This window comes from Bidens hawaiensis, unplaced genomic scaffold (genome assembly GCF_021521415.1).
Source record: "Bidens hawaiensis isolate Kalapana, Puna unplaced genomic scaffold, B.hawaiensis_p1.1 tig00016458_1, whole genome shotgun sequence".
NCBI classification, from domain to species: Eukaryota; Viridiplantae; Streptophyta; class Magnoliopsida; order Asterales; family Asteraceae; genus Bidens; species Bidens hawaiensis.
In genome coordinates this window covers 401,674-545,852 of record NW_027492507.1, presented here as the reverse complement: position 1 = coordinate 545,852, position 144,179 = coordinate 401,674, and the positions used below count along the sequence as shown (strand labels likewise).

The 144,179-nt window shown below is 37.9% G+C and overlaps 6 protein-coding genes, 3 long non-coding RNA genes and 5 pseudogenes across 15 annotated transcripts; 8 read left to right on the top strand and 6 right to left on the bottom strand.

Moving 5' to 3' along the window:
* The first annotated feature begins 23,585 nt into the window (after positions 1-23,585).
* LOC143551504 (phospholipid-transporting ATPase 3-like) lies at positions 23,586-33,110 on the top strand. 2 transcript variants are annotated; one of them, XM_077041920.1, is made up of 26 exons: positions 23,586-23,753; positions 24,956-25,021; positions 25,412-25,473; positions 26,099-26,180; positions 26,399-26,509; positions 27,207-27,284; positions 27,568-27,664; positions 28,296-28,402; positions 28,536-28,601; positions 28,776-28,897; positions 28,983-29,070; positions 29,140-29,217; positions 29,299-29,415; positions 29,488-29,637; positions 29,711-29,812; positions 29,922-30,064; positions 30,129-30,230; positions 30,313-30,376; positions 30,457-30,669; positions 30,779-30,944; positions 31,033-31,112; positions 31,186-31,425; positions 31,493-31,882; positions 31,959-32,312; positions 32,394-32,497; positions 32,579-33,110. In XM_077041920.1, exons 1-26 carry the CDS (start codon positions 23,586-23,588, stop codon positions 32,886-32,888), a joined length of 3,660 nt encoding a protein of 1,219 aa, XP_076898035.1. In that variant the 3' UTR covers positions 32,889-33,110. The 2 variants fall into 2 exon arrangements, with proteins under 2 accessions (XP_076898035.1, XP_076898036.1); XM_077041921.1 differs by lacking the exon at positions 23,586-23,753 and having other exon boundaries at positions 24,980-25,116; positions 25,292-25,560; positions 26,009-26,180; positions 28,983-29,217.
* A 2,308-nt stretch (positions 33,111-35,418) lies between these two features.
* LOC143551484 (uncharacterized) lies at positions 35,419-36,275 on the bottom strand. The gene is made up of 3 exons (XR_013138505.1): positions 36,145-36,275; positions 35,860-36,072; positions 35,419-35,772 (listed from the first exon to the last, which is right to left on the bottom strand). It is a non-coding gene; the product is annotated as an uncharacterized LOC143551484 (long non-coding RNA).
* Positions 36,276-52,922: 16,647 nt separating this feature from the next.
* On the top strand, positions 52,923-53,584 carry LOC143551494 (uncharacterized). The gene has a single exon (XM_077041907.1). It carries the CDS (start codon positions 52,923-52,925, stop codon positions 53,538-53,540), a length of 618 nt encoding a protein of 205 aa, XP_076898022.1. The 3' UTR covers positions 53,541-53,584.
* Positions 53,585-57,679: 4,095 nt separating this feature from the next.
* Positions 57,680-59,340, top strand: LOC143551492 (IAA-amino acid hydrolase ILR1-like 4; annotated as a pseudogene). The gene is made up of 5 exons (XR_013138509.1): positions 57,680-58,041; positions 58,151-58,276; positions 58,358-58,672; positions 58,742-58,870; positions 58,960-59,340. The product of XR_013138509.1 is annotated as an IAA-amino acid hydrolase ILR1-like 4 (transcript).
* A 778-nt stretch (positions 59,341-60,118) lies between these two features.
* LOC143551483 (uncharacterized) lies at positions 60,119-60,594 on the bottom strand. The gene is made up of 3 exons (XR_013138504.1): positions 60,480-60,594; positions 60,312-60,357; positions 60,119-60,195 (listed from the first exon to the last, which is right to left on the bottom strand). It is a non-coding gene; the product is annotated as an uncharacterized LOC143551483 (long non-coding RNA).
* Positions 60,595-61,194: 600 nt separating this feature from the next.
* LOC143551503 (uncharacterized) lies at positions 61,195-63,701 on the bottom strand. Its single transcript, XM_077041919.1, has 4 exons — positions 63,230-63,701; positions 62,470-62,677; positions 61,480-61,887; positions 61,195-61,390 (listed from the first exon to the last, which is right to left on the bottom strand). The coding sequence occupies exons 1-4, from the start codon at positions 63,699-63,701 to the stop codon at positions 61,321-61,323; spliced, it is 1,158 nt and encodes a 385-aa protein (XP_076898034.1). The 3' UTR covers positions 61,195-61,320.
* Positions 63,702-82,975: 19,274 nt separating this feature from the next.
* Positions 82,976-84,704, top strand: LOC143551491 (zinc finger transcription factor YY1-like; annotated as a pseudogene). The gene is made up of 5 exons (XR_013138508.1): positions 82,976-83,052; positions 83,316-83,374; positions 83,491-83,717; positions 83,831-83,977; positions 84,064-84,704. The product of XR_013138508.1 is annotated as a zinc finger transcription factor YY1-like (transcript).
* A 401-nt stretch (positions 84,705-85,105) lies between these two features.
* LOC143551501 (nucleobase-ascorbate transporter 6-like) lies at positions 85,106-87,811 on the bottom strand. The gene is made up of 12 exons (XM_077041918.1): positions 87,700-87,811; positions 87,474-87,571; positions 87,207-87,383; positions 86,918-87,094; positions 86,773-86,832; positions 86,466-86,650; positions 86,309-86,405; positions 86,135-86,221; positions 86,005-86,063; positions 85,767-85,936; positions 85,525-85,685; positions 85,106-85,416 (listed from the first exon to the last, which is right to left on the bottom strand). Exons 1-12 carry the CDS (start codon positions 87,809-87,811, stop codon positions 85,198-85,200), a joined length of 1,602 nt encoding a protein of 533 aa, XP_076898033.1. The 3' UTR covers positions 85,106-85,197.
* Positions 87,812-99,452: 11,641 nt separating this feature from the next.
* On the top strand, positions 99,453-101,480 carry LOC143551481 (xyloglucan O-acetyltransferase 1-like; annotated as a pseudogene). The gene is made up of 2 exons (XR_013138503.1): positions 99,453-99,865; positions 100,365-101,480. The product of XR_013138503.1 is annotated as a xyloglucan O-acetyltransferase 1-like (transcript).
* Positions 101,481-103,288: 1,808 nt separating this feature from the next.
* Positions 103,289-106,412, top strand: LOC143551490 (3-hydroxyisobutyryl-CoA hydrolase-like protein 5). Its single transcript, XM_077041906.1, has 14 exons — positions 103,289-103,315; positions 103,400-103,483; positions 103,603-103,671; positions 104,348-104,411; positions 104,503-104,660; positions 104,727-104,811; positions 104,900-104,985; positions 105,075-105,196; positions 105,283-105,343; positions 105,422-105,520; positions 105,599-105,700; positions 105,871-105,912; positions 105,996-106,102; positions 106,186-106,412. Exons 1-14 carry the CDS (start codon positions 103,289-103,291, stop codon positions 106,220-106,222), a joined length of 1,143 nt encoding a protein of 380 aa, XP_076898021.1. The 3' UTR covers positions 106,223-106,412.
* Positions 106,296-109,742, top strand: LOC143551488 (GCN5-related N-acetyltransferase 5, chloroplastic-like; annotated as a pseudogene). The gene is made up of 4 exons (XR_013138507.1): positions 106,296-106,324; positions 106,422-106,458; positions 107,550-108,219; positions 109,262-109,742. The product of XR_013138507.1 is annotated as a GCN5-related N-acetyltransferase 5, chloroplastic-like (transcript).
* A 79-nt stretch (positions 109,743-109,821) lies between these two features.
* LOC143551500 (putative serine/threonine-protein kinase PBL28) lies at positions 109,822-112,676 on the bottom strand. Of its 2 annotated transcripts, none has more exons than XM_077041917.1 (7): positions 112,514-112,530; positions 112,233-112,419; positions 111,325-111,523; positions 111,091-111,263; positions 110,917-111,021; positions 110,206-110,328; positions 109,822-110,124 (listed from the first exon to the last, which is right to left on the bottom strand). In XM_077041917.1, coding segments are annotated over exons 1-7 (1,026 nt in total). In that variant the 5' UTR covers positions 112,516-112,530; the 3' UTR covers positions 109,822-109,887. The 2 variants fall into 2 exon arrangements, with proteins under 2 accessions (XP_076898032.1, XP_076898031.1); XM_077041916.1 differs by having other exon boundaries at positions 109,823-110,124; positions 111,091-111,254; positions 112,233-112,429; positions 112,514-112,676.
* Positions 112,677-113,771: 1,095 nt separating this feature from the next.
* LOC143551480 (WAT1-related protein At1g70260-like) lies at positions 113,772-117,413 on the bottom strand (annotated as a pseudogene).
* Positions 117,414-119,018: 1,605 nt separating this feature from the next.
* LOC143551478 (uncharacterized) lies at positions 119,019-119,848 on the top strand. Its single transcript, XR_013138502.1, has 2 exons — positions 119,019-119,066; positions 119,500-119,848. It is a non-coding gene; the product is annotated as an uncharacterized LOC143551478 (long non-coding RNA).
* The last annotated feature ends 24,331 nt before the right edge of the window (positions 119,849-144,179 follow it).

Sequence of the window (144,179 nt, the reverse complement as noted above, 5' to 3'; positions counted from 1 at the left end):
CATATAAGTGTTTTATAAGTCTTTTTCGGCTTAACGGATGCTACAATGCTTGTTTTGATATTAACGATTGCGTTTAAGCTTATAGCGTATCAATAAACGAAACCTTTTTCGTTTAAAGAGTTTTAAACGTACTAGGGCCTAAATATCAATATGTTAGCCTCTATAACATATATATAACTCGTATATAACCCCTCAGTAGGTATACGGGTCATAGTTAGTATCGGTCGGTTACTCGTTTAAGGACGACGAATTAACCGATTTATCGTTTACTTGATACGTAATGAATATAGTGTACCTCGTTTTGTTTGCTATCGAACTAAGGCCATATTACTAATATTTTAGCTTGCATAAATCATATATCACTTATAGATGGCACCCTGAGTACACTGTAGTGTTAATAATTGCGACCAATTACCACATTAACATCCAGTTACAGTCGTCTAAACATCAATTTAACAATCTGTCCAGTACCAGTTTACATCAAAACTCAACATAATAACAATCTATGAACCATAATCCATGCATGTAACACTCTAGACACAATATTTACCAACCATGCATATCAATCTCACATTACACACATAGTTAGGGTTTTTCTTGAAAGTTTAAAATCAAAGAACAAGTGATTAACAAACAACAATAACACAACTAGTTATCAATTTTATTAGCAATTCATCATCAAGCATATAATCAAACCCTAACTCATCTTAATCATAATTTCAAGAATTAGGGTTTTGATTAACCCATTCAATATGAAAATTAAACACTTAGAATGCATAGAGTAGTTGTTAATTACCTTCCTAGCACCTTAATTCTTCAACAAAACTTGAAAGATCCTTGTATGTGTGTGTGTATGTTTACGGCAGCCAAGAAGAGAGGGGTGGGGGGGGTGATCGGTCTAGGGGGAGGGTAGGGGGATTAGGGTTTTTGTTAATATTAAATAATAATTATGTTACACAATGGCCCCTCTACTTATAGTTATTAAATTTCTAGTGTAAATAATAACTCTTGACTCTTGAATTTTGTGTTCTATGTATAAATATCAAGTAGCATATAACTTAACACATTATTATCAAATATTTATTGTTTTGATGTTTGTCGTTTGTTCACCAATGGTTTGAGTCGACTCGTGTGCGTTTCAGTGCAATCCCGAAAGACTATATGTGTAGTGATTGTCAAGCGTCATTTAAAACCCTAGTTTAAATGTAATGAGATGTGCGTTATAGTTCTAGTGATCTTAAGTTTGAATTGACGGAGTTTGGATTAACGGAGTTAACCTGAAATTGACGAGTGTCACATCATTCCCATGTTGAAAGAATTTTCGTCCCGAAAATTTGAGTCAAGTCGCGATGGGTGTCTGAAAAAGCAAGAAAAAATTTTCAGTTTGTCATATCATCCCCTAGTAGAAAGAAATTTCGTCCCGAAATTTAATTCATACCTCTGGTGATTTCTGACGGTTTGACGGCTTTCGCGGTTTTCGGTGTTTAGTCAACCCTTCAAAAAGGTGAGGATACTTTTTCATCATTTGGTCCTCTCGTTCCCACGTGAACTCTGGTCCACGTCTCGAGTTCCAACGAACCTTAACGATTGGAATTTTGTTGTGTTTAAGTGTTTTGGTTTCCCAGTCCAAAACTTCGACTGGTTCTTCGATGAAGCGTAGCTGTTCATCAACTTGCAACTCGTCCAAAGGGACTGCTTGGGTTTCATAGGAAAGGCATTTCTTCAAATTGGATACATGGAATACATTGTGTACGCTACTGAGTTCCGTCGGTAAATCCAGTCGGTACGCTACCGGACCAATGCGCTCAGTTATCCGATAAGGGCCAACGTATCGTGGATTGAGTTTGTTTCGCTTTCCGAAGCAAACCACACCTTTCCAAGGTGAGACTTTGAGTAATACTTGGTCGTTCACTTGAAATTCAAGAGGCTTTCGGCGCTTGTCGGCGTAACTCTTTTGGCGATCTCGTGCTGCCGCCATGCGGTTTCGGATTTGAACAATCTTTTTCAGAGGTTTCAAGTACTAATTTTGGACCAGTGATTTGGCTATCACCCACCTCTGCCCAGCAGAGAGGTGATCGACACTTTCGTCCGTACAACGCTTCAAACGGCGCTGCTTTAATGCTTGCGTGGTAGCTGTTATTATACGAAAACTCTACCAAAGGCAAATGAGGTTCCTGATGTGTGAAAATGTATAATATAAATAAAGAACGAATCACAATTAAGCTTTAAATTTATAAAAACGAAAATCCTATAGAAACCACACAAAACCGGCAAGTGTACCGATCATAAATAGTATAGCATCAAGGAAGTCCGGATGTCGAACTCAAAGACACGTGAAAACGTTTATGATTAAGAAAACTCTAACCAAGACTTACCAAAATAATATTTATTTAATTTTTAAGATTTTTTTTAACTACTTAACTTAATTAAAAGAAAAGTGTTAACAAAATTCTTTAAGAAAACTTTGATTTAAATTCAATGAATAAAAACGTCTACCTAGGAATGAATCATGTTGATAGAAATAACAAGACAACGGATAGAAAATATTCAAGACACCGGTTATAAAAGATGACACAACCAAAACTCGTTTAAGAAAGTTAAATTACCTCTCAGTCTCTCTAACAATCTCTAACTTATTTTAATTGATTTTAAAGAACAAACCGGACAAACAATTAATAACGTGTTCAAATGACGACTCTCCTCTCGGTCTCCTCGACACACTATCCTAATGGAGACGAATACTACGCAACCAATAATAGAGGAACAATTTAACACAACCCAAATTAAACCAACTAATTGCACGTAAACACTCAAACTTGACAAGACAAAACCCGCTCTCGCGCGGTCTTAATTCTAACAAGTAAAAGCAACGAGACAATGTTACTTCTTATCACCTCTCGGTCTCAAAGAAGGTGTATTTTAACTGATTTTAGATGATATATTACCCACTTATCCCTACGGTTGTACTTCCCGCAAATAAATCCAAAACACCAAGTAAAGAGCTTAACAAGTAATCAATTAATCAAAACCGATTCAATTAACTAATGCAAGAGGATTATAAGTAATATCAAATAAAACACAGCCATCACACACAATCTAATTTATGGTTTAGTTAAACTTTACATCAATAATTTAAGCCTTGAACATTAACAATCCATTAAACAAGTTTAAACTATTCAACAATCATCTATCCTAGGTAGAACAAACTAGTTTAGCCACTCATCACTTTTGGACAGCCACAAAAACTTATTAAAAACACCATAAACATCATCATAAACATTATAAAATTCAATCAAGATCCAAACTTAATCAATAACAAGTCTAACAATCAAACAATTGCAAAACAATTCAATTAAAAAGACCAAAAAGTTAGGGTTATTGAAAGATAAACAAAGTTTAGAGATGTATACTAAAGGTTTATGGCTGAGATTTTGGATGTTTGAAACCCCTAGCAGCTGCACAAAGATCCCTTCTTCCTTCCTCAGCCGTCAACAGCCTCAGCCGCCACAGCTTTCTTCCTTTTTTCTTCTTTTTTCCGCCGGCGGCAGCTTGTCCGATCGGAACTTAGGGTTCTTGGGGTTAGGGTTTTGATTTTCGGGATTATGGGATGAAGAATGGCTGATTACATCTGATATTATCTTAATATAATATATTAGAAGGCTTTTAATTAGTGGGCTTGGACCTGGCCTTGCTTAAACTTTAAAACTTTGACCAAAAAGGCCCCTAAACTCTTCCAAATTGCCTCTTTTTTCCACTAAACTTCACAACCTACAAGTAACCATTCAACTTTGTAAAATCAATCATAAACAAACCAAAAAGACTTAATAATTAAACTAAAAACAATTAAAACATGATAAAAATGCTACGGAAAGTCAATGTGTTTTACAACACATCAAACATCCCCACACTTAAACCTTTTTCGTCCCTGAAAAAGTCTAATGCAGTTGGATCAGAATCGGAAAATCAAAGTTAAATCAAACATATAGGTTATATTTTAAAGCTCAGAAAAACGCAAAAACCGCGATCATCGATATTGTTGTCCACCTAAACCCATGCCTTAATCTTTACCGAGACAAATAAGATCCGACAATATTACTCAGTGGTTTACACAATTAAGACCCGCTTATTTTCTGCTTTTACCGGACCAGACCACCCCAACTTGACTTAAACCTCAAAGTTAGCAGAATTAAAACTTTGTTGCTCACTATTTATGAATAGTTAAGACGATCAAGGGTATTGTTTATCCACCTAAGCTTAAGCATCAAAGTCTACCAAGCAGCCATTAGATATGATTAAGGTTCAATTATTTATAGCCAGTGCTCCCCACAACATGACATACCCCCGTTATCAAGCAATACCCCAAATCCATAACCATAGGTGAGTATGCAAAATTTTATCTGTAGGGCTTACATGTAGCGTGTCCCTTGTGGTCCGTTTCTTAATGGTATTGAGACGCGAGCAAGAGGACCCCACATGACTAACAGCGTGGATGATCAAGTCTGTAGTGTATTTGTACTTTCGTACTGTTTGTGATCATGTTTATAGACTTATAAGGGTTTGCTCTTTGGCTTTATTTTAAATATCCACAACCCCACTTAGGAATTGTGAATATCCAGCTAAATAGATTGCATACATACCCATGGTCTCCTGATCTGAAGCATCCCATCAATACAGGATTTAAGGTTATAAAACCATACGCCGATGAGGTGTAAAACACTAAACTATCATTTTAATATTTATATCACAGGCTACACGGCATACTCTAACGTTAAACCTACCCAAGCATCATATGATAACGTATTCAAATTTTTTTAAAAACTCATGATATTTCCAATTTTTCATACCAAAATTTGAGGCTTGAGTATGGCCCGACCTTTCATTGCTTATTTTCCACGGACAAAACGCTTTACCCACAAAAGATTTCCGTTTAACCGTTTTATCAAATTTGCCCTTTCATTTTCAAGGATGAGCCTACCGACACATCCCAAGTTAAGTACGTTTTCTTTAATTTATCTCATATTATTAGTAGTTTGAAAAACCGATTTCCGAATAAAATCATCATCTCCGACTTTAACGCAAAAGAAACTAAAAACAAGGGACATATTTATTTTTTATTTATTTTTATTTTTTTATTATTATTTTTTATTAACTTTATCAAACTTGAACAACGTACGAAAACGAAAAACGAGTGAAAACTTTTTATTTTTTTTTTAATTTTTTAAATTTATTTATTAATTTTTTTCTACAACTAAGTAAAATAAATTCCCATCCCCACACTTCGAACGAAATCGTCCTCGATGAGAACAAGGAAAAGAAAAAAAATAAAAATAAAACGTAAAGCATAAAATAAAAACTTTAAAAGAACAGAAATTAAAATAGAGAACAGGTTACTCCCCTGGTTTAGATGCAGATTCTTCATCAGTTGTGTATGTCTCAAACGAACGACCGTATAGCATTACATTCGCGGCCGCAACCTTGGGTGAACCAGTTCCAAAACGCCATCAGAGCTACCATGCGCATAATAAGACCTGTAACAACTCAAACTCGCTCGCATGTAGCGGCGTACAAAACAGAAAACCAAAACATAAGAAATAAACATATTTTTGTGTTTTTGAATTTTTTAATTTTTTTGATTTTTATTAAATATTTATTTTTTTGATTTTTTTGTATTTATAAATATAAATAAAAATAAAACAAATAAAAACAACTAATAAAGAGAATCATAATACAAACTCTACAACTCGGGCAGTCTCCCGAGTGATGCATCCATCACGCCTATTCCTCGGTGAGTGAGTCAAGGTAGAACACCTCGACTGTCTGATCAGTATTCGGCTCTCCAATGTAGTGCTTCAGTCTATGGCCGTTCACCTTAAACTTCCCGCTTCGATCTTGTTTTTCAATCGTGCCATACGGGAAAACCTCAGTGACCGTGAACGGCCCCGACCATCGGGATTTCAACTTTCCCGGGAATAACCTCAACCGGGAATTATACAATAAAACTTTATCCCCACACTTGAACTGCTTATTACCCTTCAGCTTCCTGTCATGCAGTTCTTTCGCCCGCTCCTTATACCTAAACGACTGCGTATACGCGTGATCCCGGAGCTCCTCCAACTCGTTCAACTGATGGACACGTGTACTCTCAGCGACGGATAAATCAAGATTAACCATCTGAAGGGCCCATGAAGCACGGTGTTCTAACTCAACTGGAAGATGACAGGCCTTCCCATAGATCATCCGAAATGGTGTGGAACCAGTCGGAGTCTTGTAAGCTGTACGGAAGGCCCATAGAGCGTCATCTAATTTGTCGGACCAATCCCGACGATTCGAACCAACTGTTTTCTCAAGAATACGTTTTATTCCACGATTACTCACTTCCACTTGCCCACTGGTCTGTGGGTGGTAGGCGGTCGTAAGCCAGTGGGTGACCCCATAGCGCTGCAACGCCTTCTCCATCTGCGTATTGCAGAAGTGAGTACCTCGATCACTTATCAAGGCCTTCGGGACTCCTAAACAGGAAAACAAACCTTTTAAAAATCTCACTACAACTCGGGCGTCGTTAGTGGGCAATGCTTTGGCCTCGACCCACTTGGAAACGTAATCAACAACCACAAGAATATACTTGTTCCCTCTAGATGACGGAAACGGGCCCATAAAATCGATACCCCAGATGTCAAAAACCTCGCATACCTGAATCGCATTTTGGGGCATCTCATTCCGGGATGAGATATTACCAACACGTTGACATCGGTCACAACTTTTAACAAACTCATGTGCGTCTTTGAAAATAGAAGGCCAATAGAATCCAGAATCAAATACCTTCTTCGCTGTCGAACTCGCACCGTGGTGACCTCCTGTCGGTCCCACATGACAATGGCTCAAAATTTGCCATCCCTCCTTTGCATATACACATCTCCTAATTAACTGATCAGCACCAACACGGAAAAGATACGGGTCGTCCCATAGGTAGAACTTAACATCAGCAAAGAATTTCTTCTTTTGCTGGTAGGACATCTTCGGGAGGTATCCATCAGCAAGATAGTTTGCGAAGTCAGCGAACCATGGAAAACCCTCCTCCTGTGCCTTAACGAACATGAGACTTTCTGTCGGAAAACGGTCGTTGATCCTGCCCCCCGAATCTCCTAACTCAGCACCTTCTAGACGTGAAAGATGATCGGCCTCAACATTCTCGGCCCCCTTTTTATCACGGATCTCAATATCAAACTCTTGAAGCAACAGGATCCAACGGATAAGACGAGGTTTGGCATCCTGCTTGCTGAAGAGATAACGAATAGCAGCATGATCCGTGTAAACAATTGTTTTGGACAAAACTAGATAGGACCTAAATTTGTCGAAAGCGAACACCACAGCTAAAAGCTCTTTTTCGGTGGTGGTATAGCTTTCCTGTGCGCCATTTAAGGTCCGGCTCGCATAGTAGATCGGATGGAAATGTTTATCCTTCAGTTGTCTAAGAACCACTCCGACTGCGAAGTCTCTTTCGTCACACATCAACTCGAATGGTGACGACCAGTCGGGAGCAACCATGATCGGGGCGTTAACTAGTTTGTCTTTTAGAAGATCAAACGCCTCGATACACTGTTCGGAAAAAACAAATGGAGCATCCTTCTCCAAAAGTTTGGTCATGGGTCTCGCGATTTTAGAGAAATCTTTAATGAACCGGCGGTAGAACTCGACATGACCTAGAAAGCTACGAATCGATCTCACAGAAGTAGGCGGGTGAAGATTAGAAATGATCTCGACCTTCGCTTTGTCAACCTCTATCCCCGCACTCGAGATCCGATGTCCCAGAACAATGCCCTCACGAACCATAAAATGACACTTCTCCCAGTTGAGGACTAGGTTGGTGTCAACGCAGCGGGACATCATCCTCTCAAGATTTGATAAACATTGATCGAAGGAACTCCCAAATACGGAAAAATCGTCCATGAATATCTCCATGGAGTCCTCGATCATATCATGGAAAATGGCCACCATACACCTCTGGAATGTGGCTAGAGCGTTACACAGTCCAAACGGCATACGTTTGTAGGCAAACGTACCGTAAGGACAGGTGAAAGTGGTTTTCTCCTGGTCATCGGGAGCTATGGGAATTTGGAAATACCCGGAGAAACCATCCAAGAAGCAGTAGTACTGCTGACCCGCTAAACGCTCCAACATTTGATCAATGAAGGGTAAAGGAAAGTGGTCTTTCCTGGTGGCATCATTCAGTCGGCGATAGTCAATGCAGACTCGCCATCCCGTCACAGTCCTCATGGGAATAAGCTCGTTCCTCTCGTTGGTGACGACAGTCACGCCACCCTTTTTAGGAACCACTTGCACTGGACTCACCCAAGCACTATCAGAAATGGGGAAAATGATCCCCGCATCAAGGAGTTTAATGATCTCCTTCTTTACGACCTCTTGCATTTTCGGATTAAGCCGCCGTTGCGGCTGGACGACAGTTTTGAAATTTTCCTCCATGAGGATTTTATGAGTGCAGAACGAAGGGTTGATACCCTTGATGTCGATAATATTCCAAGCAATAGCCTCCTTGTGCTCTCGTAGTACCCTCAACAACTTCTCCTTCTCGACCTCGGTCAACGCAGATGCAATGATAACCGGAAGTTTCCTCTCTTCATCTAAAAAAGCATACTCAAGGTGGGAAGGTAAATCCTTAAGCTCTAAGGAGAGAGGAGGACTCTCGACTGAAGGTCGGTCCATCGGATCGTCTCGTACGATCTCAGCAGACACGCCAGATTTAGGGGTATGCGACTCGGTGTCGTCATTTAAGGACTGATTGGTTACGGCAACCATTTCAATCTTCGGAATCCCCCTATCGAGGATCTGGGTGTCGGAGGCAGATCCTCCACAAATTTCGCTGAGAAACTCCCCAACATGCTCCATGATGGTATCAATGAAGTATAAGGAGTCATCAGCAGACTTGGGGTGTTTCAGTGACTGTCGAACGTCAAAGGTGACGTTCTCATCCCCAACTCTTAAGATTAATTTACCCTCGCAGACATCGATCAATGCCTGTGCAGTGGCAAGGAATGGTCGGCCCAAGATGAGTGGGACACTATCGTCATCGTTCATGTCCAGGATGACAAAGTCCACCTGGAAGATGAACTTGTCGACACGAACAAGCATGTTCTCGACCACCCCTCGAGGGTATTTCATAGAACGATCAGCAAGCTGGATACTCATACGGGTAGGCCTTGGTTCGCCTAGTCCCAACTTGCTATACACGGAATACGGCATGAGATTATTACTGGACTCACCCAAGCGCTGTCAGAAATGGGGAAAATGATCCCCGCATCAAGGAGTTTGATAATCTCCTTCTTCAAGACCTCTTGCATTTTCGGATTAAGCCGCCGTTGCGGCTGGACGATAATTTTGAAAGTATCCTCCATGAGGATTTTATGAGTGCAAAACGAAGGGTTGATACCCTTGATGTCGATAATCTTCCATGCAATTGCCTCTTTGTGCTCTCGTAGCACCCTCAACAACTTCTCCTTCTCGACCTCCGTCAAAGCAGATGCAATGATAACTGGAAGCTTCCTCTCTTCATCTAAAAATGCGTACTCAAGATGGGCTGGCAGATCCCTAAGCTCTAAGGAAGAAGGAGGACTCTCGACTGAAGGTCGGTCCATCGGATCATCTCGTACAATCTCGGCAGACACGCCAGATTCAGGGGTATGCGACTCGGTGTCGTCATCTAAGGACTGATTGGTTACGGCAACCATTTCAATCTCCGGAATCTCCCTATCGAGGATCTGGGTGTCGGAGGCAGATCCTCCACAAATTTCGCTGAGAAACTCCCCAACATGCTCCATGATGGTATCAATGAAGTATAAGGAGTCATCAGCAGACTTGGGGTGTTTCAGTGACTGTCGAATGTCAAAGGTGACGTTCTCATCCCCAACTCTTAAGATTAATTTACCCTCGCAGACATCGATCAATGCCTGTGCAGTGGCAAGGAATGGTCGGCCTAAGATGAGTGGGACACTATCGTCATCGTTCATGTCCAGGATGACAAAGTCCACCTGGAAGATGAACTTATCGACACGAACAAGCATGTTCTCGACCACCCCTCGAGGGTATTTCATAGAACGATCAGCAAGCTGGATACTCATACGGGTAGGCCTTGGTTCGCCTAGTCCCAACTTGCTATACACGGAATACGGCATGAGATTATTACCGGACTCACCCAAGCGCTGTTAGAAATGGGGAAAATGATCCCCGCATCAAGGAGTTTGATAATCTCCTTCTTCACGACCTCTTGCATTTTCGGATTAAGCTGCCGTTGCGGCTGGACGACAATTTTGAAATTATCCTCCATGAGGATTTTATGAGTGCAAAACGAAGGGTTGATACCCTTGATGTCGATAATCTTCCATGCAATTGCCTCTTTGTGCTCTCGTAGCACCCTCAACAACTTCTCATTCTCGACCTCCGTCAAAGCAGATGCAATGATAACTGGAAGCTTCCTCTCTTCATCTAAAAATGCGTACTCAAGATGGGCTGGCAGATCCCTAAGCTCTAAGGAAGAAGGAGGACTCTCGACCGAAGGTCGGTCCATCGGATCGTCTCGTACGATCTCGGCAGACACGCCAGATTCAGGGGTATGCGACTCGGTGTCGTCATCTAAGGACTGATTGGTTACGGCAACCATTTCAATCTCCGGAATCTCCCTATCAAGAATCTGGGTGTCGGAGGTAGATCCTCCACAAATTTTGCTGAGAAACTCCCCAACATGCTCCATGATGGTATCGATGAAGTATAAGGAGTCATCAGCAGACTTGGGGTGTTTCAGTGACTGTCGAACGTCAAAGGTGACGTTCTCATCCCCAACTCTCAGAATCAACTTACCCTTGCAGACGTCGATCAACGCCTGTGCAGTGGCAAGGAATGGTCGGCCCAAGATAAGTGGGACACTATCATCATCGTTCATGTCCAGGATGACAAAGTCCACCGGGAAGATGAACTTGTCGACATGAACAAGCATGTTCTCGACCACCCCTCGGGGGTATTTCACAGAACGATCAGCAAGCTGGATACTCATACGGGTCGGCCTCGGTTCGCCTAGTCCCAACTTGCGATACACGGAATACGGCATGAGATTAATACTGGCACAAAGATCTGCCAGCGCATGAACGACCGTATTATCACTTAAGGTGCAGGGAATCGTGAAACTCCCAGGATCGGACATCTTTTCCGGTAACTTTCTCTGCAAAACTGCAGAGCGACCAGCACTCAGCGGGATGGAAGAGACCTCAGCTAACTTCTCCTTATTAGAAAGAATATCCTTAAGGAACATTGCATATTTCGGCATTTGAGTTAGTGCCTCAAGGAATGGAATGTTAAGGTGAAGTTGCTTCAGGAGATCAAGAAATTTAGTGTTCTGCTCCTCATCTCTCTCCCTGCGGACTCTCCCGGGAAATGGGAGTCTAGGTTTGTAGACTCTCGGTGGTGTGCTGGGTAATGGCTGGTCCTCGGCCTGTGCTGTACTTCCTGGGCTTCGCATCTGATGCACCTTGGCCGGTGGAGACTCCATCTGGATCTCCTCGTCTACCTGCTCCTCTACCTCTACCGCATGCCCTTGATTCACTGGCTTACTATGTGATCCTGCACCGCTCCTCGTCGTCACCGCCTTCGCGAAGGCCTTCGGATTCTGCTCAGTGTTACTCGGAAGTGTACCTGGCGGCCTCTCATTCAGACGATTCGCTATCTCTCCCATCTGCCTCTCAAGATTTTGAATTGACGCCCCCTGATTTCTCATGAATGACTCGTGTTCCTGAAATTTCTCTTGAGTCTCCTTGGGACGGGAATCCTCTCGAGTCATAAGCTGCGACAGCATCTGAGTCTGCTGTGCCATCATCTCCTCGATCGTGGGCTTCTTCTCCACACCACTCGCTCCTTCACCAGAATCCTGGAATAGGCTCTGACGCGGCTGGAAGCCGGAATGATTTCCGTTCCTCCAGTTAGGATTTTGGTTACCTCTCCAACCCGAATTATAAGAATTAAAAGAATTAGGGTTTCGGTTTGGATTGTTAACATAGTCGACTGCCTCCTCCTGGAAACCTACAGGGCACTGAACGGTATCATGCCCTCCTCTACAAATCTCGCACTATTTACTCTTCACCTGCAGGTCCTTCTCAATCTTCGCTAACGCCTCAACCTGTGCCGCGAGGGCGGTGTTCGTGTCGACTGAATGCATACCGCGTGATAAAGCGTCGACGGTTTTGGTGCTCTTAGAAGGTGGTCGCTGGTATCCACTCATGGCAAAACCGTTAAATAAGGCAATGCACTCATCGGTATCCTTTGTCGTCAATAAGTTGCCTCCTGCAGCAGTGTCAAGCATATTCTGAGTCGCGTACGTCACTCCGTTATAGAACTTTTCAACAACCGCCCAGTCCTGCAAGCCGTGGTTCGGACATAAAGCAAGTAGGTTTTTGAATCTCTCCCACGCCTCGTAGAAACTCTCAGTGTCCTCCATCTGGAAAGAATGAATCTGGTTACGCAAACGAGCGGCCTTAGCCGGAGGATCGTATTTTTCCAGGAACTGGGTCTGCATGGCGGCCCAAGTAGAAATGGATCCCTGTGGGAGGGACTCAAGCCACAGACTCGCCTGATCAACGAGTGAGAACGGAAAGATGCGGAGTTTGATGGCGTCTTCGGATACGTTGGCAAGATGAAACGTGTCGCAAATACGTGCGATGCGAGTGAGATGTGAATGCGGGTTTTCGTGGAGCAACCCGTGAAATTGAACAGAATGGGAAATGGTGTTCAGAACGTTCGATGGAATCTGCCAGGTCGTTTGAACTCCTATAACTGGTGGAGCAATGCTGGATCTCGCGCCAGCATCGACCGGACGGGCCCGGTCTGCTACTGTCCTCCTTGGTGGTGCGTCGGCCATAATCCTATCCCTAACGATGGGTTCAGATAAAGTAGGAGAAAAGAATGTATTACCGACGGATGTAGATGAACTGGAAGACGGTTTTGTACGACGTCTCTCAAGAAGCTCTCTCTCTCTGGTTCAGGAAATCCTTCAACTTATGGTGGTCCTAGAGATCGAGTACGTCGCATACAACTATTTAAAATAAATAAAAGAAATTATAATTATCTAAACTATTTTAAACTAATAAACGAAACAAATAAAAAAAACAAGTAGTAAACAAGGAAAATCTTGACTCGAGTCGTTCTTAAAACGCTTCAAACCGTGTCCCCGGCAACGATGCCAAAAACTTGATGTGTGAAAATGTATAATATAAATAAAGAACGAATCACAATTAAGCTTTAAATTTATAAAAACGAAAATCCTATAGAAACCACACAAAACCGGCAAGTGTACCGATCATAAATAGTATAGCATCAAGGAAGTCCGAATGTCGAACTCAAAGACACGTGAAAACGTTTATGATTAAGAAAACTCTAACCAAGACTTACCAAAATAATATTTATTTAATTTTTAAGATTTTATTTAACTACTTAACTTAATTAAAAGAAAACTGTTAACAAAATTCTTTAAGAAAACTTTGATTTAAATTCAATGAATAAAAACGTCTACCTAGGAATGAATCATGTTGATAGAAATAACAAGACAACGGATTGAAAATATTCAAGACACCGGTTATAAAAGATGACACAACCAAAACTCGTTTAAGAAAGTTAAATTACCTCTCAGTCTCTCTAACAATCTCTAACTTATTTTAATTGATTTTAAAGAACAAACCGGACAAACAATTAATAACGTGTTCAAATGACGACTCTCCTCTCGGTCTCCTCGACACACTATCCTAATGGAGACGAATACTACGCAACCAATAATAGAGGAACAATTTAACACAACCCAAATTAAACCAACTAATTGCACGTAAACACTCAAACTTGACAAGACAAAACCCGCTCTCGCGCGGTCTTAATTCTAACAAGTAAAAGCAACGAGACAATGTTACTTCTTATCACCTCTCGGTCTCAAAGAAGGTGTATTTTAACTGATTTTAGATGATATATTACCCACTTATCCCTACGGTTGTACTTCCCGCAAATAAATCCAAAACACCAAGTAAAGAGCTTAACAAGTAATCAATTAATCAAAACCGATTCAATTAACTAATGCAAGAGGATTATAAGTAATATCAAATAAAACACAGCCATCACACACAATCTAATTTATGGTTTAGTTAAACTTTACATCAATAATTTAAGCCTTGAACATTAACAATCCATTAAACAAGTTTAAACTATTCAACAATCATCTATCCTAGGTAGAACAAACTAGTTTAGCCACTCATCACTTTTGGACAGCCACAAACACTTATTAAAAACACCATAAACATCATCATAAACATTATAAAATTCAATCAAGATCCAAACTTAATCAATAACAAGTCTAACAATCAAACAATTGCAAAACAATTCAATTAAAAAGACCAAAAAGTTAGGGTTATTGAAAGATAAACAAAGTTTAGAGATGTATACTAAAGGTTTATGGCTGAGATTTTGGATGTTTGAAACCCCTAGCAGCTGCACAAAGATCCCTTCTTCCTTCCTCAGCCGTCAACAGCCTCAGCCGCCACAGCTTTCTTCCTTTTTTCTTCTTTTTTCCGCCGGCGGCAGCTTGTCCGATCGGAACTTAGGGTTCTTGGGGTTAGGGTTTTGATTTTCGGGATTATGGGATGAAGAATGGCTGATTACATCTGATATTATCTTAATATAATATATTAGAAGGCTTTTAATTAGTGGGCTTGGACCGGGCCTTGCTTAAACTTTAAAACTTTGACCAAAAAGGCCCCTAAACTCTTCCAAATTGCCTCTTTTTTCCACTAAACTTTACAACCTACAAGTAAACATTCAACTTTGTAAAATCAATTATAAACAAACCAAAAAGACTTAATAATTAAACTAAAAACAATTAAAACATGATAAAAATGCTACGGAAAGTCAATGTGTTTTACAACACATCAGTTCCCAACTCTTTCCGAAATTCATCACGCATGCACGCAACATGTCCTCCAAGGTCTGAATGGTGCGCTCACTTTGCCCATCCGTCTGAGGATGGTATGCTGTGCTCATATCAAGGCGGGTGCCTAGTGCGCTCTGTAGTGACTTCCAGAAGTGCGAAGTGAAACGGGAATCTCGATCAGATATGATTGAGACAGGCACTCCGTGTCTAGACACTAATTCTTTCATATAGATGCTAGTCAGTCTTTCCATTTTGTCCGATTCCTTGATTGCTAAGAAATTTGCAGACTTAGTCAACCGGTCAACGATCACCCAGATGGTATCGCATCCCGTCGGTGTTTTGGGTAATCCCGTTATGAAATCCATGGAAATGTGTTCCCATTTCCACGTTGGGAGTTCCGGTTGCTGTAGCAGACCAGATGGTTTTTGATATTCCACTTTGACTCTTTCACAAGTCAAGCATTTGCTCACGTAGGTGGCAATGTCGGCTTTCATGTTTGGCCACCAGTAAAGTGCCTTTAGGTCATGGTACATTTTATCTGAGCTAGGGTGAATGGAATATAGGGACTTGTGTGCTTCGTCCATCACCAGATTCCTCAAGTCTCCATATCGAGGGACCCAAATCCGGTTTTCGAAATATTAGACCCCATCCGATTTGGTTTCAAGTTGCTTGTCCATGCCCCGCATGAGTTCTGATGGGAGGTTATCGTCTTTCAAGGCTTCGAGTTGCGCATCGCGAATCTGATCGGGTAAGTTGGCGTGAATCGTGAGTTGTAAAGCTCGCACTCGTCTAGGTTTATCCGTTTCTTTTCTGCTGACAGCATCGGCACTACATTGGCCTTACCAGGGTGATACTTGATGGCACAGTCATAATCCTTAAGTAGCTCGACCCAACGACGCTGTCGCTTGTTCAGCTCCTTCTGATCGTAGATATGCTGGAGACTCTTGTGGTCAGTGTAAATAGTAAACTTGGTACCGTACAAGTAATGCCTCTATATCTTAAGAGCAAACACCACAGCTCCGAGTTCCAGGTCATGGGTCGTGTAGTTCTTCTCATGAATCCGTAGTTGTCGAGAGGCATACGCTATAATCTTCTCGAGTTGCATCAACACGCAACCGAGACCTGTATCGATGCGTCACAATGTACCTCAAAATTTTCCGTTCCCTCGGGAAGGGCTAGGATAGGGGCGCTACAGAGTTTGGTTTTCAACAGTTGGAAGGCGGACTCCTGCGCGTCACCCCAATTGTACTTAGTACCCTTGTGCGTCAAGGCAGTGAGGGGTTGAGCAATCTTTGAAAATCCCACGATTAAACGTCGGTAGTAGCCAGCCAGTCCTAGGAATTGTCGCACCTCAGTCGGAGTCTTAGGTGCTTCCCAGTTTTTGATGGCCTCTACCTTGCCGGGATCGACATGGATACCATTCTCATTGATCACATGTCCTAAGAAGTGAATCTCGCGAAGCCAAAATTCGCATTTCGAGAGTTTAGCTTACAGTTGTTCCTTCTTCAGCAATTCTAAGATCAACCTTAGGTGTTCTTCGTGGTCGGTCTTGTTCTTGGAGTAGACGAGGATATCATCAATAAAAACAATCACAAACTTGTCGAGGTACGCCTTGCATACTCTGTTCATGAGATCCATGAATACGGCTGGTGCGTTGGTTAAGCCAAAAGGCATAACTGAAAACTCGTAGTAACCGTACCGAGTTCTGAATGCCGTCTTTGAAATATCTTCTTCGCGCACTCTTAATTGATGGTAACCAGATCTCAGATCGATCTTCGAGTAGTAACTCGATCCTTGAAGCTGGTCGAACAGATCATCAATTCGGGGTAAGGGATAACGGTTCTTGACCGTAACCTTGTTCAGCTCCTGGTAATCGATGCACATGCGGAAAGTCCCATCTTTCTTTCGAACAAATAAGACAGGGGCTCCCCATGGTGATGAGCTGGGTCGGATGAAACCTTTATCCAACAAGTCTTATAGTTGAGTGGACAACTCCTGAAGCTCCACCGGTGCGAGCCGATACGGGGCTCGTGCTATGGGTGCAGCACCGGGGGATAATTTGATTTGGAAGTCGACTTGTCAAATAGGTGGGAGTCCAGGAAAATCCTCAGGGATGACTTCTGGAAAATCTCGCACAATCGGTATGTCTTCGATTCGCTTCTCCTCCGCGGGTTTCTCGACAATATGAGCTAAAATCGCCAGATGACCCTTTCGTAAATATTTCTGCGCCTTCATGAGGGTGATGACGCTTGTAGTCATGCCGCTCTTCTCGCCATGTATCGAGATGATTTCGCCGGAAGAGGTAGTGATATGGACTATCTTGTCGTGACATATAATCTCAGCTCTATTCTCGGATAGCCAGTCCATGCCGACAACGACATCGAAACTACCAAGCGTAAAGGGTATAAGGTCGATATAGAAAGTATGACCTGACAGTTTCAACTTACATCCCGCTAGAAAATGAGTTGTTTCTATAGACTTACCGTCAGCTAATTCAACAGGAAACTTAGCATCTATCGGAGTTGGAGTTAAGTCTAAGAGTTTACTAAATGCTTTCGATACAAAACTACTATCAGCTCCAGTGTCAAACAAAACAGAAGCAGAACAGTCGTTCACAGGAAACTTACCGGTAACCATATTCGGATCGCTGCGGGCCTGACCCGACCCAATGACGAAAGCTCTACCTTTACCACTGCTCCCGCCACTGTTATTGCCTTCATTGTTCTCATTCTGCTTCAGTTTGGGACAATCCTTCCTGAAATGACCCTCCTGACCACACCCAAAGCACCCTTTCGTTGTTGCAGGCTGTTTAGAAGCACCCTTAGCCGCTAGGTCTCCCCTACAGTCCTTGTCCTGATGACCCAATTTTCCGCATCGCAGGCACTTGACACGGTCACATGGGCCAGCTTGGTGATAATTGCATTTGTTGCATTTCGGGTACTTTCCATCATAGCCACTCGAACCCTGTTCGCCACCGTTGTTGTTATTGTTGGAACCCTGATTATTGAAGCTCCGAGTGAGTTCGGGCTTACGATAGTGTTGTTGCTGTGGGGGGTTCGATGATGAGGACCTGGTGTTGTCAAACTTTCTCTTTCCATTCCTAGAGTTGATGTTGCTGTTGTCATTGCTTGTGTTATCACGGGTTTTGGATGTGGAACCTCTAGGTGGTAACGAACCTTGTGCCACTGCTTGGTCTGTCAGTTTGTGGGCTATTCGGATCACTTTCTGAATTTTAGCCGGTTTGGAAGATGTCACCTTACTCTGAATCTGGGGTACCAAACCATTGATATACATCTCGATTCTCTTACTCGGCGGGTCAACCATCCGCAGACACATTACTGCTAGCTCATGGGAACGGGTGGTGTAGGCTTCAATCTCGGAACCCACCATTTTCAACGACCAAAATTCCGATTACGGCTTCGAGATTTCCTCTCTAGGACAATACTCTCCTCGCATCATGTTCTTGAATTCTTCCCAGTTCATAGCATTTGCCAATTCCAACCCAAGAATTTGCACATTAGAGTTCCACCATGTGAGGGCGGAATCTTGCAATGTTCCAGCAGCAAACTTGACTCTGCTGGCTGGTGGATCGTTACACATCTCGAAAGGTGACTCTGCCTTCTCGGCCCAACGCAGGAAACCTATGGCTCCCTCAGTTCCGTCAAATGAATTAGGCTTGCAGTCTAGGTAGTTCTTGAAAGTACAGTCTCCGGCTTGACCTCTGGCTTGATTCTGAACGTGCGCAGCTAGAGCTGCCGCCGCATGGTCATTCAGTAGGGTTTGGAGTTCTGCTGCGGTTAGGTTAATGTTACCGCGACCATGACCAGTATTTCTTCCAGACATCTAGGTGTTATCATCTTGAGATGTCGTCGCCTGAGAACACGTCCGAGTGTGCATTCTCCTCAGTATCTTCCTCGGGTTCTTCCTCAGGTTCTTCTGCATCCGGGGCAATCTGCGCCCCTAGTGTGTCGCAGCGGGCTAGAGCTGTCGCTGCAAGGGCTCTTGCACTAAAAATTTGGTCACGCAAATCTATCATCTCTGCTTGCATTTTGTTCATTATCTCCATTTGCTGAACATGAGCATCCTGAACTTCCTTCATGGCTTCGGTCAGGAAGGAAATTCTCTCTCGGACATCGATTCCATTCTCTTTCAATTCTCTCACGTTTGCTCTAGTCGAGTGCATAATGTCAACCTCACGCTCTAAACAAGAAACGAAGGCTGCGAAAGCGCGCTCCATCGGGAGTGTCAGGGGTGGTAGCGTTTTGAAGGATGTAGGACAACCTGGGAGAGGTAGCGGTGGAACTTGCACACAGTAAACGATCCGCTCGACTAGACTCGGGGTACCAACTCCAGTGACCATTGTCCTCGTACACGTCTCCAGATGGGCGATATCTCTTCGGTGCGGGGGCTGCTAGTGCCGGGACTACTCGGGGTGGTGATGAGTTGGGAAGATGCGGTTCCTTTCCAGGGGCGTGAGACATCGGGTCGGATGATGATGACGATGGCGTAGACATCCTTTCAGGATAAGTCGTGTATGGGTTACGCGTGTACGAATGAATGAGGTTAAGAGATAAAGAAAATGAGTAACTGAATATATATCATATCTATATACTTATATGTAGTGCGTAAGATCATAACTAATGGGTCGTTACGGTTATAGTCTAGTATGCATGCAATTCTAGTTCGCTATAACCAATGGCTCGGATACCAATCTGTCACACCCTCAAAATCCACTAACGGAGTTTTACCGTCAGAGGGTGTGAACTAACAGGATCGAAATCATTAGTTATAATCAAACACCATAAATAAAGTTTTCAAACCACGAAACATTTAAGTTTAAATAAGTGCGGAAGCGTAAATTCATAAACCAAGTGTTGCGTCACGCAGGACGACTTAAAACAAAATTAATAAAAGTTTAAAAGCAAGTTTTTCAAAACGATAGTGTTCAATGAAATGCATGTCCCTATACCGCGCGCCCGCCTCGGCTACCTGAGAATAACATACTAAAAGTCTCAACACAGGGTTGGTGAGTTCACATATATAAATAAAGAAAAATGTTTGTGTTTAAGTGTTTGCGTTTTGCATTTGCGTTTGCGTTACCAGATAGTGTTAAGTCAATTATATATCAATAGGTAGCTAGCCTATAAAACAAGTATTTACTAAGTGTTCGACACCGAAGCTGACTGTTTATCATATGCCTTGCCACCATGTCAACCACGACCATGGTAATGTGTTAGCCAAGATTACACCCACTCGACCTACAGTCGAGTTTAGAGTTGGGTGGGGTTTGTCAAACCCAGTAGTACTACTCAACAGTGACTCGCTATTATACAAATACTAAACGGTTCGATGTTATGAAGGACTTTAGTTGGTTTGTTTGCCACTTAGCCTTACAAGCGATATATAACCAATAACAAAATCTAAAGTGTTTGGAGTATGTTATCTCCCCCAAGTAAAAGGCATTTAAAAGAGTAAAAGGGGAACGTGAAATTCACTGTTTGCGAAGATAACCAAAAAGATCCGAGAAAAAGGTGTGCGTCACAGAATGATATTCGTTATTCTCGTTAAATGGTAAATTCAATGAATGCAAGACCAATTGGGTTAGATTCTTAACTCAAAATGTTAACTTCCAGAAGTGGAACCAACCCATTTTGTCTTGTAGTTTATGAGATATGATAATTTCAAAATAGCTTAACAGCAGACCTCACAATTTAGACTTGCACTACAGTTTTGTAAAATAATAAAAGTTAACTTTTACACGTCCAAAAATTACAAATTTTGACTCTTTAGAAACTAGACTCAACCTAGTACACTGTAGTGTTAATAATTTCAACCAATTACCACATTAACATCCAGTTACAGTCGTCTAAACATCAATTTAACAATCTGTCCAGTACCAGTTTACATCAAAACTCAACATAACAACAATCTATGAACCATAATCCATGCATGTAACACTCTAGACACAATATTTACCAACCATGCATATCAATCTCACATTACACACATAGTTAGGGTTTTTCTTGTAAGTTTAAAATCAAAGAACAAGTGATTAACAAACAACAATAACACAACTAGTTATCAATTTCATTAGCAATTCATCATCAAGCATATAATCAAACCCTAACTCATCTTAATCATAATTTCAAGAATTAGGGTTTTGATTAACCCATTCAATATAAAAATTAAACACTTAGAATGCATAGAGTAGTTGTTAATTACCTTCCTAGCACATTAATTCTTCAACAAAACTTGAAAGATCCTTGTATGTGTGTGTGTATGTTTACGGCAGCCAAGAAGAGAGGGGTGGGGGGGTGATCGGTCTAGGGGGAGGGTAGGGGGATTAGGGTTTTTGTTAATATTAAATAATAATTATGTTACACAATGGCCCCTCTACTTATAGTTATTAAATTTCTAGTGTAAATAATAACTCTTGACTATTGAATTTTGTGTTCTATGTATAAATATCAAGTAGCATATAACTTAACACATTATTATCAAATATTTATTGTTTTGATGTTTGTCGTTTGTTCACCAATGGTTTAAGTCGACTCGTGTGCGTTTCGGTGCAATCCCGAAAGACTACATGTGTAGTGATTGTCAAGCGTCATTTAAAACCCTAGTTTAAATGTAATGAGATGTGCGTTATAGTTCTAGTGATCTTAAGTTTGAATTGACGGAGTTTGGATTAACGGAGTTAACCTGAAATTGACGAGTGTCACACACAGCCTCTGGGGCCAGGAAACCAAATGTATCAAAGGAAAATGGTATAAAGATATGCTGATTATCTAAACAAGCCTTCTCGTGTTTAACAACTTTGCCCGATTCAGCCTTCAACGCAGCCTGACCCACAACAAACCCACGGTCCCTGAGCCCAACAAGAGGAGACACTCCTGTAAGATCCACAAAGGCGTGTTTCTCCCCTGTCCACCCGAACACAAGAATATCAGTTGGTCGTAAAGTGGACCTCCCTTCAAGAGGATCCGTGAGAAAGTTAACAGGGGCCTCCTTTTTAGCAGAAATCCCTGAATGTTTAAGAACATCACACAGAACATCCCTAACCAAATCATGTCTGTATTTAAAGCCAGACAATTCTTTGCAATGCACCGCATGGTCACCAAAAGAATCCAAACAGACCTTGCGACAAATTGGGCAAGGTTCATCAGTCGGGAACATAGGGATCATTAACCGGTACTTAAGGATAGCCCGAGACTCCAAACCCGACATACGTTGGCCTAATCCTTCAATGGGGATGGCCGTTAGAAAATCCTGAGCCCGAGGAGCCCGAAGGCATTCAAATACCGCCTTTTGGCAAGGGGATAGATCAAACTTCACTTCTAAACTCTTGACGATTCCACTAAATAAGGCACTCGCCACAACATGTTTTATTAGAGAACCCGCTAAGATCAAAATCTGGAAGTGAAGTACGTAAACGATCCATCGCACACCCATAATCAGAGTCCAACCCATAAATATCACAACCCCGAAGAATATGGTCTTGCAAACACCACGACTGTGCTCTCGAAGCCACAAAAGCATATGTAGATACATCCTCGGCCGAACAGAGACCCAAACCCCCATAACGGGTCGGAAGTGACGCCAATCTCCATTGGAGATCCCCAAAGAACGGACCTCCACAAACCACAATGTCCTCAATCGCCCTTCGAAGACCATTGTCAAATATATAAACAACTTCCCCCACATACATAGGTTGGCACGTTCTCAAACCGAACAAAAGCTTGGCGACTCCCATATATGAGCGAAGCAAAAGAAGCTCGCATTGAGGATCCCGAAGTCTTGGGAGACAGCTCATCAGTTCCACAGCGCTAGATGCCCTTTTTATAGCCAAACTGCTGATAAACCCCGCATCCCGGCTTACAGCACCACCAAGGAGTTTCACGCCAATCACCGGCCTTCCAATCCCGCAAGGGAACAACCCCTCTTGAACCTTCACCCCATTGCATGTTGGCCAAAATAACTCTGTTTTCTTAACGTTTAATTCAAGACCCAAACGAGGCCCCTCAGACCTGATAATATCTAATGCTTTCGCCACCTCTCTAGTATCCCCGATAATCGTGCCATCATCCAAGTACCAAGCATGAAAGAGAAGCTTGCACCGATCTCTGATTTGGTGAACAAGCATGAACGAATGAAACATGTGTTCATGTTCGTTCGTTTAATTAAACGAACACAACCTTTTTGTTCATGTTCGTTTGTTTATTAAATAAACGAACTTTACGCTGAACAATTCAGGAACAGTTTACGGAACGTTCGGTTCGTTTACAGGCCTAGTAAAAAACACGATGTTACGGAGATGAAAGTAGAAGGGAGCAGATGAGAGTAATAAACATTCACAGAGTTACGGTTAGATTAGTGAGTGACGTCGTTTGTTAAGTAACGCGTAATTTAATTTAGGAATTTGTAAAACGACATCGTTTGAAGCAATAAGACTAATACTGCTGCCTGTACCTCACGATCCAATTGGAACCCTTCCTCGAAGACGAAGACGAAGACGACAAATTGAGCGACGGTGAAATCCATCCATCCATTCATTCATCTTCTTGAACTTATTGTTGTTAAGATCCGGTGATTGATTGATTAATCGGAGTAGTAGTTATTAATGAAGGGGTGGAGGGGATCTAGTGCTAGTAGTAGTACGCCGACTGCTGACGTCTCCTCCTTATCCAACAGCACCAGCATCCGCCTCGGCCGTGTTCAGCCTCAGGCGCCAGGTCATCGCACCGTTTTCTGCAACGATCGCGAAGCCAATCATCTAGCCAAGTACAAGGTTATACATCTCTCTCTTTTAATTAATTAATTACTAACAATCATCATCTGAATCAACTACCTAACCTAGGTTTATCTACCAACCATTCACTACTAACTAGTAATCAGGCATTTCTCTAGGCATCTGCTGGTCATCACTAGTAACTACTAATCTTCTCAACTATCACATTCACTTTGCTTTGCTTTGCTTTGCTTTATGCTCACACTCACTCTACTTGGAGCCTAACCACTTAATAAGCAAATAAAATATATTGCTTATTTTAATATCATACAGAATTTATATATATATAGCACCTTTAACACTAATAGTTCAGTATACTCTCCTACTGTTAAAAAATTATCCTTTTGCAACTGCCAAACACACTAAAATTTGTAGCAAGTAGGAACTGACTAAGACTCAAAGCACTAACATTTAACGCTAAAAGTTGAAAATTTAGACTTAAAACATTGATATAGGGAATATCATCGGTGAAATATCGGTCAATATCGCCTATATTCTGATCGATATTTCACGTGAGGACCGATAACCGAGATACCATTGATATTGACTGCATATCTTGGAGGGACTAGAAAGGTGCATGCTAGTAGCAATTCAAGGGCCTGACCTTGAGCTCAGAATTATTCACTTAAACCCGGGGGGGGGGGGGGACTATTCTTGAATTATTTATAGAATCAAATTACAATATATGTTTTGCCTTTTTTGGTAAATAAACAAGTCATCGCGTAACATCTTATTCGAGTAACAACTAACTAATGTCAATTAATGCTATATATCTTATTGACGGTTAGGTTAATATACACCAAGTAACAACTAACACACCCATTCATCACATAATTGTCACCAAGTAACAACCAACGTCAATTAATAACAATTAACATCAAACATATCAATTAACATTAAATACACAAGTAACATTAAAGACATTAATTGCTGAAAATCAAATAATATTTGTCCTAGGCTCTGGTCCATGTTATTGCTACTCTCTTGAGGCAGTATATCAAATTATTTTATACTTTCCGATTTTTTTACACGCCTATAGAGGACATCCTGATAGTTACTTGTGAATCTACATATCAAGACAGTATAACATGTTCTTCCTTTTTTACGTTTTGAGTGAAAAGCTTAATAACTCGCGGATTAAGAAAGTATAGTTTGAAATTTGAATGTGTTAAATCTTCATTGATGTAAATAATATGTTTCAGGGAAATTCCGTATCAACAACGAAGTACAATGTTATTACCTTTTTACCGAAGGGGCTCTATGAACAGGTAAGTCTTTTCAAACACTTATTAAAGAAGTATATGTTTATCCATTGAACTCGGTGAAAGCTCATGATTTACGAACAATTCAATAATATTTGCTTGTGAGTGTTGCGTAAACTTGTAACGCCTAAGAACCCTACCCCACTCCCTCACTTGTTAAAAAAGTATATTGTTTTTAAACACTTCTTAAGTTTACTTGCCATTAGCATCTGAAGTTTTTTTATATACAGCATAATGGCATGCTTAACTAAGAGAGTCTATGTTGTTGTATATGAGGGATCAAATTCTATATTGTTGCTCATGGCTTTATACTTATCAGTTACCACCCTCTTTGAAGTTAAGTAATTGTCTGAACCATGTATTGTTACTGACATAGTTTCTTGTTCATATTGACAGTTTAGGCGGGTGGCTAACCTGTACTTTCTTACAATCTCTTGTTTATCATTTACACCTGTCAGGTATGGTTTCTGAATAATAACACTGAACATAAGCGTGTTTATTGCCTCGTTGATGTTACCTACTCATAACTATATGCCTTATTGTACGTACCTGGAGTAACTCATTTAAACTTGATGTTTGTTTGCATCTTTTTATATTTATTGGAAATATTTGTAAATTAGTCAAATATCTAAAATACCACCTGTAACGAGAAAGTAGGGGGATTTTGTGGATAAAGCTAGTGCTATTTATTACCATTCTACAGTTATTGATTATGGACAAGGAGATAATTTGTCAAAAAGGAAATGTTGCAATTAGTTTTAGACATTCAACAAAGAAATTGTTGCAATTATTTTTGGAGTGTTTATTCATGATAGAAACCAACTATTGGCTTGTAGAAGTGTGTAGAACCCATACCTTCTTGTGGCATACTCTTTCATTATCCACCATGGATTCGTATGTGATGGTCTAACCTGTGCTTACGACTTCCTTTGAAATGCTTGTTGTGACTTACCTTTTGTTGTGCCATATTGCTCAGTATATTCTGCATTCTAGACCTACTTTCGCTTTTTGATATTTTGATAAATTTGAGGACTTGCTTCTAATCATGTAAGTGTTGACTATGAAAGTTTTGTTTTTATGCAGTCCTGTTAGTCCAATTACGAATGTGATCCCATTAAGTCTTGTGCTTTTTGTCTCGCTTGTCAAGGAAGCATTTGAGGATTGGGTGAGATTTTTTTTCTAGACTGATTATGTCTCATTGTTTTTGCCGATAATGGCTTTAAAGAAGTTGGTTCTATGATCTTGAAATGCTACTCAGTATTTCTAAATTCCAACGGTCTTTAGCGTGTGTGTGTGTGTACGCGTTTTCTTTTAGCGTGGTTACTGTTTGTTACCTAATGTTTTATCATCCTCATTCTACAACAAAAACTATAATCTTAACAGAAGCGCCTTCAAAATGATATGACGATAAATAATTCTTCTGTGGATGTGCTGCAAGATCAGAGGTGGGAATCCATTCCCTGGAAGAAGCTTCAAGTCGGGGACATTGTTAGAGTAAGTATTCTGCAATTTTTCAATTTATTTAAAATTGCAATTCGATCAATTTTAAAGTATGTTTTTTTTGTGGCTGGAATGTGATTTTAGCTCCTTAAATCCAGTTATAGTCATCATCCACTCTCATTGACGATTATATTACCTTTTTGGCAAATGTAGGACATAAAATATACAAAAAATCATATCGGATACTAATAGATAGTCTAAGCTACTCCTGTTTTATAGACAAGATATGCAAAATAATTGTAGCATAGGTAAGTTTAATTCTCTTAGCCACAAATCACGCCAAACTGTCCCTTTGTAACTTTTAGACGTGCTTTACATTTGTTTCATTTTAAGAACATCCCTTAGAGCAAAACTAGAGATAGTTCTGTATAGCCCGCACATGATTAGACAATGGCGTGTTCACTAAGAAGTCATTGTGGATGCACTGCACATGGTGACCAACTGACATTATAACAATAACAAAGACCCTTTTGAGGGGCTTGTGAACATCTATCTATATGCATGAACATACAGATAGATCTTTTTGCTGGTGGAAATGGAACTAAGGCTGAGTATGTATTCTAACATATATCACTGAAGTTAAACACATGCAGAAGAATTAGTGAACATAATTTACTTGCTTATCCTTAATCTCTGGTTGTTTTCCCTTCACAATATTTTGATGCAAATTTGAATGTGCATCTTGGTGCAGGTGAAGCAGGATGGCTTCTTTCCAGCTGATTTGCTACTCCTAGCTAGTACAAACCCTGATGGTGTTTGCTATACTGAGGTTTCTATTAGTTTCATGTATAGTGCATAAAATAGATGTTTTTGTGTCTGTGTTTGTCTGTATTTGTGTTACTTCAGTTCTGCATTTTCATCTTTACATTGCTCATTTCAAGATGCTACTTGTGCTCTTCCAAGTAGCCTTAGCTGAACGTTCATCGCCTGCACAAGCAAGCAGATTAGCTCCATCATTCCATTATTGACTACATCCATGCTTTCTAAGAAGAGATGCATATAATTTCTCTGTTTTTACTATATTGTAACTTCATGTATTTTTCATTTTTCAGACTGCAAATCTGGATGGTGAAACAAATCTTAAAATCAGGAAAGCTTTGGAGAAGACATGGGATTATGTGACTCCTGAAAAAGCCTCAGAGTTTAAAGGTTTAAATCATTCTGTTTTGACATTATGTGCATTTGCTTTAAACATCCTAGGAAAGAAATGCATTAATATAATTAGCTCGACAGGTTTTTGTTTTCAATGATGATAATACTTGATTTTGTTCAATTTTACAGTTAAGTTTTTATGCTTAGACAATAGATGTCATTGCACGTGGTTGGTTATTTGAAACACACAATTGATCTTGACAATTAATTAAACTTCAGATTTTGGCTCACCATGTTATCCTTGGACCTTTTGCTATACAGGTGGATGGTTCTTGAAACAAGGATATAGAATTAGTTTAAATATTACTGTGTGTAGCTTAGAGGCATTAGGATTTCATTGTTATATATGTATATCTGTTTAGACCTGGGAATTTTCTTTCTTAATATTAAGATTATTTGGGCCCCAAACATTTCATGGTATAAGAAGTAACATCTACAAATAAATCAGTAATAAGCTAGCATCCATGGCGGAGCATTGACAGTCCTTTCCTGGCCTACATTTTACGTTTAATATATTCAACTGCAATTAAAGTGACTTTAGCAAATGACAAATTTTGTTTTGATGCATGGAATTTCTGTAGTTAAACTCATTTTCTTATTATGGTGCTGACATTTTAACTGGTTGCAGGTGAAATACAGTGTGAACAACCAAACAATTCACTCTATACCTTCACTGGAAATTTGATTCTTCAAAAGCAAACCATACCCATTGGTCCAAATCAAATTCTGTTGCGAGTAAGATATTTTTTCTTGTCCCTAGGATAGTGCTGTTTGCCTTTTAAATTCATCTCGTTCTCAAGCATCACATTTTACATGCCTACGTGTTTTGAACGTAATTGTTTTAGTTAACCTGATATATGTGTTTCAGGGGTGCAGTCTACGCAATACAGAGCACATTGTTGGGACTGTAATATTTACTGGACATGAGACTAAGGTTTGGTTGGTTTAGTTTGTCTTATTTTCATATCTTTGGTTACTGTTTGTTGGGAAAACAACCATACCCAGTAAAATCTCACCCATAGCAAAGCTATTGGTGGGGTAAATAGAGATATTCCAGTTCCTCATCCATCTATACCAATATGACAATTTTAATTCTGTTAATCGACAGGTCATGATGAATGCCATGAATGTTCCTTCCAAAAGGAGTACACTAGAGAGAAAACTTGACAAAGTAATAGCCACACTTTTTGGTGTTCTTCTCTGCATGTGTTTGATTGGGGCTATAGGCAGGTAAGTGACTAGGATAGGTAGCACATGCTATCATTTTGCAAGTTTCCATAATGCTGAAATAATTTTTGTACATAAACTTCTGCAGTGCTGTGTTTGTGGATAGAAAATACCACTACTTGGAGCTCTGGATTAATGGGGATTCTCAACAGTTCAATCCAAGCAACAGATTTGTGGTATTGTATCTGGCTTTGTTGCTTCTCGTATTCTCTTTGCAGTTATTGATTTTAGTATTTTGTTTTCAGGTCTTTGTTCTAAGCATCTTTACCCTTATTACTCTGTATTCACCAATTATTCCAATATCTCTTTATGTTTCAATTGAGGTAGACTTATTAATTTTGTTAGCTAGTTTTGCAGCATACATGTGATATCAAATTACATGTGTATTGTTTTCCAATTTTCAGATGATTAAATTCATCCAGTCAACTAAGTTCATAAACAATGACTTGCGCATGTACCATAGTGAAACCAATACGCCTGCGTTAGCCCGCACATCAAATTTGAATGAGGAACTTGGACAGGTAATAAGTTGCTTATTTATATCTACTATTGGTGGGAGTTGTAAAACTCAGTGAGCTGGTATTTTGTAACAGGTGGAGTATATTTTTTCTGACAAAACTGGAACTTTGACAAGAAACTTGATGGAGTTCTTTAAATGTTCTATTGGTGGAGAGACATATGGAACTGGTGTTACTGAAATAGAAATGGGAGCAGCAAGGAGGAATGGTTTGAATATTAAGGAGGTATGATGATCTGGCATAACTATAAAGGGTGTATCTTGATGGGCCAATTATGAGTTAAACTTTTTATGTGCAGAAAACACCATCTAATGCAGCACGTGAGAAGGGTTTTAATTTTGATGATGCAAGGCTCATGCATGGTGCTTGGAGGAATGAACCTAATCCAGATATGTGCAAGGTATTTTACTTTTATAGCAAATGGTCTCTTACTATATATATTTATTTATTTTAATACATCAGAGCGAGTAATCTGTCTATATTTTACAAGTTGTTTGTTCTGTAATTAGGAATTTTTCAGATGCCTTGCTATATGCCATACCGTACTCCCCGAAGGTGAAGAATCCCCTGAAAAACTTAGATATCAAGCTGCATCACCAGATGAGGCTGCTCTAGTTACTGCTGCGAAGAATTTCGGTTTCTTCTTCTACAGGTATATTTTTATGCTTATACCTGTATATCGTTTTATATCATTGTACTGACATCAATTTCTTAAGGCGTACACCGACTATGATCTATGTTCGTGAATCACATGTTGAGAAAATGGGAAAAGTTCAAGATGTCACATACGAAATTTTGAATGTCCTAGAGTTTAACAGGTACACCATGTATACCCGCTTTGCTAAAAACACTTCATCTAATGCTTAATATACTTTTACATGTTTTTTTGTTTACTTATAGTACAAGGAAACGGCAGTCTGTTGTATGTCGTTATGGAGATGGAAGACTTGTACTATACTGCAAGGTACTTCTCCTACCAAACAATGACTGGAACTATATTATCATGTTTTTAACCGGCTTTAATACATAATTCGTCCTTTTTAGGGTGCTGATACTGTAATTTACGAGAGATTAGCCAGTGGAAATGATGAGTTAAAGAAAGTTAGCAGGGAGCAGTTGGAGCAATATGGAGAAGCTGGATTGAGAACTCTCTGTCTGGCCTACAGGAATTTAAGTCCAGAAATATATGAAAGTTGGAATGAGAAATATATTCAGGCAAAATCTTCTTTACGAGACCGTGAAAGAAAGTTGGATGAGGTAATCGGCGTTGATTAATCATGGTGCTTACCAAATATATAGTATGAAGCACTGCTGTTGCAATATCTTTAGTCTACTTTCACGTTAAACATTCTGAAACTTGAAACAGGTGGCGGAGCTGATAGAGAAGGATCTTACTCTGATTGGATGCACTGCTATTGAAGATAAACTTCAAGAAGGGGTACCATCCTGTATAGAAACCCTTTCTAAGGCTGGAATTAAGATCTGGGTGCTTACAGGGGATAAATTGGAAACTGCAATAAATATAGCTTATGGTATGATTTTCTTATCTTTTGATCTGATTATCATGTCACCGTGCTTATGTGCTTTGTAATTAATAAATTATTCACTTGATTGTCCCAGCTTGCAAGTTAATTAACAATGACATGAAGCAGTTTGTTATCAGTTCAGAAACTGATGCAATCAGGGAGGTTGAAAGCAGAGTAAGCAATTTATTTATAACTAGCATTCTTTTCTTTTTATTTATAAAGTATAAACTAACTCATGTTCATTCAGGGTGACCAAGTGGAAATTGCTCAGTTTATAAGAGAAACAGTGAAAAATCAGCTTCGCAAGTGCCATGAAGAAGCACAAAGCATCGTTCATGGCTCAACTGGCCAGAAATTGTCCCTTCTGATAGACGGAAAGTGTTTAATGTATGCTTTAGACCCAAATTTGCGGTCTACATTGCTAAGTTTGAGTTTAAGTTGCAGTTCAGTAGTCTGTTGCCGCGTTTCTCCTTTACAGAAGGCACAGGTATTTTTATATACTGTACCAAAAAGTTAAGGGGATTTCTCTTGTACTTAGTTTCTGTTACATACAGGTTACTCGGCTGGTTAGAAAAGGTGCAAATAAGATAACATTAAGTATCGGTGATGGTGCAAACGATGTTGGGATGATTCAAGCGGCTCATGTTGGTGTTGGGATAAGTGGTTTGGAAGGGATGCAGGCTGTGATGGCCAGTGATTTTGCAATTGCTCAGTTCCGTTTTCTAACAGATCTACTTCTTGTGCATGGAAGATGGTCTTATCTTCGATTATGCAAGGTTGTTTCATACTTCTTTTACAAGAATCTTACCTTCACCCTGACTCAGTTTTGGTACAACTTCCAAACTGGCTACTCTGGTCAAAGGTTCTATGATGATTGGTTCCAATCTCTGTATAATGTTATATTCACTGCCCTGCCTGTGATCATTGTTGGACTGCTTGACAAGGTAGGCATTTTGTTTGGTTCATTTCGGTATATAATATATAACATTTGATTAATATGATAATAAAATGAAATGGCAGGACGTGAGTGCAGCACTTTCGAAGAAGTACCCGCAATTATACAAACAAGGAATAAATGACGCCTTCTTTAACTGGAAAGTTGTGGGTACATTGGCTTGCTTTTCAGTGTATCAATCGGTAGTGGTATATAACTTTGTGATGTCTTCTAGTACAACTGGTTTAACCTCCGCTGGGAAGATATTGGGGCTGTGGGACATAAGCACAGCTGCCTTCACATGTCTTGTGATAACTGTGAATTTGCGTCTTCTTATGATGTGCAACACAATTACAAGGTGGCATAGTATAAGCGTTGGAGGCAGCATTTTAGCATGGTTCATATTCATATGTATATATTCCATTGTGTTTGTAAATAAGGTACGCAGCATCGCCTCTTGTTAATAATTGATTGACTTGAACGCAAGTATGTAATATTTGATGACGGTGTTTTAACTTCAGGGGACTTATTTCACCATCTATGTATTGATGAGCACTGCCTACTTGTATCTGATAGCCATTCTTGTTCCCATTGTTGCACTTCTCGGTGACTTTCTGTATCAAGGGTGAGCTTTTCTTTCTATTATTGTGTTTACCGATTCCTATTTTGTTTGGTGTTTAAAAGGTATGGGCGTGTTTGGTTTCAGGGCTCAGAGATGGTTCTACCCGTACGATTACCAAATTGTTCAGGAGATCCACAGACACGAGCCAGAGCCTATTGGTGCGGGATTACTGGAGGTTGCGAATCAGCTAACGCCGGAAGAGGAAAGGAGGTATGCCTTTGCGCTACTCCCAAGGGAAAAGTCAAAGCACACGGGCTTTGCCTTTGACTCACCCGGGTACGAGTCATTTTTCGCAACGCAGCAAGGCGTGACTGCACCACAGAAACCTTGGGATGTCATTCGACGAGCCACCATGAAACCAAAGTCCAAGTCACCTCGATCCAGTCAGCATTAGATGTACACAAAAACAAACACACAATTAGAGAATTGTCTACTTTTTGGCAGTTGGAAAACATTTTTGTAAGTTTTAGCAAAAGGATGCATAATTTGATGTGAGTAGTGATATAATTATTCTTTTGTTTCTACTTCTGTAAGTTGGTTCTAAAATATTAATAGTATATACATGTTATGTTTGTGTGCATATGCATTGCTTATAGGCTGTTACCAATTATAGCATTTTTTACGTATAGTTTACTAAACTGGGTATAGAGTAAGTTGGTTACTCTAACTTTGTAAAATGTTATATGTTACGTGTGTCAATCATCCCCAAAAGAACAGCCTTGTTTTGGCCAAGTACATATGTTGTGAAGTGAAATTTGTGGGACAATTCTGATCTTCAATTTGCTTTTCAAAATGATAGAAAACAATTACAGGTTTTGAACTAATTCTTGAAATTCTAACGGATATTTATAACATCCATCCGGCGCTAAAGTTGTTCATCGGTAATCCGTAGTAATATTCCGAATAACCTTCATTACAAAACAACAAAATACAAAAAATATTAACATTCATAAGAATTGTATTATATAGGATTATACATTTTTAACATATATCCATTTAACTAAGACTTATAAAGTTTGATTAGAAATCATTTTGCATCAAAATACTCAAAAAAGAAAAGGAGCATATACCTTGTCATCTCATCACTACAAAAGCAAAAACTATTCCTATGTATGTATGCATATTTAGTTGAAGAAAGTGAATAAAGAAAACATAAGCCACAAAAGAAGCTCAGTTCAATTCAAACCCACTGATCCATCATATTATCCATTGGTAGTTAGCTGGAAATATAATGAGCGATCGTAAAAGATGCCTTAACTGTGATCTGCTTAAGGCACTTATATTATTTGGATGCCTTTTCTTCTTCATTCTTGGTGTTCACAAAACAAAAACATCATCAGCAACGACTACTGCGGTTTTGTATGAAGGAAAAGCACAACAGGATTCAAAGAAGATGGCAAGTGTAGGCATGGAGAAAAGAAGAGTTCCCAATGGACCTGACCCTATCCATAACAGGTAATATATATGTTATATCTATATATTAATTAATAACAAAGGCTTTAACTTTAAACATGGTGTTATGATATATGTTTGTTGACATAAAATTTCTTCAAATCTGCATGCATGTCTTCTTGAAAAAACCTTAAAGATCACCTGACCATTTCCTAAAGGTATATTGACCAAAATGTCCATTTGACCTGTCAATGTCGACATAACATCCATTTGACCAACCAATTCTCAACATGTCAACCATAAGACCATTGGTCGCTATATATATATATATATATATATATTTTTCAAAATCATCGAATGGACATTTTGGTCATTTTCCTTTCTCGGGCGGATAATATCTCATCTAACATTTTTATTTTATATATTAACTGGTAGCTCTTGGGATGTATACATATGTGTTTGTTGATAAGGGCTCTGGCCAACGATAACTTAGTTGAGATATGCTAAATGTGCAGGAGGGCAGGAAACTCGAAAAGACCCCCAGGCCAGGCCAGACATGGATTATAGCTAGATGAAACAAATAAGTATCTATTTGTTAAAGTTTGTATGGTTAATAATTGTATGACATAAATCAGGCATTTGCAAAAAGTACCAAAGCATTCATGTTTCAAGGGCTGCTACCTATATATGTAAAAATTTATTGTACTCAAAAGATATATTCTATAATCTATACCAATCATATCTTATCTTAACCTTTTGCTTCTTAAAGGTTAAAGCTAAATGCTTTGATTTTCCTTACAAAAGCAATTGTGTTTGTGTTTTTTCTCATACCTTTAGTAATTTGGTTTGAAAGTAAATTAACAAACTCATCGACGGTTGTCTCAAGCCGCCACGATTCGATGTCCCGTGATCACAACACCTCTCGACCAAAACCCTTTGGTCATTCTACTGTCTCGGCTAACTGCAGCTCCTCAAATTGCTATTCACCACCCTTTACTGTCGTCCGGGCTTATGTCTCCCTCTTGGCCACTACACGCACTATCTCGTTTCTTTTGAACTCGAAATTATCTCCATATCGTATGGTTATCTCGTAACTCAATTACATTAAAAAAATTAAAAATTTAAATGCCTTATTTAATCTATCTCCACAATATAAATAACTCATTTTCAAAATTAAAGATGGAGATATTCAAATTTGGGACAAAAAAGGGAAAGTGAAAGCAAAAACTTTCTTTTCTTTATATTCTTAGAAAAAGCCGTGTAAAAATATTATATAAATTAGAAAAAAAAAATAATAATGTTTTACACCAATAGTTATTCTGAAAAATAAAATTACCATACACATCTAGATATATGTTATCACTTATCAGGGAACTTTTCTTTAAATTTTGAGAATACTGTCTGAGTGAATCCAAGGTATTGATGTTGCTGTAATTTTCTCAACATTTGTAAAGGTTAAAATGGAGTAACATATATTCAACTTTTTGATGTGTGAGGTAGAAGTGATGACATGTGTCTTGTGCATTCATTAACTCATGTATAAATGAAACAAGAAAATAACAGACAAGCTGAATCTGTGCAAGTTAAGTGTAACTATGTTTGAATACAGGCAATAAAATAAATCAAGTTTGTTTCACAAAAATCATTCTATTCTATTTGCGTGAAGAAGCACAATCAGTCGAAAGCTACATGATTTTGTGTAGTATAATGTTTTTGGGCAGAAATAGAACAACATATTATGCTACAAAGAAAGAAATAAAAGTGAAATAACTGTGGCCTTAAAACCTTGGGTTAGTAGGTAATCTTATTGCTCCTGGCATGACCAAACTGCCCTTACGTCTGAAGATTACAAAGGAACTAGTTATCAGCAGCAGCAACGTTAACGCCTGTCCAAAGATAAACATAATAATAGTTATATATCTTAAAAACATGAGCTTTTTAAGTATGTTAGGTTAGGTATAAAAGAAAGAAACCTCAAAGCCGAGGACGGAGAGCCTTTCTTGATTAACAGCAGGTATACAGCTTCGGTAAGTGACATATATTTCTGGATTAGCTTGTAGGCTCGTGGATGAATCATCTTCCACCAGATTCTTGCCCTTGTGGTTGTTGTTGTTGTCTTGATCAATTTTGACACATTTCATAGGTATACGATACCCGGTTTCACTGCATCGAAAGCTTACATCTTTCTGCAGTCATATAAACTCTTAATTAATATCTTTCTGCAACACTAGCTACCATTGAAGCATGAATAAGGTTACCTTTTCATGGTAAAGGCAAGGGACACAAGGACCAGAGGGAGAGCAATCGAAAGTCATGTTGCTTGCAGACGACTTCGACACAAAACTCTTCAGACCTCGTCGTCTTATTGCACATTTACAATTACAATTCATTTATATACTATACTATATAATTATTAATTGAATTGAATTGAATTGCTTACAATTGGTGCGATGGTGGTGTTTGATCTTGATCTGACGACGAACAACAACAACAACAACAAGAAGAAATCAAACTCATCATTATAATCGTAATTGCACCTACCATCTTCACCTTCATCTTCATCGTCAATCGATCAGAATCTGCTTCGATTTTAGATTAGAAATTACGGGGTGTTTGGCCTAGCTTTTATAGCAAAGCTTATGGCTTTTTTTAATAAATTAAGTTTTTTGTTATTAAGAACCGAAACTAAACTTTTGAAACTTTAAACTGAATTGTTATTAATGGTTTGATTACACGCATTGAGTTTCAATAATAAGTCGACCTTCCAGTCCGGTTTTATATGACCAATTTTTTGTATAAACCGTAAACCAAACGTTTGCTATGGTTTGAACATTCGGAAACCGGCTAACCAAAGGTGATGATTGGTTCAAACGTTGTTCGTTAATTGTTACATGATTACTATGATTTTTGTTACCCGCCGCATCGCGCGGGCACCCGTCTAGTATAAGCTAATTTGTAGAAGCTTATTTGAAGATGATTATTTAGATTATTTGAAGAAGCTTATTTGTTTAAGGGGGTAAATTACGCATTTGCCTTCAAATGGTGATGGATTAATAATATTGAAGTAACTTATTACCATAACAAATTAAAAATGATAGATTTAACAACTTATTAAGATGTATAATCAACTTGTAGAATATAAGTTAATCCAAACATTTAAAAAAAACTTATCAAATGATATAAAATAAGCTATAAGTTTCAAAAAGATATAAGAATAAGCACAAAAATATAAGCTAGGCCAAACACCCCCTTATTACTCTAACAAATTAAAAAATAGTGGATTCAACAATTTATTAAGACGCATAATTAACTTTTACGATATAAGCTAATCCAAACACTTAGAAAATAAGCTATAAACTACTTTAAAATATAATCGTAAACAAAAAGTTAAAACGTAAACCAAACACCTCCCTAGAATAGAAACATTCATACACATATAGGGGTGCAAACGAGTCGAGCTGCTCGAGATCGGTTTGTTAAAAAGCTCGAGCGAGCTGAGCTTAATCGATCCCGAGCTCGAGCTTGAAAATCTGCTCATGAGCTTGATCTTTGAAAATAGAGCTCAAGCCTAGTCAAACTCAGACTTGACTCAGCTTGTTTGCAACCCTATACACATATACACCCCATTCCTCTAAATTATATTATTATTATTATTATTATTATTATTATTTTTTTTATTTTGTGCAAACAAAGACGATGATAATAATAAATATTCATTAATTAACAAAAACTTCTAGTTGTTGCTGTTTTCCTTAGTTGTAATATTTGTAAGTTACGCCATACTAACAATGGCAAAATTGCTCAGAGCCTGGGAGAAGTTTTTGGATTGTGCCTCCGACAGAAGGCGGTTATTGAATGCTTACAAGGTCCTCATGCCCACGATTTTCTGACCGTTATCCCGATTGATGCCTTGATCCAAAGCATGTCTGCGCTCGAGTATACGGCCATTCTTAAGTACCGTTTGATGATCTCAATGTACCCAGAAGACGAAACATGTCCGATCTGCCGTAAGGCTTGCCTGGATAAATTCGGAGAGCATGCGGTTCATTGCAAGGAGATGCTTGGGTTCAAATACTGGCATGATTGGGTGTGGGACGTTCTTTGGGACATCTTAAGGCGGGCTGGGATATCAGCTAAAAAGGAAGCCCCCGTAAACTTCCTTACAGACCCCACGAAAGGGAGATCCACTCTACGACCGGCAGATTTGCTCGTCTTTGGTTGGGCCGGGGGAAAACACGCTTGTGTTGACCTCAAAGGGGTATCTCCTTTAGCTGGTTTGAGGGATAATGGGTTTGTAGCTGGGCAAGCAATGAAAAGGGCTGAAACAAAGAAGGTGGAGAAACATGCTAAAGCCTGTGAAGAGACCAACATGTTTTTGTCCCTTTGGCTTTTGATACCTTTGGCTCCTTGGCACCGGAAGCTATCCGTTTCCTAACCAGGGTCCAACGGGTTGTGCATAGCAATGTGTCGACTCCAAAGGGGCAGGGGTATGTCTTTAGCAGGTTAGGATTTGCAATTCAGAAAGGGGTGGCGGCGCAGCTTGTTGCCCGCCTACCTGATGTAATATTTTTGTTTCTATATAAAAAATAAAAGTTTACATAAAAAAAAAAGAAAAAACTAACAATTGGAATTCATATGTAAATATACATATAAACTCTCAATTTACTCTTTCATTTCCATTTAAACAGACGTGAAATGGTCAATTTAGAGAAAATAAAGGTGGGACAATTAATCTGGTGCATCTAGGCGAACCGTGCTTTCTCATCTCAACAGCACTTAACACAGTAATCAGCAGTTAAAGTTAAATTTAAACAAACAACGGAGTAGGAGGAAGAGGATTAGGGTTTCAGCATTTACTTACTTACTTACTTACTTAGGCTCTTTTACTTGCAACCCTGTCGCAGTTCTCAGTCTAGAGCTGATCTACTTACAATCGCCTTAGCTGGCTACCGAAAACCATATCAGTCGTTCAATTCACATTTCAAATAACACAACCTAAATGATACTAGTATTATTATTATTATTAATATCAACAGGCGGGTGATCTTGCAACCAATTGGAGACAAAGGAATTGGGGGTGACACCATTCGTGGTTTCACCACATCTGATCAGGTGAATTCATTTCCGTTTGGCATGCGTCATTCACATTCACACTCACATTATAATAACATTTTTTACTTGACATCTGCAACCAAGTTTAATGATCAGTGTAAATAAAGAATGATATTATAGAAGACAAGTTTGTTATATTTGTTGATCCATCCATGTATGCAGGCATGGATCACATTAATAGGAGAGAAGCTGGATGCAACACTTTCTAAGCATATGCCCGGCAGCACTGTCACTTTGCCAACTGCCAAACCAACATAGTGAGTGAGTGGTACATAATTAGAAGATTAAACCATATTCTTTCGTTTACGTTATTAGAGTCTCAAATGACACCCACAGTGTGAATTCCTGTTTAAATTAGATTAAGGGAATATATATGTTTCATGTGTATTGGTTCAATCATCCTCGCTGATAACATTTGACATGTATACAATCAAGGAACGCCTGTTATGTGTCTATTTATCGCGAGAAACACAACTCTTATCTTTCTTATATACTAGCTAGATTGCTAAACAAGATTTTTAGTCTCTTGACATCCTTGATCTCTCAATTGCATCCCATTGGGTTAAGGTTAAAACATATCAATGCTATTTTGAGGAAGTCAAATATTTATACTGGAACTGGAGCGAAAATTATAAAAAAAAAAAAGGTGTGAAAGCAGGCCCAATGTAAAGATGTTAAAGTGTATTGCAAGCTTTGGTCCCTTGGCCTACGTCTTAAGAGTTAAAACCCAAGGTTACTTTCAAAACTTGACAATTGTCTTGTAAATTTACACAAATGATTAAACACTCCAAATGATTATAATAAGACTTTGATGCAAATAAACTTGACACATGTTCATTTAAAAAGAGAGCAATTTTACCCAAAAATTGGATGTTAGAAGAATACAGAACAAGTTATGATTGTGCGTCCAAGTTATCCGTCAATTTAAACCTCTTTTTCATACTTTTGTGGAATTCGTTGTCAGTAACCACCGACGGATTTTCGTGAGAATTGTCCGACTAATTAAAAAAATTCATTTACAAGATCCTTTGGTAATTACTGATGGATTTCCAACTGAAATATGTTTTTTCTTTTTGAATTTCGTGGGATGTGTCGAAAGTCCTTTGACATGTGGCGACATTTTAAAATTTTTAAGAATTTCATAGGATCCGCTAGTAACCACCAAAGGATGTTTTACTGTTGCCATCCAATCATCCATAGTGTTGTCACGCACTTCCTCAGCTAGCCCCTAGTTAACATGTGGCATGTCACGGTTTCCAGTACGACCTCCACGTACTCTCCCTATAGTACTAGCCATTAGCACGGTCCTAATAGAAAATGAATTTAGGATGAAAGAAGTCAATTTTCTTTTAGCGGCAAACTATAATTGTGTTAACTCGTAATTATTTAGTTTTCCTTACAAGTAGTCAATTGATAAAAGATTTTAAACATAGTATAAAACTTAGAACGAAAAATCTTACTCTATTTCTAAATTATTACACATTTTTTTATTGGCGATAAAAAACTTTTATCACCCACTAAATGCAAAATCTTAACACCTTACTAATATAGGCAATGAGAAAAAATAAAGTTTGAAATTATTAATTGACCCCACTTGTTAGGGTAATGAAATATATAAGATTATATATGATGACACCATACCTACTTGGAATTTTACCTTTAAAGCAATCAAAAAGGATTAATGTTCCTTTTTAAGAAGTGGGAATTTAATTTAGTGATCTAATGGTGGTGGGAGGTAACTAATCCATCAAATTTATAGATTTTTCTAGTGAGACAATGGAATAAAATCAAGAAATATAAAATAAACTTAAATAATAGAATTCATGTCAAAAGGATTTCTAATCAATTTTGTAGGTCCCATATTTTAACATTTGTCTAACCTAAGTAGGTTGTCTATTTTATTTATTAATTTACATGGCAAAGTCATAAGGCTGAGGGGTGTGGAGGGCTCTAATTGGGGCGCGAGTGGGGGCTCCAGCCAATAATATTGTGACGTGTGACAGAGAGAGAGACTGGATAAGGGGGGTGTTGGAGCCCCCGTTGGAGCCCCTGGCCCTGGTGTGGAGGGGCTCCAGCAGGGGCTCCAGCGGATTTTTTTTTTATTTTTTTATAAATGTATTAAAAAAACGTATTATTAAAAAAACTCATAAATTATTTAAAAAAACACACATTTTTTTTAAAATTCAAATTACAAAAAAAAACATACTAAAAATTAAACAAACAATAATACTTAATAATAACACTAATCTAATACAAGATCATCGGGTCACCTCGCCCACAAATGTTCAACCAACTCATGTCGAAGATCCCCGTGTATCTCACGGCTCTTGATATTTGCTATGTTATGAAGTCTTTGTTGATCACTGATTATGGACGGTTGTGGCGGAATGTCACCTTGGTAGTTTTGGCAGATAGCTTTGCCCTCGTCTTCTAACGTCATGTTGTGTAGGATCAGACACGTGTAGACGACGTCCGTTATCCTCTCCCGAGTCCAATAACGTATCGGGTTCGCCAGAACATAATATTGTTTTTTTATAGCTCCAAAAGCTCTTTCAATATCTTTTCTAGCAGACTCTTGCTTCTTCGTAAAATACTTCCGTTTGTCGGCGATTGGATCTGTAAAAGCTTGAACTAACAAAGCCCATTCGTTGTAAATACCATCGACCAGATAGTACCCGTACTTGAAGAGTTCTCCATTTGCAACAAAAGATTGAGGTGGTTCAACCCCGTCGATAAGGTCGTTGATCAAATTTGACTGATCGATAACATTAAGGTCGTTATTTGACCCAGCAACACCAAAAAAAGCATGCCAAAACCAAAGATCCTGTGACACTGCCGCCTCAAGTATAAGGGTCGGCCCTTCATGATCACCACGGTGGAACTGACCTCGCCAGGCCGTTGGACACATAGCCCATCCAACATGCGTACAATCGATGCTACCTAGCATCCCAGGAAAACCATGTTTTTCTGCGTGCACCTCATATATGCGTTGGATGTCATACATTGTAGGTTTACGCAGATATCTCCGAGCGTAAGTCGATATGACTCCTACGTATAATATATATTACAAAATGTAATAAATATTTAATAAAAAGTAAAATTAATGTTTTTTACCTTGGCAGAAAAAATGAAGGGATTCACGTGCAACCCTTTTCGACATCTGTAAATACTCATCCAAAGCGTCCGACGAGATGCCGTACGCTAATTGACGGATAGCAGCCGTGCATTTTTGAAGAGGGGTAAAACCGGGGAGACCCCTAGCATCCTCCCTTTGTTGAAAAAAGGGATACCGTGCCTCTAAATCACTTGCTATACGCATGAACAATTGTCTGCTCATTCGGAAACGAGTTCGAAAATCCGACTCCTCATATACCGGTTGAGGGCTAAAATAATGCCTAAACAAAGTATCGTTAGCACCCGATCGATCACGATCACGAGGTGGTGCTCTAACCCTCGGGAGTCGAGGTTGATGGGCTTGATTTTGCAAGAGATCGACCACGGTTGCGGTCAAAACTCCCCCTACATGAAGAAGCAAATCATCCTCTTCGGAGGAGTCGGAATCAGACGAGTACGACGACATTATTTTTTTAAAAAAAATTGGGAAGATGGGTTGATTTTGGGTTTTATTTTGAAGTTGTGATGATTGATATGGGTGAAATGGGGTATTTTATAGATGAAATGGGGTATTATTTAGGTAAAAAATATTTTTTTTTTTAATTTCTCACTTCCCAACGGCTATTTTCTCACTTCCCAACGGCTATTTCTCTCTCTTCTCCCGCGACCAGGCTCACGTCTGCCTGGATTTCCGCGCTCGCGCCCCGGTGGTGTGGGGTTAGCGCCCCGAGGCGCGAGCGGAGGGGCTCTCGCGCCCAGGTTAGCGCCCCACACCCCTCAGCCTAATATATATATGCTTTTAGGCCATTGATTAACGTGATTTGTATGGTCCAAGAAGATATGCTTAGATCTCAATCAAGACCCCTGCTACAATATTAAATCTTATATATTTACATTATACTATACACATCCAGAAATATAAAACAATACCTTAAATATTTTATCAAATTCATTTCTCAAAATCTTCTCACAAATATAAAATTTTAAATCACGTAAACATATTGTGACATATGCCATATACGACTTGCATACAAAAACATATTGTGACATATGCCATATACATATGCCATTTTAAATCACATTTACGACTGGGCAGACTTCCAGCAGAAGTTTAGCCAACACTTCAGCCAGCAGCGAAAGTATACCGAGGAGCAATGGACAATCCTCAAATGCACACGGGAAGAAGATGAATCTCTGCCAAACTTCATCACTCGCTTCAACTCAAAGAAGTTAAGTTTGGGCAATATCAGCGAGGATCTTGTTCGCGCAGCCTTCATCCAGGGTGCGCAAGACCCAGAGCTTATCCGCACCCTAACGGGTAAAGATGGAATGCCATCCACATGGGATGGCATCATGACAGCAGCCAAACGCTATGCGGAAACGGAGAAGCAACTGGGTAGAGACCTTCCGCAGAACACAAACCTTTACACCCAGAGGACGAGAGAGGACAACGTCCTCACCGCCCGATTGAACAAAAAACGGAAGCAAGGCATTTGGCAGTCAAGGGTAAACTTTGACACCTCATCCGGCTTACAGCACCGATTGGGTGAAAGGGATAATGTAAAGCCGCACCGGAACTCCAGGTGGACGCCACTTACCAAAAGCGTCACTGACATATTTGCTACTGAGGAGCTCCCATGGCCAAAGCCTCCAGTAATCCGGCATCGTCACGATGCTGATCGGAGCAAGTACTGTGACTATCACAGAACAAAAGGCCACAACACCGAAGAATGCATAGACGTAAAAGACATGGTCGAAACATTCGTCAGAGATGGGACGCTCGCGCACCTCGTGGCGAAATAAAAGCTAGGCAGGCGAGTGCGTATAGAACCCCAGCTGGGGAAAACACGAACCAATTTCAGCTTCAAAATCGAGACTACATGCTGCGTAAAGAACGAGATCCCGAACCAGGTGCGTATCGGCTCGATGGCACTCCCATCCCAACATGGAAGGGAGTTCAATTACACAGTTTGCATGTAATCAATTCCAATTTGTAAAGAGAAGGCCAAGAGCCACTTCTAATGGAAATGATTCTCTTTAAGAATATCGAAGCTGATGATTTTACATTTATACTTTTCTGAACACTAATATGCCGGTTTTCACCGCATAATTACGTGAAGTCATTGCATGGGAAGGCGGTCCTACCCGCACGAACCCAATAACGTGACAAACCTTCACGCAGGTCAGTTGAAGGGGAAAAAGTTCAGCACCCAAAAATGAAAGTGCCGGTCTATCCGCATGAATCATTAAGGAAACTGTAATAACCTGTCAACAACCGCGCGTCGAACGGTTAAAACTATCCAACACTGGTGACGACATTCACATTACGTGAAGTCGTTGCGTGGGAAGGCGGTCTTACCCGCACGAACCCAATAACGTGGCAAACCTTCACGCAGGTCAGTTGAAAGAGTTCATCCCATTAAATGAAAGTGCCGGTCTATCCGCATGAATCATGAAAGGAAAATGAACACTAACCTATCGACAACCGCGCGTCGAACGGTTCAAAATTCTTAAAAAGATGAGAAAAACCTACACGCAGGTCAGATAAGGGTAAAGTTCTGCCATCCTACTAAGTGCAAGTGACGGTTCTACCCGCACAATCACGAAAGAGGAAGCAAAACTTCACCTATTATCAACCACGTTCAAAGGTTAACTTATCCTCAAAAGATGAGAAACCTACACGCAGGTCAGATAAGGGTAAAGTTCTGCCATCCTACTAAGTGCAAGTGACGGTTCTACCCGCACAATCACGAAAGAGGAAGCAAAACTTCACCTATTATCAACCACGTTCAAAGGTTAACTTATCCTCAAAAGATGAGAAAAACCTACACGCAGGTCAGATAAGGGTAAAGTTCTGCCATCCTACTAAGTGCAAGTGACGGTTCTACCCGCACAATCACGAAAGAGGAAGCAAAACTTCACCTATTATCAACCACGTTCAAAGGTTAACTTATCCTCAAAAGATGAGAAACCTACACGCAGGTCAGATAAGGGTAAAGTTCTGCCATCCTACTAAGTGCAAGTGACGGTTCTACCCGCACAATCACGAAAGAGGAAGCAAAACTTCACCTATTATCAACCACGTTCAAAGGTTAACTTATCCTCAAAAGATGAGAAAAACCTACACGCAGGTCAGATAAGGGTAAAGTTCTGCCATCCTACTAAGTGCAAGTGACGGTTCTACCCGCACAATCACGAAAGAGGAAGCAAAACTTCACACCTATTATCAACCACGTTCAAAGGTTAACTTATCCTCAAAAGATGAGAAACCTACACGCAGGTCAGATAAGGGTAAAGTTCTGCCATCCTACTAAGTGCAAGTGACGGTTCTACCCGCACAATCACGAAAGAGGAAGCAAAACTTCACACCTATTATCAACCACGTTCAAAGGTTAACTTATCCTAAAAAAGTAAGAAAAACCAGCACGCAGGTTAGATAAAAGTTAAAGTTTAGCCATCCTACCAAGTGCAAGTGACGGTTCTACCCGCACAATCACGAGGGAGGAAGCGAAACTTTAACCCACTATCAACCACGTTCAAAGGTTCTTATTCTGAACACTTGGAAAATTGCTAATTTAAACATGCAAGTCATAAGTTTATAAAGCAAGGAACCCAAAGAAGGAAATAACAGTCTTATACGCAAAAAGATTAATATTTCAATGATGTATTACAACAGTGGCCGGGTAACTACCCGCCTAAAAGAAATCTATACAAAGCTGTCTATCCTAGCGGTGGGAAGAGATCTTCAGGATCAGGCTTCAGGGCCACCTCCGCTTGGACCAGCACCGTCTGAGCGTGGCTGCCCAAGGAAAGCCTTAAGGATGTTTAGCCCATCATCAGCAGCAGCAGCCTCATTCACCTTCTCCACCACTGGATGCGGGAAGGCAGCGTACTGGTTCACAGCTTGGTCATAAGCAGCTTCAGTATTAACATTGAATAAAGGGAAGTTGGAGGGCGGAAAGCCTCTCTCAGCAAACCCTAGACCAAGCAGGAAGCCAGTCTTCTCCCCATCCTCATGAGAAGCGTTGAGGGCTGCGCTCATCGCATCGTCATAAGAGGTCTCTGAAAGGACCCGACGCGCAACCTACAAAAGAATACAAGTTAGAACATTTTCTAATTACGAGCGGAAAGCGTAAAGAAAAAGATAAAGATACCTGAGGCAACGCTTCTCGAAGCAGCCATTGGAGGGTAGCTTGACTTTCTTTGTAAGCACGTTCGGCTCCGTTTTTATCAAGGTTGGCAAGTTGAACTTCCTTGGCGGCAGCCTCTTCGACGCTTTTGAGTTTCCTTTCAGTGCGGTCAAGCACCCCCCTCTGGTCAAGGATCTCCTGCAGCTTCTTGGCATCTTCCATTGCCAAGGCGTCATGAGCATGCTGAAGAGCCTTTAATTTGCATTTAAGCTGCTCATTCTCTTCGCGAAGCGGCTCAACAACAGCTTCAGCCTTGGCAGCCCTCTCAGTTGAGTTTCGCGCAGTCTCCTTGGCCAGCCGAAGCTGTTCATTCACAGCTTGGGCAGCCTTGGAGCGGGCCTCGAGTCGCGCCTGGACTTCAACCTCGAGGGCCTTGAATGCCTTCTCCTTCTCGGCTGCGGCAGCGGCCAACTGCCGGTTCTCCTCCCGAAGAGCCCGCGCTTCAGATATATCTTTGGCGCGAGCTGCTTTTAACTTGTCGTTTTCACGACAAAGCAGCTCGACGCGGGGCTGCGTTCGGGCCTGGAGAACCCGAAGCTCATTGGTTAGCCTACCCTCTTGGTAGCTAGCCATGGCTTCCCCCAACGCACCATGAGGAGCAGCGTGGCGAGCCCAGTCCACGCACTCCACAGGGGTGCGAAGGGTTGTTCCTCGGCGTATGTTCCATCTTGGAACATACACTTCATTGGAATCCGACACTGCAAAAGAAACAAAGGCAGTTAGGAAAAGATGATAAAAATATATAAGGGAAAAAGAACCCTACGTACCTGTAGGGTCAATAACAGGCCGATAGCCGCCAAACCCATCACCTGAACCTAAAGGAAATCCATCCAACAGGTCAGGCAGACGGGAAGGTGGCATAGATCGGCGGGAAGCCTGGCGCATACCTGATGGTCCGGCCGTCGGTGCCGGTGGCGCAGGTATAGTGGCAGCCGCTGTGGTAGCCATGTTTGGCACCACCTCCTCAGCAACAGTAACCGCCGGCTCCGTGAAAGATGCTGTAAAAATTGCACTCACGGCCGGCGGAGACACCTTCTCAGCGGGAACAGCCTCAGGAAGGCTGGAACCAGCGGAAGCAGGCGTAGACGCCTGGGTCGACGCCTCGGGAAGGCTGACCGAGCCTACCGTCATTGGCGGGGGAATACTTGCTCCAACTCCACCCTGGAATGCGTCAACATCCACACCTGCACAAGCAAAGTGTTAGAAAAATTTATTTGAAACAAATCTAGACAAGAATTATGGGGGTACTCACGGGGTTTCTTGAGCTTGAACGCACGGACGAGCGGGGGCGAACCCGATGGAGTCGGCCTCTTGACACCGGTAACCGTCGTCGTCGCTGCCTCCCCGGAGGTAACACTTGCAGCCTCCGGAGCGGTGGTCTCCTCACCACCGGGCTTCCCCGCCACCTCTGCATTATCTGACTCCGAGTCAGATAGGATTACCGGGTCGGCCGTAGAGGCCACCTTCTCCTTGCCCTTCCCGACGGCAGCCTTTTTCTTCCGCACCAGTGGAGGACCTTCTGCGGATTCCTCAGAAGAAGAAATGTCATGAACTCCAGCAGCAGGCACAGCATTGAGAGGTTCAGGGTAGAAGATAGGCTTACCTGGCCGTCGGTGGCTCAGGATCTCTTGGCCTGGCGGGTAAACCTCCACGAACCGACCCGCGGTCTGCTCTAAGATGGGCAACTCGTTCTCGTCCAGAGCACGAGTACCCATCCGCGCGGGACCATCTTCCTCCCGCGGGTTCAGGAGCGACTGAAGATCGTTCCCCTCTGAAATCAACAAGAAAGTTAGTAAAAATCGAAGTCAGCAAAATGAAACAAGACGTACCATAAGGGACAGAGTTCGAACCATATTCAAGGACGATCGGAACCTTATCCGCATTCGCCGCCTTCCACACCCGGCTCATCCCCAACATCACCATCGCCGACTCCGGAAAACGGAAAACCGGGGACTGGACCCGGGAAATCTTCGAGAACCATTCCGCCTCCTCGTAGTTGAGGGCGGGAAGGTTCGGAAGTGCCTGGCCATTCTTGAACTTCATGGCGATGGGGATGGCGCGAGCGGATATGAAGAAGAACTCTCTTCTCCATGAGCGAAGACTCCGCTCGGTGGTACAAATCTTTAAACCCTTGATACGGGTTGTAAGAGTGTACCACCCTTGGATGCACCTCCATGTATAGAAGGTCATCAGGCGATCAACGAGGGGCTCAAGGCCCAGTATCCGGCACACCCACTCAAAGTGCCGGACCTTGGCAATGGCCATGGGGTGCACCTCTGTCAGGTGCACACCGTGCCTCTCTAGGACACGGTACACAAACTTTGTCAACGGAAACCTAAGGTTCCCGTAGACAAAGAATGCAGCATAAACCCCGATCTTGCCACTAGGGGCATCGTACACAGTATGGTGGGGTTCAGGAAACTCAGGCTCGAGAGACTCGAGCATGAACTTCCTGATGATATACTGGTACAGATCGACAGGAAGAGAGCACTGGCATTCGCCAGCAGTCTTCTGGTCATCAGCATCATGAGAAGACATGGTGGAAGAAAGACGAAAAGAGATTTCAGGGTAATGCTTTACTGATCAGAAAAATTCGCCGGAAATTACTTGAGAAGAAGAGATGAAAGTGGAAAGTGTGAATTGCAAATAACCCTCTCCCCCTTTATATAGTAATCGCAATTAATGCGGTGAATTTAATGCGGAGGAGAGAGAAATCAAATGTGCAATGAAACTATGACACGTGGCAAAAAGCAAGCTGGCAACAGCTGTTGAAAGGACGTGTGCCAGTAATTTCGCGGCCACGCGCCCGAAAAATCGCTCCCACGCGCCTGAAAAAGCGACTGGAATGACCATGTTCTGTCACGTCACCATAACTTCCTGCACGTCCTGACACAGTCAGAAGAAACCGTCGCACGACGTTTCAGAGGTTTATCTTTTCACCAACTCTTCGAATTTCAAAATTCAAAATTCGAAAGTATTAAAAAGTAAGCGGGAAAATACCCCTTACCCCTTGGCAAGCAAGTAACCGTAAGACGGATGCGGGTACAGTGTAAAGGCAAAACCCTTCACATACCTAGCACCCGCAGGGAATTGAAGCCAAATAAACCTTGGCAAGTAACCGTAAGACGGATGCGGGTACAGTGTAAAGGCAAAACCCTTCACATACCTAGCACCCGCAGGGAATTGAAGCCAAATAAACCTTGGCAAACAAGTAACCGTAAGCCGGCTGCGGGTACAGTGTTAAGGCAAAACCCTTCACATACCTAGCACCTGCAGGGAATTGAAGCCAAGAACCTTGGTGAACAAGTAACCGTAAGACGGATGCGGGTACAGTGTTAAGGCAAAACCCTTCACATACCTAGCACCCGCAGGGAATTGACGCCAGGAATACCTTGAGAGTAAAGTAACCGTAAGACGAGCGCAGGTACAGTGTTAAGGCAAAACCCTTCACATACCTAGCGCTCCGCTGGGAATTGAAACCAAGAAGGATCTTCTGGGCAATGCTTGCGGAAACGGAAATAGCATCCCCGCATAGCGGGAACATCGAGAACTACGTTGTTTGAAGCTCCAGGATGGAATTGGTGGTCTTAACATAATTGATCACTATGTTCAAAACTACCAAAACCTCATGGAAAATACATACAACTGGGACTCAATGCTCCTGACTTGCGAGGAGGTTACAGACCTACCCGCATCATACCCAAAGACCAAGCAGGAAACTCGGGCATTTCTGCAAGTGACAAGGACTTCCGCGGAAAGAATCCCCATGGAAAACCTTACAAAACCCTTTTCAAAACCCTTTGCTCAAGTCCAAAAGTTCACCTCACTTCATTAAACACTCATGAGAAGAACATTGGACTGGGGGGACTTGAAGAGGTAGGTCCCAGCAGAGCCCAGTTGGACCCGCAAGACTCACCTTAAACAGGGACGTCTGCGCAGAGACCAACTGGATCCGCAGGACCAACCATGCTCAGAGAAGTGACGTCCTTACGCGCAGTATGCAAGCTGGTCCCGCAGGAAATGCCTCCCATGGTGAAGGACTCCGCCTGTTCCCGCAGCCTCGGATACAAGCCATGAGGGAAGGCCACCCGCGCAGCATGGCTACACGCACAAGGCACTTAGCTCTCAATCGTTCAGTGTCACCTGAAGGAATGAGCCAAGCCGGGAGCAATCCCGCACAGAGGCGGGAGGGGGAATACTCCCGCCCAAATAAGCCAGTCCGTATACTGAAGGATCTTTTACTGTACCTGACGAGATATGGGCAAAAGATCTGATCAGAGATGCGACAGCTCACTGACAGCAGCATGGCAGACAGCACGCCACAGCACTGTGACCAATAGCCGCCGCCTACCCACCAACTCCTGCCATACCACGTGCCTAGCCTGTAGTTGGCAGAAGAGGAAGAGTGCACGACACGCCTGCTCTGTGTCAGCCGCTACCTATCCACCACTCACAGGCAGGGCACGTGCATAGGTTACAGTTGGTAGCGTGTTGGGCCGGCTAAACCCCTTGGAAACCTACCTTCGGCTATAAATACCACAAATGGTATGATCATCTCATCTTATCATATCTTATTACATTATCATCATAATATACCTGATATCTGCTCTAGCAATCTCTTAATATACTTTTATATTTAAAGAGCAATCTAGTCTGATTCTCACGCCGGAGGGTGGTCACAAGGAGGAACCCCCCCTTCTCAGTGACGAGCTCACGGTGTCTGTTTTGCAGGTTATCAGAAGAACCATCTTCCAAGGGTCTAACCCCTCGTGGGAAACATCTCTCCAACCCCCAGGTTACCAGTAACCTGCCCGGGGTCCGGTTAGTGTTTCTTCATTATACTATACACATCCAGAAATATAAAACAATACCTTAAATATTTTATCAAATTCATTTCTCAAAATCTTCTCACAAATATAAAATTTTAAATCACGTAAACATATTGTGACATATGCCATATACGACTTGCATACAAAAACCTATTGTTTTTGTTTATGAAATTAGAAGTTTTACGAATTGATACACACGTTATTTATTTAGTTATTCATAAACTCTTTGTAAAAACAAGACTATTGTGGATGCTCTTATTATTTTTAATTAACTTTGTATAGATGTAGTTAATCTTTTATTATTATTGTTTTGAACAACAATTTATTTAACAACATAATTCCATTATACATTGTACTTCGTAAAAATTTGAACCGAACAAATAATATACCACTAGATTAATTAATGGAGTTCTCTATTTAAAATTAATAGTACCTCTCTCTCACTTACATATAAGAATAAAAAATAAAAAATAAAATTATTTTGGTATAGAATCCTTGTATCAGCATGCAACCACTTTATATCATTCCTACTTTTGGTAACAACTCTTCCATTATTTTAAGGCATCAACTAAAGATAGAAATTTATAGGTTTAGTTTTGGCATTTTTTGACAATTATGTATAGGTGGCAAAGATAATTACAAAGTTTAGATGAATAATCAGGAATCTAGATTGATCATTCAAACATTATATATGAACATGATCTTCCAACATCCTGTAATTGATGGGACTCATCACCACCCATATACTATGCATCTTTATATATTCTAATAATAAATAACTTTAGGAGTTTTGTATACAAGCTCATTTAAGTCATGTATAAGGTGTTTTCCATCTTTCTCATTCCATTTTCAATTCAAAATTTTGGTTTGTTCTTTTTATATTTTTGATTCATTTAATTTCTTTTTTATTAACTCACATATTAACATAACCAACTAACCGAACACATTATATTTTTTAAACTTTATTTTTTATATTATTATTTCCTTTTTAGTTAACTCACACGTTAACCTAACCAATAAACTGAACACGTTATATTTGCTGGAGTTCATCTTTTGTTTGGCATCCGTCGCAACACGCGGATTTGGTGGCTGTTTTGGATGTTATATAATAAATAATCAAATAAACGGACACGTTTCAATACCCTTTTGGTTATATTACGACTATATTATTTGAATTTTCTCTTTGATTTACTATAGCAAGCATATCAAAACCGAAATTTTTACGTTTCCACAATGTGGGTTCTATCTTCAATTTGTTCCCACCAAAGAGAAGCCAATCTCTTAATCTTGATAAGCGCTACCTTTACCTTCAAACGACCGGGGATATCTTTAAGGTAAAAAATTTGCTCAATGGTGCTGATCCAATCAATAAAGTCATAAGCTAAAACGCTCCCATCAAAATCTGCATTTGATCGTCTTGATGAGGAGGCCCGATATGCCGGTGCAAAGGAGCGACCCCTTCCACATCCAACCATTTGACTACCCTAGCTCTGATATCAACTGATGTACATAGAAACACAAAGGAATCTTCTTGAGCAAATATTGCTTTTACATAGCCTTCTAATTCCTCCTCCTATCTTGACTATTTCCTCTCACTTTTTTTTATTCCATTATATATCTTCACGATGTTTTTTAAAATAATTATATATGATGTACACATTAATTAAAAAAAAAAAACATGAAAACAGTTCTTTTGAGGTGCTATAAATGGAAGAGAGGCAATACCTCATATTGGTACATCAATTTCAAATCCTAATAATTTACAACATATATATATTATATTTATATAAGATGATAGGGAAAAATGTTTTATCAACATGGGAAGAAGGAGATGCAAGTGATCAACACTCAACACAAACATATGTTGAGAAAAAACTCAAAATATTTGGAGTTGAGCTACACCCGCAACATTTAAGGTCGGCTGAAGGGGACGAAAGCGTAAACTCATCATCAACAACAACCGAAAAGGATGTTCACCATACAAAGTTAAAGAAATACGAGTGCCAGTATTGTTTCAAGGAGTTTGCAAACTCGCAAGCGTTAGGAGGTCACCAGAATGCACACAAGAAAGAAAGAATGAAGAAAAAAAAGTTGCAATTACAAGCAAGAAGAGCAAGAATCAACTACTACCTCCAACCCTATAGTAGCTATCATAAACATGGGGCTAGTTATTATTTTCATGGTCCAGAAAATGAGTCTAGTATTAGTTTTAGTCCATATGATGATGATCTATTGTCATTTAGGGATCCATGCAATTTTACTCTTACACATGTAGATAGCTCAAGAGGATTAAACTATAGGCCAGTTGCCATCAAACCCTCTTCTAGACCAGTTGATCATGATCACTTAAAGCAAAAGTATGTAGGTCTAGATCTTCAATTAACTTTGAGCTCCAACTCCATCATGTAAACCAATAATATATCATGTATGCATGTAAATCACATGAAATATTCTCATGGTCATATGCATGTAAATTAATTAATCTTGAAACTAATATTATTCAAACATTTGCTTCATAGGATATATACTTTTTACTGGATTAGTTCTTTGTTTATTTTTGTATGGTGACCAAACTATGCTATTTTGTATTGTTGATCAATTACTACAAGAAAGACAGCAATATATATATATATATATATATATATATATATATATATATATATTAGTATTAATATTAATTATGTTGGTTTTTTTATTACTAGGGTTTCTTTAGAAGAGAACCGAAGATTAGGGAACCTTTCTTTTCATGAACTTTTGTTTAATATTTATTCAATTTTAAATAATTTAAGTTACTCATACCGATCGATGTATGTTTTATTTTATTTAATTTAGCAAACAGCAAGAAATTTAAGAGTGATTACGTGTGACAAATTCATTTATGATCATCTCCTTCTAGATAACTAAGATAACATATTAATTAATAAAAACATAAAGGTACGTAGTAGTTGGAAAATAATAGATTAGGGGATGACTAAAACATCAAATTTCTTCTAATTGAATTCAGACTTTTCAATATATGATGTCTCAGTTTTTGCTTTTTGGGTATGTTTGGCATGAAGCTTTTAGGAGCTACAAGCTTTTAAGAAAAAGCTCATACTTAATTAAAAGCTCTATTTGGTTCAAGGAGCTTGAAACTTTTAGGTCAGGAGAAAAAGCTTAAAGCTTAAAGCTTCTACTAGTAGCGTTTAGAAAGAGCTACAAGTTTTTAGTATGATAATTTACTTAAATAACCTTCCAAAATAAATACATTTACTATTATTGATTTTAGTTATGCCCATTTTAGTAATTTTATACGTTTTATTAAAAGCTCCAGCTACTCTGCCAAACATCTAAATATATCTAAAGAGCTACAGCTTCCAGCCACCAGCTTCCAGCTACAGCTACCAGCTAGTTTCTTTATATAAAAATATATGGGTGAGATTTGATACAAATAAAATTAACTTTTTAAACGTATATATAACTAGAATAATATATAGAGTAAGTACATTACAAAGATAGTAAAGTAATATATCTAGTATAGTTTCATGACTATAGAGTAATAATAATTATTCTATCGTTACATGATTACTCTAGTTATTTGTATGTTTCTCACGTTAAGTCGATTGTACGTAATTTATCCATCTAGAAAACTAATTGTATTTCCACATCAAAGATAGAAGTTAAGAGAAAAAAAAAAGTAATAACTTAACATCTTCTCTATCAGACTGAGCAGTAGCAATTGTATTATACACAAATTAATTTGTTTTTAGAAAGTTTACATATATATATTGTTTTGAACAGACTTAATTGTAATATGATGCAATATTAAGTTGTGAATATTAACGTTTTCAACATATAGGTATAGTTTTTCTTGATTCTATTTGAAATTGGGACACGTACATCATCATGAAAAATGTGATTTTGCTTCTTTGATTTTAACAGCTTTCAAAACTGATACACAAAATCGAACTGATCATTTATTTTCCTAGCATGCATATATTAGGCACGTTTGACAAACATTAATTAGCTGTTAATGCTTTATTATATTTTTCTAATAATTTTAATCATAACTAATTATTTTATCTAGCTAGTATTAATTTAGAGGTTACATCATTAAAGCGTACCTAGCACTACGTTGAATGATATTGGCGCATGGTGATATTAGTCATTTGTCTTTGAGTTTCCGGGTTAATATAAGCCTTATTTATGTTGAGTTTATCATCCCAATTACATTTGAGATACTTTGATCTTTACTTTAAAGAGCTAAGTTTGTAATCCCTAAAACACGTTTCGTAAAATGTAAATTCCTCACAAAATGAAACTATTCATATTTAAATTTAGACAGAATTACAAATTTTGTCCTTTAAAAAAAGCCAAAAACCGGTTCATGTCCTTTTCTAAGTTTCCTTGCAGGCGGTGTACTTTAAACTTTTTTTTTCTACACGTTATGTCCTTTACGCTAACTGGGTTAGAAAAACACAGTTAAATGCCCTCACGTGAGGTGCATGTGAGGGCATATTGGTCTTTTTACCATCTTCTTCTTCTACTTCTACTTCTTCATTTTCACAGAATTAATCAAACCAGAAATTGGAGGACCAGTGGTCACAGTTGGTGCGATAGCATACCCGAGATCCAGATTATCCTCGTGATTGAGGTCGGTCTGCTCAAAAATAGGATCGGTGTAGAGTGGTGAAGAACTTAGATCAATCAATTGAGGATCTGTTGATTGAGTGTTGTTCGTATTTGATGCAACCGAACCAGAAATCGAAAGATTAGTTGTAGTCACACCTGATGCAAAGCCTAGATCCATATCTCTATGAATGTCGATTGGCTCAGATACAGGAGCGGTAAGGGAATTCGTCTTGGTCACCAACGCCAAATCGATTAACAAATCGAACGGAATTTGAGACCTGCAAGACCAATCGGAAGGAAGTTGGACTAGAGGTAATCCACCGCCTACTCACCATTAATTAATTTTCCGACCAACCACCCCCCATCGCCACCCACGAATCATCTTTTCACCATCTTCCTGCAAAAACCCTATACCCTAACTTGGAATCCCTATTGTGAACCAACAACCACGGATCTCTTCCTTCCAAATCTGAATATCGAGACCTGCAAGACCAATCGGAAAAGCAACAACTCATACCACCATGACTAGAAGCTGCCGGAAAAACGAGAAGACGAAGCGAGAAAGAGCCGCGGGTTCGTTTCTGATTTAGATCCGGTTTAGGGGGTAATTGTTACAGGTGAATTGGATGGTAGTTAGACGGATTCTAGGCGGCTGTGATGTTCAGAGGGTGGTTGGCGGTAACATAGAAGAAAGATCCTGGTAGTGGCCGGAATTTGAGGAGGTGGTGGTGGTAGTGGTGATGATGGAGAAATAAAGAAGAAGAAGATGGTAAAAAGACCAATATGCCCTCACATGCACCTCACGTGAGGGCATTTAACTGTGTTTTTCTAACCCAGTTAGCGTAAAGGACATAACGTGTAGAAAAAAAAAGTTTAAAGTACACCGCCTGCAAGGAAACTTAGAAAATGACACGAACCGGTTTTTGGCTTTTTTTAAAGGACAAAATTTGTAATTCTGTCTTAAATTTATTATCCGATATTAGAAATAAAAAGAAAAACTCAAAATGAGTGAATTTGCATATTGTTCTATTAGCTACAAAGAAAAATAAAAAATGTTTACATGTATAGGTTGGGTAAACATGTTTTATTTCCGGTAATCGAGCCGAGTATCACATGATACCATACCCCCCCCCCCCCCTCCCCATTATATCCACAACTTTTTAAAACTAATTCATACATGGTATCTTATCCAATTACCCGTCTAAAAATGAGGGGGGGCACGTATGAAACGTTGGTAGGTAGCAAGTTCGTGCACGTGGCCAAAATGACGAATACGACCTTGTTGGACTGGCCTGCTGCAAACATACACATAGTTCTTTGCCTTAATTTTGTCTGTGTGCTTCCAAGTTTGGTATTTCAAAACAATATGCAACTGTAATAGTATAGATCATGGACTTGTAGTATTCACAAATTTGCAAAAGTAATAGTTTAGGTGCGTTTTATTCTATATATTAAGGGCAAACGCTAGAGTAACAGCAGTAATATAACTTTCATGTAACCCGAAGCCTTTTACAGAAATGCAGGATAAGAATGCATACATCAGGCTCAAGTAGGCCCGACACCTCGGGGCCAGTGCATGCAGACCGGATTTGCCATTTTGTATATACATAGCCAGATGGGGCATGCAATCATAATGGTATAATAATGACAATGTGTTTCATGTGCCATGTGGGACTTTCTTTCTAGGTAAGATCAAACACACAAATTGCCAAAATTCATACTATTGATTCTCTTCCACAAATATATACAAAATGTTATTTGATGGAAACAAATAATTAATTTTATTATTACTAATGTGATTATTAAATAGTGTTTATGATCCCTGCCTGTACAAGTTATGTTTTTAATATCATTAATGAATGAATTTGTTATTCATGATACATGTGACATATATTGGCATTAATTCTCACCCACTGTATTTTGGTCCTGAAAGAAATATGCATCTTTCATTAATAATCATAATCTTCATCACTCTTAATGTTCTACCTCAATCATCATCTACCAAAACACTCAACCCATTTCTACAACACCAGAATTGTTCACTAAAAGATCATATTCTAAGGCTGCAAATCATGTGGACACAGTAGATTGGATAAAGAATATAAGAAGGGGGATTCATGAGTACCCGGAACTGGCCTTCGAAGAAACCCGGACAAGTTCAGTGATCCGGCGAGAGCTTGAGAAGATGAGTATTGGATACAGGTGGCCAGTGGCCAAGACAGGAGTCGTCGCGATGGTTGGCTCCGGGTTACCGCCTTTTGTTGCACTTAGAGCAGACATGGATGCTTTGCCCATTCAGGTTAGTTATAATGCACATAGTTTTTGTAAAAGAATATATAATTTTAACTCTTTTTCAATATTCTGAAAATGATTGATGAAATAACTGAGTTGTCGAGAGCGGTGTGTAGGAACTGGTTGATTGGGAGCACAAAAGCAAGATTGATGGGAAGATGCATGCTTGCGGGCACGATGCTCACGTTGCAATGCTTCTTGGCGCTGCAAAAATCTTGAAACAACTCGAAAATGAATTGCAGGTAACTAACTAAAGTTGCTTCCAGAGAGACCCCTAGCTCTAATTCGTACACATATAATGTCGTAACTTATTGTTTGAATAGGGCACTGTGGCATTGGTATTTCAACCAGCAGAAGAGCAAGGCGAAGGAGCAAAAGAGATGATCAAAGAAGGCGTTGTCGAGAATGTGGAGGCCATTTTCGGCCTGCATTTAGTCCTCAGCACCAATGCAGGTGTGGTTGCCACCAAGCCAGGCCAGTTTCTGGCCGGATGTGGCTGTTTCAAAGCGGTGATCCGCGGTAAAGGAGGTCATGCAGCACAGCCTCAAGATTCCATTGATCCCATTCTGGCTGCTTCCGCTTCTATAATTAGCCTGCAACATATTGTTTCTCGTGAAGCTGATCCGTTAGATAGTCCTGTACGATATATAATACATATAAGTTAACCCTTCATTTGTGCATATTGTATAACACGTATTTGATTACAGGTGGCTTCCGTAACAATGGTGGATGGCGGAAGTGGGCTTAATGTGATTCCTGATTCGGTTTCCATTGTTGGTAGTTTTAGAGCTTTTAGCAAAAAGACCTTATATGCACTTGGACAAAGAATACAGGAGGTAACAAGTATGCATAAACTTTGTACATGTTCATATATATGCATGTATAAAATCATAATGATTGTATATATGTATGTATGTGTTGGTAGGTTATAGAAGCGCAAGCGTCAGTATACCGTTGTTCGAGCTCGTTTGAGGTTGCTTTAGAGAGAAGTGAGTTATGTCCAGCTGGTGTGCCCCCTACGGTGAATGACAAGGAGATATATGAGCATGTGGCGAAGGTGTCAAACATGATGTTTGGAAAAGGTGATACGGACATGACAGGTCCATTCATGGGGAGTGAAGATTTTGCGTTTTACTTGGATAGGATACCGGGGACATTAGCGTTTCTTGGGATGAGAAATGAGAAGGCGGGGTCTGTCCATCGACCGCATAGTCCTCACTACGTGGTTGATGAAGGCGTGCTTCCAAGTGGATCTGCGCTTCATGCTGCTTTCGCCTATACATACCTCACTCATATAACACCATAAATAAATAATTGTTTAGTAACATGTTGATTAACGGTTGATTAGAAGGAAAAAGTTGTAGCCTATAAACATACGTCCTCAGAGCTTCTCCTTTTGCCTCGCTGCAGACTTGATGTTATGAAACATAAATCTTTGAGCTGGGAATAATCAGTACAACAGCTGTTATATGAATTACTACTACACATTTCAATATATCTTGCAGCATGTATGGGCAACATTAATAACAGTTTTTGTATAATAAATTCAGGGGAGGCTCGGAGGGTGTATCGGCCGGGGCACAAGCTTTTTTATACATATTACATATATATGTTTTTTGATGTTAAAAATAAGGTTATTTGTAATGGCTTATGAGATAATTACATGCTCAGAATGAGTTATGCTTATAATAAATCGGTTGATAAAAGTTTTATCCATGTACATTAGCGAATAAAAAAATTTCATTTAGGCCCACGGGCCTTTTTATTTTGGCTCGGCCGAGGTATTTAAATTCTCGGAGACGGCCCTTAATAATAGTAGTAGTAGTAATCCGTTGATGAGCTTAAAGTTTGATAAGCATGGAAATCTAAAACGGAGTATCCATACATATAATAAAAGTGAAGTGAATGAAAGATGCATATAATATGATTTGAAATGCATAAGTGGTTTGTTGTATTTGACATGGAAGTAATAATATCTTTAGAAAAGAAAATAGTGAGTATCTATCTAAACCCCTAAAAACAAGAGTGAGTTTATGAGTTTATCAGATATGCTTGCTTCTTGTAGTTGTTACTTGTTAGTTTCCATCATCAGTTGTGTTGAGATTCTGCTGCTGTGTTATTATTTTTCTTCTGTCATTGCAAGCTTTCAAGTCTTGAACTTCTGTTAGCAAATAATAATAATAATAATAATAAATGGAAAATGAATGGAATGAAATGAAATGAAATGGTGGATTTGAGAAGAAGAAAGAGGTAAGATAATAATAATAATAAAAGGACCTTTCTGGCAAGCCTTCCAATTTCGATTAGAATTAACAAGACAATCCTGCAACCAACACCAAATTCATTTATTATAGACACAGCAGAAAGAAAGAAAGAGTTAGGTAGGTTACCAGCAGCAATTTGCAATCTACTAAATAAAACATTTGTTTGTAGATAGATAGATACCTGTAATAATAAGTAGATAGAGGAGCATTGTTGAAGCTGCTTCACGCTCTCGTCTTCTTCATCTGCATCGTCCTTGTGAACCACCGTCGTCCTCTGCTGCCCATCCATTTTTCTTCCAGATAACTCGATATTCAGTGGGCCGCTTAACTAACATATTTCATAAATATTATATTACTACCTAGTAAATTAATTATTTTTGTGATGTGAGTATTAATTAAGCAAACTAATCAATCAGTCTGAAATATAAGTCCCAAATTTCTATTTACTATTATAAACTTCTTGTATGTATGTATTATTATTATTAAACATTTAAACCTTAATAATAATTATACAGTAAGGAATATTTAGCTCCAAAGGGGGATAATGCTTATGAATTATGATTCTTTTTTCTCCTTTTACCTTCTCACTTTGTCCACTTGTAATTAATTTGTACCCACAAACTAATGCTCAAACACACATGAATGAAGAAGAAGCTAGTGCGCAACAATAACTTATTTCTTTAGCCCCCAACACCTCATCAATTTAAATAATAACTTATTTCTTTAGCCCCCAACACCTCATCAATTTAAATAATTCCTTGTTATTAATATTAAAGAAAACGCGCCTAAATTGTTACCTTTTAGTTTTGTATCATTTATTTAATTCACTAACCTTTGTTGAGATTGTTTGTAAACAATCAACAACCATGTGCTCACAATCAACCAACTCATATATTATTGACAAAGGTTCTACTTTAACCAAGCTCAACCTCATTAGTCATGGATCAACAATAAACTATTCATTCATCATTCATTACTACAAAAATCCATTCTTCTACATAACAAAAATGATTATGAATGCCTCAATCACTAGACTTGCCACCATATTTTGAAAACACACCAGAAAGCAAAGCCTTCTCCTTCATCTTCAATCTGCAACATCAATACACACGGTTTTTAACCACACAACTACTACATTACCTTACCATGAAAGAACTATATTAATATCACAAAATATTCACCTTTTTGCAGATCCGGGAATACTCAGTTTCGGTGTTTTCTCCACTTTCTTTACGGACCTCGGTGTCTTCTTCGCCTTTTCTCTAACCTTTTGTTTCTTTAATGCCTCTGAACCCACTTCGCCTTCATGCTTTTCTTCGACCACATCGGTTGCAAATTCAAGTTCATCATCATCATCATCATCATTGTCATCATCGCTCGACGTATCATCTTCAACGTATGGCGTTTCAATAACAGGGTTTGAGTTGACTGACATAGTGGCGTCTAAAACTGGAAGAGGGCTTTTTATTTTATCAACAGACGGTTTAACTGGAGCTAGAGTTGGAGAGCTCGGTTTCATTATTTCACATCTGATTTGCTTCTGAACCTTACCAAAAGTTATAGGCTGTGTTGAAATTATATCAACGAATCTGAAAAAAAAAATGCTTGCTTTAGCATCGAGAGCAATCTTGCTGCTTGCATACTAAGCTCATATTCAAAGTCAAAATGACTAGTTTTCAACTTCAAGAATTATTTTAAAAAAACCCTTTAACAAGTAGTTTTCAGAATTGAGAAAAAAGAACAATGATGACAAAATTCAGATATATTTTGAGCGAATTCAGTAACTCGTTTGACCACAAAAGTCAAAATTTAACAAAGCTGAACAGCTATTGCGTTCTTTTTATCTTCACTATCAATCTTATGTATTTGTCTTGCACATATTCCACATGCTCAAACGGTACCTTTTTCGGTTGGTTACAAGTACAACACTGGTTGACATATAATGACAACTAGCACATTTTAAAAGTTGTTTATGTGCATTTTCTGAAGCGAATGACTTGCGGTATACTTTTGGTTATTACTAGCCTATCTTTTATACGTCATATAAAATATTATGCATGTCGACAATTAGTGCATATCCTGTCCTATGAAATGCCCAAAACGTCGACATAATAAGGGCATATTATAACTATGAAAATGATAAATATTATTATGCAGGTAAAGAGAGGTACCTGTTCGCATCCTTCTCAGACTTGAAATCAACAAAGGCAAAGCCTTTGCAAACAGGGTCCCTGGTCTTTTCGTTCCCAGAAACGGCTGGAATTATGTTTATAATTCCAGTAAACGGTTTAAAAGCTGCTTGTAAGTCTCTGTGGATATTCTTTTTCTTTGGAAGGTTAATCAAACGCATACGAATTCCATTCGGAGCCAGTTCAGGGTCTGAAATTTTATTAAAAAGCAACAACAGTTTAATAAACTTAAGATGCAACTAAAAGTTTAATCATTTTGCAAATACGACCTTTTCAAGAATGACAGTATGTAGTTATGTACAACTTCAACACCAACAGTAGTTCATTTATGTCTTTGTGTTTTAAAGTAGAAGTGTGCATGGAACCGAAAAAACCAACATCCTATACAACCGAACCAAAACAAAAACCGATACTTTGGTCGCATGTTTTTTTTAAATAAAGTATTAACTAAAAAGTAATAGGCCTAAATTCATTATTTTGCTAACGTTTTTTGCCCAAAATTTTCAAGCCCAATTGTCAAAAACCGAAAAAAACTGAAACTGAATAACCAAAATCTCGGTTTTGGTTCGGTTTTAGCCCAAAACTAACCCGACCCATAAGTCCAAAAACAACAATTTCTTAAAAAAAAAAAAAAAAAAAAAAAAAAAACTAAACTATACATCACATCAATCTTGAAACATAAATTAAGCATCTTTACGCATATTCAAAACTATGCAATTGAAGAAACAATTAAAAATGAGACCTTTATGTTTGGGAAGCTTAGAAATAGGGTTTCCAATGGGATTGTTCTTGAGGTTATTAATATTAGCAATTTGAGCAGCCTTGCTCTGCTCTAGTTCTTCCAGTAACTTATCTTCCAAAGTGGTATCATAAAGTTTGACTTCACCAAAGCCTCTTGGCTTGTTTCGAGTCCACTGCCTCATGTTACTCAATGGAACAATTAAATCATCCTCTTCATCTTCATCTTCATCCTCTTCAAATTCATCATCTTCTTCAATATCAAATGTGTCAGTTGTTTCAGGAGTTGGGGTTTTTGAGGTGGATGATAATTTGACATGATGATGTGTGAGTTTTGGAAGCTGGATTATTGGGAATAATAATATTGAAGAAGAATGGTGGGTTGTTTTGTGGGAGTGAAAGAAGAGAGAATTAGGGGTTTGAAACAGACTACTAGTACTAGTGTTTGATTTCAGCAGGAGTAGTCCATTGTTCATTGTTGGCTGGCTGCTGGTGCTGCTGATGATGATGATGTGATTCAAAGGTTTTGTGTCTGTGTTTGTGTTTTGGATAATATAGATAGGAGGAGCTTCTTTGAAAACAAAAACAAATTTTTTTTTACATAGAAAATTCCTAAAATAATCTTTCCCAACTTCATCTTCCCGCGTAAATTCAAAAGTGACGCTTAAATTCGAAAGTCAACGATAAAATTCAAATGACATCTTGACAATGAGATTTTTCGATTAAACTCTGATGAAAGTGTAGGCGTCCCTCAAAAATACATTTTATGCACTTTATGCAAAATCCGTATCAGTGACGAAGCTTGGACTTTTATATACGAAGACTGAAAGTTGCGGATCTTGTTTCAAGGCAGGGAGACCCTCCAAGACCCTTGTATGCTTCGGTAGTGCATTTTGCATATAAGTATACTATATCCTTTAATTTCTTTAATTACGTAAATCATTATTTGTGTCACAAATAGAGTAGAGTGTCGTTTTGTGATGAATTTATTTGTACTCCTTTTTTTTAAATAAATTTTCAATGTCAAGTTTATATTTGTTTTAAAATAAATTTTTTTACTGTAACGAGTACACCAAAATCGACCCAAGGTAGAATCAGGGTCGTTTGCAAGACAAGTAAAACTCTAAGGTAGATTAGATTAGTCACATATCAATCGGACCTTGACCTGAACCATCCATCTAAATCAATAAGTTATAGTTTTTTTACTTACACAAATAATAATAATAATTGTTATGAACCATTATTTATTAGTGTAACTCTCCACATGCTTAAACACCATCTATTCATTATCTATATATTAATGTAAAAGTCCTTATAAATAAAGGCATCTTGTATTTGGTTATAGACATCAATAAGAATTAATCTTCTTTCTCTTTATCATCTCTATATGTGTATGGACCTTGTTAATAGGTCGTTGTTTCACAACACGTTATCAGCACGACTCTAAGTTTCATGTCTGTATAACTTTATTTCACCACAATGCTACTGTAGTAGGCTGTTACCATATGGAGGAGTCTCATGTGTGATATGCTTATGAAACGATGCGATACCCCAAGATGCTCAAAAATGAAGAAGGGAGTTTTATGGACCAAAAGTGATTGTAATACTCATATGCCATCATAAATCTAAGGTAAGAAAATGACTTCCTAATTTTTTATCTCTATCGTATGCCTTTATACAACATGAATAAAATAACACTGTGTAAGAATCATTATTGAGTTTTTTTTTACTAAATTCAAATCGAGTTTTTATTTTTTTAAGATATATAAGACGTAAAGTTAGTTTGGTGGTCAAACCCAAACTCATGATATAAAATAAAGATTTTTGTTAAGACAAAATATATTCTAGCCAATTTTTTTTTAAAATGTCAAGAGCAGTATGCGGAACAACCATTGGTTTAAATGATCGGTTGTTTTCTTTACTTCTATCCCTAAATCTAAAATAAACCGAATATATTGGGTGGTGCCACATGATAACAATTTTAGTCATCTTTAAAAGACTTGACTTTCTATAACTTACACTTTCTCGCTTATGCCCTGTCAAACTACTCTTTAATGCTCGTAGGATGTTTCAATTAAGTTTTTATAATGTTTTTAATTTGTTGTGTCTAGAAGAATATCAACCGACTACTTTAAGTGCTTGAATAAATGCTAAAGAAATACCATAATAAGTACATATGTGGTATGACTATTGATATTTCTTATCTTTTATATGTGATTTTAATTTTAAACTTACATATGAGTTTTATTTGAATAATATGAGGATTAATATTTGCATAATTGATCTTTTATGTTATAATTTTGGTATAATTTGGGGTTCACGAAAACCGAATGCTACTATACTAATGTATGGACCAACAATTAGTTTAATACTAATATTTCATGTGACGCACTAGTTTATTTGTGTATGGTCCGTAATCCATATTGATTAAAAATGAGATTGAAATTGTATGTGTCCCAACATGAGAATGTTTTTTCTTTACCTGCCTCAAATATAATTCATAAATTTTCTTTTGCGGTCGTATATAATTAACAAAACGCATGATTAGTTTTCCATGCATTATGAAATTATGCTTTAATTTTTAACGAAACTTATTAATTTATATGGACTATATATTTCATGTGATATTGGGTTGCTAAATTATCGGATAAGTAAAGGGGTGTTGGAAACTTAATATTGGGTTGCTAAATTATCGGATAAGTAAAGGGGTGTTGGAAACTTAATAGAGATGTTTATATTATAAATTTGAGTGAATAATATTTGCAGGAATATATATTTGTAATTGATTATATATACCATGATATGCATTTGTATATGATAATGATATATATTTTTGTGTATTAAACTATATAATATTATTATTCTCAATTAAATGCATTGTTATTATACGATTCATGTCATTTAAACAAATTAAATTCATAGTTATTGTTGGTGCATTATGTCAGTAGTTCAGTATCTAGTGTCTGTAATCGTGTTAGTTGGTTTTGTTTTGATTTGTATAGGTTGTCTCACAAGTTCGCCTAATATAAGCGAACTTGTGGACAAGCGAAGTTATTGACAACTTCGCCTAGTCTGTTAGGCGAAGTTGTCGAAGGCTTTATAAGCCTTGGCTACGGCTTGTTTTAAGGATAGATTTCCAGAACGTGTAATTGTGATTGAACATCACGTGTTGAAATGTTGCAATACAACGTGTCTTTTGGGTATTGTAACGTGTGTTCGTGTTCGGTATTAACATAGTTTACATCCTACGCTCGTATCGTCTTACGTAGGGATTCCGCACCTACGTAGTACGAGATACTTCCGTGTAGATCCGGCTGGGAACCTACAATTGGTATCAGAGCATTTGCTCGTGATTGTGTGGTTCGGGATTATCACACGAGTGTAGAAATCGTTCCGTTCGACTATTCGCGGGACGAGTCTACGTTGAAATACCGAGTTTTTGTGTCCTACCCATCTCCCACTATCAAATATAACCCATTACACCTTCGCATACCTCGCAATACGTCAAATTAAAACCTGTAAAAACCTTGTGTTCATCAGGCGAAGTTGCCGTCACTGTTCGTAGGGTTTGGGCGAAGTTATAAGTTTAAGCGAAGTTATCAACCAAGCGAAGTTGATCTCAGGCGAAGTTGTCATCAAGCGAAGTTAAGTAGCAATCGAAGTTAAGAGTTTCAGCGAAGTTAAGGAATCAAACGAAGTTAAGTTTAAGCGAAGTTAAGCATAACTTCGCCTACTGGTTACTGTTCAAATTAAAAAAAATAAAAAATTTTTGTTTGTGTTTTCAAGTCGTGTTTCTTTCAGCGATGGCTTCGATAAACATTATGGAACTGGTGAAAATGGAAGTTGAGGCCGGTTCAGCAACTAAGGCTCCGAAAATGCTTAAGGGTACCGATTTCGTTGCTTGGAAAGATCGGTTTGAACAGTATGTTAAATATCAAGATGCTAAGATGTGGGTGAGCATACAAGACGGATATATTCCACCAACATCCTTGTTTGAAGGTCGTGATCAAATAAAGAAGTACAGTAAGATGGATGAGGAGGAGAGGAAAATGTATGAGGCAGAGAGTAAAGCTCATGCGGCGATCACCATGGCTCTTCCACAAGAAATTCTTCATACCTTCAGGAAATACAAAACCGCTAGAGAGCTATGGGAAGCGCTAGAAAATCGATATGAAGGTAATGTGGGGATACGTGCATCCAAAATTAAGCTACTAAAAACCCAATTCTCGGTGTTCAAATATTTGAAAAATGAATCACTTGATGATATCATCACAAGATATTATCATCTGATGACCGAACTTAGAAATCACTCAATTGACTATAAAGAAGAAGAGATTGTAGAAAAACTTCTTGATGCTCTTCCACCGAAATGGGAAATGTACACGGTTTTGATGAGAGAAGATAAAGATTTTGCCAATATTGATTTGGAAACAGCAGTCAATAAATTACGAACTTTTGAACTTAACATGGTTCGGAAAGAGACACCAACTAATCAGGTTCAGGATCCGGGAATGTATGGTGCGAAAGTTACTTCAAGTTCAAGTTCAAAGTCAGTATCCTCTGCTTATTACTCAAAGGGAGACTCAAACTCAAATTCAACTCATGATGGTCATGTGACTCTTAACATGGATGGTGATGTATGTTTCGTAGCTGCAGGAAGTAATTCTTCAGAACCTCAAGCCACAACTGGTAACTTTTCATCAAATGTTCCAACCAACAACTACTCACAGATGCCCATGAGTGTTAAATCAGCTGAACAACAATTTGCTCTCTATGCATCTTTCATTGCATCTTATGAGAATTACATCAAAGGTAAAATAGTCGATCCCGCAACTTTGGATGAAGACTATGATCAAATTGATGCTGATGATCTAGAAGAGATGGACCTGCAGTGGCAGATGGCTATGATAGTAAGACGGGTTAAAAGATTCATGAAGAAAATAGGTAGAAAGTTCGTTGGCGAAAGACCAGGTTTTGATAAGTCAAAGGTTCGATGTTATAACTGTCAACAGAATGGTCACTTTGCTAAGTAATGTACAAATGAAAGAGTCGAACGTAGTCAGAACAGGCCGGCACAACAGAATGGAGGAGGTAGTGAGAATAGGGCTATGGTATCTAGACACAATGGTGGGTACAACTGGAATCTACAGGTTGAGGAAGTCTTCGAACAGGCAAATTTGGTGAACATCGAAACTGCAGGAAGTGAGAAAGAGACGGGAGAAAATCAAGCTTATATGGCAGAAGTGAACGATCAGCTCTCTGAGGTAAGTTCTGAACCTCATTGTATGCAATGTGAAAATCTGTCTGAACAATTGAAAACAATAACTGATCAGTTTGTTAGTTTGGACGCTCAATTTAAAACGTTAAAAGAAGATCATCATTACACTAAAACTAGAGAAAACAGTTACTCGGTAAAAATAAAAGCTAGTGATAAAGATATCAGAAGTCTTAAAGCCAGTCTAGTTGATAAAATACAAGTAATTGATCTTAGTTATGAAGTGTTAGAGGAAAAAACCAAACTAATTGCTGAAAGGGATAAACAGATAGCTGATTACCAGGTAAAAGTGGTGGAATTAAACAGAAAAATTGAACAGTTTAGAAATTCCTCAGCAATGGTTGATCACATCGTAAGTGTTCAACGTTCCCCAGTTAACAAAGGGGGAATTGGATTTTTTGAAGTTCCGCCACCATATAACCATAACTATACGTATGATCCTAGTAATCAGAAATCTGTTGATGTTGAGATTAGTCAGACAGTTCCTGTCAAAGTTTCGATTAAAGAACCTGAAGTGAGTAAAAATGAAACGAGTAAGCCTGTTTCGAATGTTAAGATTTCTGTTCCTAGCTCTGTCTCATCAAATTCGGACAAGACATCCGAATCTAGTGAGATAAAAGAAGAGGTAGTGTTACTAAAATGTGGGGAGGAATATAAGCCAACTGAAAAGAACTCTCCCCTAAACCCGTTTGTCCCACCATATGTTAGACAAATGAATAGTAATGCAACCTCAACATCTGAAACAACGGTTGAGACGAAAGTTGAACACAGGAGTTGTTTCAGATGCAATCAAATAGGACACCTGATTGCTGATTGTCCTCTAAATAAGAGATTCAGAGGTATGAGGCCTCCGAAAACTGAGAATAAAACGAATAGTAATTACTATAATGGTAATAATACTAACTCACCAAAGTTCAGACATTGGACTAAACCAAGATTTCAAAGATATCAATCTCAGTTTTTCCCAGTTAACAACCAAACCTACCATCATAATTCGGTTAATTCACTAAGGTTTGGAAGGCCTCATAGTCAATCCTCAAGAATGTTTCCTTTTAGGACTTACAGAAATCATTCTCAAACTAACTTTGGACAACCAAAGTATGGGATGCTGTTTAACAGATTTAATCGACCCAAGACCAGATTTTAATCTTTTCTTTAACTGTGCAGGAACAGTTGAACAGGACTGTAAACAATCTGTGGGTTGTGGATAGTGGCTGTTCCCGGCACATGACAGGTAACAGGAATTTGTTACACGAATGGAAACCTGTTCAAGGAGGTAGGGTAAGTTTTGCTGGAGAGAGTGGTGGTAGAATTACTGGTATTGGAACCGTGACAAATGGTAAAATGAAGTTAGAGAAGGTGAATTTTGTTGAGGAGTTGAAGCATAATTTGTTGAGTGTGTCTCAGATTTGTGACAAAGAGTACACAGTGCACTTTACTAAAGATGAAGCAATAGTTCTGTATCCGGGTTTCAAGATACCAGAGGCATGGGTGGTGATGAAAGCTCCAAAACAAAAGAACACTTATGTAATGGATATGAGGTCAACTGAGATGGCAACAGAAGAGTCATGTCTTCTGTCCAAGGCAACTGAATCTGAGTCAGAATTATGGCATCGAAGAATGGGGCATATACATCTTCGCAAAATGAATTACATTGTCAAGAATGGCCTGGTGCTGGGTGTTCCCTTGAAGAATTTTAACTTTGAAGATCAATGCTTGTCGTGCAAGAAGGGAAAGCAACACAAGAAACCTCATCACTCCAAGAAGGTTAACTCAATCGTCAGTACACTAGACCTGCTTCACATGGATCTCTTTGGTCCCGTGAATGTAAAGAGTCTAGGTGGAACTTCATACTGCTTGGTAGTAACCGATGATTACTCTCGATACTCTTGGGTATATTTTCTGAAGGCAAAAGATGAGACGGTTCAGTTGGTGATTAACTTGATTACCAAGGTTGAAAACATTGTTGGGAGAAAGGTTAAGTACATCAGGAGTGATAATGGGACAGAGTTCAAGAACTACCAGATGGAGATGTTCTGCTTACAAAAAGGGATAGACCATCAGTACAGTGCCCCGTACATTCCGCAACAAAATGGGGTGGCTGAGAGGAAGAATAGAACGCTAATTGAAGGAGCCAGAACTATGCTGGCTGATGCTAAACTTCCCGTGGTGTTCTGGGTTGAAGCTGTTGCCACAGCCTGTTATATCCTTAATCGTGTTTTAACTGTTAAAAGATTGAATAAAACTTGTTATGAACTTATGCATGGTCGAAAGCCAAACTTGAATGGTCTCGAACCATTCGGGTCCCCATGTTTAATATTAAAGACAAATTCTAAATTTGGTGAGAAAGCCGACGAAGGTATTTTAGTCGGATATGTTGTTGGGACATCCAACAGAAGAGTCTTTAATTTATCGAACAGCAAGGTTGAAGTGGTATGTAACACCGACATCACAAGTTACAAACCACCAAAGCCTAGCACGGGACCCGCTGAAGCTTTTGACTATGATAAACTGTTCAAATCCTTTAATATGCCTTACTTGGATTTTGCAGAAGTTGATGAGAAAATTGCTTCACAGATTCTGTATGATGAGGAAGAAAATATTGTGCAACGTCCGCGATACGATGAGTGTCATCCTTCCTCGTCAAGAACCGCTGATATTCCTGCTGCCTCTACTGAGGAAGAATTCTATAATCCTTTTCACTCTCAACATCAATCACCCATTGATGAACTCTCTTCGAACTTGGAAAACAATCTGGAAGTCAGTACGGTTCCGACTACTGGAGTTCACAAAAATCATCCTTTGGAGAACGTGATAGGTGATCTGTCTGATGGTGTACAAACAAGACGAAGCTTGAATGAGCACACCTGTGTTTACGCAAGCATTAAGGGAACGGGTATCATTAATGAGTGCTTGTACACCTGCTTCATCAGCCAGATTGAACCAAAGAACTATCAAATGGCTCTCAAGGTTAGCTCGTGGGTCGAAGCCATGCAAGAAGAGTTAGCTTAGTTCGAGAAGATGGAAGTATGGAAATTAGTTGCAAAACCAAAAGATGTACATGCTATTGGAACAAAGTGGGTCTTTAAGTGTAAGAGAGATGAGAAAGGGATAATCATAAGGAACAAGGCGAGGCTGGTAGTAAAAGGGTTTAATCAGCAAGAAGGAATCGACTACAATGAAGTGTTTGCTCCTGTGGCAAGATTGGAGGCAATCCGACTATTTTTGGCATTTGCTGCACACAATCAGATGAAGGTGTTCCAGTTAGATGTAAAAAGTGCCTTTCTGAATGGTAAAGTCGATGAGGTAGTGTACGTTGAACAGCCTCCGGGTTTCCCTGACCCTGATTTTCCTGATCATGTGTACAAGCTGAGTAAAGCGCTATATGGTCTACATCAGGCCCCTCGTGCCTAGTACTCAACCTTGTCTGATTATCTATTTGAAAATGGGTTCGAAAGAGGAAAGATCGACAGCACGCTGTTTGTCAAGAGAAAAGGGCGAGATTTTCTACTAGTTCAAGTCTACGTGGACGACATCATATTTGCTACATCAAAAGTCGTCATGTGTCAGGAGTTTGAAGAAGTCATGAAAAAGAGGTTTGAAATGAGTGCAATGGGTGAATTAACTTTCTTTTTAGGATTGCATGTTGATTAGAAGAAACATGAGATGTTCATCCATCAAACTAAATATGTCCAAGACGTTCTCAAACGCTTCAAGATGGAGGACAGCACTCCATTTGATACTCCAGTTTGCGTCAATCACAAACTGGGTGCAGATTCTGACAGTGATGAAGACGTGGACCCCACCCAATATCGAGCAATCATAGGTTCTTTAATGTATTTAACTGCGTCTAGACCTGATATTATGTTTGCAGTCTGTCTCTGTGCTCGATTTCAGGCATGCCCAAATGAATCTCACATGAAGGGAGTGAAGAGAATACTGCGGTATCTCAAAGGCAAGCCTAAGCTGGGATTGTGGTACACGAAAGGGGGAGACTTGGATTTGGTCGCTTACACAGATTCTGACTATGGAGGTTGCAATCAGAACAGGAAGTCGACAACCGGTGGATGTCAGTTTCTGGGAGGAAGATTGGTTTCGTGGCGGTGCAAGAAGCAGACCTCTGTAGCCATTTCCACCTGCGAAGCAGAGTACATGGCAGCATCGAACTGCTGCTCCCAGGTTCTTTGGATACAACAGCAATTGCGCGATTACGGTCTGAATTTCACTCAAACTCCTATTTGCATTGATAACACTGCTGCAATCTCAGTAACTAACAATCCCGTCAAACACAGCAAAACCAAACACATTGACATTCGTCATCATTTTATACGGGATTGTGCTGAGAAGAAATTAATTGTGCTAGAAAAGGTTGATTCGTTAGATAATTTCGCCGATCTTTTTACTAAAGCGTTTGACCGAACTTGTTTTCAAAATCTTGTTGAGTTTAATGGGATAATCAATCTCGAGTAACCGTGTTTCTCGTTTCTACTGAGTAAAAAAAAACCATCACTATCGCTTAGAATTATGTCGGTTGCTTCAGTTTGAAGGACACATCTTCGGATATGTTTGGTCCTTACTTCTACTAGTAGATTATGAGGATAGCCATTAACCAGATGACTGAAAGTGACCGGGGCGGTTTATGATGTGTTTTTATTCTTTTGCTGAAAAGTAGTCGTTCATACTTAGTTAAAAGGACGCATATTCGTATGTGGTCGGTCCAGCTGATCCATTGGATCTTCAGGATAACCGTTTACCTGATGACTTTGACTTGATCGGGGCGATAGAATTTAAATTTTTTTTAGGGAGATGATATAATTTTTCAAGTCTATAACTTCGTAAGAAGTTTCAATACAATGTTTCTAAGAAAATTGATCCAACCTTGGAAAGTGATACACAAACTAATTCTGTGTGCTTAACTAGTGAAGTTATTAGGCCTAAAAGACTCTAGAACAGTCATTGTATGTTATGGTAGCTTTTTATGGTGCGTAAAAGTAGAAGTGATACTAACTAAATCTTCTCGATTTAAAGAGAAGACTCATTCAGAGTTGTGTATGTCTCCATATACATCTTTCCGAATGATAGGCAGAAAAGCGATTACCCAGTCATACACGAGCCCGTGAGTGTTCTGATTTCCGAGAAGATAGTGTGTCAAGTTCCTGCAGTGATCCAGATTCGGGACTTGCAGTCGTCTACTGTTTGAAGCAGGGTTAATCTTTATTAAAAAAAATGATGATGATGTTAAGCCTTCTGAAGCCTATTATGTTATACTTCTCAATCAAGAGGCAAGAAAGAGAACGGGAAGAAGACTCTTAAGATCAAGATGTACTTACTGTTTAATCAGACACTACGGGTCGAGGTCAACTCGGCATGTACTTACTGTTTAATCAGATACTACGGGTCGAGGTCAACTCGGGGTGACGTGGGGAAAGCCGAATACGCTTTGAGAATAGATAGGAGGCATCACAATCTCTGAGGTGATGTCCATCTAAATTTTGAGCTTAATTGAACCTAATCCGTATCACAGAAGCGATGAAAACCATACTAAGTTGTATACCTGCTTACAACCTGTTTCTTTATGTCATAATACCGCTGAACATGGATCTATGTGACAGCCCCTTAATCAGTATGATTCCTGTTCGGATCTTTTCTAGAACATGCTGGTACCCGTCAAGACTGAAATTTGATCCCGTTTATTTATTTACCAAAAAAAATAAAAAAAATTATTAATTAAAGTTGCGTATTTTGATTTATGGTTTAAAACTTGGTTACTTGGTTCTTTGATCGTAAAGTTTAAATGTTTAACGAAGAATTTTAAAAGAAAGTTGAACTTTGTTCTAATGTATAAGGGCCTGTTTTGTAAGTTTAATACTAAGCGAAGTTGTGCTTAGGCGAAGTTGTTAAGAGGCGAAGTTAAGGGTAAGTGAAGTTAACCTTAACTTCGCCTGTGCATATTCAAACCTATATAAAGGTCAACTTGGTCAAACTGTTTACATACTTTCACAAACCCCGGCGAACTTATCACTTTAACCCTCGGCGAAGTTACCTCTCGAATCAAACATTGTTATTTTCTCAAATTCAATCCGTGTCAAAGGTGTGTAGGGTCGGGATGACTTATAATTCGTGTCAATGATGTTAATCAGATGTCGTTTCGGTCCGATTTGTGATCTCGTTCATGCAAACCTTTAAACACCCGCTAACCAAACTCTTTCTAAGTGTTCGTAACTAGTTTGATCGTCTAAATCTCTAAAGTATCATCCTTTTATGTTGTTAATCACAAAGTTTCCTTTAAAAACTCTGATTAGTCGTCTGTTTGATGCCGCTTCATATTCAGGCGAAGTTATCTTTAGGCGAAGTTGTTCTTAACTTCGCCTTAGGCATAACTTCGTCTGCTCCTTTGATTGGTTAATTAATCAGAGGCGAAGTTGTTAAGGGTTAGGCGAAGTTATCCCCAACTTCGCCTAATACTTAACTTCGCCTACTGTTTTAAGCGATGTTATTTTAAAGGCGAAGTTGTACTCAACTTCGCCCTTTGTCTAACTTCGCCTGCTCACTAGAAGTTATCTTAACTTCACTCATGGTAATAGGCGAAGTTATGATTTGCTTTACGATTTTCTAACTTAGACCGTTTGTTGTGCAGATATGGCAGCTGTAGCAGGAGCTGGTGGTGCTGATTGTGACGAAGGTGATGATAACAACCGTCAATTCTTTCCGGGTCACAATATGTACATCACGTTGGATCCAGATGCTAGCAGTGTTGATGATTATCGCGAGATCATCTCTTTCCTTATTCGCTCGCGTATCTTCCATGCTATTACTACAACTCTGCCCATTTCTCTGCCGAACATTGAAGACTTCTGGAAAACGGTAGAATATGATTGTAGAGTTGAGCCCCCAGTCATGCGCGCCACAGTTAACAATCAGGAGGTGCAGTTCTCATCTGAGCAGATAAGGGTCGCCTTGCAGTTCGGGAATGAAACTAGAGATGATCCTACAGACTTTACTGCTCCATTCAGAGATGGTGCATTTTTACGAATGGGCTATTCCGGTCCATTGGGTGACACTTAGAGGCGTAAGGGATTTTTGTTGGATCAATGGCGTTTTCTCATGCATGTGATAATCGTGTGCATGTCGGGTCGTAAGGCTGGTACGGACGGTATGGGTGCGACGATGCAATCGGCAATGACAGCACTGTCTTACAACAAGCCTTACAGCTTCAGTCAGATGGTGTTTTATGAAATAGACCGTCAGAGACGTGCGGTAGCTCGTGAAAGATTCTTAATGTATCCAAGATTCTTACAAATGATCTTGAATCATGTGGCTCCTTCGCTACCTCAGCGCCGTCCCATTCGATATGTAGAGAGTGTCAGCAAGAGGATATTCGCACAATGCAGATCGTCGAGTGCTTGAAGTAAACCAGAGCTTCGTCCACAACATACTCCGCTATTTGGTTATTTGATAAACCCAGCGTATGTTGCTCCTCGTGGAGACGAGTTTCGGGATCCGGCACCGCAACAGGCAGTTGTTTCTCAACCACCACCTGTGGTACAGCAAGCATTGCCTGCTGCTCCTGTTGTGGCACCGGAGGAACAGGTAGACCTTGAAGCTGCTTTTGGTGGCTAAGGGTTCTTTGATATGGAGCGAGTTGATCCTGAGGCAGAGATTCAGGTCTCAGTAGCAGAGGTTTCTGGTGTTGATGTGTCGTTGGTAGCTACGTCTGTAGCTGATTCTGAAAGAACCGACTCTGACTCCTCAGCTGATAATATTGCTGAAGCAAGACAGATTCTGGTCGCCCAAGAAAGAATTCATGGAAAAAGAAAGAAAGACACAGATGACAGTGAATCGGACTTTGAGGAGGAGTTAGATCGGTTGATTCGTCGATCGAAAAGGGTTAGAACGGATGAAGGCTCGGGAGCTGGTGAAAGCTCGAGGGTGGTTCGTTTCTCTCCACCCGCCTTATCTGGTATGACTATGGTCCCTGCATCGATGACTGTGACAGGACCGATCACCTCGGGTGTTCCCGTGATATCTACACCTTCTTCCTTTGGCATTCCACCCACTACTTTTCAGTTTGCGGCTCCAGAAATTGTTTCATTGCCACCTCCTACTCTTACTCCATCGGAGGTTGTGGCAAGATTTGTTGAGTCGACTTTGGTTGCCACCGCGGGTTTATCTGTTACAATACCACCTGCGGTTACTTTTCAGCCTGTTTCTGATGTCCCGGCTACCTTGGGAATCCCTCCACCGTATGCTCAAGACATTTCTCATATGAGATTTGATTTTGATGCAACTTTATCTGACTCAGACAGGATAGCAGCTCTTGAAAAGGTCGTGGCAGAACAATCAAGAATCAACTTGATCCAGACTCACGCTATTCAGCGCCTTGTTGCAGAAAATCAGATTCAGTCGTCCCTCCTGGTTGAGCACGGTAAACTTTTTGATGCTTTAAAACAGTTCTTAGCATCTCAGGGGGAGACGAGCTGCAAGGGCGATGAGTTGAGGACGAAGAAGAGTAATGATAGAGACGATGATCCCAATGCATCGAAAGGTGCAGGTGGTGAGTTGCCAAGAACTGAACAAACTCTTGGGACTTCCACATATCAGGAGGAGTCAGCTGGTGCAGCAGGTGGATTAGGGGGTGATGATGTGGTGGTAGTGGATGATGAGGAGATGTTGGATGAAGATATTGTAGGTGACGACGATGTGTTACCGGTTGAAGAGATTGAGAAGATAGGAGCCGAGATTGTGATTGACAGTGAGATTGAAGAGGGAGAGATTGTGGAGGATAATGTATAACATGATATTCCAGATGTTGATAAGTCAAATGTGGGTAGTGATGAGACTGAATGGGAAGAGCAGTCGAGATGGAAAGAAGGCTACGCTCAATGGTTCGTAAAGACAAAGAAGCCAGCGGTTCCAACTATGTTTAAAAAGAGTTATAATATCAAAGGGTATGCTGAATCGAAGAAGGGGATTATATGCTGGTTATATGATGAGTAGTTGAGGCTATTTGTAATTAAACGCTTTGATGGGATTCAGTACTTTAAGAGGTTGTTGAGATCGTTGAATACCTTACCTGAATGTGAGGTGAAGGATTTGGCCAAGTTGGGGTTGATAAACATGAGTGATGATAATATGGCTAGGATTATTGGGAAGATCGTGTGGAAAGAAAGTATAAAAGAGAAAAAGTTCGAGTTGTTAAAGCCGCAGAAAGGGAAGCTTGTTGAAGATAAAGACAGAGGAAGGAGAGCTGATGGCAAACCTTGGATGGTAATGAAGTATAAGCCTATCCGGTGTTTAAAAGAAGTGCCGATGAAACAAATGCCCAAGGATGTCTTAAAGAATCTGAAATGGTGGTATGTCGATAGTCAAACAGCTGAAGCGGTTATGGAGGATGAAGATGAACAAGAGGTGCTGAGAGTGTATGATCCTATGCACTTGGTAAATTTGTCTCAAGCTGACTTGCAGGTGCTAGACGAGAAAAAGATATTCTATATTCCTGCATGGAAAGATGAAGCCAAGAAATATCAGAGAGTAGTTTCCGTTTGTGTCAGAGAAGGCGTTCATGCTTGAAGACGAGTGACTCGAGATTTTTGGGATTACAAGACAAGTGATAGAAGATAGAGATATGAAGCTACTGCCAAGGGGGAGTCTGTTGGTGCATTATGTCAGTAGTTCAGTATCTAGTGTCTGTAATCGTGTTAGTTGGTTTTGTTTTGATTTGTATAGGTTGTCTCACAAGTTCGCCTAATATAAGCGAACTTGTGGACAAGCGAAGTTATTGACAACTTCGCCTAGTCTGTTAGGCGAAGTTGTCGAAGGCTTTATAAGCCTTGGCTACGGCTGGTTTTAAGGATAGATTTCCAGAACGTGTAATTGTGACTGAACATCACGTGTTGAAAGGTTGCAATACAACGTGTCTTTTGGGTATTGTAACGTGTGTTCGTGTTCGGTATTAACATAGTTTACATCCTACGCTCGTATCGTCTTACGTAGGGATTCCGCACCTACGTAGTACGAGATACTTCCGTGTAGATCCGGCTGGGAACCTACAGTTATACAATTATAATAATTAACATATCTACATATTGGTAAACTATAATAACTTTTGATGGATGATGTGTAGTGGTTATTATTAAAAAATATCACAAGTGCAATTTTATTAATGATATTATAATAACAAATATGACTTGTTAATATATTATGTTTATCTTCAAAATGTTATATGATAGTAGAATGTGTGAATTGTTAGTTGGTATTCTCAATAGGTTGCAAGAATATAACTTGTTTACATGATGATATGTTGTAATGTTGAGAATAACATGATTTTAATTTTACGTTATATGTATTTTATAGATTATTTATTGTAGCGTATCGAATAAAGAAATGAAGAACTAGTGTTTTATAATCAATCTCGTGGATGATTATATACATATTTTTTTATAGTGAAAGATCCACCAGTTTATTGAAATAATTTAATGTAAAGAAATGGTACCCCATATGTCACACTCCCTAAAGCTCATTATAAACTTACATAAAGTTGAATAATCCCGAAAAGCTAAATGAGCATTACTCCGTCACAATTACTTGTTAATTGATATTATGTGATGAGAAAAATATTTATGAGCAAAGATTGAATAAAACAATTTCCATTTGTCACACCTTACTTATGCTCCTAAAGAGACAACATATTACAGGGTTTGAAAATTACAATGAAAGTTGTGTGGTTCTAATCCACTCTTAAAGTGAATGTGATGATATAATCAAGGTAAAGGATGTTATCGTGTATTTAACTAAGGAAATTATAATGATGTCACCATTCCTTGAAGTGAATGTGATGACATAATGATCGTTATAAAAGTCATGATCATGGTTAATGAGGAAATTGTAATGACTCTTGCGTTAACAATGAGATCAATCATGTTGATATTAAAAGTGACCACAAGAAGTGGCAAGGGAATGATTATATGAGAATACAATACGTAAAACATGTTTGAAACATGAATGTTTAAAATGATAATACATTATTCTCTCATTTTATGTCGTGTATTAAACAAACACGAGTGAAACTAAAACATGTATGATCATAAACCGGAAATTTATGGATCATGATTGGTAAATATATTGGCTTGACCGGCTAGACCATTCCGAGTCATTGATGATGTGAAAATATTGAAGAACCAGAAAATTCTTCATGATAATTAAACATACAAAGTGTGCTCTCAATGGGAAGTTAATTATTAACCAACTAAGTTGGGTGTAAATTTCTAATATACTATGAAAATGACAAAAGGGTATGTATATCCTGACATGATATCATTTAGTGTTTTTAAAATCGATGCATCGTCTAAATGGTTATCAAATTCGCAACCTGAAGTTTGCGTGACTTGTGACTTAGCTGATTGCGAGCACATTATTCTAGACTATTTTGATAAATGTAATGATTATTGGAATACATGTTAAACTACATGTGACGAATTTTGTTAAAAAAAGGGTTGCTTTTGTCGATGACGATGATCAAACGTCTATGATTGATTGCAAAACCAATAATCATGAGAGCAAGAGTTCATATTTGTATGTTGCAGCATATGTTTTTATGTGACGTATTATTAAATCACATATGGCCAATAAGTTATAATTCTTCATCCCCATTACAATTGGTTTTTGGTCAGGAACCAAATATTTCCCATTTATAGTTTTTAAAAGTGCCTAACACATTGCAATTACTCCACCATAGTGCACAAATATGAGACATCAAGGAATGTTGGGAACATATATTGGATATGGAAAAGTATTGATAATTACGTATTTAGAGTCATTAACGTGAGATTCGTTTACGACTCAATATTGATTTTTTACTTAAACAAATTATTCCAACGAGGGGGAAATAAGAAGCAGTTGAAAAATTAAAAGGTTGTAATAAATTATCATTATACTGATCCTCAGGTTAAAAAGTGTAAACAAGAAGTTAAAAAGATAATTCATTTACAAGAATTAGCGAATTAACTACCAGATGCATTCACTGGCCTAAATAGAGTGACTAGCTAAGTCACATATAACAACTGCTAGTGCTCCAGTTAATGTTATTGAAAGGAAAATAATACATTGGTGATGAGTCTATGGCACGCCTTAAGCGTGATAGATTATTCGATTCAAAGAATAAAAATCCTCTAAAAATGGAGCAAGTAATGAAAATGGTCAAGTCGAGGTATAATGAAATATTCTCTTTAAGAGACGATAGACATGATGGTTCCAGAAGAACCTCAGGTACCTGAAAATAAAAGAGATCTCAACAAACTATATCATATCTAGATATATATGGAATCGAAAAAAATCGACGTCGTTGATAATTTTGTATAGCGCTTGAAATAATGAAAACGTTGAGGATCAAGAACTAAGTTCTGCTGATAAATGAGATATTAAAATGATTGGCCAAAATGAACAGATGCGAATGATGCGGAACCGAATTCTCTCACGAATCTGTTAGTTTTTGGACAAGTGGTCCATACAACTAATTTTTGTAATATATATTAGATATAAAAGAGTCTTTTATGCGAAAGCGTGATAAGAAAAATAAAATTATGCAAGGTAAGGCATTATTAATGGCACAACGATGAAGAGATATATATTCTCTAGTGGTGGATGCAACACAATTTAATCTGGTAATACAAGAGAGAAATGAAATGCATATGATAAATATTATGATAATGAAATTTATTCTTGAAGGATTTAAATTACCAAAATCATATATAATAAGTTCTCGAAAACGATATAATTGTATTATATAAATTTGGATCCGAGTACATATTATTCTTATATACATTGATGGATGGAATATATATAGAACTCCTGGTGAGTTTCCTAACACGATTGATTGGTTAAAAATAGACATCTTAATGATGTAATTATTGTGCGTTAATAAGAATATGGTGATATTGAATAAATTATGACAAGAATGGTACAATATGGAATGATATTAAAATACTTGTTGATGACATCTTTAAATATGACACAGTAAATAATATGCTAACCAGATGAAGCTTATGTCATGTGCCAAACTCTTGAAGAGTAAATTTGTATACATGATTGGTTAACATGGAAGGAAGTCCATGATGGATTGCAAAACCTTTTGAGTCATATATTATATACATGATTGGTTAACATAGAAGGAAGTTCATGACAAATTATACGTGTAGGAAGCATTTAAGCTAAAATCTCAAGAAATATATTATATGAAATTAGCAAGTTCTATACGTGAACTATAAAAGCCGAGTCAGAAATGATATAATCAACTCGGTGACTATCTCTTGAAAAAGAGATATGAATATGATATATTTGATTCATGTATGGAATATTTTAATATTAAATCAATAATATAATGTTGATGATTGCATTGTACCTTATAAAGAGACGGTATGCGTGTAGAACATTTCTATAATGATATTTTTATAAATCAAACTTCATATATAAAATGTTGAAGCATTTTAATATGAATGAAGTACTATAGTTTATTGCAATTGGTGCAATATTTATATATTATTTATTTATATTTATTGATAAGATATAACTTGTTTCAAGTGAAGAGGCTTCAAAATTAGCTAAACATAAATATTTTGATACATTCAAGGTATGAAATATATGAGTGGTTTGGTTAGTTATGTTGATGCAGGGAATGCAATATAGCAAATGGTACTTATTTACAAGATAAGGCACTACAAGTCACTTATTTACAAGATGATATACTATTAGTCATATACGAAGATTTCTAAGTGTAAACTACAAGATCAAGCGGCGGATTGTTAACTATAAAAGTCTCAAACAAACTTTCCAAGAAGATCAAAACTCATAACTTTCGGATGTATAAATGAGGGGGAGTATCCAAATAAGGAAGTGTACATTATAAGATCAAGCGGTGGACTGTTAGTTACAAAAGTCTCAAAAAACTTTCCCAGAAGATTGGAACCCGTCACTTAAAGGATGTATAAATGAGGGGGGTATTATACGCGTTGCCCTCTTTTTCCCTTAGTTATGGTTTTGTCCCAATGGGTTTTCCTAGCAAGGTTTTTAATAAGGCAACATTACCAAGCGTATTCTATTATGTGGATAGTCAAGGGGGAGTGTTATGAACCATTATTTATTAGTGTGACTCTCCACACGCTTAAACATCATCTATTCATTATCCATGTATTAATGTAAAAGTCCTTATAAATAAAGACATCTTGTATTTAGTTATAGATATCAATAAGAATTAATCTTCTTTCTCTTTATCATCTCTATATATGTATGAATCTTGTTAACAGGTAGTTGTTTCACAATAATAATAATAATAATAATAATAATAACAACAACAAGAAAAAAAGAAAGTAAGAAATAATGTCCATAATATCATCATCATCATCATCATCATCATCTTTGTGTTTATGGTCTCCGACGCATATCAATTGAATTGAATTGAAAGCCCTAATTAAGTAGACTAGTATGAAGCATCATCTCTTCGAACGATGTCCGCTGATGATCAACTCCAAAACGCCTGCTGTTAAGTGGTTCAAACAATGGTAAGTAACAGTAACACATACACTCATTTATTATTATTATTATTATTATTATTTCCAGTTTATAACCCCCAATTCAATTCATAAACTTACTTACTTACTAAATTCTATATCTTCTGCTTATTTGTTCGTGTTTGTTCGTTTAGTTAAATGAATCACACACTTCATCAATGTTATGTTTGTACTTTCATTTATTTCCAGCCTTGACATTATTATTATTAACTTATGTATATATATTACTATTATTATTATTATTATTCACCCAGGGTACCCCAGGATGTTGTAGCTACAGGTGGAAAATGCTTCCTTTTCAAATGGGTCACAGGTACATTAGCTAGCACAACCATCACTTAAACAAATGACAATAAAAAAAATTTGGATCGCTTAAGTTGCTGTCTCGACAAGTTTAACAAACTTGTGTTTTGTTGTTTGTGCAATTAAAATCTCAAATGAAGGCGATGCAAGACAAGACGGAAAATCCAGTGACAGTAGTAGAACCTCAACCCGAACCAACTACTGAAGTTCTCTTCCTGCGGGAAAACGTTTGCCATTACGAAAATTGTGGAAAGGTTGGTCTTTTCTTGAGAATTATGTGGTAGCAGTTATATTGTTGATTTATCCATACGGGTGAGAGAGATTTTGTATGTCCACATGAAGGTTGTGGTAAGGTATTATCATTTGTACATTTGTGATAAAAATGTAAAAAAACAACTCACTTTCATAGTATTATCATTTATTAATTAATAAATATCAGTTTAGATGATTTAATATATTATTGCAGGCTTTCTCGTTAGATTTTAACCTGAGGTCACACATGAAGACTCATTCTCAGGAGAACTATCATATCTGCCCATTTCAAGAATGCGGCAAGAGATATGCTCATGAATATAATAAACTAAAGAATCACATTACGTCTCGCCATGAAAAGGTTATCTTTATATCCACAGTATAAACAAATTGCTCAACATGAATATCGTATTTAGTTTGACCTTTTGACTTTTGAACTTTTAGCAGAATCTGAATAACATGGGTGAATTGCCGCCCAAGTATATCCAAGTCCAACCCGTGGAAAAACCGTCTCCCGGTACCAAGCTGTCGAAGGTGGCTGCAGCTGGCACTTACGCCACAGCGTCGTCGGATAGACCATACGCGTGTCCTTATGAAGGATGTGAAAAGGCTTACATACATGAATACAAACTTAACCTCCATTTAAGAAGAGAGCACCCGGGTCATCTCCCGGAGGAACATCCGAAAAACACCCCACCCCCACGTAACAAGAACAACGCAGATGCTGACATGGACGCTGGTAGTGACCATGATGGTCAGTATGCAGTCAAAAGTGGAAGCAGCAAAAGTCAGAAAGCGAGCCGCCCAAAGCCCAACATAAAGCTTCCATTGGCCAAAGCTGTGAAGCGTAAGGCGCCACCTGCTGTTCCTGCAAAGAAGTAGCCATGGCCGGTGGTGGCTACACCTATGCAAGAGGATGAAGACAGTGAAGAGACTGAAGACGACGACGAAGAGACCGACGAGGATTAATCTGTTTGTATGTTTTTGGTTAGTTTACTGTTATATTTTGTTCATATTTTGTAAATGCTAAATAAGTATATTCTCTCTTTCTTTTCTATAAAAAGTGCTTAAAACTTCCTTTCAATTAACTTCTATATTATTATTCATTTAGGACCTTGACATTGTAGTAGTTGACTGATGTGGCTTCTTATGTCAACATGGCACCTTAATTCACAAGTAAAATAATCAATATTCAACACAGTCATATGATGTTTGATCAAGTTTGCAGATCAGAGTCTGCCACATCATACAAGTCTGATAAGGTGAAAAAATGATCATACGGTATAACTTAGTGGTCACATTAATCATTTTCTTTGTCAGTCAAACACATCTTATGGGCCGTATGATTTGCCCCTCATACGAGCCATATGACCGTTTTTTTTCCTTGTGGACCATATACACTATATGGCACGTGATGCCTTAATTAGTTTATATATATATAAATATATATCCAGATCTTGAATCCACTGTGACAATAATAAAGTCCCAGTCTCTTAAGCCAATTTAATTAAGACGCATTCAAGAAAAAACTAAAATTTACTATGATTCAAGAAACAAGATTCAAAACAAAATGCATAAAGATCAAACTGAAGGGAAAAACTTGTTGAGATTAAAAGGCAAAGAGTAGAACTCTTCACTTCTTGAATCCGTTTTAAACGATCTGTACTTGTCCCACCAATGCATTCCTCTGTCCTTTCTTGCTGCAGTGTCTTTCTGCCTTAATGTTACATCCAGCAACAGAGCCAATAATCCACCCACAAACGCTTCCGAAGAGAACGGTACATTCACCATATCATTCCACTGAACAAACAAACAAACAAACAAACAGAAACGTTAACTTAGCTTAATACTACGACTTTATCATTTGTTCGGTCTCTAAGAAAGAGGATGTGAACTGTTAGTTGTTACCCATCTAGCTTTTGTGTGTACAGGACCATAACCCTTAAGCGCAGTGTGCTCATTGAAGTACTGAGGTATCGATAGTCCCATGAAGATCGAGAATCCAAGAATAAATTTTACTCTGAAACTATTTAGATTACAGAACTGTAGAAACCCGAGTCCCGCTGACCCTGTTATCATCCAACAAAACTCACTCATCAACAGACTGCAACTATAAAAAAAATGTTTATAGTTCATGTATGCATGCATACCCACGTAGGCGAAGAACAGACAATACAAGGCTGCTACAATAGGTGCAGGAATCGACGCAAATACCGCCCCAAATTTTCCAAGAATGGAAAAGAATATCATGAAACCAGCAGAAATCTGCACAACCCTTCTGCTACCGACTCGTGTCAACCCCAGCAAACCAGCGTTTTCCCTGTCACACATTCCACCTTAGAAACAAATCTTGATAACCTATTTATTTTGAAACAATGCATAGCTTACACGGATACAGATGAACCATTTCCTGTCCCAAAGATTCCCGAAAACAGAATGCCAACTCCCTTAAAGAAACAAAATTGAATAGTTATGATCCCGAAAACTATATAAAATCGTAGTATAAAACCACAGGTACCTGCCAACCGATGCCACGGCTAAGAACAGAAGGTGGCATAGGAGTTGCACTTGCATACCTAGCTACTGCAATAAACGCACCAGTAGACTGCCAACCCAATAACAAATAAAAAGGTTAATAAAACATATGAAAACAGTTATCATATGAAATAAGAAGATTAAAAGTTAGTTAAACCTCGACAAGAGCGACCAGCGCTGCAACCATCATAGCAAAAGCTTCTCCAGCATCAAAAGTAGGAGCACCCCATTGAAACGGATAAGGAACACGTATCCTGTACCAAAACTGTTTTTAATAATATTGTAAAGAATGCAAATTGACAGACAACATTTACCAAGGAGCACCGGCTATGATTCCAGCCCGATCAGTTCTACAGCTTAGTTGAGTTGTGTCAGATTTGTTCTTGTAGGCCCCACTAACAGTGAGTAAATGAGCGTATATCCACACAATTACGATAGAGAATAAAACAGAAAAGCGGTCAAATATATGACTTTTCCCCTTCATAAGATTCGGTATGTACTGCAACAAACATTCAATCTCATAGTTTAACATGATACCATCTTTCTTGGAATATATATACTATATGTGGCAAAACGAGGCATAATTTGTCACTCGTAAAATAATATTGTTAAAGATGTTACCTGCGAGAAAATTAGCAGAAACACGATCTGTGGCAGTCCAATTTCAACACATTTCGCAACCTGCAGAAAATCATGCAACTATATTAAAACTAATACTTAAGGCAGCATTCCATATAACATATGTAGATAAGATATATATGTATACCAAGGGAAAACCAAACTCATACAGTCCAAATCCACTCAAAGCCACCAACGGAACTGCAGACAACGGGCTCATGAACCTTGTGATATTACGCCAAAGGCCACTAAAACCGAGCACTATTTGCAGAGTAGATGCAAGAATAAGAGCACCTTGAGTCCCTCTCATAATCCTCTCAAATTTCTACATAATCATCGACATTTGGAAATTAAATTGGATTTAAAATCAAACAGAATCTTATCCATGTAAGTTTTATAAAAGGCTGTGATATCATAAGTATAAGTTGTATAACCACCTCCTTAGGATCCATGATGCCACTATATCGACCCGCTAGTATGATTGAAATCGTTGGAGGCACGAAAGTGTACGATCCCCCTATAACAGCCGGCAACCGTGTCCCAAAAAGCGTTTGTGTTAATGTATTTAAACCAGCAACAAACAGCAGTGTTTGAATCATCTTTGCTTTTTCTTCCTAAGATAATAAACAAAACAAACTAACTCAAAAGTTTATCATTAAAATGATGTGTGTTATTAACTTATTAATATTGTGAAAAAGACTTACATGACCACCACCCATTTGAGGAACAAGAGTTGTGGGAATGAGAACTGTTGTTCCAAGCATTACAATGTAATGTTGGAAGCCTAATAATATTGCCTCAGCTGCAGCAATCAAAATGTTATTTTTAAACGACTTAGTTCTATTATTCAAAAAGGTGTAACTTGTTGTCCGTTTAATGAATGATACTTGTCTAAAAAAATTAAAAAAAAAATAAATAAATAAGACTTACGCCATGGCGGTGGACTGGTGATGCAATAAGAGACATTCGGAAGCTGATCTTTCGCAGGGTGCGGCTGCTGATCGTCTTGTTTCGGTGGCGGTGCGGCTCCTCCTCCAGCCATGCCTTTCTTCCTTGCAACAAATGTTTCACACTAGGAATCTTAACCTGCAAGTAACAACTTAAATGTGTCTACTATTAAATGTGGAAAAACTTAAGGAACTTGATGATCAGTTGATATATAACAAATAATAAAAAGAAAAAGAGTGTGTGAAACAGATTGAAGAAACAAAGAAAAGATGGAATCTTTTATGTATTTATTTATGAATTAAATAGAGGCAGGGTTATACTTTTTTTGTTAAAGTAAAAGCAAATGTTGTTCATCCCCACTGCCAACTTTTATTTACTCATCTCTGCACTTTATACAGTCATGCACAAGTAATCCATTAATATTATCCTGCCTGCTTTAATCATTTTCAACCAATCTTCTTTCAATATAACTGTAATAATATTCTCACCGTGTGTAACAATATTACAATTTACAACATATTATATAATATCATAATGTTATTACAACATAATATATTATATAATAATAATGTTATTACAATACAATATAATAATAACGTTATTATTATTATTATTATTATTAACTAGTAATTATTACAACTCACGCGTTGCGGCGGAGTCGTTAAAAAATACAAACTAGTTAAGTTGACAAAAAGATTAACGTTTTCGAAAATTTATATAAAAAGGTCACGTGTTAAAGCAAGGACGTTGGCAATATCAGAAAGTTTGTGTAAAAAAAAAGCGTGTTGCGGCGGAACTGTTAAAAACAAAAATTAGACGTGAAAACGTTAAATCACGCACGCTTGTTATATCATGTTAATTTGCGATTCAAATATTCGATCATGTTTGAATTAATATAGGGTGTAATAATAGTTGTAATAAGTAATGTTTGTTTTACCCTCAAAGAATTGATTCAGTTTGTATTTAATAAGTGTGTGAAAATTCAAATAAAGTGAAACGTGTTGGTATGAACAAACATCTATATCTATTCTATTTCTATAGGAATAGGATGGACTCGTTTATATTAATAAATTAATAACCAAAGAAAGTAAACTTGAGTCACTTGACTGTAACAATTGATATTTTCTAAGTAATTTATTTCATAAATAGAATTAAATAGCAAAATTTGTTTATATTTTCTATTTTGTCTCACTTTCTGAATATAACACAAACCTCTATAGAAAGTTTGTTAAAATTGCAATGTAAATATAAAATACCAAACATGTTACTTTTTAAAACTAGACTATAAATATAATATTTTTAATAAATCTCACTTCTCATGGCCTAAGCAGTTTTGGGAGTATTAAATAATAAGATTCAAAGCAAAAAAGATATTCATTTATGAGCAGCGCTCTCCTTAGAGACCAAGGATTAATAGTCTTCTCTTTTATGTCTATACCTTACAAATTAAATATTTTGCATGTGCTTTCTTCGTAAGATTTTTCACCGGGTTTTTCAAATGTATTATTAAGCTACATTTAAAATTTTAATAATATATGTCTTATACTTAAATATACACGTTTTAACCTACTTATAACAAAAGTTGAATGCAAATGTGTGTTTAGTGCTTTTTTCTTTTCTTTTTTGACATGTCGGCATATATTATGTTAACGAAGTTGTATTCAAAATCTATAGTAATTTTTTATTTGTTTTCCAAGCTATACGAGTGTCAGTACTGTGACAAACTAAATTGATTTCAACATAACAACATTGGTATTAATATTATTAAACAAGTATTGGTATTCGTTATTGTGATTTTTGCATATGTGTCTAATGTTTTTATCTCGACATTCCTATGAATTTTTTTTTGTTAAAAATATAGTTGTATTCAAAATAAAGTATTTTTTTGTATTATAAGTTATACGAGTGTTCGTACAATATTGGTAACGGTATTAGTATTATTGAAAACCGGTAACGGTGTTCATTTTTATGGTTCTTAATCGATGTGAAGCATGTGTCAATGTCGGTTGTTATCAAGTGATGGTGATATATATTTAATGAAAATTAAGTGATTTAATAAATCCATGAAAGATTTAGTTACTATTAGGAAATCCTAAATTTTCAAAGTTGTGGACTTTGTGATTTTAAATTAAAGTACATTGACTCAAGAACTTTATTCCAAATAAAAAATGGGTTATTTTGGTCATGAGTCATCTTAAAGATTATATGTGGACCGGATAACTAAGATGAGCCGATGGGTTTAGAGTATATCCAATAGGCCTAAAATATCACATGAGCCCAAATCCAATCTGTAATCTCAAAGTTATGACATGGGCCTTGGAAGTTGGAACTTGGAAGCCGAGGTGCATAAAGTCATAAACTAGTGTATGAAAAACCGATTTAAAATAACGTTTTTTTTGAACGGCCAACAAACATAGAATGCCTAGGTATTTTATACGGAGTGACCCGATGGTTAAAGGTCACGCCAGTTGGCCAACCCAGCCGTACGGGGTCGTTAAGCGTCTCAAAGTTATTCCGGGGAAAACCCAACCGCACCAAGGTCTACTGGTGATAAACCCGGATACCCTCATGATCGAATTAAAGATCACAAAATATGTTTCTACTTCCACGTGCGATAAATATATATCAATAATGGTTCATGAGAAAGTGTGAATAAAAAGTTCTTTCTTTTTTCCTAAATGAACCATAAAGTTTGTGTTTTCATCTTCGTAGACAAAATTTTAAATTTAAAAGCTAGAAACGCTAATTATTATGTAAGGAGATTTGCCTCCAATGAAGACGATGCGATATTATGCTCACATCGTTTTCTCTTCTAGTATTTTGCCAGACTTCTAATATATAACTTTTTGAACTACAAATTACTTCTAAATAATTCTATAAGGCTTGCGTCATGTAGCATTTAAAACATCGACCTCTACGTTATACGAAAGGCACCTTACTTGTGATCCCTCAAAAAGCTTATCCCTTGGTGTGTTTGGCTAATAATAAACATATAGGCAATAGTTGTATCGTCGGTTGGTTCAACGTATTAGTGGTCACATCATGAAGAAGCTAGTGCACATTACATAACAACCACCCTCTACATTTCCAACACGTGCCTAGATACAACTCATTCAAAACCAGGCTTTTTTTTTTCTTTTTGTTAATATATTTTCTACTTCATATAAGAAAAAAGGAAAGTTACATGTACCATTATACTAACTTGATCAATTACACATACAACTAACCAGGGGCGAAGCTCAATGGGGACTGGGGGTGGCCCCGGCTACTGCCGTTTTCTCTGTTGGTAGGGTAAATTTCGCGATTTTTCTTGAAAATTTTTATAGGTATTAAGCGCGGTCACCCCGATGTATTTTTCCAAAATTCTACCGGTCACAACTGATTTTTTTTATAAATATAATACCCCATCGTTTGGTTATTTTTTCTAAAATCTCGCATTATTTATAAACAAAAATTACAAAATAGTAGTCGAATAGTAAAATATTTGTTTTTATAAATATTTTAGGTCTTTGCAATTCTTCTTCTAGGTATTCACCCATAGGGATGAGATCGGTACCATACCATACCGATACCAAAATATTCGGTTCAATACCGGTATTGAAGGTAAAATTTGAGATATACCGGTACCGAAAATCAAAACTTTGGTACCTATTCGCTACAGACGATACCAAATCTGTACCGATTTCGGTACCGGTACCGGTACCGATGCTGAATTTGCTAATCCCTACTCACTCTTCCTTTCACATTATCATGAATAAATTAAGTATTTATTGGTTAAAAATTATTTTGTTTTTTTATTATAAGAACAATTGTTTGAATAAATGAAGAAAAATTAGATATATAGATGTTATATTGTTTGATCCGATTATATCATAGCTTTGCTATTGGTGGGATATACTGCGTACGATATGATGATGATGATGATGATGATGATGATTGTTTGATCCGACCCGACCCGAATCACCGGCACGAACCGAATCATCGACCCGAAAATTTTTGAGTCACGGACTTCGGTCACCCTCGTGACTAAGCCCAAGCTTCGCCACTGCACCTAACTCATTCTCGACTGCTTTTTGGTTACGCACGTTACAATCTATCAAACAACTTAGATTTGTTCTAACTTGTTTCAATCAAGCTACTTATGTATAAAATTATAAATATGGTTTATAACAGTTTGAATGTATGAGATTAGGCATAAGCTTGTTTCATTGATTTGTGATTCAAAGCATAACATGTTTGAAACCAAAATCAATTTGTAAATTCAATACATGTCTTCCAATTCATACAGTAAATTTGTGAAAAAAATATAACTATTTAATAAATGGGTATATGATTTTATAGAAAGGTGAACTTTTTGAGGGTTTTTTTTCACGTTTGTTAAGTTGGCAATTTCACTCATAAATTTGACAATTTGAGTTATGCTCTCAAGTTTAACAGTTTGGTCAAACTTAACAAGAATAATAATTATTTTCGATAAAAAAAATGGGGTGTTCCCGTTCCAAGAATATTTGTATTCACACTTTGATATATTTTGTTTCGTCGGACACATTGGCTACCATAGCGAGCGAATCGAACTTATTTAGATATTTTTTTATGTAACTAAAGTATTTATAAAATGCAATATTTAAGTTATAATATTCTTGAATCCACATTAGGAGAATGTGATGATAAATTGTTCTATAATTGATGATGTTCTAGACATTAGACATATAATTGATGATGCACATGTGAGTGAAATCTTTAATATTTATATAATACACTAATAACTAGTCTTAACGTGTTGATGTCAACATAAACATGAGAATACGTGAAGTTGCCATGATCTACGGCCGACAAGACGAACAAATTCCGCATGAATAAATTTACATTTAAAGTACCACATTTGACAAATGTCTACAGTACGTATAAGGTCAACAACATTAACTAGCTCTACAATTTTATTTATTAATATTTATGAACCCACAATACAAGATATCCGATGTGCATATAATGATATGTATGGTATGGCTTCTAGTGTTATTGCCCCACCCCACACTAAGTTGGTAACAAACTAACAAAAAACAAAATTTAATTGCAAACCGTGAAGTATCTTTTGGCTTGTATCAATTGAATAATATTTATATATTAATATTTGATTTTATTTTCTCCTTTTTTCAACACTCATAATATGAGATAATGGAGCTCTAAATATAGAAGGTGAAAAGTGAATCTCTAAATATCATCCCTATTTTAAGTAATAAAGTAAAACAAAATAAAAAAAAAACAGATGAAAATTATCAAATTTTAAATACTAGCTAAATTTTGTTTTTTTATCTTTTAACATCTTGTGAGGCTAGAACCCATTAAAACTCCTAGGGGATACTATAATATATTTTTTTTTTTTTTGAAAATTGACTTTCATAAAAAACAAAGACGCTGAAATCCAAAAACCAAAAACAACAATCACGTTACATCAAATAAACACCATCTTTTCCAATCCACTATCCATATCTTAGATCTATTTTTGTACAAAAAAAAACCCAAAGATTTTATATCCGCAACCATTTCTACCACCTTAGTGTTCTTGCCCGAAAAAATCTTTTCATTCCTAGCCCGCCAAATCCTCCAACAAGTAATGATGACAATTCCATGAATAATCAATCTCTTGTTCCCCGTCGCACCACAAACCTTATGCACTTCCACCAAATCATTGACATGAAAAACAAAAGATCTAGGGATGTTGCACCATGAACCAATCGCATTCCAAAAGGCCATAGAAATGAAACACCCGGTTAACAAGTGCTCGAGCGATTCCTCATTACTCTCACATAAAGCGCAACTATGATCATCACAATGCAAATGACGTCTAGCTAAAGCCTGCTTGGTTGGAAGACTATCCAGAACGGCCCTCCACATAAAAATATTACATTTGTTCGGGACCCAATCGCTCCATTGGAAACCGAAACTCCCAGCATCCACAACGGACCGCACCATCCATCTTTTAATCGCCGAAACCTCGAACTCTTTGCAGCTACCAACCGCCCAAGACCATGAATCATCACGGTCAACCATCACCACCCCTTGAAGGAGATCTTCCAACTCTTGCTTCTCGATCACCTCCTGTTGGGAGCAAGGAGCTCTAAGCCAATCCCACACAATGCGACGAGAAGATCCAGTGACCACCAACCGATCTGCTAACAAGACATTTTTATGTTTTTCTACCGCATATAAGGACGGATACTTGTCCATAATCGGCGCCGAACCCAACCACAAATCCATCCAAAACCGAACTTGGCGACCATTCCCAACTGTGGCCCGGATCACTCTATTAAAACCCACACCATCAACCTTAAATTTGTTCCAAAACATAACACAATTCTTCCAAACCCCGGGAACCCCATTATTAACCGGAGCAAGCCCCCAACAGCGCGAGGACCCGTGAATAGACAACACTACTCTTCTCCACATCGCGTGATGATCATTTAGAAATCTCCCAAGCCATTTAGTAATCAGCGCTTGATTATTAACCTCTAAACGAGCGATACCTAAACCCCCTTCTTTTATAGGTTTGGTGACTACCTCCCAAGCCACCCATGACATCTTCCTCACATCATCCGAACCACCCCATAAGAACCTTCTCATCAAAGCTTCTAAATCATTGGTAACCTTCTTGGGTGCCTTAAAAAGCGAAAAATAATAAGTGGGAAGACTATCTAGCACCGATTTAATAAGGGTTAACCGACCGGCAATAGATAACGAATTAACTTTCCATTTAGATAGCCTCTTCTTGAACTTGGACACAACCGGTTCCCAATTAACCACCCTATTCATGTTAGCGCCAACCATAATCCCTAGATAAGAGAACGGGATTCTACCCGGATTACAACCCATGAAACCAGCTTGGATATCGATCTCACCATCTTCTACACCTACTTCAAATAACACTGATTTTTGGAGATTAATCTTTAGCCCCGAACACAAGTAAAATATGCGAAGAATACGTTTCAAGTTATCAAAATTAAAAGAAGACCACTCTCCCATAATCATAGCATCATCCGCATAAAAAAGATGGGATAAAGTAGGACCTTCATTAGGAAGAGTAATACCATGAAACGCACCTATATCACAGGCTTGTTTCAACATACCTGAAAAAGCCTCCATCAGAATAATAAAAAGAAAAGGCGATAGCGGGTCATCTTGACGAATGCCTTTATGACACCCAAATTCGAATGTAGGAGATCCATTAACAAGAACAGATGATCTGGTCGCCAACAAGATACCACTAATCCAATCGCACCAGACCGAAGGAAAACCCATCTGAGAAATAACCGACAACAAGAACTCCCAATTCACATTATCAAAGGCTTTATCGAAGTCAATCTTGAACATAAAAATTCTTCTCTCCCTCTTCTTAGCCCAGTCAATAACCTCATTAGCCACCAAAGGGCCATCAAGAATATATCTCCCGGATAAGAAAGCCGACTGATGCTCTGAGACAATCTTATTCATAACCGTTTTGAGTCGATTCACTAACACCTTCGACACAGTCTTTAAAATACAACCAATGAGACTTATCGGTCTAAAATCCCCCAAAGAAGACGGATTGTATACCTTAGGAATTAAGGTGATAAAAGACGAACCAACCCCCGAGCAAAAACTTTTAACCCTATGAAAATGAACAAGAATATCCGCAAAATCCTTCTCGAACAACTCCTAAAAAAACCGAATGAACCTAAAATTAAAACCATCCGGCCCAAGAGCTTTGTCACCACCGCCTTCAAAAACCGCCTTCTTGATCTCATGCACGGAAAAATCACTGATCAAAAAATCCGCCTCCACCGAAGACAAGACCGAAAACCCATATCCAATCAACCGAGGCCAATGTGTAATAGATTCTTTAAACTTACCAGCAAAGAAACGCAAAACTTCCTTTTTAATGAGAACCGGGTTTGTTTCCCACGCCCCATTCACTTCCAAACCCGGAAAATAATTTGAAGCTTTACGTTTATTAATAAAACCGTGAAAAAATCGAGAATTTTCGTCTCCATGAATCGCCCAATTACACCGAGCCTTTTGCTTCAAATCCCGGTAATAATGATTATCCAACTCGCCTAGCCGTCTTTTAATTTCGCTTAAAGACCATGTCTCTTCTTCCAACAAATCCCGGACCTCCATGGTTTGGTCCAAATCACGCAACTCTTGCTCCAATAAAACCCTTTCCTCCTTTTCTTTGGCTTTACAATCGATCGCCCATCTAGTGATAGCATCACGCAAAGCTTTAAATTTATACAACAATCTCGCGTCCGGAGAACCATGAAACGAGCCATCAACAAGCGTCTTCTTAACCAACGTCCCAAAATCCTCTCTACCAAGCCATGAATTGAAAAACCTAAACGGTTTGGGACCATAGTTCTTGGAAGAACCAATTTTCAAAACCAACGGACTATGATCCGGCTTATTCCTTTCGAGAGCAATATACTCCGCACACGGCCATTCCATAAAGAAATCCCAATTAACGAAGATTCTGTCAATACGGCTTAATTTATTTCCTGCAACAAAAGTAAAACGCCTCCCTTTCAAGGAGTACTCGTGAAGATTCGAATCATCAATGAAATCGTTAAACTCATTGGCCTCACCCACATTAAACAAAGAATTCCGCCTATCCTCGGCACACCGAACCGAGTTAAAATCTCCTGCCACAATCCACCTCCCATTACCCTCCCCGATCAAATCACGAATTTCCCCCCAAAGTGCTCGTTTAGTAACTAGATTTTGAGGAGAATAAACATTGAGAATATGAAACAAGCTACTCTTTCCTTTCACAGTGCCCGAAACTAGAAGCCAATTATTATTCTTGACCACCCTTTCCATACGAAAGACTTGGGAATCCCAGATCGATAATAACCCACCCGACCTTCCAGACGAAGGAACCCAATCAAAAGAATACTCACCATAACCCCAAAACCGTCCCACATCCACAGAATCCAAGGAAACAAATTGCGACTCTTGTAAAACAATAAAACTAACCTCATGATGGACTCGAAGACCTCGAATCCAATCGGCTTTGCTAGAACTCCCTAACCCACGAATGTTCAGAGAAAAAACATTCATTGAACACCTTGATAGCCTTCGAAAACAAGAACCTCTTTAACATTAGAAACAAAATCTTGCAAATTCTCAACACCTAACGCCTTACTCAACTCAATGGTCTTCTCCAACTCCACCTCAATCGGACCTTGGTGTTGCACCGGATCAATACCTCTACCAATCATCGAGGGCTCCGCAGTCTCTCCCTCGATGTCTCGAACCACCTCCGTATTAGTAGACATCCCTTTGTTAAGATCCGGTGTTAAGAACACTCCTTCACCACCTGTCTCGATACCCCTAGTAACATCCGAAGGCATGTGCATAATACCGATAAACCTATCAAGATCAAACATATCTTTATCCTCCCTTGGTCTCTTCTTAGGACGCTCCCTAGAACCACTACCCCCACTCCGATTATAAAATAAAGACTTCCGTCTGAACTTCTTATGTCCCTTGCCTTTCAACACAGAAACATTAGTACTATCAACGTTACCATTCTCGACCGCCTCCTCATTAGAATGATCATAAGAGTTCGAAAACCCCCCGACCATCACGTTAAAATTATCGTTCACACAACCATCCAACCCATTAACAACATGTTCCCTGACAGAAAACTCATTAGCTTGAGAACATTCGCCCTCTTCACGATGCACATTATGGAACTCATCCTACATGATATTATCATCACACTTATCCTCCTCCGGTAAAACGGAACCATCATCCTCTTCATACTCTACTACACATTCCGGTATCCATTCCCCAACATCTTCATCCACCCACACTTTAAAAATTTTTCCCCTCCAAATAATGTCCACCCGATCCACAATCCGTTTGCACTCTTTACTCAACACACGGATGAGAGCATACGATAAGTTGTTCTCTTCACCTGATAAGGAAGCCGATTGAACCACTTTGCCAAATCTGCTTCCAATCAAATCGAATACCTCGTCTAACATCAACTGAGCCGGAACCCCATGAACTTGGAGCCAGGCGATCCGACCCTCATCCACTCTAGTTCTATCAGACCAAGGTTCTAAAAACTCAAACCTCTGACCATTTGTCTTTGTCATTCAGGAAGGCATCCCTATCCCCACTAACGTAGAATACCAACACCACTGAAAGCCCTCCCAGATACTTAATCTCTAATGATCTCCAACCATGCTTCCGAACCAACTTTTTCAGAGAAGTTAACGTGTGAAGATTCACCACCCTCCCCGTAAGAGCACATCCCTTCCAATGAGAAAACCGTTCCACCGAATCATCCACCTTAATCTCATCTACTTTGTTCCGATTTAACAAAGAATCAACAAAGGAACGCCCATTACCAACTGATGCATAGGGAACCCCATTCCTATCGGATCCTTCGGAACTAGGGTTTGTTTGACCACTAGGTTTTGCATGGCTATTAACAGGAACCGAAGCCGTCTTCCTCCTATTACCAGAGTCGGGTCTATGTAGATTCTCACCATCCACAAACCGAGCAATCGCAATAAACAACTTATACGAACCGATCCATACGTCTGATAACTCATCTCCCAACCGTTTGACATCTTTCACCTCGGAAAACGATACGAAAGCAAACCTCTTGCCCCATTTATCCAGCTTCCTAGCTATATAGGAACCTTCGTAACGACCAAAGCTACCCATAACATCTTTTAAGTCTTGCGAAGAACACTTTGGGGGAAGATTTGAGACAAAAAACTTCGATAAAACCTTGTTATTACCTTGAGCCTGATGACCATTCCGTTTCCCTTTCCGATTACGTGGTTGTTCCCATTCTTCTGAATCCATGCCGCCGTGGATCGTGGTCAAAGCAGCGGGGTGGAGGATCGTCGAAGTGGAGGCAGGGCGGCTGGGTCGGTTGGCGGCGACTGTGGAGGAGAGGGAAGAGTGAAGGTGGAGGAGAGGGTTTTCCGGCGACTGTGGAGTGGTGGTGGCTGTGGAGAGGGGTTTCCGGCGACTGTGGAGGGTTTTCCGGTTTTCCGGCTGGGTCGGATGGCGGCGACTGTGGAGTGGTGGAGGCTGAGGTGTGGTGGAGGAGAGGGAAGAGTGAAGGTGGGAGATTAGGGTTTTCCCCGTAGGGTGGCGGCGGCCGGATCCCCTTAGGGTTTTCCGGTGAGAGGGAATAAGTGAGAAAATAAACTATATATATATATATATATATCCATAATAAATTGAGATGATTTTCCAAATTTGGCATGCAATAACTTCACTTCATGTCTCTTCTAAATTAATCCTTGTACACTTCACCACTCTACATATCTTTTTTTACTTTATAAAAATAACTTACCATATCTCTTAACATCACAATCACTAGTGATATAACTAGTTTCTATAACTATTTTTTACTTGACAATTAAAGCACCTTATGAAACTCATCTATAGTCAACCAAAACCATCCCAACTATAATTCACCCGCTCTATCTAAGTACATGTACTCGCTTCAAACTATCCAACAATCTACTCAGTCAAAGGAAGACGGTTTACTCAGGATACTCGGCTACTTAGATCAAGTACTTGGGTGGGCCAAGTAAACCGCACCTTCCATCCTTAATCTATAGGTTTATAGATTTTCTTTTAAAAATATGTATGTTTAAAGTCAATTTTCTTGGTAAAGGAAAGAAACAAGTGGCACAAGAACGTGCATCATACGAGACAATGGTTTCCATTTTCCAAATGATAATATTAATAGTTGGCAAGCAAGCATCCAATCCAAGATAATTGCTTATATAATAATATTATTATTGCCACTCTTCTCCTTGGTGTTTGTTTGTTGAATCTTGACCCAATCACCACCACCACCACTTAAACCCTACCACTCAAACTCAAACTCACATTCACAGCCATCATTCACGGAACCAACAAAGGTGGCTCATGGGCATTCAAACACCCCTTAAAGCTGATCACTACACACCTCATTCTCATTCTTTTAGAAAGAAGCTGCTAATTCCTTATGCTTTGTATGCACTTCTTTTCATTGCCATCTTTCGTTTGTATTTCTTCCCAACGCCCACCTCTCTACCCTCCACCACCACCGCCGCCGCCGCCGCCGTTGATCGGATTCTTACTCCTCCGGCCACTGGTACACCATCTTTATACAGCTCAAAGACTCAACCTTTTTACCATTTTTCTCATAAAGTTTCAATCTTTTACCAAATGGAACATGGGTTTTCATTTCTTCCTTGTTTCAGCTTACCCCACATAACCCATTAATTATAAATTCTTGATTTTTTTATTTTTTTTTAAAGTAAATTTTTAACATTTTTGACTATCTGGAACTTTAGGCTCTTAGGTTTTTTTTTTCTAATTTACAAACCATTTATTAAAATTTCTTGATCTTGTTTTTTTAAGTAAATTCTAACCTTTTTACCATTTTTCTGATAAATTTTTAATAAATTTTGAATCTTTTTACTAAATGGAATATGGGTTTTCATGGGTTTTTAATTTTTTCCTTGTTTTAGTTTACCCCACAAAACCCATTAATTATAAATTCTTGGTCTTGGTTTTTTAGTAAAGCTCTAACCTTTTTGACTATTTGAAGCTTTAGTTTTTTTTTTTTAATTATTAATTTTAATTTTCAGATGTTGTAGAACAAGAAAGTAAAATAAGAAGAGATGGTTGTGACTACACCAATGGCAAATGGGTCCATGACAAGATTGGTCCAATGTACAACTCCACTGCATGTGGTACAATCAAAGATGGTCAGAACTGTGCAGGCCATGGCAGACCAGACACTGGCTATCTCTACTGGAGATGGCACCCCAACATGTGTCATCTCCCTAGGTTTGACCCCAACACCTTCCTTCAACTAACCAAAGACAGACACGTGGCATTTGTTGGTGACTCACTTGCCAGAAACCAGTTGGAGTCTCTCTTATGTATGCTTGCTACTGTCTCTGTTCCTAAGTTGATTTACACCAAGGTGAAGATAATAAGTTTAGGAAGTGGCATTTTGCATCACATAATGTTAATGTTTCAGTTTATTGGTCACCTTTTCTTGTTAAAGGTATTGAGAAGTCAGAACACACACCTTATAATAGGCTTTATTTGGATTCTGTTAATGATGTTTGGGCTAAAGATTTAGACGATTTCGATATGGTGGTTTTGTCGATCGGTCTTTGGTTTCTTCACCCTGCGGTGTTTTACTACGGTGATTCGGTGCTAGGATGTCACTCTTGTAATAACAAGAATTATACTGAGGTTGGATTCTATGATGTTTATGGGATGGCTTTTAATACTACTCTTAATGTGCTGGTTAATAGAAAGATTGACGTGATTGTGACGACTTTTTCACCAGCGCATTTTGAAGGCGATTGGGATTCGTTAGACGCGTGTTCAAAGACGAAACCTTTTGATGAAAACGAGAAGAGTTTAGAAGGGATGGATAATGAAATGAGACGACAAGAGATTGAACAAGTGATGTCAGCGAAGAAAAGCGTTGAGAAATTTAGAAATTTTCGTTTAGAGGCGTTGGATGTGACGAAACTGGCGTTAATGAGACCAGATGGGCATCCGGGGTCTTACATGTATCCGTTTCCTTTTGCGAATGGTAAACGGGAAAAGGTTCCAAACGATTGCGTTCATTGGTGCTTGCCCGGGCCTATAGATACATGGAGTGAGATCATGTTAGATATAATGAAAAGATGGAATCTTTAAAAAGGTTTAGAGGAAACAAGCTAGTAAAATTATAACACATGTAGATGAAGAACATGACATGGTGCTCCAAGAAATAGTTTTTTTATCCATGTACAGATGGAAATATAAAATATTCTGTATTCTTAAAGGTAAATGATGAAATACAACATCCATGTGATGTGATACATAGATTCATTCATATGAAAAGAAGGCCAGTATACATTTGTGTTTGTTTGTTTGTTTGTTTATGTTGTGTTCTTGGCTTGTCTAGATATTAACAGTTGTAATCTTGTTATAAAAAAGAAGAAAAAGTCAATTAGACTTGAATAAATGCTCTGTGTATTTTATTGTTTAAGCAACTGGCATATGATGATACATGATTGTTCACATGGATTTGATGAGAAAAGGTCATGTGCAACTTTCTTTTTTAATACTTTATAAAAGGAGGATCCAATGAATCCCATTTGTAACTTTGACAAAATTATAAACCCATTAGCTGTCATTGTTATTCAAATAATGCTTCATTTTTTTTATTATTTATTTTACTATACATGTTATCAATTAAAGCAATAGAAATTTAACATATTTTTTCAACATTAGAAACCAAAATTTGTGATAAAACTTAATTTAGTCATGATAAAAACCAAGCGATAAGTTTCGTAACAAATCACTATGAATACAAGATTCGATACATCTCGGATGTGAGAATGGAGAGTAGACTAATAACTAAAGTTTACAAAGTAGCATTTTAAGTCTCGGGCAAGTGATGACATAAATATGGTGTAATGTTCTAATGGAAAATGAGCATCTATGGATACACAAACCGACCGGAAGACTTGTTATAAAAGTACCAAGGTCCAAAAACAAGTTGTACAAGTCATACTACATGTAGCATCTTCTATATATGTTTACAAACACAAACAGACATACATGTATGGCTTTGGCATGCACGGTATGGTTACCTTAACTCGTGAGAGTGGAGTATCAAAGAAATGGCACGAGGAATGCTTCTAAGTTCTAATCATATACTCTGCACAAAAATTCTGTGATATTGCATGCCTTGCAAGTGGGTTCTTATTTTTCGAGAAATCGACCTATCGTTCAACTCAATCTTTGGAACTAGTTCCTGCGGATCTATGTGTTCTAAACCTCTTCCTACTAGTAGATAATTTACACACTACCATATATATGTGGCCATGTTATAACAAAAGATTGATGGCCGTGGAGGAGAACATTGATGTTAACACGGTTGCTGTTTGACCATATAAATTGTTGGGCCATCAAGAAGGCCCAATTGCGAAAGCTAGATGTAGATGAGATGAGATGAGGATGTTGAAGTAGATGTGTGGACCGAATAAGAAATAAGATTTTTCAGGAATAGATAAGATTTGGGAGGATCAATTGAGATAATTTGGTTATGTAAAGAAAAGACATTCGCCGACCGGGATTTTTAGTACCGAGCTTATCCCTACTTCCTGCCGCTACGCACGGTAGTTTTCAAACATGTAAAGCGGGAATAGAAATCCTTATTATGCGGATAGTAAAAAGTAAAAACAGTGGAGAATTGATGTTGTGCAACGCAGGTTACTGCTTACCTACCACCTTCCAGTTCCACCCACCAAACAACTGCTTACCTACCACTAACTTTACCAAACCATCAAACCCACAAATTTCTTTAAAAAAAAATAAACATTTATTTCTTATTTCTTCCATTTCCAACACTCACTCTGCATACTGATCTCATCATCATCAAGTAAGTTCAATTCAAGATCCCATCTTTTACTTGCTCACAATTCTTTCTTTATTCTTTAACTAATAAATCTTGAAACTTTTAGTTACTTCTTCCACTTGCATAAGTTAGTTGATTCAAATGGCAACAAACCCAGAACAAGAAGAGGTAATCTTTGCACTTATTATTATGTTATCATCTTATTTTAGTGTATGTATGTATGTATGTGAATTGAAGTCTGTTTTATTTTAGGTTGTTGTTACTGAAGCAAAGGGTCATGTGAGATTGATCACCTTGAACCAACCAAAAAAACTTAATGTCATTTCACCCAAAGTGGTAATTAACTAACTAACTAACTAACTAACTAACTAACTAACTAACTAACTAACTAACTAACTATATTCAAACATATTGTCATTCATTAATCATGTGCTTGACTGCCTGCTTGTGATTAGGTTTATCTTTTAGCACACAACTTTGAAAAGTGGGAAAAAGATGAAGATGCAAAGCTTCTCATCATCAAGGTTACTTACTTTTGCATAAATTCTAACTTAACTACTTTCTTGGTATAACAACTCAAGTAACTACCAAAGCGCATTTGGCCCAGTGGTATCTGGTGGTGGGTAATAGGTAATCCTGCAATATGCGGGTTAGGTGGATAATTAGGGGCGCAAACTGTCGCGAGCTACTTGAACTCGGATCAATAAAAAACTCAAAACGAGCCGAGCTTTTTCAAGCTCCAGCCAAGTCCAAGCCTCAAATAAAGCTCGTTTAGTTATCAAGCCCGAGCTTGAACCTTGTATGGGAAGCTTGTTAGGCTCATCGAGCCTTGTGTATTTTTAAGTTGTTATTTCTTTTAGATTTCTATGTATTAATTCGACGTTGCACAGCCAAGCTCGAGCCGAGTTTTGGCCCGTTTATGGTTTTTCTCGAAATATATAAATATAATTAAAAACGTATATAAGTTGAAAAGTAAATAATAAATGATTGAGGCCTAGCTTTAGAAAAAGAGCTTGAAACCATCTGAGCTTGAGCTCTCTTGTAAGTCAAAACGAGCCAAGCTTGAGCCTAGTAGAACTCGGCTCGTTTACACCCTTAGGTGGATTTAGGAGTAGAATATCAGCTGTTCCAAACATTACAAAAATGACTAGATTAAAAAGGTTTGTGAACTTATAGCTTTGTTTCTTGATTTTCTTATAGGGCTCGGGTCGTGCATTCTCTGCCGGTGGGGATTTAAGAGTGTTCTATGAGGGCAGGAGCTCGAGTAATAATTTTATAACTCTCACTTAATATATGCAACCAACCACCCTTTATTTTTGAAGTCATTAACAGTTAGTTCTGTCCTCATGTCACAGAGGATTATTGTCTTGAAGTGGTATATAGATATTACTGGCTCTGCTATCACATCCACACGTACAAGAAACCACAAGTCGCTCTTGTTCATGGAATCGCAATGGGTGGAGGTGCAATACTTATGGTTCCAATGAAGTTTTCGGTTGTCACAGAAAAAACCGTAAGCGTTTTACTTCCTCTTTCATTATATCAAAACAAAATATTTTAATTTTATTTTTATTTTCAGGTTTTCGCCATGCCAGAAGCAAGTATCGGGTTTCACACGGATTGTAGTTTCTCGTACATTCTTTCTCGTCTTCCAGGCCGTTTGGGTGCGTATTCAACTCCTCTTAGGAATTGCTTATTTAAAGTTAAACTTAAAACTACTTATTTGCTTTCTTTATGGTGGTTTTGTTGTAGGCGAATACTTTGCATTAACCGGGGCCCGGTTAAGCGGTGAGGAACTAGTTGCAGCCGGGTTAGCGACCCATTTAGTTCCTTTAGATGTAAGTTTGAACTTTACAAATTTATTTATCAGTTAAAAATGTTGTAAGAGTAGTTAACTGATTACTACATTCTTGTAATTCATTTTCAGAAATTGTCGGCCTTAGAAAACCAACTGGTGAGTTTGAACTCGGGCGACGAGAGTGCAGTGAAAGCCGCCATTGAAGAATTCTCTTTAGATGTTCAGATTAGTCAAGAAAGTGTGCTAAACAAGTAATGAGTCTGAAATAAAGAAACCAAGTTTCTATATTATTATTTAAAAATTTTACAAGAAACTAACGATCTTTAGTTGATTTCAGACGGGAAGCAATTGACGAGTGTTTTTCAAAGGATACCGTGGATGAAATTCTAGAATCATTAGTAAGTTTTGTATTTTTTTGGCAGATTAACATAAATTTCTTTTTGTGTAGTATAAAAATTTATTTGTAACATTGACAGGAAGCCGAGTCAAGAAAGGAAGGGAATGGATGGATTGTACCCGTGCTTAAAGGCTTGAAAAGATCGTCTCCGACTGGTTTAAAGATAACACTTAAATCGGTACGTTTCTTAAAAATAAGCGGCATAATTATAAAAGTTCAATCTTTAAGACCGTTTTGACAGTTTTTTTCTTGACAGATTCGTGACGGGAGGAAGCAAACGTTATCAGAGTGCCTGAAGAAAGAATTTAGACTCACAATAAATATACTCCGGGCCCTAACATCTGGTGATGTTTATGAGGTATTATTATTATTATTATTATTATTATTATTATTATTATTATTATTATTATTATTATTATTATTATTATTATTCAAAGTGCTCAATGTAGAATATGAATGTAATATAGTACCATTGTTGGTTTTTGAAACATATGTTTTTTTTTTGTATTTTGGCAACAAATGAAATAGGGCATCCGGGCGCTTACCATAGACAAAGATAACTCTCCAAAGGTAATCTTTTTTATTATAGATTCGGTAAAACATTAGTTTGTACTTAATATTTATTAACTCTTATTTGGTTCTTGAAATCACAGTGGGATCCTCTGACCCTCGGTGAAGTCGATAGCAAGAAAGTGGATCTTGTTTTTGAGCCATTTGAAGAGGCTTACGAGCTAAATATACCTGAAACCGAAGAACAGAGGTTAGTTTGTACTTTTTTATATATTGAATTTGTAACTTATATTGGTTTGGATGATAAATGTTCCAGTGCAAATTGGCGTATAGGTGGACCGGAAAGTATGAGGATTCGGTGTATGCGTGACAGCTCGATTAGTTGTTCTTTTTTGGGGTGTAAGTTGGCTGCAAAATAAGATGATTTATGAGTGGCATGTAATATGGGGAATGTGATGGAAGGCTATGTGTTGTTCTCAACTACACCCGATGAATAAAGATTTAATGGTCATATGCATGTTATAGAAGGCCATATGAATTAATAAAGATCTATTTGTTTGATTGTGTAGTGTTGGTGCCATTGGTTTCCTTGGAGTAGGTGTGCTTGTATGAAACCATTACTTATGTCACGTGTTATTAGTTTTTATCATTTTTAAAAGGAGAGGTAGAGTCGATATAAATGAGTTTATTATGTTATTTATACATGTTTTATAAATACTAATAATGTAAAAAATTTCTAAATAATAATAGGAAACAAACAAAAACGTGCTAAGTAAAATTCTATTTATAGCATACCATAGATAGGATATAAGGATTAAGGAGAATGATATGGAGTTAAATTGTTCCAATAGTCGAAAGATAGACATTAAAGACAGTAGAATTAGAAGTTGCAAATAACCTTTGATTCAAAATTGTTTCAAACAAATAGAACAATATAATTTTTGGTTTGTATTATAATCTTGTTTTGAGACATATTTTTTCTAATAATAAAAGTTTCTTATAATTTTACTATATATTTGTATAATATTTTTGTTATGCAACATGCTTGTCTAATAATAAAAGTTTTCTACCAATGAAACACTTCCAATGACTAGATATTTGGTTTTGCAGATTGAAATAAAAAGGTTATTTATTGCTTATTAAACCCCTTGCTTACCTTATGATTTGTAGTATCTTGACTTTTAGTAAATAAACTTAGTTATATTTTGATTTAGTAAATAATCAATGATAAAAGTACTTAGTGAGTTGGTGTTTGGACAATTTCTTTTTGATAATATAAATTTGATTTCTTTCTTAACATATAAATAAATAATTTTTTAACAACTTTTTCTTCTGGTTTACCGATGACAAGATTTCAATCTTCATAAGTTATTCGACACTTCAAATCCAACTTAAAAACCCTCACAGACGACAAGCTAACAACTAAGTAATACTCCCTTAACTCATCGTCAAAACTTGAACCAACAAACTCTTATAAGATAAAGATAAACGTAGTGGACGACAAAGCCCCAAAATTGAGGCGATATCTTGCATAACCCCCCTCTCCCCCGGTGATAAAAGGGCCGACAATTTTTTTGTCGCTAACAAACAAAGTAGACGACAAATCACCTCATTTTATAGTTTTTTCACTACCCATAGTCTAAGCAACCGAGCTATTGAACTAATCATGTAAAGTTCCAACAACTATTACCAAACAGTCAAACACCCCATATCCACAAAACCAACAAACTAATCTCCACACCACACTTCCATGGCCACAACACTCTCTTCCTCCATCAACCTCCACCACCGTCACCACCCACCACCCTACTCCAAAACCCACTTCACAAACCCCAAGATCTTCCCAAAACCCATCACTCCAAACCTCAACCTCATCCTCACCACCTGCTCATCCACTCTCCAAGACAACCCAAACCCATCTCCCACCGGCAAGTTCCTCTCATACCCAGATCTCCAAAACCTCCAATTCCTCCAAAGCTTCAACCTTTTCCACAAACTCCCATCCGGGTCAATGCTCTTAATCCGTGTCATGCAAGACCAAGAACTGGACATCACAGTTGACCTGCTGGCTGACTCTTTTGCAGAGTCCATGCTGCTGCCTAAACCTTATGTAAAGCTGCTGGCTTTTCTGGTCAAACAGTACTTGATTGAGAGGAGGAGTTTGATGCCTCATGCTGTCACTTTGATTGCTTTCCATAGAAGGGTTATTAGTGATGGACAAGGGGGTGAAGTGGAGGATATTGAGTTAGCTGGGACTGTGGAAGTGAGTTTTAATAAGCTGGGGGCTAATGGTTCACCTCCTACTCCCACTCCTCCAAAGGATGCACCTTATATTTGTAATATGACTGTCAAGAAGTCACTTAGAAGGTAGTAGTAACATTCATTCTTTCTTTTGTGTGCTTTGTTTCAAATGTTTGTATGACTACCTATCAGACTAGTCTTTTGGGTCCAGTTATTCTGTTTGGCTTGTAAGTTGTAACATTGATATCCCAGAAACTAGAACACAAACATATAAATATATAAATAAGCCTAATTGTAGTAGTAAATGTTGCGGTTATGTAGATCGTTTAGTGTCCTCAGCCATATCTTCCTTGACCCTTTAGCTTAAGACGGGTTCGTATCAATACTTCCCAGCCGCTTGGATAGTTGGCCCGATTCGAGATGGGCTATTCTCTTGGCTTGTAAACCCCACATAAGTACGGGCAACTGATGTGGGACAAGTCTCATACTTGCAATGGTTTCAGTCCGTAACAGTGCAAAACTCGGGTGTGTGCAAAGTCGGTCCGGTTCCTTTATGGAGGCTTAATCATAACCATAACCATAACCATAACCATAACTAAATGGACAGTTAACCATAGTTCGGTTAATTGTCCAATGTATTTTTCTTAATCATTTATTTTCTTTGTTCCGGTTGAAAATGGTTTGGAAATGGATATATGGTGTTCTAAGCTCGATTATGAAGTTTCGAAGCTGATTCGAAGCTTGGTTATGGTGCTCCAAGCTATATTATAGACATTGCAGCATAAGTTTAAATTTTAAAAGCTGGAATATGGAGGTGTAAAAGATGAAAATAGTTGCATAAAATTTGGAAAAACACAGACAGTCAGACATACTAGGTTCGATTTGGTTTGGTTTTGGTTAAAGTTGGTTAATGAAGACACATTAGGCGTAACCATAAGCGAATGGTCGGTTAATTAGTTAATCATAACCGTTTGTTCTGTTTGGTTATAGTAAATTCGGTGAATATTTTCAGTTAGCATTTCAATTTTTGGTTATGGTTCTATTTTTGCTTTTGAGGTTTGAATAGTAAAGGAGCATTGGGCTTTAATTTAAGATTGTTTATATATTTCTTGCCATCATGATTATATAAAATCATAGGATTTGAAGTCTAACAAGTGATTCCATTCAGGCAGGGAATCGGTTGGCAGCTTTTAAAGGCGAGCGAAGAACTTATTTCTCAAATGAGTTCAGTGAGAGAGGTTTACTTGCACTGTCGAATGATCGATTCAGCTCCATTTAACATGTATTCAAAAGCAGGATATTCTGTCTTCAAGACCGATAGCATTTTCATCCTTTTAACATTACAAAGGCGTAAACATTTAATGCGTAAACAACTTCCTCCCGCCACAAATGTCAGTTCAGAGACAAATTCAGTATACGAGGATGAAAAAGATTTTGCACCTACTGATGCCTAGAAAGTCTTGAAGTGTTAGAGTCGACTTTTATTAAAAGTCAACGCTTCCTTGATCTTATTATGAGGTATGCTGTCTAAAGCTGTAGTGTATCATAGTTTTTTTTTTGTTTTGTTTTTTTTTTCCGGTTCAGAATGTATATTTGTTGCACAAAAGAAAGTAATCCTATAATGCATACTAACATATGAAAAATACATGATGTTTTCTTGAAACAAATATCAAACATTCTCATTCTTTTATCTATGAAGATATGCGGTATCCTCGAATTAATGAGATTATGCTATACTTGTTTACAGAATAGAAAATTAGTTATTTTGAAAACATAAAGGAGTCTATAAAGTTTTCATAACATTCTAAACGCGTGCATTGCCATGCCCAATCCTTTAGAGTTTGTATAAATGATGATTTGGAGTTCTTTCACACATTCTTCCATTGACGGCCTTTCGTTACTATCAACTCGCACACATCTTGATGCTAAGTTTGCATACATTGATACTGACTCGATTGTGTATGAGCTTCGGCTCATTTCTGGATCTATCACCTTTCTCAACTTCTTTTTGTCATTCAATATATGCCTAACCTGCAATTTTCCAAAAATACCCTTGGTGACTTGGCATAGATACCGTTATAAGGTCCTTATTAGTTAGTTAAAGAACCGTACCTGAAGTACAAGATTTTGATCATTGGGTCCTTGGTTGAGATCCACGGCTCTGCGCCCTGTCAAAAGTTCAAGCAAAACAACTCCAAATGCATATACATCACTTTGTAAAGTGAGCTTTCCTGTCTGTTAGCAAAGTATCTTTATTAGCTTAGCAAATAAACACGATGACACTATAGCGTATATGTTCATAATGTTGAGGTTAGGGGTGTAAACGATCCGGGCCGAGCCTGACTAGGTTTGAGCTCTTATCATTTTGACTTAAGAGAGCTCGAGCGTGGCTTTTAAGTTGTTTTTTCAAGCTCGCCTCGTTTATTATTTATTTGTCAATTAATTTATATACAATTTTATTTATTTTATATATATTTTGAAAAAAAAAAACCTTATAAACGAGCCTAAGTTCGTCTCGAGCTTGTGTATTACCTACCTTAAAGGAGCCAAAGCTTGGCTGTGCAATGTGAAATAAATAAATATAAGTCCAAAAGAGGTAAAACTTATAAACACACAAGCCTAGAGCTCGGGCTCGATAACGAAACAAGCTTTCCTTGAGGCTCGGGCGCGGGAGCTCGAAAAAGCTCTGCTTGTTTCAATCTTTTTATCGATTTGAGCTCGAGTAGCTCGCAAGCGACTCGGTTCGTTTGTACCCCTAGTTGAGGTCAATATTAACAGAAATGTAATCCTGTTTATCATTGAACAAATAAAATTTCTGCTTACTGATGTATACTCCGGGTCGAAATAGCCAAATGTACCGAGAACCCTTGCTGTCACATGATTTTCTTGGCCCTCTGGCATTAACTTAGCCAAACCAAAATCCGATACCTGCGAAAACCGTTTAGTTTTCAGTTTTGTAAACCAAATATTAATGAAAGTGAAGAAAGTTATATATACTTTTGCTTCATAGTCATCACCGAGAAGAATATTGGTTGACTTAAAGTCTCTATGTACAACAGGTATTCCAACTGCAGAACTTGAATGCAAATAAGCAAGTCCTCTTGCTATACCAATTGCCACTTTAAGTCTCACAGTCCAATCCATCTTCTTTTCTCCAATTCCTGTAATCACTTTGTTCAGATGACAATATGCACCGAATGTTTAACTGGCGAAAATATTTACTTTTAATACCATTTAAGTGATCTTGCAGATTTCCTTTCTGCATGTACTCGTAAACCAAAAACCTGTGCTTCCCGTCTGCACAATACCCGATCAAGGAAACAAGATTTGGATGATCCAGTCTGCTCAAAATATCAACTTCAACCCGAAACTCCCGCTCCCCTTCTGCTGCTTTAAACGCCGGTAACTCCATTTTCTTGATTGCCACAATCTTCCAATAAAACAATTAATCAAGATTCTCACTTTTCATTCAAAATCTCTTCTTTTTTTCTAAGTTTTTATTAATCCCAACTATCATCTTTTGGCGCTGCTAATGGTCCCATCTTTTAACGTATTTTCCCCCAACAGTCAGCGACTAACAGAAACCTAACGCTGTTACTTACAGGTCGCTGGAAAAATGCTTTTGGCTGGAAAGGTTACATATTTTTACCGGGAAACACCACGTAAATACCACTAACCAACCACCACCACCACTTGAGTACCACCAACCTTTTCCGACGATGGTTCTAAGGTTCCGACGACCTCAATAATTGGGGGCTTTTACTAGAAAAAAAGTTCCTAAATTTTGATCTAAGGTTACAAAGATGTTTGGGACGGAAATATTGACTTTCCCAAAAAAATGTGAGTTTTCCGGCAAAATTGTTTTTCCGGCGACCTGCAACTAACGGCGTTATCATTCCGTTAGTTGTGGACTGGTGGGAACAAATATGATAAACCATTTTGTTAGCTGGGCACCTTAAAAAACCTTCATTTTCTTGTTTGCCACAACTTTGCAATACCAAACTTCAAGATTGTAATATTTTTCATTCAAAAACTATTACTTTTTCCTAATATGATATAATCATGTCTTTATCAAGATACTATATTTGGTTTTCTTTAAGAAACTATACTCAAAAGATTATAACTTTCCGAAAACTTACCTCACCCGAGTGCAGCTTTCCTTTGTAAACTTTGCCAAACCCACCTTTTCCAAGCAGGTTCTCTTCGCTGAAAGAACACGTCGCGTCCTCCATTTCCTTTAGCGTAAAAACCGACGATTCATGTCTCCTTTTCGGAGGACGGTTTTGAATATTTTGATCATGTTCAAGCTTCCAGCACTCAACAGGCCTATAAACCCCTGAAAATCCATCACACCATTAGAATTTCAAGAAATCTCGTACGAAAACTTGTATAAACAAACGACTGAGGAAACGAAACTTACATGGATCAAGATGATCGTCCGACTTGCTCCTCCTTCGTTTATTCCAAGCCGAAACCAACCCGAATGGCATGATTATTATTATTATTGTTGTTACAACATATTACATAAACATAATAATATGAGTAGTAGAGTATTGAGAGTATGTATAAAGCAAGTGTAGGTTAACTTAACAACAACCTATGAAGGGATATATATTATATATTTCACTTGAAGTAGAAGAAAAATATATGAACATAAATAGAAAGAAATATATTAACAAAAGAATACTTGGTTGGTGATCTTTGAAAATGAAATAAGAACTGATATTTCCCTCCAACATCTATGTACAACATATTATTGCATGATGTACAAGTGGTGGTTGGAATTATATGTTTGTATTTAACCATTCTACCATCAATAAATTATTTTTGAATTTTCTTGGAGAGTATTGTGGTTGCCAAGTCCTTTTCTAAGGTTTCTTTAATCATTTTATTTCCTCTTAATTTTGATTAATTTCACTATTTTTTTGGAACGATATGTGCGTGCATTTATTTCTTAATAATATTTATTATGTGATGAGATATGACGTGGTCCACTAAATGAAAATTTTCAATGATATGACGTGACAAAGATTTTACAAAATGAAATGTCTTAGTTTCAGTTTATATTAAAGATTCAAAATTGAAATTAAATTAAAACTAATTGAACAATAATATGACATTTAGTGTTTTGGTTTCTAATACTTTATCGAGGGGTTAGTTGGTTGCATTAGTAATCATTTGAAATAATTTACAAGTTTGTTTTAAAAACGGACCAATACTACAATGCTATGTTATTTACACTCTTTAAGATATTTCGAAACCTCTTAATCAATTACAACACTCTTCTCAGATACTTAAAGACTAATTTTCTTGTAAAAAAAATTATAAAAGGGGGGAGGGGTATACACAAGCATTTTTTTTTATTGATTCTATCCTTCCCCTGTTTGCCTTCTACCCTAAATGAAAAAGTGTTATTTTTCGAACTATGACTTAACGTTTGAGTTGAACTACAACAATATTCTAATGCTTTCCAACCAATTTGAGATTAAGTTGTAATATTTAGAGTTTACAAGCTATATAGACTAGTAAGATAAGAGATTATTAATTTCTTTTGTATGCATACTTGGATAACCGCTTCATTGATGCTAGATAACCATTCTATAATTTTTATTTTAGTTTCATCCACAACTTCAAATCTTATTATTTATTTCTTGCATAATATAAGATTGTACATTATGCTTGTAGTTAGGGCCATCAAAAACACCCTAGTCTACATATCATGCATACATATATGTTTTGAAACGCCTCTTGATTAAACTTGTTCTTCTTGTAAAAGAGGGGCTCTCTCTTCTTGTGTGTTCACTTTGGCCTTCTTACTTTCATCCTCTTTGATTTGACCCCACATCATAGTGTAATATCCAATTCCCGATATCGCTGCGGCCATCAAGCTGCATTATTTGTGCCTTAGGAAAAGTTAATAATGCCAAAACAAACTAAGATTGGTAACAAGTTATTATGTAATGTTTCGAAACGATTACCTTCCGTAATGAAATGTTTGAGCAAAGAAAACGCAACCAAACATGCCAGCAACTATAACCCCGAAAGGCTTGAACATAATAACATAAAACTGGCTCTTTGTTTGTGCACACCACATATATACATGGCTTTTAATTAAACTTCCAAATAGCGCCTATTAAGGAAGACACACATGGTAATCAGACTTATGGTTACTTCTTAAACCGTAAAAGTACAAGACAATGATACGCATGATATAAACAAGCTAAATTGCTTACCGTTAACACAATGACAAGTAGTGCCATGTCAAGTTCAAGCCTCCATGCTGTAGGATCTGTTTCTATGACTATAGCAAGCAAAGCGGATTGAAATGTCCCAAATAAGGTAGAACTAGAAGCCACTGTCATTACATCAGGGCATTTTTCGATTATTCCCACCTGTCATCAATAATAAAAGTAAATCTTAGATGACAGTTTAGCAATAATATATACTTGATGGACGTTAACAACATTCCTTGACGTTATTAAAAAATATGTGTTTTATATAGGGTCATGTAAAACCTGAATAATATTCCATATTGAGTAAGGTAAGGACGCGGCTGCAAAAAGTGCACAACCAAGAACCCAGTTTTCATTGTGAGATAAGAAAACAAAGAGTCGAGGAGCTCGTTGAAGATGAGTCAATGGGTCCTTTACCACGGGTCCCCTATAGAGTGTGAGCGTCACGGCTCCAACCACAGATATCAATGTATTCGACTGCTTGAACTTCTCAAATCCACCTTTGTCTTTCTATAAACAATAACAAATTAGTAATCACTATATGGTAATATAAAATATTTCTGTGTTTTAAATGCTCATAACATTTTGCTCGTAATTTTGAGTTCATGAACTAACAATATTTTTGTATAGTTGTATATCTCGGTACATATAATATTCATAATTTATTTTAATAACACTTTTTACAATCTATTTGGATTTTTTCCATGCATACAAAACTGACGTAAGTTGTCTTTCTAGGGTGCTTTTTGGAGCCACCGTCCACTTCTAATTCTGAACCAAATATTCTCTTAAACGATTTCTAATTTAAGTCAAAACAAATGCAATTATTTAAATACAATTATAATATACGATGTGATATTTTAATTAAATGAACTATATATACAGCATAAGGTACTGTCTTTAGTTTGTGAATTTTCTTATTAACCAAATGTACATGTATCATCATCATCATCATCGTACTCAGTATATCCCACCAATAGCAAAGCTATGGTAGGGTCTGAGGAGGGTAAGATGTAGACAGCCTTACCTCTACCCCATGGGGATAGAGAGGCTACTTCCGGTGAGACCCCCGGCTCGATAGTAGTTTTGCATCAAGCCTTGGACATAAGGCACATAGCACTCAATCATCGGGACGCCGGCTGATTGGTGCATGTACCCTTGTCTTTCGGCTATCAACGCCACCACATGATGCCTGATTAACCTTCCATCACTTTTAACGTTATTTTCACAAAATTAGTAAAATTACGTCAAAATTAGTGCAATTTTACTTTTGCCCACCCGAGGGTTCACACATATATACATTATATGCGCGCACCGCAAGCTAGGCACCCAAATGTACGTGTATATAAATCTATAATTTGAGCAAAACATAAACACTCTAATCCTGTAGCTAAATTCTACACCATTGTTCATCACGGAAACGGAACCCTTAACCTCATCGAAAGCGATACCATTTAAAGGTCCTTTGGTATGTGATTATAAATATATGTACGCAAGTTTTTAGTTCACTACTAGAAAACGGCCATTTTCTAACAAAGCTATCAATATCTGTCATGTGAAACTTTTTCAGACTAAAATTTCCTATGTCAAAATCTGTTTTGTGAAACATTCATATATAATTAATTTACGTGTGAACCAATTCCTTAGACAATGCATGGTTGCATGCATGCAAATATACTATATATGCATCAGTAACCGATTTTATATTCCAATGTTTGTATTTATAACCACTGCACTAATTACGGATCATTTTCTATGGTGTACATATTTGTTGATGGTTTACTTACTTAAAACCGATTTTATATTATATAGGGTTTTGTTGCATGAAAGTAGACATTTATATATTTTCAAAACCTTCAAGTCTATTTTCATACTAGCATGTTTGTTATTCAATATAAGAGCTACGTACTATTATTATTCTTCAGTTAATAAAAAGATATCTACGTAATTAAATCGAAGGAAGCGAACCTGCAAAAGACAGCAAGAATGAATGAAATAGAGGGGATCGTACAACCCATTCCAATAGCAACGATCGGTGAACTGTAACTCAATCCAACAAACGCTAGATTTTGTGCCATTGTCACCCTGTATACGTATACATACACAAATTAAAACTTAAATAATCAGATCAAGAAATCTGACTATATATATATATATATTATGATCCATATTGAATTGAAGCTCAAACACGTACATATTAAACTGACTGTCCCATGTTTTCCTACAAATGGTTTTAATTTTAGTTCCAAAGTTTCATAAATCGCTTTTTCCTTTGAAAGTTTCATAATTATTTGGAATTTCGAAAGAATTAGAAATTAACTTGGTCATTGATCTTCACTTTCCTTTACCATAATTAATATATATTAGTGATCAACTTTCTACTATTTATTAACCATGCGTTACTGTTCAAAAAATTTATCGACTGATTGCCATCGCTAGTAAGGATCATCAAGAGCAAGAATACAAACCCAACGAAACCAAGAAGAAAAAATAGTGGCAGAAGATCTTCTCTCCTGCAAAATATATAACCAATATAGAATTAAACAAACTTTAACTAACCATTGGTATTATGAACATGCTAAAACATTCAATCACGCGAACATGCATGCATTCGTTCATCATGTGTTATTTATGGTGATGATCTAGATGCAAAATGCATCTGAATTCACAATCAAACTTTTTGTTCGATTGGGTAACATTAATTTGAATGATCATATATTCATATGATGTTAATTATATTTTGTTTTGGATAACAATGGTCATCCAAGATGTTTACCTACGGAAGGTTTGAACCTGGACTATATATTAGGTCCTTACTCCTCATCACTAGGTCATCTTGTAATGATTATGATACTAATTAATTAGTTAAAAGAAAGAACCAAACTTGTTTTTAGTGACGATGAACGTGTTGTAAGGCAGAAGAAAGATAGAAGAGAGTGCATTCGTGTAGACGACAAACACCAAGGGACTTAGCCCTTTGGACAAGACGGTGCTAGCCAAGATGGTTAACCCGATGGTACAAAACTCCATTGAAGCCATTAGCATGCATGGCACGACTTCACCTAGCACCATAGCCTTCATCACCATGATTTTCTTTTAATGTATGTCAAGATAGTGAAGATTCCGTTGCAAAGACAGCCTATTTATAGGGATTCAAATTGGAGTGATGGAGTGAGTGAGTAACCCTTGAGGAAATGGTGAAGGTACTCTTAATTAATTAATTAATTAATTAATTAATTAAGGGGTTTTGTAGCTACTCGAATTGAATGGCCCAATCACATAGAGGGAAGGCAACGTAGTATATATTTTGATTATTTAATTCTCTTCTTTTTCATATAAGTTTCTATTATAATCAAACGAACAAAAGTTTTGCACATAAGTTTCATGCAAAAGAGTTAACAATAAAGTAGGGAAACTTATCATTTTGCTGATTTAAGAAATCAATAGTACTTTTATATATGTATAAAAATGAAAATTAAATTTAGTAATTTAATCTACGATAATTAATGCCCAACAAAATTTTGTTGAAGTGAGAGAACATTTAAGGAAAATACAAAATTTTCGGATTTTATAAAACTTTAATGAAAATCAACTGAGCAGATAAAATTCAGAGCTAAATTATCATTTGTTTTAAACTTTTTTATAAATTAATCATTTTTTTTTTACTTTATAGAAAATCATCCGACAGAAATTGAGATTAACCACTTCACATCACAGCGCATTAGTAAGGATTTATGCGCACATTTACTTTTAGTTCATCATTTTAAATAATGGTAAGAATATGTGATGTTCTAGTTTTATAAACATTGATTTATATAACTTTTTTACACTTTATTTCTATTATACAATATTTTAATTTATTTTATAAATTATTTCATTGATAAAGTATGTAATATTTTCAAATTTTTCAAAACATATGATGGAAAATATAAAATAAGAAAGTGGAAATACCTCACTTTGAATAAAATGAAAGGATAAGTTCATACCACATTGAAAGATGGAAAAATATGGAAGTTCTCACATGGGTATAAATATGGAATGTAATTTAATCCCACATGAAAACTTGAAAGAAAATGGAAGCTCTTTATAAGGAAATGAGTTTCTATAATAATATCCTTATATGAATGGTCACTCTCAAGTGGTCCTAGCGGAGGGTGCGTAAGCACCCGAACGCGCACGGGCTCGGGCGATGGGCGCAATATGGCGCTTTGATGGCGCACTATGCACTTCGCACGCTCGCATCGCCTAGGGCCGCCTTAGTATTTTTGTGAAAAATTATAATTTTTAGAAAATCAACCTATCGCGGTACGCGATAGGCTCCCAAAGTGACCCGCCGCGACGTGGAAGTTACGCATACTGCCACGTCACCTGACACGCGTAAGAAATGGGGATGACTCATCAACCCGTCGCGGTACGCGACGCTCGGGTAAGAAAATCAACTATAAAAAGGGGCGAAATCAGCCTTCATTTCCTGCTCAGAATTTTCTCTCTCTCAAATTTTCTTAAGGATGTTGGTATAATACCCGAGTGGTCGTAACGATATCCTATCCGATCGAAAGAAGCTTTTATACACGAATCCAAAAGCTCTACCTGAATAAGGTAAGACATTGTGTTATCGTGTAAAGTTTCTAATCTCGTGATTATCGTTATGATTATGGGATTATATTAACTTAGCTGTACTACATTGTCATTAACCTAGGTGCTTAATACCAGGAAGCTCATAAACCGTAAACTTGCAAGGTGAGACATTCGAGTTTTTATACAACTCACATTTGCGTGAGACAACTATTTTTCCGACATTGTCATGATGATTTCAAAACCTATAAAACTCATGGCAAATGGTCTAAATGTTTTCAATTATGTTTTTAAAGTATTTTAAATACATTACAGTGATTAAGTCTCTGTAGACTTATGGGATGGTTACTACTGGTATTGTGGGGTTTTGTATACAAGGCTTGCCTACTGGGCTATTACACGTTACTTATTGGACAAGTGTTAGCCAATAAGTAATATGACCACAGTCACAGATACGGTCGAGTGACAAGTACCTTTCGGTAATTTGTAAGCAGGCAGGTGTAAAAACATCTTAATGCTGTAATTGTATATGTGGCATTATAAATGAATGTACTCACCAGTATTTCCCGCTGATCAAATATTTTAAAACATGTTTCAGGTGAGATGATAAAGATAAAGGGATGGTGCCTGCGGGCCTTCCAGCTTAAATAAGTGGCTTATCACCAGAATAAAGAAACATGTTATTTTTTTTTTGTAAAATAGGGTTTATCCCTATATAACATTTGTAAGGATATAAATGGATTATATCCAACTAGATGAAATGAAAATCATGGTGTTTTACACTCTGATAATTTTTCCTAACTACGGTCCTGATGAATATTTTCCGCTGCTAAATAATAAACACCGATACCACCACTCGCGTTCACGGCTCCCCTCCCGGGGTATGGGTTCGGGGGCTGTGACAGAAGTGGTATCAGAGCCACTGGTTTAAGAAACATTTGTATTTTTAATAATACATATTCTTAAACATAAGAGTTAGGAAATCAACATGTTTACTTCTGTGATAATTATACGGATAAGATTCTAGCCATACATATTATATGGTTTATTTTAGATTTCGTTATTTAGTTAAATAGCATAAGTAACTTAATAGAAGTAGTCCAAAAATCTATCCATCACCAACATGAGTATGGATATAATAAACCCAACAAATAGAAATTAAAGAAACGCAAATGAACCCATGGTATTTCAAAATCAAAACCAACCTTAGAAAAAGAAAATAATTGGAATCGATAAGAAAAATAAAAGGAGAAAGAGATAAGAAATTGTGTAACACAACTACAGCTAGAACCACAACTCACATGGAGCTGCATAGAAACCCATATCAAAGAAGATAAATAAATGTCTAGATGAGTATGAAATATTCCAATGGGCAATCAATAATAGCAACGTAGGGACGTCTATCAACCCTCCAGCCACAATCAAAAAGTTGAAAACTAAAAAGTTGATATTTTCCCGATGAACAATCAAACCTAGGCCGGTTAGAAAGAATGATGCATAAAAGATTGGCAGTTCCACATTATGATAAAATCCCTATGCACCTTGTCAACCTTTAAACTCCAACCCATTTCTTAAGTTGGAATAAACACAACTAATCTCTAGCAAGTATACTTAAGGGAACATATGAGGCTAAGACTCAAGATATAAGATTACAAACAATACGAAGATAAAGATCTGAAGGCTATCAAATGATGGACATTAAGCAAAGCTTTACTTAGAATTATTACGGTCGGAAATCATACATCTAAAAGAACTACTAAAATATATTATTTATAATTATCGTACTTTGCTTTTCGGTATAAGGTAAAATATATAAATAGAAATGATACATATAAATAAAGTAAAAGTTGCAATAATCAACAATTTTAAATGCCAATTTGATATTCTTAAGAGAAGATAGAGTTATTAGGTTCTAAGCAAATTTACTTTCGATAAATCTGACCGGATTCAATGGATTGGTTAGTAGCCAATCATGATTAAATTCTATGTAATAAGAATTATGTTGAGAATTGTACGCCAACATGAGAGATTATTACAATTTCAAGGAGACAAGATCTCTAAGCCTATAAAGTTCAAGAAAGCAATAAACTACCTAAGGAAGTAAGGCATAGTATCAGAATATGCTGATGTATCAGAATATGCCGATGTTTTTCCAAGAGATTTACCTGGATAATCACCAGATTGATTAATTAAAATTTAGAATTTATGTCATACCAGAAGTAGCGCCAATTGCTAAAGCACCAACATATTTGCTAGAATTAAAGAAGCAATTAGACGAATTGCTAGAAAAAGGATTTATAAGACCAAGCTCATTTGGATAAGCACCAATTGAATTGATGAATATGTGTATCAATTATAGAAAACTGAATAAGGTCACAATTAAGAATCGATATTCCTTATCAAGAACTGATGATCTATTTTAATTAAACCTTAATGAGCTCGATAAATTTTCTAAAATCGATTTAATCAATTAAGGAAAAGAAAAAGATTAATGACATTTAGTAACCTTATTCCTTGACAAGTGAAAATATATACAAACACAAACAAGTAAGCAATATTTTTTTTTAATTTTTTAAACCCTAAACCAAATCAATCGGTGTCGGCAATTAAAATTTTTTTTAAAACAACTAACCAAGTCAACCGTAATATAGATGACCAACAAAGAAAGATTAAGAAGATATTTGAAATATTAGGGAACAAGATATTCTTGAGACTGTGTATAGATCGAGACATGGTCACTACAAGTTTACAATAATGTCGTTTGGTTTAACCAATGCCCAAGTTACATTTATGGGTATGATAAATCAGATTTGTAAACCGTATTTGGAATCATGATGTACTTATTCATTCCAAAACTAGTTATGATCATGTCAAACATCTTTATACTTTTTGACACTATTGAGAAAAGAAAGACTTTATGCTAAATTCTCAAAGTGTAAATTTTGAAGTACAATTTCTAGGTCATTTGATTAACAACGAAAATATTCATATGGACACTGCCAAAATAAAGGCTATGGGAAGTTCCTAAAACTCATACAAAAATCATAGTTTCTTAGGGTTAGCAGAATATTATAGACTTTTCATTCAAAATCTTCCTCGAATAGAAGTCTTGTTAACAAAGTTAACATGTAAAGAATGTCAAATAATGAACCAGGCAATAAGGAAATTTTGTAACTTATAATGCCAAAAGTTAGCAGATACCCTGAAACTCGCCTTACCAGAAGAAATTGAAAATTTCACCGTTTATAATGATACTTCCAAATCAGGATTGGAATGTATGCTAATGCAATATGAGAAAGTTATTATGCATTCAGACAATTGGAGAAGCATGAAGAAAATTATAAAATACGTGATCTAGAATTGGGAGCAATAAATCTTGCCCTAGAGATCTAGAGGCATTATAATAAACTTTTCGTATTCACAGATAATAAAAGTTTAAAATATATATTTTTTAACAAAAGGAGTCAACCTATGCGGGTCAGTCCAATATTTATCTCATAAATATCTATGAACCTTGGCAGCAAACCCTTACTATATTCATACTTCATGAATATCTACCAATCCAAGTTCATGATAGTCTTTCCTTCACATTTGTTCCCACAAATATGATCGACTAGGGACATTTAGAATAATTGACTTATTCACGGACTTAAACATGCAAAGTGGAACATAACTCAAAAACATAATCATAACCAAAACCATATGATTGAGTTTAAAATAATTGTTCCGATATCCAAATACAAAATCTGATCAAATCCAATCACTAGAATATCGAAGTCCTAAGGCGCACGTATGACCCTCATGCTTTGGCCTTTCTAGGAGTTTCGTGAGTGGATCCGCAATGTTTTGATCAGTGTGAACTTTGCGAATACATATCTTTCCCTTTTCAACTTCATCCCTTATGTAGTTGAATCTCTGCTCAATATGCCTTGTCTTTTGATGTGCACGGGGTTCCTTGATTTGAGCAAACGCACCCTCGTTGTCACAAAAGATTCAAAAGATTTCTAAAGTGTCCTGAATGGTATGGACTACCCCTAGATCGGCAATGAACTTTCTAATCCACGTATCTTCTTGAGCTACCAAGGAGGCGGCGATGTACGCTCTATGGAAAAATTTTAGCAAGTATAAAATTTAGCCTAATACGGTGACAAATGCTTAAAGCAGTAAGCATCATGAGAAAATCAAAACAAGTGTATGCTCTTAAACAAAATCTGCATATTGATTTAACAGAGCAATTAAGAAAACAATCGTGAAGCAACTACTACTAATGATACTAAAGGATTAAAAGAAATAAAAATGATAATAGTGGAATTGGAAATTCCAGGAAAAGAAGAATCTGGCTACTTACCCAAAGAAATCTACAAGAAAGGATTCTCAGCAAAAAAAATATACGATACGCCCTAAAGGAATAAGATATATTAGGATAGAAGAAAATCTACTGGCAGATTAAGTATCAACATGTTCAACTTGTTCGCAAGTGGAAAGCCGAACATCACAAGCCATTTAGGATTACTTCAACAAATTAGATTTGTCAAAATGGAAATATGAAATTAATAACAATGGTATTTATTAATTACCTATGGCAAGAAGAGGTAATGGCACAATCTGGATGATTGTGGATAGATTAACAAGGACAACTCATTGAATACCGGTGAAGGGAACTTTTAAATAGAAAAAAATTAGCTAAATTATATGTAGACAGGTTTGTCTCACTTTATGGAGTTCTTAGTGTCTGATCAAGATAATCGATTTACTTTTCATTTTTGGAAGATTTCCAGATAGCTATGGAAACAAGAGTAAACTTAAGCATAACATACCATACAAAGACTAATGGTCAAAATGAAAGGACCATACAAACATTAGAATTCATGCTATAAGGATAGTGGAAATTGGAATAACCATTTGCCACTAATGGTTATCACTTATACATTAATGCTACCTCATTTAAAACACTTTATGGAAAAAAAGTGTCAAATTCCAGTGTGTTGAGCAGAAATATGAGAAACAAATGCTTAGATTTACATTTACGGAAAAACAACAAGAGATCATCATAAGAGTTATGTAGATCATTTACGCAAGCCAATAGAAATCCGAGATTAGAGATAAAAGGATCTCCATGGAAAGGAGTAATTCAATTCAGATGGAAAGGAAAGTTGAGTCCAAGGTTTATTGGACCATTCCAAACTATTAAACGAATACGATCAGTAGCTAATTAGCTAAAGCTGATATACGAAATTACTGCCATACATAATGGACACGGGAAAGTTGTCATCATTACACAAAGGATATAAGAAATAAAGCATGATTAGCTGAAATGTTAATCAAGAAGAATGATTCAAAAGAAGACTGAATCGAAATATATTCTAGTTAACATCGGTAAATGTTTAGAATACAGAAGTAATGTAAATAATTAAACACAACTGGCCATTGTGCTTAGAAATTTACAATTACTTATGATGTTCTATATCATTAACTGACTGCATCAATTACATATGCAGAAAAGTTATAATAACCTCTCTTAAGGATCTCGAGGACGAGATTTATTCCAAGGTGGGGAGAATGTAATATTTCCAAATTTTCCAAAACATATGATGGAAAATATAAAATAAGAAAATGGAAATACCTCACTTTGAATAAAATGAAAGGATAAGTTCATCCCACATTGAAAGATGGAAAAATATGGAAGTTCCCACATGGGTATAAATATGGAATGTAATTTGATCCCACATGGAAACTTGAAAGAAAATGGAAGTTCTTTATAAGGAAATGAGTTTCCATAATAATATTCTTATATGATAGGTCACTCTCAAGTGGTCCTAGCGGAGGGTGCGTAAGCAAGAAAGTGGTTATAACGTCGCTTACTCACTCCGTTTCTGAGAGTTGAGCATCCTTGTTACCCATTTGGTTACCCCAACCGAACGTGAAATTGATAAATATATTGGGGGTTTACTGATGAAAATCCGGTACTTGGTCAAAACCCGCGAACCTTGAGGAAGCCATCACATTAGCCGGTTGGCTATCGGAAAATCACGTGAAGGCGGGTACCCTAACCCTCAAGAAATCAAGTGAGAAAGACAAGCCCGAGCCCGCTCCCCAAACCAAGGTTGAACCCACACCACAAGCCATTAACTACTCAAACTCTTCCCGACACAACAGCAACAACAACAACAAAAAAAAGAAACCCAAAACCAACTATCGAAATTATGCCGTCACCCAACCTCAACCACCACAACAAACCCAAACCCTCCCTCAAAACCGAAAACCTTATGTTGGGAACTCCCCGCTATGTAACACTTGCCAACTTCACCACCCAACAAACTTGCCTTGTCGCCTATGTACCATTTGTAACCGACTTGGCCATCTCAACACCACATGCCGATCCCCACTACGAACCCAACCCAACCAACCAAACCAACCAAACCAACCAAGAACTTTTCCCCAAAATTCCCAAAACCGATATGCACCCTACCCACCAAACCAACCCAAACCACCCCGAGCTTATTACAATTGTGGAGATCCAAACCATTTCCGCAACAATTTCCCTCACCTCACCTTTGCTAACCAAACCGTGACCGTACCTTACTACCAAACCCAAGATTACCAAGTTCAAACCTACCAACCCCAAATTCCCCAACTCAATGCATCACTCATCCAACCCATCCAAGCAATCCAAGCACCACCTCCACCTCCACAACAAGCACCTCAAGTCAACCATGGTAATCAAGGGCGAGCTTTTATGATGAATGAAAATCAAGCTCAAGTGGCAAACGATGTTGTGAACTGTATGTTTTTGGTGAACTATCATTTGGATTCTATTTTATTTGGTGAAAATCAAGCTTCGTGCTACCTTTTGGTGGCCGGGTATGAAAAAGGAATTAGCATTGTTTGTATCTAAATGTCTTACTTGCTGGAAAGTCAAAGCCGAACATCAAAGACCTTTTGGTCTACTCGTGCAACCACCTATTCCCGTTTGGAAATGGGAAGACATTGCTATGGACTTTATTACCAAACTACCCAAAACCCAAAAAGGCAACAATAGCATTTGAGTGATCATCGATCGATTAACCAAATTTGCTCATTTCATTCCGATCCGTGAGAACTATTCTGTCGAGCAGCTTGCTCAAATCTATGTTCGGGAAATCGTATGCCGACACGGTTTGCCATTGTCTATCATCTCCGACCGCGATGCCCGTTTTACTTCTCATTTTTTGCGTTCACTTCAAGAAGCTTTGGGAACACGTCTCAATCTTAGAACCGCTTATCATCCTCAAACGGACGGTCAATCCGAACGTACAATCCAAACACTCGAGGATATGCTACGAGCATGTGTTCTTGATTTTGGTGGGAATTGGGATTCTCATCTTCCGTTCATCGAGTTCTCCTACAACACTAGCTACCACTCTAGCATTGATGTGGCTCCTTTTCAAGATCTTTACGGTCATAAATGTCGTTCCCCGATTTGTTGGAACGAAATCGGTGAAGCTCTAATGACGGGACCCGAAATGGTCCAAGAAGCCACCGATGTCATTAATCAAATCCGTAAGAATCTCCTAGCCGCTAGAGATCGTCAGAAGAGTTACGCCGACAAACGACGAAAACCGATCGAATTTAATGTTGACGATCTTGTCCTTCTAAAAGTATCCCCTTGGAAGGGGGAAGTCCGTTTTGGAAAGAAGGGTAAACTAGCTCCTCGTTTAGTTGGTCCTTTCAAAATTCTTGAGCGTGTTGGGAAAGTAGCAAATACCGTTAGGATATTAGCAAAAATGAACAATACCGTTAGGATATTAGCATCTAGGTTTGCAGGTTTGCATCTAGGTTAATTTTGGAGTTCGGTGAAGAAAACGTCACAAATACCGTTAGGATATTAGCAAAAATGAACAATATTTGATTTGATATATTTTGTTATATTTTTTTGTATTTGACTTATGAATATTGTGTTATGTGACATTTTCGATGTTGTGAAATGAAATGAGTTTGTTAAATATTGTCGCTTTAAATAGTGTAATGCGATTATGAGCAATCGTTGCACCCCGACATGTTCCGCCGCCTTTGGTCGGGGTGTGACAGATTGGTATCAGAGACATAACAATTAAGATAGGTGGTTAGACGTAACGACCTAGAATTGTTATGCTTAGGGTCCTATACGTGTGTTCGTACGTGTTTACTCTATTTAATTGTTCATATCGCATGTTTATTTATAAACTTGTTTAAAATTCACCAATATCCTAAATGTTCACATACACACGCTTTCATAGTATTTCCAAGGTATCCTTACCTTACAACGCAAAAAGTAGATTTTCATTGTGTTTTATGGATTACAAAATTAACTTGGATCCCGTTGTTTCAAATCCTTTAAAGGTTGCGTTTATATCGGGTTTGTCGCCATCATAGAAAACGAGACATTATAAAATGACCATTTGATAAAAAGATTCCAAGGATCGAAGGTGATTTACTTACCTGGGATGGTTGAGTTATAATGCTCGTTTTCTAGGCCATAAACCGTGTTATAAATGTCAATTCTTTAAGTAGTCAAATGCGAGCGTGTCACACCCCGCCTTAGGGCCTAGGCGTGTGACCACAAGTTGGTACCACTTTTGTAAATACATCAGAGTTGCAGGTTTTATTTCAGCGGAAGTCTTTAATAAAATCATATTGAAAACTTATTATTAAAAACTCGGGTTTAAATACCCGTTTGATATTTTAAATATGTTTCTTTATAAAACATAACTCTTTTATAATATTTTCAAATAAAATATCTGAGCCATCAGATAGCATCTAATGACTATAACTCCAATCTTCTATTTCTTCTTGCTTGTCTGTTCTAACCTTTCTTGTTTCCCTGTGACATGGGGGAAAATACGTCAGCACAAAGCTGGTGAATAACGCTGACTCTAAAATCTCTTTTTCAATACCTTTGTGAAACTAACAATAATACCTTTGTGACTACTCATTAGGCACCCAACTCAATTGGGATCAAATTACCCTAAGTACCATGTACAATTAATTATATACACAATATCATTTCTCTGAACAGTCCCGTAGACCTTCAGAGGCATGTTGATGATATGCAAGGCCTCGGGTAAATGCCGAGTCACCATGTATGTTTGGATCCAGACACATGTATACTCTTAATCAGAGTGTCCGTTTCTTATTATTGTACACAAAGTTTTAAACATTCAGACTCATTATAAAAGGTTTAGGGCGTATTCACCTTTTCTGTTTATAATCAGTTTCTGATACTGATTCCTGTTTTCTGATTCTATCTCTTGATTGGTTACCTCGGACCTATAGTACGAGAATAACATTTGTATAAATAAATAGATCAGCGATCAAGCTTCAGACCATTAGTCCGTTTTTGTATAGCGTTAACCTTGATAAAAACATATGTTTATTCAAAACATTTGGACCTTTAGTCCCTTTCTTTATTTACCAATTATAGGCTACGTTTCTTCTTCAGGAAGAAACGTCTATACTGAGTTCATTCTTCAAGAAGAAACATTAATCAAACTTTATTCTTTGAATATCATATTTCTTAATAATAAAGAAATACTATTTTAACTATAACCCTCACTTAAGAAAAGTTATATGATTCTTAATCGTAATCAAGGTTTGGCTATAACTTCGACTATGGTCTAAGCCATTTATAATAATAAAATAATAACTTAGGCAGAACCCCTTACCTCGCACGGGTATTCGGAGTTAGATATTCCTAACTTTATACGGGCAGCACTTCTACTCTATGCACGTCTATCGAGGCGTTCTTGATCCACCTTTCTTGGCATGCAAATCGAGGCAATGTTCGGTTGCGTCGTGCACGTATTATGAGACGGAATGTCGGGTTTCTTGAGTGGCACGCACTTCGAGGAAACACCGGGTTTATGGCACGGATTACGAGGTGATATTATCGGGTCGGTGGCACGCAAAACGGTGTTCGGCACGCAAACCGAGGTAGAGAGAGTAGTTTTTCTGGAGAGAGAGTGGCTGTCGGTGTGTGAAATGAATGTATCATGGCCACCTTATTTATAGCCGTTTTTGAGTCCCATCGCGTACCGCGATGGGCTCCTTTCCGGATCCCGTCGCGTACCGCGACCAACACATATCGCCACGTGGCCTGACACGTGTCGCCACGTGGTCTTTCTGCCACGTGTTCTGGCCTGCAGCCACGTGTCGCCGGAGTGCGACACGTGTTGATGAGTCATCACGGCCCATCGCGGTACGCGATGGCCGTCCTCTTCGACTCATCGCGTAGCGCGATGGGTCCATGGATATTATTTTTCAGTTTTAGTCCCTCGTCTTTGATAGCTTGTCATTTCTTGTCTAATTCTCGTTGTCCAAAAATATTAAAGCGGCTCGTGGCGATGCGAGCGTGCGCCATCAAAGCGCTACATTGCGCCCAATGCCCTTCGCCGTCGCCATCGTCCTCGCCCGAGCGCGAGCGCGTCGGGTGCTACGCACCCTCCTCTAGGACCACTTGGTGCATGATATTTATAAAAGAATATTACTATGGAAAATCTCTTTCTTATAAAGAGCTTCCATTTCTTTACCACTTTCCATGTGGGATGGATTCCATCTTCCTTATTTATACCTTAGTGGAATGCTTCCACTTTCTTACATCTTCCAATGTGAGATGGAATTTCTTTTATGTAAGTAAACTTAACTTTAGGAAATATTTTTATTTCCTTATTTTTCTTATATTTCCTTATTTTATATTTTCCCATGACTTGTCTTTAATATTATTTTTGATCCCTCAACTTTCCTAAGTTGTCAATTTTGGATCAAAATTTTGGGGATGTTACATCCTTCCCACCTTGGAATGAATCTCGTCCTTGAGATTCGTTGTTTGAAGTGTGAATGGTTCTTACCTTTCAAATGTTGATTAGATTCTATCTAATCTTATTCTTGTTGTTGTAGAATTGCTAGTGTCTTTATTTTGTCGCTAACTTACATCCTTCAATGATGTAACCCGTCAATAGTTCAGAATATCATTAATAAATATAAATTGCTAAACACATTGATCAGTTGTGTTTAACTATTTACCTTACCGTTTTGTATTCTAAACATTTACCGATGTTAACTACATTGTTGTTTTGATTCAGTCTATCGAATCTATTCCATTAACTTGTTGCTTAGATTCAGTTTATCGAATATATTCTATCCTTGATTTTGATCAATGATGTTTGCTATATTCTAACAGTACCCTTGTACTTGGGTTTAATCACATTTTCTATACTTAGCGATTGTATTTCTTAAATATCTTCAAGCTCTTTTTCTTTGTCTTTTTGATTAACCCTACCGGGTAGGTAATATAATATTCCATCAATCATATTTCTTGAACAAATTCCTTTAGATGATATAATGTCCTTGCATATTTAAATATTTTCTAACGTTTGGTATACCATCCTCCTAGATGATAAATTTTCTCAACGTTTTATTTATTATAAGTTTCGGATGAACTTTTCAACTTTTGAACCTCTTGTTTGTTCTTTAGAGGTAATAATATAAGCATTCTTGTGTATTAACACGATCTATATGCTAATATTTTATTTATAACTTAGGAACTTAAATACCATTCTTTTATTACTAAACTTCTTGTTTGAAAACGAGTTACAATTAATATAAAAAAAGTTAGCTAATCTATCTTGACATTTCCTTGATGTGATCTTGTCATTAATCTTGACTAGCTTTTCTTTTCGGGCATTCAGTCTTGAAGTGTCACGTTTCTCCACATCTAAAACATACCCCTAGTTTCTTACGACATTCATCTATTGTGTGTCCTGCTCTCTTGCAGTATGCACAATTGTTTGAATTTTCTAGTCGACATTTTCCAGTATGTTTTCTTCCACAAGTCTTACAAGCTGACTTGGGAGTATTTTCTTCCTTTCCTAACTTCTCGGAATCTTTTGGTTTCTTTGTTTCTTTATCTTCTATCTTTTCTTCTTCTTGATTCCTTATCATGCTGTTGATTAAGTAACCGGCCAATTCCATAGCCGAATCAACTATTTCTGGCATATTGGATCGTACCATATCTCTTATTTTTCTTGGTAGTCCATATATGTAACGAGTTACTTTGTTATATTCCGGAGTTACTAGATGTGGAACCAGTCGGCAGTATTCTAGGAATTTAGTATTATATTCTCTAAGATTTGTGCCAACAACCTTGTGATTCCATAACTCCGTTTGAATTCTATCCATTTCAAGAGTTGGGCAAAATTTCTTTAATATTAAACCTTTGAATGTTTCCCAACTTAAGTTATACATTACTTCCCTCCATTTGCTCATTAACAGCACATTCCACCACTCATGCGCCTCTCCTTTAAACATTAAGGCGGTATACTGAATCTTCTCTTCATCAGTACACTTACTTGTTATCACTATTGTTTCCATCTCCTCAAGCCACCTCACGGTTGTGATGGCTCCTTTATCTCCGTGAAACTCCTTTGGTCCATAATACTTGAAGTTTTTGAACGAACATCCATTGATCTTTCGTTTCTTTCGTTTCTTGTTCTTTGGATTATTATTAGCTGTAGAGCTATCATAATCTTCCTCCTTTCTTGAAGGAATGGATTTACTTCGATTTCTTTTGTTAGATTTTGGTTGACTTTGACTCGTAGAAAAGTTATTCATAGCTTTCTTAATCATCTTTTGAATTCCTTTTTTATATTGGATAGGAATTTCATTATCTTTATTCTCTTCATTTTCAGTTTTCTTGGAAGGACTGTTGTGAGAGTTTTCACTTTCTTCTCTTGTCATACTACAATAATATTTTAAAAGATAAGTCTAATATTCGAAGAATTCAAAACATATCTTTTATTTATCTTATTATAGTTACAAGAGTGCATATTATTCGTTATTATACTTTCTACAATTACTAAGGTTTTATTTCTTCCAACGAATAATTAATTTCTTAATTTTACTATCTTTCTTGATAGTCTTCTCTTTTTCTTCCACTTTCATCTCTTCTATTGTTTCTTCCTTTTGAGTGCACACAAAGTAAGGATCTTGTGTTGCCGGATAATATTCTTGCTCTTGAATATATTCTTCCGGGTAAGTCTTTACTTCTTTTTCCTTTGGCGTCAATGGTTTCTTGGATCTACTTGATCCTGCTCCATATGTGTTTGACATTATATGAGCTAGCGGAATGTCAGAATCATATGAATCCGAATCTTCCTCCATTTTTGTTTGGCATGAACTTTCATCGCTAGATATAGGAATTGGGAGAAAAGACATTCCCATAAATCCTTTTCCTTTACCAGATCGAGGCTTAACGGATTCTTCGCTAGATTGACAATCGGACATCTGCGCGAGGTTTAAGTTTAGGGATAGGTAGACGCTCCTATCTTTTTTATATTGTTATATCTTATCCTTATCAGTTTCGATTAATTTCTTGATATTCTTCCACTAAGTATCAATATTTGTATAATAAGTTTTCAAAACTTATCCTTAATCAAAGCTTAGGTATAATCAAATACCTAATTCGCTAAGATTGATGGCTCTGATACCAACCTGTCACACCCCGCCTTAGGGCCTAGGCGTGTGACCACAAGTTGGTACCACTTTTGTAAATACATCAGAGTTGCAGGTTTTATTTCAGCGGAAGTCTTTAATAAAATCATATTGAAAACTTATTATTAAAAACTCGGGTTTAAATACCCGTTTGATATTTTAAATATGTTTCTTTATAAAACATAACTCTTTTATAATATTTTCAAATAAAATATCTGGGCCATCAGATAGCATCTAATGACTATAATTCCAATCTTCTATTTCTTCTTGCTTGTCTGTTCTAACCTTTCTTGTTTCCCTGTGACATGGGGGAAAATACGTCAGCACAAAGCTTGTGAATAACGCTGACTCTAAAATCTCTTTTTCAATACCTTTGTGAAACTAACAATAATACATTTGTGACTACTCATTAGGCACCCAACTCAATTGGGATCAAATTACCCTAAGTACCATGTACAATTAATTAAATACACAATATCATTTCTCTGAACAGTCCCGTAGACCTTCAGAGGCATGTTGATGATATGCATGGCCTCGGGGAAATGCCGAGTCACCATGTATGTTTGGATCCAGACACATGTATATTCTTATTCAGAGTGTCCGTTTCTTATTATTGTACACAAAGATTTTAAACATTCAGACTCATTATAAAAGGTTTAGGGCGTATTCACCTTTTCTGTTTATAATCAGTTTCTGATACTGATTCCTGTTTTCTGATTCTATCTCTTGATTGGTTACCTCGGACCTATAGTACGAGAATAACATTTGTATAAATAAATAGATCAGCGATCAAGCTTCAGACCATTAGTCCGTTTTTGTATAGCGTTAACCTTGATAAAAACATATGTTTATTCAAAACATTTGGACCTTTAGTCCCTTTTTTTATTTACCAATTATAGGCTACGTTTCTTCTTCAAGAAGAAACGTCTATACTGAGTTCCTTCTTCAAGAAGAAACATTAATCAAACTTTATTCTTTGAATATCATATTTCTTAATAATAAAGAAATACTATTTTAACTATAACCCTCACTTAAGAAAAGTTATATGATTCTTAATCGTAATCAAGGTTTGGCTATAACTTCGACTATGGTCTAAGCCATTTATAATAATAAAATAATAACTTAGGCAGAACCCCTTACCTCGCACGGGTATTCGGAGTTAGATATTCCTAACTTTATACGGGCAGCACTTCTACTCTATGCACGTCTATCGAGGCGTTCTTGATCCACCTTTCTTGGCACGCAAATCGAGGCAATGTTCGGTTGCCGGGTCGTGCACGTATTATGAGACGGAATGTCGGGTTTCTTGAGTGGCACGCACTTCGAGGAAACACCGGGTTTATGGCACGGATTACGAGGTGATATTATCGGGTCGGTGGCACGCAAAACGGTGTTCGGCACGCAAACCGAGGTAGAGAGAGTAGTTTTTCTGGAGAGAGTGGCTGTCGGTGTGTGAAATGAATGTGTCATGGCCACCCTATTTATAGCCGTTTTTGAGTCCCATTGCGTACCGCGATGGGCTCCTTTCCGGATCCCGTCGCGTACCGCGACCAACACATATCGCCACGTGGCCTGACACGTGTCGCCAAGTGGTCTTTCTGCCACGTGTTCTGGCCTGCTGCTCCGGCGACACGTGTTGATGAGTCATCACGGCCCATCGCAGTACGCGATGGCCGTCCTCTTGGACTCATCGCGTAACGCGATGGGTCCCTATATATTATTTTTCAGTTTTAGTCCCTCGTATTTGATAGCTTGTCATTTCTTGTCTAATTCTCGTTGTCTAAAAATATTAAAGCGGCTCGCGGCGATGCGAGCGTGCGAAGTGCAAAGCGCGCCATCAAAGCGCCACATTGCGTCAAACGCCCTACACCATCGCCATCGCCATCGCCATCGTCCTCGTCCTCGCCCGAGCCCGAGCGCGTCGGGTGCTACGCACCCTCCGCTTGGACCACTTGGTGCATGATATTTATAAAAGAATATTACTATGGAAAATCTCTTTCTTATAAAGAGCTTCCATTTCTTTACCACTTTCCATGTGGGATTGATTCCATCTTCCTTATTTATACCTTAGTGGAATGCTTCCACTTTCTTACATCTTCCAATGTGGGATGGAATTTCTTTTATGTAAGTAAACTTAATTTTAGGAAATATTTTTATTTCCTTATTTTTCTTATATTTCCTTATTTAATATTTTCCCATGACTTATCTTTAATATTATTTTTGATCCCTCAACTTTCTTAAGTTGTCAATTTTGGATCAAAATTTTGGGGATGTTACAGAGCGTTCCGGTCGCCATCCTAATTTTCGGTGTTAAAACAATAGTACTACAGTGGTTCGTGTGCTAGTGTTTTGACATGACGTTGTATCTTGATTTATTGTGTTATCATTGTTATTTGAGTCTAAAACATGAAAAAGTCGGGGTGATCTCGTGCACATGTTTTGACTCCAACGTGGTGTTTTACAAAACCTTTTACTTAGTGTTGGAATATCAAGTTGTGGTGATTTCATGCGCGATTTTTCTGACTCTATAAAATCTCAAAAATCTCAAATTTTCAAGCTTTAACTATCTCAAAATCATTTACGTTTTGTTTACGATTTTGTTGTTTATAAACAAAGTTTTATATTTTATCTAACACTAACATCTTCTCCATACTAACTCTAGGATTCACAAAAATAAAAAAAATCGAAATTTTATTTTATTTTATACACCTTTGTATTCATTTCCTTTACCCAAAACTTATCCCATTTTCTTTATAAATTTTAGCATGCCTCCGCTAAGACGCCAACCGCGATGGGACTCCACCCGACGTATGGCCGCTCTTGTCGCCAAGCAAATGGCCGCTGTGATTCCCGAACTTATGACCCAAATACAAGCAAACCAACCCGCACCCGTTGTTGCACCTATTGAACCCAAACCCGCATCCTACCTGCTTAAACAATTTACTAGTACCAACCCGGTCGAATTCTTTGGAACCAACTATGCGACTACCTTGTTGCAATGGTTCGAATCTGTGGAGAATGTGTTTTTACACAGCGAATGCCCCGAAGCGAAAAAGACAAACTTCGCTTCAAGCATGTTTAGGGGAACCGCCCTAACATGGTGGGGTAGTGTTATGCACCTCCAAGGTACGGATATGGCCATGGCTCTTCCATGGGCCGAGCTCAAGGCGCTTATGAAGAAGAAATTATGTCCCAAACACGAGCTCCAAAAGCTTGAGGTCTAATTTTGGAACCTAAAGCAAGAAAGTGGTGATAACGCCGCTTACTCACTCCGTTTTGATGAGTTGAGCATCCTTGTTCCCCATTTGGTTACCCCAACCGAACGTGAAATTGATAAATATATTGGGGGTTTACCGATGAAAATCCGGTACTCGGTCAAAACCCGCGAACCTTGAGGAAGCCATCACATTAGCCGGTTGGCTATCGGAAAATCACGTGAAGGCGGGTATCCTAACCCTCAAGAAAGCAAGTGAGAAAGACAAGCCCGAGCCCGCTCCCCAAACCAAGGTTGAACCCACACCACAAGCCATTAACAACTCAAACTCTTCCCGACACAACAACAACAACAAAAAAAAGAAACCCAAAACCAACTATCGAAATTATGCCGTCACCCAACCTCAACCACCACAACAAACCCAAACCCTCCCTCAAAACCGAAAACCTTATGTTGGAAACTCCCCGCTATGTAACACTTGCCAACTTCACCACCCAACAAACTCGCCTTGTCGCCTATGTACCATTTGTAACCGACTTGGCAATCTCAACACCACATGCCGATCCCCACTACGAACCCAACCCAACCAACCTAACCAACCAAACCAACCAAGAACTTTTCCCCAAAATTCCCAAAACCGATATGCACCCTACCCACCAAACCAACCCCAACCACCCCGAGCTTGTTACAATTGTGGAGATCCAAACCATTTCCGCAACAATTGCCCTCGCCTCACCTTTGCTAACCAAACCGTGACCGTACCTTACTACCAAACCCAAGCTTACCAAGTTCAAACCAACCAACCCCAAATTCCCCAACTCAATGCATCACTCATCCAACCCATCCAAGCAATCCAAGCACCACCTCCACCTCCACAACAAGCACCTCAAGTCAACCATGGTAATCAAGGGCGAGCTTTTATGATGAATGAAAATCAAGCTCAAGTGGCAAACGATGTTGTGAACGATATGTTTTTGGTGAACTATCATTTGGCTTCTATTTTATTTGACACCGGTGCCGATAGAAGTTTTATTTCTTTGAAATTTGAGTCGAAACTTGCGATGCCTCGAACTAAACTTTCCCGACCATTCTCTGTTGAAGTCGCCAATGGAAATTCTATTACCATCATTTCCGTCGTCCGCGATTGTTCTCTTATTCTTTCTAAGCATAAATTCTCCATTGATCTCATCCCGGTGCAAATGGGTAGCTTCGATGTCATAGTAGGCATGGATTGGTTATCTTTGCACCATGCCGAAGTCGTTTGTTTTGATAAATTCATTCGCATCCCGCTCGTCAACGGTAAAATTCTTAAGGTCTTTGGAAACGCAACGTCCCGAAGGCTAAATCTCATGTCGTGTGCTCAATCGCAAAATTACTTACGCCAAAAGTATGTTCCGTTTCTAGCTCTCTCGGTGACAAAAAACAAAAATGAAAAGAAGATTCAAGATATTCCTATTGTTCGTGATTTCCTTAATGTCTTTCCCGATGATGTTACCGGTCTTCCTCCCGTTCTTCCGATTGAATTCCAAATCGATCTTGTGCCCGGCGCGATGCCCGTGGCCAAGGCTCCTTATCGTCTATCCCCGTCGGAAATGCAAGAACTGTCAAGCCAACTCGAAGAACTTTCCTATAAAGGCTTCATTCGTCCAAGCTCTTCTCCTTGGGGCGCTCCCTTTCTCTTCGTGAAAAAGAAGGATGGTTCATTTCGTATGTGCATTGATTATCGTGAACTTAACAAGCTTACTATTAAAAATCGTTATCCATTGCCACGTATCGACGACTTATTCGACCAACTTCAAGGCGTAACTTGTTTCTCCAAAATTGATCTTCGATCGGGTTATCATCAATTGCGTGTTCGCGAAGAAGACACTCCTAAAACCGCTTTCCGTACTCGATATGGACATTTCGAATTTTTGGTTATGCCTTTCGGGTTAACAAATGCACCCGCGGTATTTATGGACCTCATGAACCGCGTTTGAAAACCATTCCTTGATAAATTCGTTATTGTCTTTATTGATGACATCCTTATCTTTTCTAAATCCAAAGCCGAACATGAACATCATTTGCGTTCCATTCTCGAGCTCCTTAGAAACGAACAACTCTACGCCAAATTCTCCAAATGTGAATTTTGGCTCGAGGAAGTTCAATTTTTGGGACATATCATAAACGACAAAGGTAGTCATGTTGATCCCGCTAAAATTGAGGCCGTTAAGTATTGGAAAACTCCAACGACTCCCACGGAAATTCGATCCTTCCTCGGTTTGGCTGGATATTATCGTCGTTTCATTCGGAATTTTTCCAAAATCTCTTTGCCTCTTACCTCTCTCACCCATAAGGGACAACCCTTCGATTGGGGTTCGAAGCAAGAGGAAGCCTTTTGTACTCTCAAGGACATGCTTTGAAATGCTCCCGTTCTAACCCTTCCCGATGGAAACGACGATTTTGTTGTATTTTGCGATGCCTCCCATCAAGGCCTTGGTTGTGTTCTCATGCAACGAGGTCAGGTAATCGTATACGCATCAAGGCAACTTAAGGTCAACGAGAAGAACTATACGAATCACGATCTCAAACTTGGTGCCGTCGTTTTCGCTCTCAAAATCTGGAGACATTACCTTTATAGTACAAAATGTGTGGTTTTTACCGATCATAAAAGCCTTCAACACATTTTTGACCAAAAAGATCTCAACATGAGACAACGACGATAGGCCGAATTACTTAGTGATTACGATTGCGAGACTCGCTACCACCCCGGTAAAGCGAATGTTGTCGCCGACGCCCTAAGTCGAAAGGTTAATGTTAAATCCGTTCTACTTCTAAGCGTCATTGTTCAAACCGATCTTCAAATTCGTATCTTTCAAGCTCAACGCACCTCCGTCGAAGAAGGTAATATGTACGACGAAATGTCATGTGGAGCCGAACTTCAACTCGAAACCAAACCCGATGGCTTTTCTCAATCGTTTGTGGGTTCCCGATCGCGATGACCTTCATACTTGTATTCTCGACGAAGCTCATAATTCGCATTATTCCGTACATCCCAGTGCGGACAAGATGTATTTCGATCTTCGTGCTACCTTTTGGTGGCCAGGTATGAAAAAGAACGTAGCGTTGTTTGTATCTAAATGTCTTACTTGCTGGAAAGTCAAAGCCGAACATCAAAGACCTTTTGGTCTACTCGAGCAACCACCGATTCCCGTTTGGAAATGGGAAGACATTGCTATGGACTTTATTACCAAATTACCCAAAACCCAAAAAGGCAACGTTAGCATTTGGGTGATCATCGATCGATTAACCAAATCTGCTCATTTCATTCCGATCCGTGAGAAGTATTCTGTCGAGCAGCTTGCACAAATCTATGTTCGGGAAATCGTATGCCGACACGGTTTGCCATTGTCTATCATCTCCGACCGCGATGCCCGTTTTACTTCTCATTTTTGGCGTTCACTTCAAGAAGCTTTGGGAACACGTCTCGATCTTAGCATCGCTTATCATCCTCAAACGGACGGTCAATCCGAACGTACAATCCAAACACTCGAGGATATGCTACGAGCATGTGTTCTTGATTTCGGTGGGAATTGGGATTCTCATATTCCGTTCATCGAGTTCTCTTACAACAATAGCTACCACTCTAGCATTGATGTGGCTCCTTTTCAAGCTCTTTACGGTCGTAAATGTCGTTCCCCGATTTGTTGGAACGAAATCGGTGAAGCTTAAATGACGGGACCCGAAATGGTCCAAGAAGCCACCGATGTCATTAATCAAATCCGTAAGAATCTCCTAGCCGCTAGACATCGTCAGAAGAGTTACGCCGACAAACGGCGAAAATCGATCGAATTTAATGTTGACGATCTTGTTCTTCTAAAAGTATCCCCTTGGAAGGGGGTAGTCTGTTTTGGAAAGAAGGGTAAACTAGCTCCTCGTTTAGTTGGTCCTTTCAAAATTCTTGAGCGTGTTGGGAAAGTAGCGTATCGACTTGAACTACCGCAAGAACTTGTCGGTGTTCATCCGACATTTCATGTTTCGAATCTTAAAAAGTGCCTAGCCGAGGGTAATCTCCATATACCTCTCGACGAAGTTCATGTTGATAAGTCTATGATTATGGTTGAACGACCCGTTGAGATTTTGGATCTCAACGAGAAGAAAACCAAGCGTAGTCGTATTCGGTTAGTAAAAGTTCGATGGGAATCACGGCGTGACGCGGAGTTTACTTGGGAACGAGAAGACGCAATGAAAGAGAAGTATCCACATTTGTTTGCATCATCATCTTGATCTTAATTTCGGGACGAAATTTCCTAAAGTAGTAGATACTGTGACATTCGTCAATTTCGGGTCTCGTTTGTATTCGTTTATCATGTAAACCGACCCATTTTGTAAATCAAAGCTTATGATATAATCAAAATGATGGATTTTATGTTAGAATATTGTTTTACACTTGTTGGGTCTTGAAAACATTCTTTTTGGTCCTTAAAACTCTTTAAAAATGACTTAAACCAAACTTTGGGGACCATTATTGCCATTTACCAAAAACTTGTTTGACCATTTCAACCATCACATGCATCTTTACCCTATTTTTATGAACCATACTCTTACCATTATAAAAGCAAGGCTCCATACACCATTTTGGTTGTTCATCTTCTCCAAATCTCTCTCAAATCCAAGTATTCATCTTCAACATTTTGTTATTTTGATTTCTTAAGGTCAAGTAACTATAGTCTTTCATTTTAACTTGTTCATCTAATATTACTAACACTTGAATATGGTGGTACAACATATATATAATACACACCCCTTGTTTCCTTTATTTGTTACTTCACTGACTCCGGTTGGTTAAGTTTCGAATGTCATAAGGCAAGGCTTCATGGAGGACTTCGTGTTCTTGATATATATTTACACACACATAACTTATTATACATATCACTTAGGACTAACTTCTAACCCTTTTTAGTTTGTTCATCTTATTTACAAGTTCCATGGTGTGGGTTTGTATAAGACTAACCTCGGTTAACCGAAACTAGTCCAAACCGGAAACCGAACTTTTGTTTACTAGTTTTGTTAAAATAGTTGTTTAAACATGTTTATTGCTAGATTTGAGTTTCAAAAATCATTTTTACAAGTTCTTTGATATTAAGCATATGGAATCCATCTATGAACTCGTTGGGAGATGGAAACCGAACTAAACCAAAACTTTTGTTTAAAAGACTTGTAGTTAACCTTTTAGTTGTAAAATTTAAGTTTTCTTCATTTATAAACCAATATACAAGTTCTATGATATTTGGGCATGTAGAAACCATCTATGAACTATTTGTGAGATGGAGACCGAACCAAACCGAACTATACCGACTTTTACTCGCTTAAGACACACAAGTATGTTTTTAGCTATCAAGACTTGTATATTTCTTTAAAAATAGTTTACAAACTGATTTTAATTATTTTCTTAAGTACTTGGAATTGTTGGATCCAACTTGATCTCATCACATAGTTTGGATCGACAAAACCGAACACTCGCTTAACGTGCGTTGTTAGTTCTAAACAATAGATCTACATACTTGGTTAAGTGTTAGTATATTTTAATGAGTTGTCTCATAACAATTAATATGTTGGAAAGTTGACTTTGGGTTTGACCATTTGTCAAGACCCGAACCGACAACCCGAACACTCGTTAAAAACTCGTTTTAGTATCTTTGTCCCAAAGGAACTTGCATTTTAGCATTTTTCCCACCTTATTACTTAACATTGGTTAAGTAAATATTAAGGTTAGATACTTTAACCCGGTTTCGAGCAAACTTACGTTTTTAAATGATTGTTATTATAAATTCTTAAATAGTTACATTTTAAACCTTGAACTTTAATTGTTTACTTTTTGCAACAATTATTTTATTTAAAGATCTTCAAGACAACCATTCTAAATCCAAGATTTTATTGTCATTTAGGCCTTGTTCGTTAAACTTCATCCATCCGGTTATTCATCTTTTACTGATCAAGTTTTATACTTGAACGTGAGTAACTTCATACCCCGTTTTATATCTTTTATTTTGGGGGTGACATTTCATCTTATCTAAACTAAATGTTTTATACTTGGGTCTTAAACCACAAACGTTGTTGTATACTTTACTTAAATAATTGCTCGATTTGGTGTTCTATGCTTATTTGCCTATGTGTTTATCGCTTTTGGATGGTGGAACTATAAATCCTAGACCATTTGACAACCCCTCATGGCAAGGTGTCGTTAACGTAATGCAATTAACGATAACTATAAAATCCTAAACTGTTTGACAACCCCTTATATTTGGGTGTCGCTAACTTGTTTGCGATAACTATTTATCCAAGTTTATAGCTATCATTTATGGTTTTGTATACTAGTTTTGTGGCTTTTCATACTATATATCTATTTTTCAAACTTATGAATTGCTCACCAACCTTTGTGTTGATAAACTTTATTTTATGAAATGTTACAGGTTTGCATCTAGGTTGATTTTGGAGTTCGGTGAAGAAAACGTCACAAATACCGTTAGGATATTAGCAAAAATGAACAATATTTGATTTGCTATATTTTGTTATATTTTGTTGTATTTGACTTATGAATATTTGGTTATGTGACATTTTCAATGTTGTGAAATGAAATGAGTTTGATAAATATTGTCGCTTTAAATAGTGTCATGCGCTTATGAGCAATCGTTGCACCCCGGCATGTTCCGCCGCCTTTGGTCTGGGCGTGACACTTTGCACTTCGCACGCTCGCATCGCCACGAGCCGCTATAGGGTCACCTTAGTATTTTTGTGGAAAATTAGAATTTTTAGAAAATCAACCTATCGCGGTACGCGATAGGCTCCCAAAGTGACCCGTCGCGGTACGCGACGTGGAAGTTACGCATACTGCCACGTCACCTGACACGTGTCAGAAATGGGGATGACTCATCAACCCGCCGCGGTACGCGACGCCTGTTTATTGAACCCATCGCGGTACGCGATGGGTCAGAAAATCAGCTATAAAAGGGGGCGAAATCAGCCTTCATTTCCTGCTCAGAATTTTCTCTCTCTCATATTTTCTTAAGGATGTTGGTATAATACCCGAGTGGTCGTAACGATATCCTATCCGATCGAAAGAAGCTTTTATACACGAATCCAAAAGCTCTACCTGAATAAGGTAAGACATTGTGTTATCGTGTAAAGTTTCTAATCTCGTGATTATCGTTATGATTATGGGATTATATTAACTTAGCTGTACTACATTGTCTTTAACCTAGGTGCTTAATACCAGGAAGCTCATAAACCGTAAACTTGCAAGGTGAGACATTCGAGTTTTTATACAACTCACATTTGCGTGAGACAACTATTTTTCCGACATTGTCATGATGATTTCAAAACCTATAAAACTCATGGCAAATGGTCTAAATGTTTTCAAATATGTTTTTAAAGTATTTTAAATACATTACAGTGATTAAGTCTCTGTAGACTTACGGGATGGTTACTACTGGTATTGTGGGGTTTTGTATACAAGGCTTGCCTACTGGGCTATTACACGTTACTTATTGGACAAGTGTTAGCCAATAAGTAATATGACCACAGCCACAGATACGGTCGAGTGACAAGTACCTTTCGGTAATTTGTAAGCAAGCAGGTGTAAAAACATCTTAATGCTGTAATTGTATATGTGGCATTATAAATGAATGTACTCACCAGTATTTCCCGCTGATCAAATATTTTAAAACATGTTTCAGGTGAGATGATAAAGATAAAGGGATGGTGCATGCGGGCCTTCCAGCTTAAATAAGTGGCTTATCACCATAATAAATAAACATGTTTTTTTTTTGTAAAATAGGGTTTATCCCTATAAAACATTTGTAAGGATATAAATGGATTATATCCAACTAGATGAAATGAAAATCATGGTGGTTTACACTCTGATAATTTTTTCTAACTACGGTCCTGATGAATATTTTTCACTGCTAAATAATAAACACCGATACCACCACTCGCGTTCACGGCTCCCCTCCCGGGGTATGGGTTCGGGGGCTGTGACAAAGTATTTGTTTCTTATAATGACTTAACCAAATTCTTACAAATAACTTGATTTATTAAAAAATTTAATTTGATTATTAAAAGTAAATATAAAAAACAAAAATAAAAATAAAATGATTCTAACGTTGAAAAGAAATTTGATGATTTTTAAAGATAAATAAAAAGTTGAATATTAAATTACCATTGATGCATGTAAAGTTTTACGGACATTTATTTATATATAGTCATACTACTTTTTTCTTTCATTAATCCATGTATATATATACATCAAACAAAATGCGCATGTACGTTGAATGTTTACAAACATGACAAACTGATGACAGGCCTAGCATAATTTTTCTTTTATATATTCCAAAGAAAATGGCATATTAATTAAAACGGGAAGAAGTATTTTCTTTTTTATATATACTAATTATGACAACGTTCAGTTTGTTTTTATAAAAACGTCATAAAAATAATACTCCATAAATTCAAAATGTTGACACGAAATATATCTTTCAATGAATTATTTAGAGTTTTAGACCAAATTAACGATAAACTATGAG

Excerpts from the sequence above, each read along its gene's own strand:
- LOC143551504 (XM_077041920.1), top strand. The coding sequence starts at position 23,586 with ATGAAGGGGTGGAGGGGATCTAGTGCTAGTAGTAGTACGCCGACTGCT. Across the intron at positions 29,218-29,298 it reads CTCTTTATGTTTCAATTGAG|ATGATTAAATTCATCCAGTC; the intron begins GTAGACTTATTA and ends TCCAATTTTCAG. Across the intron at positions 32,313-32,393 it reads CCATTGTGTTTGTAAATAAG|GGGACTTATTTCACCATCTA; the intron begins GTACGCAGCATC and ends TTTTAACTTCAG.
- LOC143551494 (XM_077041907.1), top strand. The coding sequence starts at position 52,923 with ATGATAGGGAAAAATGTTTTATCAACATGGGAAGAAGGAGATGCAAGT.
- LOC143551503 (XM_077041919.1), bottom strand. The coding sequence starts at position 63,701 with ATGAACAATGGACTACTCCTGCTGAAATCAAACACTAGTACTAGTAGT. Across the intron at positions 61,888-62,469 it reads TCTGAGAAGGATGCGAACAG|ATTCGTTGATATAATTTCAA; the intron begins GTACCTCTCTTT and ends TTTTTTTTTCAG. Across the intron at positions 61,391-61,479 it reads ATTCCCGGATCTGCAAAAAG|ATTGAAGATGAAGGAGAAGG; the intron begins GTGAATATTTTG and ends TTGATGTTGCAG.
- LOC143551501 (XM_077041918.1), bottom strand. The coding sequence starts at position 87,811 with ATGGCTGGAGGAGGAGCCGCACCGCCACCGAAACAAGACGATCAGCAG. Across the intron at positions 87,095-87,206 it reads GCATCATGGATCCTAAGGAG|AAATTTGAGAGGATTATGAG; the intron begins GTGGTTATACAA and ends ATGATTATGTAG. Across the intron at positions 85,417-85,524 it reads TACACACAAAAGCTAGATGG|TGGAATGATATGGTGAATGT; the intron begins GTAACAACTAAC and ends TTGTTTGTTCAG.
- LOC143551490 (XM_077041906.1), top strand. The coding sequence starts at position 103,289 with ATGGCAACAAACCCAGAACAAGAAGAG. Across the intron at positions 104,661-104,726 it reads CGGTTGTCACAGAAAAAACC|GTTTTCGCCATGCCAGAAGC; the intron begins GTAAGCGTTTTA and ends TTTTATTTTCAG. Across the intron at positions 105,701-105,870 it reads CATCTGGTGATGTTTATGAG|GGCATCCGGGCGCTTACCAT; the intron begins GTATTATTATTA and ends CAAATGAAATAG.
- LOC143551500 (XM_077041916.1), bottom strand. The coding sequence starts at position 112,583 with ATGCCATTCGGGTTGGTTTCGGCTTGGAATAAACGAAGGAGGAGCAAG. Across the intron at positions 111,524-112,232 it reads GAAAGCTGCACTCGGGTGAG|ATTGTGGCAATCAAGAAAAT; the intron begins GTAAGTTTTCGG and ends TTTTATTGGAAG. Across the intron at positions 110,125-110,205 it reads ATCAAAATCTTGTACTTCAG|GTTAGGCATATATTGAATGA; the intron begins GTACGGTTCTTT and ends GGAAAATTGCAG.